The sequence below is a fragment of the Martes martes genome (genome assembly GCF_963455335.1).
Source record: "Martes martes genome assembly, chromosome: X".
In the NCBI taxonomy this organism is placed as follows: Eukaryota; Metazoa; Chordata; class Mammalia; order Carnivora; family Mustelidae; genus Martes; species Martes martes.
The window spans coordinates 121,465,615-121,609,793 of NC_137897.1; the positions used below are offsets into that span (position 1 = coordinate 121,465,615).

Sequence of the window (144,179 nt, forward strand, 5' to 3'; positions counted from 1 at the left end):
GACCAAGAAAACTTTTATTTGCATATATATGTGTGTGTGTGTGTGCATGAGGATATATAACCATACTAGGGTTATTTGTTTGGGGATAGGCAAGAAGGGGGCTAATGTAGAAGGCAGATGGGGAGCCAAACAGAAAGAACAAAAAAAGACTGTAATGTATGACATGATCATATTTAATACTTATATTACAATCATATATGTACTGGGGATAGATCTGTATAATATACATTTAAAGAAAACAAAACAAAATTTAAAATAAACGATTTCAGCATTCAATTCAATAAGCAAAATTAGATCAGCAAAATGAACCAAAGGAAATCAGGAAGAAGGAATGAATTAATGAAAGAAAAAGCAGAAATTGATAGAAACAAAAGACGTTTCCTGACAAGATCAACAAAATTGAGAAACTTCCTAGAAACATTATTGTTAAGAGAGTGAAAGAGGACATACACAATATAAGAATGAAAAAGGAAATATAACTACAGACACAGAATAGCTGAACAACATCAGAAGACTAGTATATGACTTGATACCAATGGAGTCTTAAATCCAGAAAAATCTAGATTGCTTTGCAGAGAAAAATATATAACCAAATTTGACTGAAGAAGAGGCAGAAAAATCCAAATAAATCGATGATCGTAGATAATATTGAAAACATCATTTAATACTAGTCTCCCAAAATGCACTGGAACCCAAAAAAGATGAAAAGCTTCTGAACTCAGAGCTAATACTATTCTTAAACTGAAACTGGGCAAAGGTACCAAAACCACATCATACGTACACAGGAGAACTACACACTAAAGTTGTACATAATATTGATGGGATCTCATTGTTCTGCCTCTCTGTAGGGAAGCGTGGAGGTAGGCTGAGGAAAGTTTCGTTTTCTCTCAGGGTCCTGGTCTCTTCATTCTCCTTCCACTGTCTAGTTACCAAAGTGGCAGCATGTGACCGAGAGAAGCAATGGACAAAACATAATAGCATCAACAAATAGTTGAGATCTGTGAACAGGATTGGCCATAAGCACGCACACCTTACCTTTCTCAGTGCTTAACCACCATCACAACCATCCTAGCCTGAAGCCTGCACCTGCCTCCAAGCAGTCACCTGCTCACAATCCCAACGGGACCCTACAGAACGTGCCTTTACCTTGCGTCCACGTGCAGCGCGCCGAGCAGCTCGCTTTGCATATAGTCCCAGGACAGTTCCACTGCACCCAGGTAGTATCTTCTGGTGGCACTGAAGCTGAGCGGCAAAAGGCACAGAAAGAAGCAGGTGGAGAGTTCTGTTTGCATGGCTTGCACTGCTAGACAATGTTTAACTGGGGAGAAACAAAAGACTAATTCTTCTGTAAAATATCTTCAGGTCCCAGGAGAAAAAAGGTAAATTTTCTATGATTTAATGAAAAGTCCCAAAATTTTTGCTGGGAATTTTAGGGAACTTTACCTGCTGGATGTTACAGCAGCATAGCAGTAAGCAGTAACAGATAAGATTGTTTCCTTTTTAGCAGCGGGAAGCAGCCACAGGAAGAACTGAATAGGAAAAGAGGGGCGGAGCTGAATCTTAACCCATTCACTTTTGAGAGTAGTAGCCCCTCCCTCAGCCTCCCCCCCTCCCCGTGAGAATGCTGCTTGAATCAGAACCTTTGAGGAAAGGAAGAGTGAGACGGAGAGGTCAAGGTGAAGAGGAGCTTTGATGTGTATCATATTCCTAGCCTATTCCAACCCTCTTCCTTAGTAGAAGCAGCAAGAAAGGCAGCTCTGGATGCTGTTGGAGATTGTGGAATCCGCTTGCACAAACAAGAGAAACCAGTATTTTAATAGTCTCCCTGTGTCTACCCTTGCCCCTCACACAGCCACCACTGAGTGACTTTTTAAAACTATAAAGCAGATCGTGTCACTCCTTCACTCAGAACCCTCCACTGGTTTTGACTTCACTCAGAGTAAAATCCTAAGTCTTTACATGGCCTAGAGCATCTCCCATGATCTGCATGTCCCTTTCCTCCAGGCCTCTGTGGTCTCATGTCACTATGTCACTATGGCTACTGGCCTTCTTGCTGTTCCTTAAGATACCAAGCACACTCTTGCACCTGGACCTTAGCATTTGCTATCCCTTGTACTCGAAACATCTTTCCCGTAGATCGCCACACACTTCCACTTCCACATCTCCTTCAAGTCTTGGCTCAGGTCTTGCCTTATCAATGAGCTTAAATGTGGACTACCGCATTTACACTGTAGGTTCTCTATCCCCACTGACACTACTGATGTCCCTCCTGGCTTCATTTGTCTATGTAGCACTCATAACTATGCAGTATTCACGTATTTATTTATATTGCATTGTTGTTGTGTGATGTTTCTTAAGGTCGTTTGCATTTGTCCCAGGTATAGGCTGTATCTCCTATCTCCTAACATCAGTATGTAGCCCTGCTGAGCTCAAGCAGAGCCCCTACCCAGATGAATGTTTATCAGGGGGAGTGAGGGCCTCAAAGTATAGGAGATAATAAGAAGAAACTTGACCAGTGTTGCTATAAGAAATGTTATCACCGAGAGTCCAGTTTTGCACAGTATGAATGTGACTGAGACCAACTGGTGAGGGGTTGTACAGCTTGGAAACACGCAGGAAGAAATCCCTTTGGTAAACATTTGCTGAAACCTTCTCTCCGGCAGGTACTGGGATGCAGAGATAATATCTGGCATGTACTGGTCAGGAACTGGTGTAAGTTACTTTAATTCAGCTGCTATTCTTGTCTTTATTTCTCAGGTGATGAAAGTGAAGCACAGAGAGGTTCAGCAACTTGGCCGAGATTACACGGTTTGCAATCAGTAGCGTTCCAACCCATGTAATCCAACTCCATACTTTATGGTCCAAACTCTTCTGCTATACTTCTAAGTGCGGGGTACACAGCATTGAAATATATAAGCAGCTGATATAATTAATACTTACCTAACATGAGGAGGGATGTACAAGGTTACAATTTTAACGGAGAGCGGTCATGGGAAATCTCACTGAGTAGGTTACAGTTCATGAAAAGGAGTTTGGCTTCTCTACTAAGGGCAACAGGGAGACATGGTAGGCTTCTGAGTAGAGGAGGGCTGTAATCAGAATTGGCTTTTAGACTGGTCTTTCTGGCCAAGGGGGAGAGAACAGACTTTAGGCAGATAAGGTTAGGAGCGGGTCGACCTATTCACTTCGGGCAAGAAATGACTGATTGTAAGTTGGGCTAAGATCATGGCACTGGAGGGTGAGAAACTGCTGGATTCCCTGTGAAGCGGCATCTACGGGGCATTGAGAGAGGCGTTCGAAATTAAGACCAAAGTTTTTGGAATTGTGAACTTGCCATTAATTGGGATGGCGCGAGAGCGAGACGACTAGCTTAGGGGTGGGGTGGGGAGACGCGCTGTGGCACGTAAGTGGCTCCATGGGGTCAGGGTTTCTAAGCGCTTCTCACTGCAGTGGTTTTTTAAGCGTCTTTCTCTACTGGCACAAAGTCAGGCACATACAAGCACCGATAAATACGTGCTCAACGTTTACGGTCGTCAGCTTTACTTTTAATAAAGTAACGGGTAAAACAGGCCTTACTAGGGGAGGGCGAGGCGACGGTCGGGTCTCAGGAAACTTCCCAGCCAGCGCCTCCCTCAGAGCCGGCTCTCTGCGCACGCGCGTCTCGGCGCAGCTGCTGGGCGGGGCCGCGGCGCCTTGTGACGCAGCCGCGCGCGGGGGCGGGAAGTGCCCGCGAGGCGCCCAGCCCGCCCTCTTCCGCCGCCGCCGTGGGAATGGAAACATCTGCCCCACGTGCCGGAAGCCAGCTTGCGGCGATGACGGCGCGCCCCTCCGCGCCCTACCGCGCCGAAAGCCTGCGGGTGTCATCGCGAGACGAGCTCGCCGAAATGGCCGCGTCCAGTCAAGGTAGGGGCGGGCGCGCGTCGCGCCGGCGCCACGGGCAGCTGCCTTTCTCGGCTCCGGAAGGGGAAGGGCTGCGCGCCCGCGGGGCCCCGCGGAGCTCCCCCGGGAGTTCTGGCAGCGCGCGGACCGGGAGGGCGTCCCGGGCTCGCCCCTGACCCTGCCGCTCCCAGGGTCCGGCCAAGGTCAGGCGCCAGGCTGGGACCGAACTGCCCCGGGGTGTGGTCGAGTTGGGCTCAGTCAGCCTTCCGGCGCGGCCCCGGGGACGTTCTGTCCTCGTTCTCGGAAGCGCCCCGGCACTTTCAGCCTGCGGCGGCGACTTCGTCACTTTGCCGGTCCGTCTCAGACACCTGGCAAACCTCTTTCTGTGTGCAGAGGAGCCTCCTCTTGCGCTGTTGATGGTTTTGAAAGAATAGTGCACGTGGAATTGTACTTGGAAATAGTTTTGTTGTTTTTCTTTAATTTAGTCCGTGTACTGAAAGAAGATTCTCTATAATAAAATACACGGAGGAGCATAGCTTTAAGTCACGCTTCTTTCCCTACTGATTAATTACCCTGCTTCACGTCATATTCATTTCCGTACTGGATCACAAGATCCCATTGCGAAACACGGCCATCATCGAAAACCCAATTATATAAACCTAAAATTACATAAATTATATTGAAAACAAAGGCAGTGAAGATACTCAAAATTCATCACTTCTTAATTATCTGCTATGGTATGCTCTTAACTATACTCTTGACGTTATTTACATCTATGCTGTGTGATGGGAATAACAGTATGGGATGCTACTGTGTACATCTCTTGCCAACCCTGCATTCAGTTATGTCACAGTTCCATGATGTCACACTCACGGGGAGTGAGTACCTCGTGGAAATTGATACACCCTAGAGATCACACCCAGCCGGTTGTTGAACATTGACCAGAACCCTACCGAATTTATGTGACCAAGGGGTTGAAATGCACAATGTAATTCTTTTCCGTGACCCATAAACAAGGCTAAATGACTTCTGCCTACATACTGGTTAAGAGTGTTCGTTGAATAACTGAGTGAAGTTGCAGGGACTAAACGTCTGTGATTTGACCCCCGTTTTCACTGGAGCCTCCAAAATGACATTAAAATAAAACTCAGGGGCGCCTGGATGGCACTGTAGGTTAACCGTCGTCAGACTTTTGGTTTCAGCTCAGGTCGAGATTTCAGGGTGGTGAAATAGAGCCCCCAGTGGGGCTCTGTGCTCAGCAGGGAGTTTGCCTGAGATTCTCCCCCCTCTCTCTACCCCTCAGCCCTCTCTAAAATAAATAAATCTTGAAAAAAAAACCCTCAAAACTCATTCTTGGTGGGCTTTTTTTTCCATTCCTTTTTTTTTTTTTTTAAGATTTTATTTATTTGACAGACAAAGATCACCGGTAGGCAGAGAGGCAGGCAGAGAGAGAGAGAGAGAGGAGGAAGCAGGCTCTCCGCTCGGGAGCCGGACACGGGGCTTGATCCCAGGACAGTGAGATCATGACCCAGGCCGAAGGCAGAGGCTTAACCCACTGAGCCACCCAGGCGCCCCCCTTTTTCTTTCATTCTTGTTTTCGGTGATATTGTTTAACACAGGGAGACAATTTCTTCAACATAGCAGTAATGTTTTACTGTTCTTTTGTACTGGTGTCTAATGTTGTTACATTAGAAAAATAATTTTCGTGTAACTACTTGTAAACCCATAGAATACCTAGTTCCTCAAACATCCATATTTTCGTTCTGTTAAATTGGGATCTATGATCCATGTTGAATTACAGTTTGTGTATGATGTAAGGTAGTGATTGCATTTTTTTTTTTTTAGTACAGATACCTAGTACTTCTAACACAGTTTGTTAAAACACTCTTTCCCTGTTAAATAGCCTTGGTGACATGTTCCTGAAAATCGAATGGGTATGTGTACATCTGCTTGTGGACTCTCTGTTCTCTTCCATTTATATTTGTGTGTCAGTTCCACACTGTCAAATATGATAGCTTTGTAAGTCTTGACCTTAGGTAGCTGTATACGACTGTAGCTTTGTAAGAAGTCTTGAAATTCCTTGAACATTGTTCTTTTTTTGTTGTCAGAGATTCACTTATTTGAGAGAGAGAGCACGGGAGCAGGCGGGGAGGGGGGGAAAGAGCAGGGGAGAGGGGTAGATGGGGAAAGAATCCCAAGCCGGCTCCTCTCTGCGCAAGGAGTCCCATGAGGGCCGTCTCACAGCCCTGAGACCGTGACTTGAGCTGAAACCAAGAGGAGACGCTTAACTGAATGGGCCACCCAGGCGCCCCAAACTGTTCTTTCCCCCCCAAAACGGTTTTGACCACTTGTGGCACATTGTATTTTCCTAAACGATTGCAACAGTATCTTTCATTCCACCTGCTCTTAGTGTGTCTTTGACACTCCTCCCACTCAGTGATGGGATGCTACGTATTCCCTCTTGAATCTGTGTGGGAGTTTGTGACTGCTTCTACAGAAAGTGGTGGGAGGAACACTGCATGGCTTCCGGAGCCAGGTCTTAAATAGTTAACAGCTTCTGCTTAGCCCTCAAGTTGCCTCCCTGCTCTCTCACTGCCTCCCTTGGAGTGCACCCTTGAGCCTAGGCACCATGCCGTAAGGAAGTCCAGATGAACCCACATAGAGAGGCAGCCTGTGTGTGTGAGTGTGAGAGATGATTCCAGACCTTCTGCCTGTAAGTCTACCAGCTGACTCCTCAGACATCACGGAATAGGAATGGACTGTAATGCCATATCCTGTCTGAATCCTGACCCGCAGAATCTAAGAGCATAATACATTATTGTTTAGCTCCGTGAAGTTTTGGGGCAATTTGGCACAGTACCTGGAACACTACTCTAGGTGAGTCCTTTCATCTCGGTGTAGATTTTAGAACCAGCTTGTCCGCTTCTAGGTAAAAATGTACTCTTTGACTGGGATGGCATGGAGTCTGTAGATGGATAGGGAGAGAGGGAACATCTTAACAGTATGGACTTTTGCAAAACAAAGTATTGCATCAGTTTCAGTCATCTTCACTTGCTCTCTGCAGTGTCTTGTTCTTTACAGTGTAGACGTCTTGTGTCTCATTCATTAAATTTATCCCTGCATTATATTCCCACAGAAAACGGGATTAGACATTTTGTTCCCTTTTTCCTTTCTTGGGCAAATCACTTAACCTCTGAGCTTCTGTTTCTTAATTATAAAGCAGGGTAATAAATAGTAACTTGTTTTGTACCTACTCTGTTCTGTGGATTTAATGAGGTATACATGTTTATTGTTTAGCACATTGCTTGGTGAATAGTAACAGCTCAATTGAACATTACCTTTTATTTTTATTATCAATGGAGATCCATATAGTGGTGAGAATTTGTGAATTTGTGGGCTAAATAGTATTGAGGTATTCTTGAAAAGGAGAGGCAAATGAAGAAAATACGTTTTATTTAGGATACATTATTATTACTATCAGGTTTTGTACAGCCATTGGTTGTTTTTAAATTTGTGAGAAAAAACTAGGCTACTAATTCTAAATTGTCTAGTCGTTTTTTCCTCTAACACGAATCATTATTTGTTGATTTTAGTCAGATTTTCAAGTCGCTAGCTACAATTTCAGAGTTAATTTGCCATTTAAAATAGAATATTTGCAGGTTTTTACTACAATACCCATTTCCTTTAAAATCTCTTAAATCTAGTTAAGAATTGTGATTTATTGTAAAAGAAAATATTTTCTTATTCAGTATCTTAATTCTTGTAGGAAACTTTGAGGGAAATTTTGAGTCACTGGACCTTGCAGAATTTGCAAAAAAGCAGCCATGGTGGCGCAAGCTGTTTGGGCAGGAGTCTGGGCCCTCAGCTGAAAAATACAGCGTGGCAACCCAGCTGCTAATTGGAGGCGTCACTGGATGGTAAGTGATGAGAATGATGTCCAGTGTCTTTTTTGCATGATTTAGCTTTGCAGTTACACGAACCTTCTCCTTAATTAATGAAAGCACATTGACTTTTGTGACATTGATCACTTAGTGTGTAGCATTCATGTAAACATAGTACTTATTACATGCCAGGTGCTGTTTTGAGTACTTAAATATTTCATTTCCTTCTCACAACAACTCTGAAATTAGTACTGCATTGTCTGTCCTCGTTTTTCTTCCAGTTTTATTGAGAAATAAACAAACATCACTTTATTTAAGTTTAAGGTTTGATTTACATATACTGTGAAATGATTACCACAATAGGGTTAGTGAACATTCATTATCTCATACACATATAATAAAAAGAGAAGAAAAAAATTTTCTTCTTGAGATGAAAACTCTCAGAATCTACTCTCCTAACTGTTTCTTGTACACCATACAGCAGTGGTAGCTATAGTCCTCACGTTGTACGTTACCTCCCTAATACTTCCTTCTAAGTGGGAGTTTGTACTTTTTGACCACCTTCATCTAATTCCCCATCTCCCAGCCCCCTGCCTCTGGTAACCACAGATTTGATCACTTTTCCTATGAGTTTTGTGTGTTTTTGTTTTAGATTGCATATATAACGGGGATCATACAGTATTTGTCTGTCTTTGTCTGACTTCTCACTCAGCATAATGTCCTGAAGGTCAGTCCGTGTTATCACAAATGGTAGGATTTCATTTTTGGATGGCGGCATAATACTCCGTGGCGTATGTGGGGCATGTGTGTGTATCACGTTTATCTGTTCATCCACTGATGTATCTCAGGTTGTTTCCATGACTTGGCTATTGTAAACGGTGCTGCAGTGAAGGGGGGGGCGGCAGATATCTTTTTGAGTCGGGTTAGGGTTATTTCCTTTAGATGTATTTCCCAAAGTGGAATTGCTGGACCCTGTGATAGTTCCATTTTTAGTTCTTTACAAGATTTTATTAATTTGTCAGAGAGAGAGAGAGAGCACAAGCAGGGGAATGGCAGAGGGAGAGGGAGCTGAGCAGGGAGCCCAGTGTGCGGTTGGATCCTAGGACCCCGGGATCACGACCTGAGCCAACGGCACACGCTTCACCGACTGAGCCACACGGGCGCCCTATATTTGATTTTTTGAGAATCCTTCATGTTGTTTTTCACAATGGCTGTACCAATTTACAGTTCCACTAAGAGTATACAAGAGTTCACTTTTCTCTACACCAAGAAGTAGAGAACACAAACATACACAAATATTTTAGTATTTATATAGATACGTCATTTCCTTCTCACACCAACTCTGACATTGGTATTGTACTTATGCTCATTTTGTAGGAACTAAGCCTTAAAAGGCCCAGGGCCATATAGATAGAAAGTGGTATAATTAGGAGCCAGCCAATAACTTCCTCAGTTGTGACACAGCTTATGGCTTCATTTGTAACAAATTCAAGGAATGTATAATGCATCAATCTCATCTCTACTTTTTACATTTGAAAATGTTATTGTACAAGATAATGTAAGTACAGAATAGTACCTATAATATGTGTACACTTTAATGAATACATATAGAGCAGACACCTATGTAACAACCACACGGGTTAAAAAAATGTAACTAGCACTCCAAAAATTCTAGAGATAAATGCTGTACTGATAATTACGCAGTTTTTTCTTTGTAGTTTTAACACCAGTTCTATCAGTAACTGATAGACTGTAGTTAACCTGCTTTTGAACTTTAAATAAATGCAATTATGTGTATTCTTTTGAGTCTTACCTTTTTTGCTCAGTTTGTTTTGTGTGTAGTTGTAGTTTCTTTGTTTTCATTTGTATATAGAATTTCATTGCATGATATACCATACTGTTTTTATCCAGGTGATGACTGACATTTGAGTTGATTCCATTTTTGGCTAATTTTTTTAAAGAATTTATTTATTTATCTGATAGTGAGTTAGAGAGCACAGCAGGGGGAGCAGCAGAGGGAGAGGAGAAGCAGGCTTTCCCAGAGCAGGGAGCGCGATGCGGGGCTCCATCCCAGGACCCTGAGATCAGGACCTGAGCTGAAGGCAGACGCTTAATGACTGAGCCACCCAGGTGTCCCCAGTTTTTGGCTAATTTAAACAATGCTGATAGGAACACTGTACAGTTAATTTCCTGGTGTGTATATATGCACATTTTTGTATGGTCTGTACCTAGGTGTTGAATTGCTAGATTATGGGACATAAGTATCTGGCTTTGCTGGGTAATGTCAAACTACTTTCCAAAAGTAGTTTTGACAGTTTACCCTCCCAGCAACAAGGATTGAGTGTTATTGATGCTCTCCATTCGTGTGAGCACTTGATATTGCCAGACTTAAATTTTTACTGGTCTGATAGTTGTATCTCACATGTTTTTCATTTATACTTTGCTGAGTAGTGGTGACATTGACTAACTTCTATGTATTGTTCTTGACCATTTTGGATCTCTTCTTTGATAAAGTCTCATTTTTAATATTTTGTAATTTTTCTGTTAAGTTGTCATTCTTTATCTTACAGAGTTACGGCAGTTCTTTATATATTCTGAATAGGTGTCCTTTGTTGGTTGTATGTTTTACAGAAATTTTTTTTCAAGATTTTATTTGTTTATTTGACAGACAGAGATCACAAGCAGGCAGAGAGACAGGCAGAGAGAGAGGAAGGGAAGCAGGCTCCCTGCCGAGCAGAGCCCGATGCGGGGCTCGATCCCAGAGCCCTGGGATCATGACCCGAGCTGAAGGCAGAGGCTTAACCCACTGAGCCACCCAGGCGCCCCTGTTTTACAGATATTTTTACTCATTCTGCATTCTGTGATTGTCTTTTCATTTGCCTTTTGGTATCTTTTGATGCACTGATCTTATTTTTAATATAGTCAATTTTACTGATCTTTACCTTAATGGTTAGTAATTTTTGTGTCCTGTTTAAATAATCTTTGCCTACTCCATACGCTAGAACTTTATTTCTTTACCTTTCACATTTACATTTATAAATCCACCTGGAATTGTTTTTTGTGTTTGGTTTGTGGTAGATTCCTCTTTCTTTTCTTTTTTTTTTTTTTCATGTGGAATACCCAGTTGTCCCAACTCAGTTTATTCCAAAAGTTATCCTTCCCCCATTACTCTGCCGTACTCCCTCTGTTATATGTCAGGCATCTCTGTGTGTGTAACCGCCATTTTGTTTCCCAGGAACTTTTTGGCTATTCTTTATTTTTTTTAAAACAGTTTAGTAAATAAATTGCCAAATCAGAAGTATAAACAAGTATACAATTGTTTAACAGTACAATTTAACTTACTTTTTTTAACTGTTTAAAAGTACAATTTAAACAAATATACAATTTGAGGGGCACCTGGGTGGTTCAGCTGGGGAAGTGTCTGCCTTTGGCTCAGGTCATGATCCCAGGGTTCTGGGATAGAGCCCCCAATCTGGCTCCCTTCTCCCTCCCCCGTGCCCCTCCCCCTGCTTGTACTCTCTCTCTCTGTCAAATAAATAAATAAAATCTTATAAAGTAAACAATTTGATAAATTTTGACATACACATACGCATAAATCATAGCCACAATCAAGGTGATGAACGCATCCATCACTCTAGAAGTTTCTTTGTACCTCTGCCTAATCCCTTTCATGCCCCCACTAACCTCTGATCTGCATTCTATCACTGTAGACTACTTTGCATCTTCTAAGAATTATATATAAATGGAATTATACAGTGTGTGTTCTTTTTTTGTCTGGCTGCTTTCTTCTGGTTAGCATACTAATTTTGGGGTTCATCTGTGCTGTTTCTTTTAAATCAGTAGTTCAGTCCTTTTCCTTGATAAGTAGTAGTCTATTGTGTGGAAGAACCGTTTTGTTTATCCTTTACCTTTGGTATATGGGTTCGTTTCCACTTCGGGGCCAAAACTGCTATGAACATTTGTGTATGAGTCTGCATGAACATATGCTTTTCTTTCTTTTGGGTCACTACCTAGGAATAGCATGGCTGGGGGTTGTAAGTGGAATGCCTTAACTTCTTAAGAACCTGGCATACACTTTGTGAAATGCCCGTGCTATCTTATACCTCTGCCAGCAACGTAGACAAGTCTTCACTAGCTCTTGGGCATTATGCCTTTTTGATTACAACCATCAAGTGGTATCTCACTGTAGTTTTAAGTTGTATTTCCCTAATGATTAATGATATCAGCATCTTTTCATGGCCTTGTTTTTGCCATCCATCAATCTTCGATGAGGTATCTGTTCAGATCTTTTCTCCATATTTTTATTGGGACGTTGGTTTTCTCATTACAGAGTTATAAGTGTTCTTTACATATTCCAGATACAACTTTTATATCAGATATGTGATTTGCAAATATATTCTTCTACTTTTTAGCTTTTTATTCTCCTAACAGTAAAGAACCGAAGTTCTGAACCTTGAAATGTAATTTATCAACTTTTTTTTTGTAGTTCTAGCTTTTTTTTAAAATTTATTTGACAGAGAGAGAGACATCACAAGTAGGCAGAGAGGCAGGCAGAGGGGGAGGGGGAAGCAGGCTCCCCGCAGAGCGGAGAGCCCGATGCAGGGCTCGATCCCAGGACCCTGAGATCAGGACCTGAGCTGAAGGCAGAGGCTTAACCCACTGAGCCACCCAGGCGCCCCTGTAGCTCTGGCTTTTGATGTCATGTCTGAGAATATTTTCCTAATCTAGAATCACTAAGATTTTCTTCTGTATTTTCTTCTAGACGATATGTAGGTTTAGATTTTTCATTAGGTCCATGATTCATTTTGATTTACTTTAAATCTGTTGCAAGGTAGGAATCTAAGTTCTTTATTTGCATATGATACCTAATTGTTTTGATGAAAAGATTATAATTCTCTATACTGAATTGCTTTTGTACTTTTGCCAAAAATCAATTGACTAGATGTCTGTTTCTGAACTCTTTTTTTTCAGATTTTATTTTTAGGTAATCTCTATCCCCAATGTGGGGTTCAAACTCATGACCCTGAGATCAGGAGTCACATGCTCTTCTGACTGAGCCAGCCAGGTGCCTCTGTTTCTGAACTCTTTGTTGTTGCTGCTGTTGTTGTTTAAGTATTTTTAGTTTCAGTTTTAGTTTTTAAGTAGGCTCCATGCCCGGTGTGGAGTCCTGTTGTGGGGCTTAAACCCACGACCCTGAGATCAAGACCTGAGCTGAGATCAAGAGTCAGATGCTTAACCGACTGAGACACCCTGGTGCCCCTGGACTCTTTGTTAAGTGGATTTGTCAATCTTTGTGCTAGTATCACACTGTTTTTATCACTGTAACTTTATAAGTCATGGAATCAGGTAAATCTTACAACTTTGTACTTTTTTGAACTTGATATGACAGATCTGGGAACACAGCATTTTCATATGAATTTTAGAATAAGCTTGCTGCCAATTTCTGCGAAAAATCTGATGAGATTTTGACTGGGATTGCATTGATCCATAAACCGTGTTTAGGTTTCTTTCAGTTTCTCTCAGCAATGCTTTGTGGGTCTTGCACGTCTTATTTTTTGATACTATTATAAATGGTATTTTTAAATTTCAACTTCTGACTGTTCATTGCTTATATATAGAAACGCAGTTGGGTTTTGTATATGGTTCTTTTATACTGCAGTCTCGCCAAAGTCACTTACTAGTTTGCAGAGCTTGGGGGTCCCCTCAGGTTTGTTAATTTCCTGGGAGGATATTTGCCTTTATGCTTTCCCCCTAGAATCCCTTCTGCACAGTGTAGCCAGAGTCATCTTTTAAAGTGCAACCCAGGGGCGCCTGGGTGGCTGAGTTGATTAACTGTCTGCCTTCAGCTCAGGTCATGATCCCGGAGTCCCAGGATCTCTGCTGGGCAGGGAGTCTGCTTCTCCATCTGCCCCTCCACCTGCCCGTGCTCTCTCTCAGATAAATAAATACATAAATCTTTAGATTTGCTCAAGGCCACAAAATTAGTAAGTGGTAGAGCTAGGATTTAAATCAGGGTCTTGGTGAGTTCAGAGCCTCTGCTCTCTGTTGATACAGTGTAAGAGTGGGAAGGAGCTGGGTCATCCCAAGGTAAGTAAGATCTGAACATTGTTAGACGTGCATGTACGTGTGCACTCGACAGCCTGTCCACTTGTCTGACGTTGCTTTGGTTTTTGTAGGTGCACGGGTTTCATATTCCAGAAGGTTGGAAAGTTGGCTGCAACAGCCGTGGGAGGTGGATTTTTTCTCCTTCAGGTCTGTATGTGAAACGTCCCTAGATGTTTGGAAATCCCCCTTGCCCATGAGGAATGCGGTATGAGGAGCTGTAACACAGTCTTGGGTATATTATTCTAGAATAGCCTTTGCACTTGTTTTCAGCATACTGTTTGAAATGCTAGTGACCATGTGAATCAAATTTCATCAGTTAGTAGTCACTTTTTGTTTCGGAATCTGTAACATGGGGACATAGCACGTACCCCATATCATAGCTCCCTTGTAGGGTTTTTTTTTTTAATATTTTATTTATTTGTCAGAGAGAGAGAGAGGGAGAGAGAGCGAGCGAGCACAGGCAGACAGAGTGTCAGGCAGAGGCAGAGGGAGAAGCAGGCTCCCCGCTGAGCAAGGAGCCCGATGTGGGACTCGATCCCAGGACGCTGGGATCATGACCTGAGCCGAAGGCAGCCGCTTAACCAACTGAGCCACCCGGGCGTCCCTCCCTTGTAGGGTTTTTAAGACCACTTGAAATATGAAATAAACGTGATTTCAGAAGTATGAAGTGGTACGCAGGGCCCTGTGGTAGGGTTTATTTTACACAGGGAACACTGATTCCAGAGCGGTCAGTGAGAAATGAGGGCCAAGTGACAGTCCGGTCTGACATCCTGTCTGTGCCGGACGAGCCAGAGTTTATTTCAGAACTATGAGGTATTGGTTTGCAAACTTGACTCCATGTTGGAATTACCTAAGGAGTTTTAAAAAGCGCTTCTGCTTACGGCCTGCCTCCTGCCCTCTCCCCACCTGATTTCAGAGGTGGAAGGTCTGCTCACACATCGAAGTGTTTTTTTAAAGCTTTTATTTATTTATGTGACCGAGAGAGAGCACAAGCAGAGGGAATGGCAGGCAGAGGGAGAAGCAGGCTCCTGCCGAGCAGAGAGCCTGATGTGAGACTCGATCCCAGGGCACGGGGATCATGACCTGAGCTAAAGGCAGACACTGCACTGACTGAGCCCCCCAGGCGCCCTCACATCTAATATTTTTAAGAGTCCTAAGGTGATTCTCATGTGGAGCAGAGTCTGAGAACCACTGCTCTGTAGGAGCTATAACTTGTTGAACTGTGCCCCAGTCTCTGAATTCATAGCCCTTTGTGCCCTGCAGTCGACAGCCCTCATCTTAGCGGAGTAAGTGCTACCTTTGAACCGCAGGAGGAGTGAGTTTCCCACTTGGGTCAGGCGAAAGTTCAGTGTGTGGGAGGAGAAGGCTGGAGACTGGCAGGCCGGGCTGGTGGCCGGGTTAGGGCATGCGATTGCCACACAGCACATTCCCTCGAATACGAAGCTCGACGTACCCACCATTTTATTATCTCTCAGAGTTTCTGTGGGTCGGTGGTTTGGAGAGGGTAAGGTGGGTGCCTGTGGCTGCGGGTCTCGTGGTTACGGGTGGGAGGCGGCTGGAGCTAGATAAGCGGAGCGGGCCGGGGCGGGTCTGGGCCTCTCGCTGCCCGGGTCAGGCGCCCTGCGTGGCGGCGGCCCTCCTCGCCCCTTTCCCTGTCCTTCCTCTCAGCCCTTCAGGCGGAAGTGCAGTGACAGCGACCTGTGCTTTCCCCTACGCCCTGCTCCAGACTTGACTTTGTAAATATCTTAGTGTTGCTTTGAAATAGCTTTTTAACTTTCCCCTTAAACTTTTTTCACTTGAAGTATATTTGACGTACAATATTAGTTTCAGCGTACGACATAGTGATTCATTATTTATACACATTACAAGATCTCTTAATCTCTTAATCTTGGGGGCCCTGACTGACAGAAGCAATTGATACTGAAAGGGTCACCAGGGAAGATTCTCAAAATGGGATTTCGGTATTGCATGAGTCAGGTAGTCAAGGAGTACAGGGGTTCCTCCTGGCTAGGGGAGGCGGTTGGCACCTGGGGAGTCAATGCTGTGCACTCAGCTGTCGGTCACCGGAGGGATGTGGTGGCCATAAAGTAAACGTGGGAAGAATTAATGTCTTTTATGATAATGAGTCGTCTGTGAATATGTGCTTTCTCTCCATTTACTTAGGCCTTTAATGTCTTCGCATAGACTTTAAAATGTTTCTTCATATACATCTTCTACACTGTGCCTTGGTTTTATTCCTAGAATACCTCACATCTTCAGTTACACGTGGCCTTCCTTGGCCACACCCGCAGCCCCAGTCTTCAGCTGGACTCATAGGCTTATTTGCTATCCACATAGCCTTTTTACGAATGAGACAGTTTTTTAACCCAGCATTTGTTGTAATGCTTTTTTTTTTTTTTAAAGATTTTACTTATTTATTTGACAGTGAGAGAGAGAGCACAAGCAGAGAGAATGGCAGGCAGAGGGAGAAGCAGGCTCCCCATTAAACAGGAGCACGATGTGGGGCTCAGTCCCCGGAGCGCGGGATTGTGACCTGAGCTGAAGGCAGACGCTTAGCGACTGAGCCCCCCAGGCGCCCCTGTTCTAATGCGTCTTGTTGGCAGCTGCCACCTGTCTAGCAATTCTGTCCAGATCCCTCTGTCCCTGAGGTGTCAGTTCACGGCCTCCGTCTTGGTCCTTTTCCTCCATTTTTAGCCCCACTAGACCTTGGAGGACCCTATGGAACATGCCTTTGGAGCCTCTGCTGAAGTGGCCAGGAATGACCCCATTTCTCTGACGTCCCCCATGGATCTTGACCGTGGAGAGGGAGAGTAACAATGCAGGAGGAGACTGTAGAGAGGAGTTTCAGTTTTAGATATTTTGAGAAATTCAGATAGGTATGACTTCCGAAAACTTTGGTGGAGAGAAGTGACGTTGATGGAAGATTGACTGATGGGCTGTAATGAGTCTCTTCAGTTCCTTGGGTAACATTCATCCATCAGAAAACAACATACTGAAATCAGTTTTATCCTATTCGCACATTCTCAGTGAAGGTGTTTTCACTGAGCTTTACTGTTTGTGCCTGCTGTCTTCACGCAGGGAAGTAGGCGGATTCTATACAGTATTTGGTTATTTGTTATTCTGACATGAAGTTGCTCTGGAGGTGTCTCTGTGGGGCCGTGTTCTAGATTTCTTTCTGAGTGGATAGTGATTATGTCGGCTGTAAGGTCTGTAAGGTTTCTTCACCTTACATCTGGACGTTCACTTCTGATTTTCTTCTTACCATTTTATATTTTTAAGCTCACTTACAAGTTTGTAGAGAGGGATAAGAGTGTAAATAAGAGTAAAAGGATTGCCAGGGGTCATTGAAGCCCAGTCTGTTGGTCTGGATCAGGCATAGGGCCTTGCATGTTGGGTGGATACTGAGTAGATGTGGAGTGAGTGTCATTGTCATGCAACGGACTAGACGGCAGGTGTCTCAAGAAATGGAAAGTCAGAAGGGTTTTTCGTAAGGTACTTCAGTGACTCCGTCGTAATGAACAGAAATAACAAGCCTGTGTTTCTTGTTCTTCGCCGTCATTATCGAAACGATAGCTTGCGAACCATACTGGGTACATCAAGGTTGACTGGCAGCGAGTGGAGAAGGACATGAAGAAAGCCAAGGAGCAGCTGAAGATCCGTAAGAGCAACCAGCTGTCTACGGAGGTCAGAAGCAAAGCGGAGGAGGTGAGGCCTGCTTCGTCCGCCTGCGCCGCGAGGGGTGTGGACAGCGGGGCAGACGCGCCGGTGTGCCAGCCTCGGCGCGCGCTTAGAGCTGGGTGATTGGCGTGCCGGTGACTTCTGTCAGGGAGTGCGAATGCGGAACGAGCGTTTCCCTGTGTGGTTTGGTCGTGCCTCGAATTAGTTCTGCAGCAGGTGGGACGCAGACGGTGTTGCATCACCCTTTGTCTCCGTGCGCGCGCTCCTCTGAAATGTGCGCCCTGGACGTGCTCACGCGACCAGCAGGAGCTCTGGCCTCCGAGGTCGGCAGCCTGTTCTTTGTGAAGGGCTGGCTGATAAGTATTTCCAGCTTTATAGGCCCTGTGGTCTCTGTCACAACTCCTGAGCTCCCGTGTCGTGGGGAAACTTCATTTACAAACGGGCAGCATTTGGTGCAGAGGCGATGTCGTTCGCTCGCCTCTGCTCCAACACGTGAAACCAGGTTAGGTTGCACTGGCGGGCACTTGGGAGGGACAGGAGAAGTCCTTCTTTTTTAAAAGAATTATGCTACTTTACTACCTTTGGAAATACGTTAAATGTGCCGAAGAGATAAGTGCTCTGAAGTGTGGAGAAATAAACTTGGATCAAGGTGTCAAGAAGGCTCTGGGCTCACAGAGAAAAGGGATGGATTTAGGCGGAAATTGAGACAGGCCTTGTCCTTGAAATGTTGCCCAGTGATGGCCACAAAATAAAACAGGTTAAACCCATAAAGACCAAGAGAACAGGAGAAAAATACCAGAAGACAAGAAATGTCAGCAAGTTTCTAGAAGTTGGAAAACAGGTAGGTGAGTGGTAAATACTGAGCAGATAGGTCCGCCTTGCCGGGTACGTAATGGCAGTCGCTGTGTGGTGTCGGGTGGCAGGCCGAAGCTGGTCCTTTGCCCAAATGGAAGGTGGCATCTGTGGGCGCCCAGGAGTGCAGATAGTCCCTCCCACCCCTCTCCCCCTGCCTCAAGCTCAAGGTTATAAAAGTGACAGTTTTTTCATTTTGCCAAAACGTGACTATTCTCATAATTACAAAAGTAATACGTGATTGTTGCAAACTTCTTTAGTGACGTGGGAAGTAATGTAATAAACTGTTGAGTCACAGAGGGAACTTGTTATAAACAATCCAGAAGGTTTGGAATTAGTACATTCCACAAATTTTTGTATTCCTGTTTGTGGCCTGGTCCTGTCACAGGCTCCAGGGATAGTGGCTGGTTCCCCCCTTAGAGCCCGTGTTGTTGCTTGGGAAGCCAGGGAATGAGGGTGATAAATTAATTCAGTGTTTAGCAATCAAGTCATCAGTGACTTCAGTGACAACAGTTTTGGCCAGACTGTAGCAAGTTGAGGAATGAGTAGGAAGTAAGGCAGTAAAGATAATGAATGAAAACAATCATTTTAGGAATTTGTATGATTTTTTTCATTCCCCCTAAGAATGGTAGATGGCGAAAGACAGTACCTCAGGTAGGGAAATGTGGGGTCCAGTCAAGTCAGAGAGCCAGTGAAAGGGTCATAGGAAGGCATAGGCGTAGTGGGAGTAAGGATGCTAGGGAGTCCCAGGGGGACTGGGTAGTGGAGTGGCGCAGGTCAGGGTATGAGTGACTTAAATGGTTGGGACATGAAGTCACTGTACTTGAGTTCAAGAAATGATGAGGCCAGGGTACCAGGTATGTTGTCGCAGTGAACAGTGTCTCAGGTGGTAGTTGTACTTGGGAAAAAGAGGGAGTCTGGCCCACTTTGATAGAGCATGGGAGCCATAGGGTGCTGAGTATGTGTTCTGAGGTGCAGGTGAATGGACAGGAAGAGGTGGGAGTTTTGTGAATTTAAGATATCCTTGTTTTAATCATCCCCTGAGTGGTGAGGTGTGAGAATGCAAATACATAGCCTCTACTCAGGAGGAGGCCTCAGAGGGGGATGGGTGGGGTAGATGGACACATGGAATGAGGGAGGGACAGGATGAATGGATAGAAAAATTTGGAGAGAGACTTCAGAATGAGCAGCCTTGATTGGAAAGTAGGTGTCAGAACGAAGGAGTGAAGTTGGAAACTGAGAATTGCCTCTGTAACCAGTTTATTAACTACAGCTTTTCCTCTTTCCCCATAATTTCCCCCGTGAACTCTGTCCTTTCCTGTTCCTGAATGAACTCTCGGGCAGATTTCTTAGCTCTCTAACAGACATAACTGAAGACAGATTCCAAGGAGTCGCCTTTGGCTTCTCCTCCTCACCCCTCACATGGCCAGTCATCCAATCAAAGTCCCATTTCAGAAACATCTCTTGAATTTTATCATTTTACATTAACATCCCTGCTACCATTTTTTAAAATTTAGTGTAATTTTTTCAGTGTTCCAGAATTCATTGTTGATGCACCACACCCAGTGCTCCGTGCAATACGTGCCCTCCTTAATACCCACCACCAGGCTCCCCCATGCCCCCAACCCCCCTCCTCTCCAAAACCCTCGATTTGTTTCTCGGAGTCCACAGTCTCTCATGGTTTGTCTCCCCCTCCGATTTCCGTGCTACCATCTTGACCTAGAGACCCAGTGGTGAAGGGATTGACGTTGTTAAGATCGCATCGGTAATAGAGATCTGATTCCTGATAACATCCCTAGCAAAATAACCCACTTGTGCTATCTTCTGTTCCTAGGTAGTGTCATTCGTGAAGAAGAACGTTCTAGTGACTGGGGGATTTTTTGGAGGCTTTCTGCTTGGCATGGCATCCTAAGGACGACAACTTCACTTCCAGCAGCCTCTTCACTCCATCACAGGACATCAAGTCTGTCCTCCTTCTTCCGTGACTTCCTCCCTGCTGTGGCGTATCCGAATGGCTTCTGTAGGCATCTGCGGTGCAAGTTGACACAACCCTATTATGAACTTGATGGCAGTGGAAGAGACCATAGACATTAGCTCTTCTCCCGGCACACTCCCCACTTGACTAATCTGTAGGTCAGCAAAAATGTTCCTTCCCCTTCTCCCATATGAGATACTTAACAGACCATGGTCCATGAGACGGCTCACCTTGGAGGTTGGGTGGATCCTCAAAGGTTGTCCCAAACTTGATTTGGAAAGGAAATCACAAGCATAGAGATACCTTATGTGCTGCATGGAAAGGAACTGAATACATTTGCCTTTAAGCATGAAAGACTTGGTATCTGGTGTCTACTTTCTTTTTAGTTGGTTTTAGATTACAGAAAGAGAGCTATTTATATACCTGCTATAATTATCCTGACAAAAATGGCAGTATAAGCACTATAATTGAAAAACCCGAATGTGGAATGAGCTTGTGCTAAAGGTATATATTCTGAGCTAAAGGTATTGTGTTTGGTGGAAAACCAACTAACAGATACATCATATGATGGTCAAATTTAGTGAATCATTTAGGGGCATTAAGATACTATCCGGGGATGTTTTCCATCATAAAGCGCTCATTGCTAGTTCCAAAGGGTTTTTTCATGGTAAAATAGTGACTATAGGTAGGAAAGGGAAGAAGCTCTTGGATTTTTATTTCACAGAAAAGGTTTTAAGCTTTGAAAGGTGAAGTAGTATTTACCTCTTGTTGAAACATTAGGGGTAGCCATAGCTCCTTTGTGCCAATTCTGTTTCTTTATCTAACTGGTATGAAATACCTCACCTTTCAGCCAGAGTTTTAAAGAGGTGGCATTTCAGGCATTCAGAGTGGGGAACAGTAGCAGTAGCATGTGTGATGTAAATTACTTCCGTCATCACACATTCTGCTGTCTCACAATGGCCCCAACTCTTAGAATTATTTTTTAAAGTAAAAGTTTATAGACACACATACACATGTGTGGAATCTTAGCACAGTTTGTTGTCTGCAACCTCAGCTGGAATGTCCACTTGTGGAGGGGACGGCTGTGTCTTCACCACTGCGCCCGTGGAACCGAGCACTTACTAGGTATCCAGGGTTGGTTGAGTAGCTAGATAATGACCTCATGATTCTAAATGTATCCAGAAAAGGGACTAATCCAAAGAATTATTTTAGACTCTGTGAGTTCTGAGAATGAGGAAAACAGAATTAATTCTTACACTTGTAGGTGATCTCTGCAAAATGTATGTTTTTTTTAAGGCCTTCTTTTAATATGTTTGCCTTTTAACTTATCTTGGGAAAAATGGATTGAATTTGGAAATTGTAGCTACCAGTGGATGCGTGGAACTTTTTAGAATTCTGCATTTTTTTCTCCTCATTTTAAGGCAACAAAAGTTATTTTGCTTACAATATGTATGAACCATCCCCCAATCGTAGTGGTATGAGCCTCTGTGTTGCATATTTTTGTGTAAGAACTTAAAAAGAGGTTTTCACTTTTTATTATGGAAACTTCCAAACATATCTAAGAGAAAGGTACAATGACCCTCATATATTTATCACCCACCTGCAATGATTGTCAGATTGCTTTATCAATTGTTTTGAAATAATTATAAAATGTATCCTTTCATTATATTTTAGTGTGTATCTCTAAAAGGTAAGAACCGTTTTTAAAAGTCATAAATATAATACTCTACTATCATACCAAAAAATTAATAATAATTCCTTAATATCAAATATCTGGCCAGTTTTCAAAATTTCCTGTCTCTTAGAGTTTTGCATTTGGTTGGTTGAGTCAAAATCCATATAAGGTCTACCCACATTGCATTCAGATGGTCTCTTAAGTCTCTTTGAATCTTTATGTTCTTTTTCTTTTCCTTTTTTTTTTTTTTTGGCCTGCAGTATAGTTACTGAAGACACTGAGTTATTTGCTCCTTAGTTTTCTACATTTTGCTTCTGATGCGGGGTCCCTGGGTTAGGTCATGCACGGCAATCAAGGCTGCAGCTCTATCGATGACTTCACCCACGTCATTCACCCAGACCAATAGAATGGTGACTGTAAAACCTAACTCATGTGCCCTGTGCTCCTTTGGGTTGCATGACGGGAAGAGTGGCCACCGACCGCCTCTCTGGTGGGATGGGAGTTGCCTTATGTCCATCTGTATTTTCCTGTGATTATCGATGAGGACAGTAGGTCATTCTAACCTTTCGTCAGCTTGTAAAAGATAATAGACCAAAATAAAACCTGTAAGTTCCTGTGGAAGTTTCTTCCAAGCCTTCTGGGACCCTGAAGTGCATGGTGAAGGTCAGGATTGCAGGTGGGCCTCACGCTGCTGTGATGAGAATGGTCTTGAGTTCTGTCCACCAAGTAGGGCCACCGCTTGTGCCTGTGTGGGGTGCTCTGGTGTATGTGTTGGATCTCAGCAGGTGTTTAGGGAGCTTCTAAATTGAGGCCCTGTTGCCAGAGCTTTGTTTGAGATGATGAAGGGGAAGGTAAGATTTCTCCCAAAAGAACAACTAGCAGCCAACCCTAATCCGACCCATCGTACAAAACCAAGATACCAGGACCAGGCAGTTAGTTGCACACATGATGGGATCATTTTTTTTTTTTATTATTAGCAAGGCTTGTTTAGTGAGACACACATTTTTCTCCAGAACCCAGAGTCCAATAATGTGCTGGGCTTGTCTCTGAAGAAACTGTAGATTTTCTGTGAATGACAGAGGAAGTCGGCGTGTTTGGGAGTTTGGTGCCCCCTGCTGGCAGGGATGTGGTAACACCATAGTCGGGGCTTCTCTACCTGTAGCTCGGCCCGGATTAGGACAAACTGCTGTGAACGTGTCTCAATCCTGCCCAGTCCCATCATGGCAGCAACAGTTCATCAAAGGGTGGCTCAGGGTCACAAGGGCACCGGGAGGGGCCGTGGTGGCCCAGCAGGGGACAGAAGGGGCACAGTGGGGTGCACGGAGGCAGGGTGGCAAAGGGGAGAAACGCCTTGCAGGTGTTTCAGCCTCCAGGTGTGGATGTGTCCGTCAGACAAGGTCACAGCAGTTTCTCTATAATGCTTGAGTTCCTTCTCCCTGAAGTTCGCCCTAGTGTCCAACAAGACGTGAGAGGGACCCAACTTTCAGTTTAGGCTGCTGCCTTCTCAGGCTCCAAAAAATAAGACTCCAGTGTTGTCAGTCATCGTAAGGCTCTGTGTTCTCATTGCTGAGCAGCCTCATTGTCATTAGTGTCACTGTCATTGTCTTAACATACAACATTTTCCTCCTGCTTCCCATCTGGACCTCATGTTTGCTCCGACCTCTTAACACTCAGCCTGGGGACATTCATCAAACAGCGGGAGTCCTGACTCCCCCCACCTGCCCTACCACTTAGTAAGAGTCCTCCTTACTGGACCTGGGCAGTTACTGCCTCGTGAATGCTGGCAGAAGACAGGACAGGAATAAAGTTGGAGAACAGTTTTCTAGAAGGAACAAACCTTACGTAAGTCGGGCTGACATACTCTGGTAGGGGATGCTTAAGCTATCAAAATGCCGTTCCTGTATGGTTAACTATTGTAAGACTGTTGTCTCCGTCCTTTTGTTTGATGCTTGTCAGCCAGATGGGCATGACTAACGGTTGGGCTCTTATCTGAGACCTCTACTTTTCTATAGTTTCGGAAAATACAAGAAATCTGTGCTTGAAGAAATGGTATAGAGATGGATTTGAAATTGCTGAGTGTCATTAATGTTTCACGATCATCTCAGTTTCTTCTCTGATGGAAACTCACTTAAGGTGAAACTGGACTGCTTCCGCCAATCACCAGCGTGGTTTCCGTCGTGAAGCCCGGGTACGGGGCTTTCTTCATTGTTTACACAATGTTAGTGTGATCTCTCGGAGAATTGGGCACAAGATATGTATCTTATTCTGGACCTGATTTCCCAGAAATCGTGTTCTGTGATGTTTGGTTCTTCTCAAAGAATCATGAATTTTAAGAGCACTATTTTTCTAAAGAAAATTGACAGTGTTGCACTTTTTTCACATTTAAAAAAACCTGTGAAGTCAGCTTATTGACTCACCAAAACTGTCTACCTTTCTGAATTTAAAATGGTAAGAATGCTGTCGGGATTATTGAGAGCAGTGGAGTTTTACAAACTACTGACACGCTCTTCTCCTATAGATGGAGTTCACTGGTCTGTGGCACCTCTGGGTTAGGGTTAGGTTAACCCTCATATGTTTCCACTGAGCACCCAAGGTTGAGAGCCACTGAAGCAGAGTTGGAAGCTGTGCTAAAAAAGTTATAGTTCTGGGGCGCCTGGGTGGCTCAGTGGGTTAGGCCTCTGCCTTCAGCCCAGGTCATGATCCCCGAGTCCTGGGATCGAGCCCTGCATCGGGCTCTCTGCTCAGCGGGGAGCCTGCTTCCTCCTCTCTCTCTGCCTGTGTCTCTGCCTACTTGTGATCTCTCTCTCTGTCAGAAAATAAATAAAATCTTTAAAAAAAAAAGTTAGTTCTGCTGTTAACAAGTGACCACTGAACAGGCCTTTAAAGCCTTTTATATTAAGTGCCATGCAACTTTAGATGCCTTCCAGATACCAAACACAAGCGTACAGATGATTAAATGTTAGGAGTTGTGGGGAGTGGATGCGGGGAAGGGAGTTGTCACACCAGCATGATGGCAGATGAGGAGCTTCTCTCATCAGTGGATGCTGAAGTTTTCGGATGAAAAGTAGTGAGATACGGCCCTCCCCACTGAGGTCTTTTAGTTACTAGTTAACCAAGTGATTAAACCTAGCACCACCAGCCCACTTACAGACTTTTTAGTCTCTACAAGAGAGATCATAGTTCTCTCCCTCCCAGTTCCTCCCTAGAGACTGCGACTCAGTGCTGCGGTCCCTAACACGGAAAAAACACTGGATGAATGTTGAGCTTTTCTGATGGCTGTTCTACTTTTCTGTGTCATAATAGCAGAGAAGAATCCGATTTAATGTCTGCCAATAGATGTTGACTTCAACTGAGAAAGGACTGAGCTTAAAGATAGGAAGGAATAATTTATTTCAAGTTTTGAGAGTCCCAAGTAAAGTAGTATACCCTAGGGAAAAAAGTTTAAAACAGTCTGAAACTTGAGTAGTTAACTCAAAAATGATTTTGTAATAAAGCACAGTAAAACTATATATTTGATCATACAGTGATTCTTAGTATAAATCCTAGCACTGCTATCAATTGATAATTTTAAATGTAACTTACATGTGTATATAATGTAAACATAGTTGTAAAATGTTTTATTAAATCATTTCACTGTTCACACAACAGTTCATTTATTAAATCATTTCACTATTCACACAAGAGTTCATTTAAATGATTTCATGAGAACACAGCACGATCACCCTGGTTTGTGGACCAAACCTCTCTAAGGCAGCGTTTTCTCCAAGTCTCTCGGGGGAACGTTCACCCTGTGAGGGGCTGTCTGCAAGATGGGGACACTTCGGCAAGTAGTGCATTCAATAGTCCTTTTCAAAAAATCATAATTTACAGTAACATATTGAAAGCTTTGAAGTCTTAGAGGAGAGAAAAACCTGTTAACTTATGTCTAATGTAACATTCCCCGAACTTATCTGACCACAGAAGCCTTTTGTCCCCTCCCCGCCTTTGACAGCAATTCCTAGAAACACTTTAGGGAATGCTGCTTAAAAGAACAGTTGGTCTCAAATAATAATGCTATTTGACTATCTCAGACTATCTTATGTTAGTCATTCATGGCAATGTAGGATCCTCTCTGTTCTGGACTGAATGTTTGTGTTCCCAAAAATTCGTGCTGAAATCCTAACACCCAAGGTGATGATATTTGGAGGTGGGGCCTTTGGGAGATGATTAGTTCCTGGCGGTGGAGCCCTCATGACTGGGCTCAGTGCCTCTATTGAGCAGACCCAGGAAAGCTTGCTCGCTCCCTTCCTGACATGGGAGGTGCCTTGAACTTGGACTTCCAGCCTCTAGAACTGTGAGAAATACATACATGTCTGTTGTTCATAAGCCAGAATGGACTTCCAGCAGCCTGAATGGACTAAGACAGGGACATATCAGAATTTGTTTCTGCCCCTGCTTAGAAAGTCATCTTTTTCTTCTGGGGGCAGGCTGGAGTGATGGTGGTTCTAGCACCTGTCTGAGGAAAGCAAATGGCCTGTTTGATACTGTCACTCTACCACCACCACATGAAGTCACTGACAACTGTCAACAGGCTTCCTACAGCAGCCTTGTATTAACATGAGGGTTCACTGTAACGTTTTGATTATAATAGATAAACCACCTAAGAATTCTGTTGCTGCCTGCCTGCCTTCCAACGAAGTGTTGTTTTTTTTCTTTTTTTTTTTTTTGAGTTTTCTCATGATAAATTAGGGGTTGTTAAACATTACAAGAATCATTTCTAGGCCTTTCCTCCCACCTTTTGAACAAATATTAAGTGTCTTCTTGCTAGGCACTGTAGTGGGGAGGTAAAAGTGGAAAGAAATGCTCTCACTGGCATCTGGAAGGACACTGTGCTCTGAATGTGTCATGGTTGTGGCACTGGAGGGGTGTCTTTTCACCTAACACAGGACGAGTTTTATGAATGGTACTAGTAGTCCAAATTCAAAGGCTAAAGACAATTCATTAACATCTATATGAAGCAATTCTCCAATTCTCAGTGGACACTGACTAGGTGTCCCCACAAACTTAATTAAGTTAGGACCCAATCTACTTGGAATTAGTGTCAGATCCCCCAGGTTAGGGGCTCAGTCTAGAAGACTGCCCCAAATTCAAACACCTATTGCTAAGTCCAGATTGTTACCTGCCCTTCTGCCTCACTGGCTATAAATCTGAGGTTCCCAAGGACATCCTCCTTGGGTTTGATTAATTTGCTAGAGTTAACTACAGAAACTCAAAAACGTTTACTTCAACATTTGCCAGCTTATTATAAAGGATACAGATAAACAGCTAGATGAAGAGGTACAAAGGTCAAGGTCCCACATACAGGAGTTTCTGTCCAAACCCAGTCCTTTTTGGTTTTTATAGAGGCTCCATTACAGTCATGACTGATTAAATCATTGGCCATCGGTGACTGATTTAACCTCCAGTCCCTCTCCCCTTCCCAGAGGTAAGGGGAGTGTGGGATTGAAAGTTCCAACCCTCTAGTCACAGGGTTGGTTCCCCTGGCAACCAGTCCTCATGCATACGTTACTATGCAAAAGTCACCTCATTAATGTGACAAGACACCTTTATCACTATTATCACTTAGGAAATTCCAAGGGTTTTAGGAGCTGTGTACCAGGAAAGGAGATAAAGACCAAATATATATTTCTTAGAAGTCACAATATCGCAAGTACCAAACCAAAATTTTTCACTTAACAGGTTTATTTTAGCAGCTCAGTTTTATTACATTCTACATATTTAATATCTTTCTATCTGTTCTGCATAGATGGCATATTCACTAACTTTTATAGTTGACTTTTTTATTTGATATTTGCTGCTACCTGGCCTGAAGAAAGAGTCAGGGAGACAAACTTGCTTGGTGGATACATGGTGCAGCATTTAACTTTTCAGCAGAACTTTACTTTGATGTAGGCTTCAGTGTCAGCTTTTCTTCCTCCTCTCTTTCAAATCCCGAACAGACGAGAGATCTTCCCTTAGGATATCGAGCGCAACACTTACGCAGTTCTTGGATGACAGCCTGACACTTAGATTCCATGTAGTTGTTGGCTGAAAAACAGACAGGCAGACCCTAGTCATGATCTCATTGAACTCAGATGCAGGGAAGTTTAGATCAGCGCTTCCCACTCCTTTTCACTTCATTTTATCTGCGGACCCGGAAAAGAGGATGCACCCAAATCCATTTAATTCTTTCCGATGTACAGACCAGTCAACAGGACAATTAGAAAAAAAAAAAAGCATGATTTACAAAGCGGTTGAAAGGTATTTTTACATATAAATTTCCTTTTCTTTCAGGTTAATAACTTACATACCCTTTTCTAGGACAGTGGTGGCTGTGGGACGTCCCTACCAAGTCTGTGCAACAGAAGTGGGGAAATTGCAGTCTCTGGATAGAGAGCTTTTTTACAGCTGTGAGCTAAGAATGGTTACATTTTACAAGGGTTGCAAATACACACCCACATTCCCACCTACACACTCTACAACAAAGACCTTCGGGCCTCCAAAGCCTAAAATATTTCCTGTTTGGCCCTCTACAGAAAATATATGTAGAGCCCCTACTATACGTAGACCTTAAGTCAGGAAGAACTTGACCTAAAGGTTCTAGGTCAGCTGCAGTTGATCCAAGTCCCCCAGTGCTAAAATGGGGTGCACGGGTGTTAGTCCAGGATTTTAAAAAAACAAACCCCAATTCTGACTAGAAAGAATATAGCAGAGTGCCTGAGTCCAAGCTTGGAGTCAGACCAAAAGGGTTCAAACCCTCACTGCACCCCTTACCAGACAAGGTATCTGACTTCTGTGTCAATTTATCCATCTATAAAACGGGGGTCATAGCAGCATCCACCTCATGGATGAAAGGACTAAATGACTTAATATGTTTAAAACACTTATGGCTGTGCTTAATGCTAACTTAGTCCTTCCAGCCCTCAATCCTCCCACACTATATCCATATGTTGCTAATTCAAATAAGGTAAGAATTTATTTGGGAGAAGAAGCTGTGAAAAACATTTTCCTTTTTCCTAAATTTGGAGGAAAGAAAAGGATGAATAAAGTAGCATTACTATCATTATACACCAACATTGTAGATTAAGATTTTATGAAATACTGCTTACATCATAAAATGAAAAGTCTAAGAATGAAAGTTAAAAGGCAAAGGAAGTATACAAACGAGGGTTTTCTTTAGTAGTGAATCTTTGGGTAAATTCTTAACATTTTTCCTTCAGACCCTTCTATAGTTTCATGGCCTTCCATCTCTATTACTTTACTAATGGGAAAAGTTAACAAAAATATCAGTGTTGAAGTTCAGAAAGCTCTGTAGCTTTTCTATCTGTTCTTCTGCCAATAATAATTCACTGATTAAAAAAAAATAAAATCCTCTAGCATTTGGTCAAACTTATTGGCCAATTTAGAACCAAACTAATTTGGGGAAAAATCAAGTGGACAAAGCACATCAAATAAGCTTTAGTTGAAGTTGGCTTTTTTAAAAGACTTAGTTGCTGACTTGGCAGCCTGAATTCCAATTGCATTTTCAACCCCCATTTCTAATCTGATCGCTTTTTAAAAAAGTGGGTTTTCAGCCACAGTGAAGTATAACCAACCCATTTAAAACTAGTCTTTTTAAAAAAGGACTTTGCTCAGGGGCGCCTGGGTAGCTCAGTGGGTTAAAGCCTCTGCCTTCGGCTCAGGTCATGATCTCAGGGTCCTGGAATCGAGCCCCGCGTCGGTCTCTCTGCTCAGCGGGGAGCCTGCTTCCCTTCCTCTCTGCCTCTCTGCCTACTTGTGATCTCTGTCAAATAAATAAAATCTTAAGGAAAAAAAAGGACTTTGCTCAGCTTAGTAATTCTTAACTCTGGCTGTACATTAAACTAACCTGGTTAGCTTTTTAGACTGATTCCTGCCCAGAACCCATCTTCAGGAAGTCTGATTTAATTGTTCTAGGCAAGAGCTTTTTTTAAAGGTTCTAATGTATTTTAAAGATTTTAGTCTAATGTAGTTTAAAGATTCTAACGTATAACCAGGATTGCAAACACGAAGCTTGGATCCTATCACTTTGTATTTTCTGCATCTTTGTTGAAACAATGAGAAAAATCTTCAGGATAATTACAGAAATACTACTTTTGAGAGGAGCTCATATCATTTGCTGATAAAAAGAAAAGTTGGTCTCTTGTAGTTAGTTCACAGAAAAAGTGGAAAAATAGAAAAAAGCATTTAACATACTACCTTGTAAACATTTCTGTATTTCACAGGCTTGTTTCTGGCACGGATCCTTCTGCGGCATTTCCAGAAAACTAAAATAAGAAAAACGATTTTTATTTTGTCTTTTATCCATAAAGACTGTAAAGCCCCTCTAGATGGGATTTTCTTCTGAGACAACCAAGTATGCTAGAAAACAATTGCACTAAAAAATACTCTTCCCATTCATAGGATGAATCAACTGTATTTTTATAATATCCATTTCGTTCAGTTTTGAAGACATAAATAGCTTTACATGAAAATAAAACCTCGAATTCAATCACCTCATCTTGAATATCGTAAACCAGTTGCGGGCTAAAGGAGCCGATGCCACAGAGCAATAGGCTTGCCCACTGCTCGGATCTATCATTCACAGAACCACCCTTGGTAAATGATTAAACTCCTTGAGCCTTTTTCCTTATAATTCGTATGTAAAACGGGGACCATCCCTATGTACCTCAAAGCATTAGTGGAAGGATTAAGTGCACAGAATAGTCTAGCCGGGAAGGGAGGCAGTAAGGATTCAATACATGGTAGATGTGATTCCCAAGATTTTTAAAAAAAATAAAACCTTACTTTTAATGTACATAAACAGTTATATGACTACTTTAACTCAGAAAATGCTTTATCAGGTAGTAAATGGTTTCCTAGGAATCAGCAATATTTGGTGCTATTATTACTTCCTGAGAAAGGTGCTAGTTAAGCAGCTAAAATAATTTTTAGAGCTCTTACAGAAACCAACTTGTTTATCTGTAGCCAGAGAATGAATTTAAGTGCCCATGATTTTGATTAGCAACCTCTAAAAATTTGAAGGCACAATTTCAGAAAGGAAAAAGGCCCAGAAGCCTTTGTAGCCCATTTCATTAATTCAAATAACCTCCTCTTTTTTCAGAGCCCCCTAAGTTCTCCGTAAGATCCAAGTTAGGTCAGTACTGGGAGGGGAAACACTGGAGCAAAACCTGGGATATTTACAGGATGGGAGAAGGAAAGGCAGGTGAATTGCGCAGGGCAAATAAGCGACACATAGATGTTGATGCTGCTAGGAGCTGCTCTCTTCTCTCTAAACCAGTACCAAGTCCTTGGTGATCGGGGCATCTGTTCTGTAGCAGGTGCTGACTTTTGTGGGACTCATCAGATCCCAGTTCCAGCTGATGATGTCCATTAACGGTTCTATGGCAATTTCCAAAGGAGTCAATTTCAAGTTACGTATCCTGACTAAGTGCTTTTTTGACTTGCTTTCTGCCTGTGTGACCCCCTCTCTGCAGTTCCACTTGTGGTGTTCTTCATGACCCTTCCTAAGCTTCTGTGTTCTTGAGCAGTTTTTCAACCCAGTCCCTCCCCCCAGGCCCACAGGTGGGTGCACTGCAGTGGTGGATGAAGTGATTGCCATATACTGAATAGAACAGAGGAGCATATCTTCCTAGAATCCCAGCACCTGGAAAAAAAAGTAGATCATTAAAATCACAACCAAACAGAGTGAAAAAGAAAAAGGGAGAACAGGGGAGAAATAGAAATACATACCAGGTTAATCATCAGGCAAAAGCTTAAGCAACAGCTCCTGTACTCCCCTGACCTGTCAGAAAAAGAAAGTTTATAGAGTACTCTGTTGTAAGAGCCCCCAGTACAATGGAAAATGATTAAGCAACATGGGTACCATTAAATGATGCTGGATCTGCCACAAGCGAGAGTTGTTATCCATGTAGCGTTCCTCAGGGTAGAGTTGCCACATGAGAGGTAGCTGGGAGGTAAGAAGGTGACTTGGTCTAGCTGCGTCACCTAAGGGAACCTGAACTTGCTGGACTCGTGCCCTTAGGGAACTTGTCTCCTAATGGAAAAAAATGATCAAAAATAGAAGCAAAGACTTCAGAATTTTGAGACTGGTTAGAAACCAAGATGCTTAAAAGCAAAATCAATTTAAAAAAATAAGCAAAATGTAAACACTTACCTCTTCCACGACGGCCACCCACGTGCGCTGGTATTCGTCGCGGTAGATGCCCTCTTGATGAACCCAGAGGTGATCGGGTGGAGCCCCCACATCCTCTCCTGCCATTCTGGGCTTTGGGTTCCAATTCTAGCCCTGCTTTTCTCCACCTAAGCCTGCAGCGCCCGCGCACAGGACACAGGTGTGACTTTTCGGGTTTGAATGAACTCACCAGTGAGCAAGGTGACCTGGAACTAGCAACCACCAACCAAAACAAACTCTTACGTGTGTACTTGCACAGCCTGCATGGAGCCGAGGCCATCTGACGCTCATCAAGACACTCAAGTGCCACTCAGCAGAGCCTCAGGTCACGCTAACTCTTGCCTGTGAAGCACTCAGCTCCCGAGCTCAGTGGGGAGCTCCGTGGAGATGTAGGACTAGCACCTCAGGAAGCCGGGCAGTGGTGTCACAGTCTCTGCATTCACAGAGCAACCTCTGACAAAATGCAGTTAGCAGCGGAGTGAGTGTGCACAGGCACTTATTTGGGCAGCAATGGATGCGTGTGCCATATTCCCCGGGTAAAAGCCCCTTTCAAGCAATTCCATTTTAAAGGACTGTGAAGGCTGAATTATGTGCATCGCTTTCTAAATTAAAATTCAAAGTTTGTTTTAAGGACAAACAACCTAATTATCAGCTTACTTAGAAAGGTTATTGATAGCAGTTGGGCATTTCCAGAAGGGGGTTTTCATGTAAAGGAAAATATTTAAGGAAGCTTCATGGAATTCTGAAGCTGCAAAAGACTTTGGGGATCATGGTGATTTGGAGCGGAGAGCAAATGATGGTTATCCATCTAGGTCCTTGTTTCATTTTAATAATGCTTCAGGATGTCACCGGAACCCGTTTCTCCACAGAGGTGTGCATTTTAATTCTGATTTCGCAAGTCAGAAGGCCAGAAAAGGCCTCCGCCATTTGAGAGGTGTAAAGGAAGCAAATCTCCTGGGCAAAGTCTTTCCATAACGCAGACTCAGCTCTAACCCCATAAGGGTTTTCTGCCTAGCTCTGGATCTCATTTCAGGGCCTCACGATTACTCGACCTGCATTTTGCAGGAATGAATAGTTTGTACCTGGCTCCTAGCATCATGGCATCGTTTCACTGTATTTCTTCCTCTGACAGAGCAGATCCGGCATTGGTGGATCCGCCCCACCGAACAAACGCCTGCTATCCTCACTAGGCGGCCTTTAGGCAGGAGAGGAACCGCAGCACATCTCCGAAGGTTGCTAAACCATTACTGAGATCGCCAAGAGCAAATGAGATGCCAGAACACGGTATGACACAGCCAAGGAAAAAGCCTGAAAGAACTAATTGAGCCAAACTAAGCCCTCTTTTCAAGGACAGCAGGGTTTTGTTTTTGTTTTTTTGGTTTTTTTTCTTATCACTGTTAGTTCACCTTCCCTGGTAGTAGAGGAAGATGTGTTTTAGAGATGTAATAAATGGTCTGATTTCAGTGGATAATTTAAGAGCATCATAGTTGCTTCACCCATTGTATCCTGAATGGAGTTGACTCTGAGCCCCTGGTAAGCCCCCATCTTACTAGGCTCTCTCATCGCAAATTCACCTAAAGAACCCCTTCTCCTTCACCCAATCCCAGTTTCTCTAGGTGGCGACACCACCTCTCCTGATCTTGCAGACTCAAAACTTGCAAGTTATCTTGGACTTCTTCCTCTTCTTCGGTTGCTGCATCCTATCTGTCACCAACTTCAGCAAGCACCACTGCCACCATATTTGAGACAAACTTTCCTCTAAATACTAGGCTCATTTCTAGCTCCAAATCCTTGCTTGAGCTTTGTACTTGCCTAACACGCCTCCACAAGCCATTCTGCCTATCTCAGGACTATTATGGCAGAATGCAGGTGCCTGCCTTCTCTAGGAAAACTTCGTGTCTCCTAGGACTACTGCAGCGTTTGTGTCTCAGCTCAAGCTCATATTTTTGCCTCTAATTATAAACTGCCTTTGCACATTTGCTCTGCTTATTTCACGAGCCTTGTCTCCCCTCAAATACAGTATCATAAGGTCTTCCATAACAGGAATGATATAGTAGTACTGGGCACCTGAAGTGTCAATGCTAGTCAGTGTTCCTGTGCGCGAGTGAGTGGATAGGTACGCGGAGCAGAGAGGGGAAACAGATAGAGACCACATATACGTGGGTAGAGACAGATTCTTTAGGTATATTATATAACTATATATTCTGTCAAAGTCATTTTTTTCCATTTAGCAGATACAATTGTTCTGCTTCTCCTTTTCCCCAGGGCTGTGGAAAGGAGAGATACAAACAAAAAGCAAGTAAATACTAATGTAAAAAATATATATATTAAATTTTGGATTTTGAGTACAAAAGAAATAAGTATGGCCATTAAAAAAAAATAGAAACCAAGTATTAAGAGTTTCACTACCATCTCACCTTCACAGATAGTCAACAACTCATATATTGACATTTAAGCTTGTTTTGAATGAAAAGCAAAATTTTACTGGTTGCACTGACATCAAAACGAAATGATTCCAGTGATATAGAGGGCAGATAAATTGGAGATGATTGTCTGAGTTACTATGAATTACTACAAAGAGGCTTATGAGTCACTACAAAATATTCTTAGAAGAAAGGCAGTGTGATGTGCTGCTGGGACCTAAAGGCCAACATGCTGGGCATCTGTAGGGTGAGCCGGGGAACAAACTCCCGCTTGTGACCCTGCACTTATGTGTGTTACCACTTACGGCGAAGCTGCTGCATGAGCACAAGCCAACAATATCCTTACCAGAGAAAAGCAAAGGCTGAAGGACTAAGATTAAGATGAAGGCCCATAAAATCACAGGTTGTATAAATTGGAAACCATTTCCCTAAAATGTCATTCTTGGAACACTTGCCCCTAACTTTTTCCTTGGTCAGATAAGTTTGGGAATCTTATAGTTACTTATAAGCTCATAGTGTGGTAAAAGCTTTGGCAAGTTACACAGTAAAGAAACCTTATTTTAACATTTCCCAAATTCATTTGACTAGAGAACATTTTTCTGCACATGAAACTTGTTCACAAAATTCAGAACATCTTGAGCTAAGATGAATCTCTAAAATCCTCAAGATAAACTCAGGTACAATGTGCAATATAATACCCAATATAAACCTCCTCCACTCAACTCAAAGGAATACTACCATCTTCAAATTCAAATGGATTCAAAAAGTGCTTATATGGCTTTATCATCCATTAAGGCGGTAAAGCAGATTGTCCCCATGGGGGTCACCTTGATGTCATGGCGAGAGACCACACTGGCCTAGACAGACTATTTCCTAGTAAGGAAATAATTTCATAATTTCATTTGGAGGAAAAATTTCATAAATTTTGTGTTAAATTAAATGGATGATAAACAACATTGAAAGACTTCCTTATGAAAAGTATAATTTACTTCAATTTCCAGGTGTTTGAACAATTTGTAAACATTAATCAGTTGAACATATTTATTTTCTTTGAAGTGAATTAATAAACTGATTTAATCACAATGGGTGAAGTTACTAAGAACACATGCCCTGGAGTCAGCGTGGCCCGGGTATGAATCCTGATTTTGCCACTTGCTAGCTTTGGGAATTGGGACACGTTAACGTCTCTACACTTGTTTTCTGAGGTGTAAAATGAGCAATAAACAATGTATCGATTGTAATGGTCAGCACTTACTTATTTTATGTTTTATGGATACTGTTATTACCGCCACTTACCGATGAGGGAAGTAAGTAAGGCACAGAGAAGTTAGGTAATTTGCATGAAGTCAGAATACAGCTAGGAAGTTGTACTGTCTGATTCCCATTTGGGTAGTTTACATGGAAAGGTAGCAAAAAATAAGCATGCTGTAATAGTCTTTTTCTGTACTACACTTAAACATTTAGAACTGTAAAATGCAGCCATGAGCATTATAAAAGTTAGACAATGTTGGTCTGACGTTTGAGGTTGACTAACAGCATCAAGAAAGAAAAGGTGTTTTTGTTGTTGACGGTGCCTAAAGGCACTTTATGAAGTCAAAACACTCCACTGCTAAAGATAATAATGAGAGGAGCCGTTGTTGTCCCATTAAGGCAGGGTGTGCAAGCCACAAACAGTAACTAATATATGCGTCACAAACGTAGCTAATAGATGGTGTAAAACCAAGACTTAAGAGAAAATTTCCATGGGTGCAATGTAATTGCACTCTTTAAGTTTTGCCCAGTGTTCATCATTACCAAGATGAATCATGGAAAGAGGTGCCGTGTGATCCTTTTGCGTTAGGTAAAAACGGGGGTTGCCGGTATACCTGTCACAGATAATTTCAGTGGATGCGGTCCCTGTCTGTGGGGGGACATGGGTTGGAACTGAGTTGGGAGAAAAGAGCAAAGCATCAACACCTCTTCAAGGAGCACGTTGGGAATGTTCCCTTTCCAGTACTGCCATGCCTGCCTGGCTTCAACACTGCGCAGGGAAGAGAAGACCAAATCAAACAGACATAAACACTGTGATTTAGCACGGTTCCTACAACCCACGTGTCATCCCTAATCTTGGGAGTTGAAAGAGCTGTACTTCTACCCGTGGCACGTTTGACATTCCTGAAAAGAAAACCCATTTTACATGGAATTTCACCACGTCTGATATCATCGAGACAAGGGGAGCTGAGGCAATTTTCACTGTGGATATCGACTGCGAGACACCCCAGACCTTTAATACAACTCAAGTCCCCCATTCCCGTTCCCTGCACCGAACGCGTAGGAGCCCTACGAGCCTATGTAGAACACAGCGGCAGGCAAGCTTAAGAGTGATACTTTTTCAGACACAGTATAGCACTGTTGCGGGAAGAGGTTACTCACATGAATATAATGTTTCTCGGGCTAATTAATCCGCCTAAGGAGCAGCGAGGCTAAAACTTCCAGGTTCCCCCGCCCTGGGCCACTCAAGCCGCGATCGGGACGTGAGCCCGGGGCGCGCCGAGGGGCATCCCGGGCCGAGGTCACCCGAACCGAAGTTAGGAGGCGAGGGCCGGCGAACGGAAGCGGTCCAGGGAGAGTTGTACAAAATTCAGGGGCCGTAACTTGGAAGCCAAGCGAAATAAAACAAGACCCGAACTGTCTTAGGACCGAATTTCACAGGAGCGTCCCTCTGGCTCGGGAGGCCGGCGCGCGCGGCGAGGCCGCCTCAAAGGGCTGTCCCCGGAGCGTGTAGGCCGCGCACGGCTCTCGTCAGCGGGCGGGCAAAATGGGCGCGGGCGCTCCAGAGGCGCCGGCCCGGCCGCTCGAGCGCCGCTCACAGAGCACGTCGGCCCGCGAACCGTGCGCGCCGCCTCCCCGCCCACCCCGCCACCGGGCCTGACGCCCCGACCGCGGCCGGCTACCGCCCTGCGCCCGACGGCCACGCCTGCCCCAACCGGCGCGGGCGTCTCCCAGGTGCCGCCGGGCCGGCCCCGCCCCGGCCCCGCGCGCCCGCCTCGAGCCCCGCCCCACCCCGACCGCCCCGCCCCGCCTCGCCCCGCCCCGCCCCGCCCGCTCTCCCCAGGCCCCGCCCCCGCGGAACCCGCGCTCGGGAGCACCCGGTTGGCCAGGCCCGGATTGGGCCCAAGGCGGACGTGAGCAGGGTCGGACCAAGATGGCGGTGCAGGTGGTACAGGCGGTGCAAGCGGTTCATCTGGAGTCGGATGCTTTCCTAGTGTGCCTCAACCACGCTCTGAGCACCGAAAAGGAGGAGGTGATGGGGCTGTGTATAGGGGAGGTGAGTAAGTCACTTAGCCTGATCGGAATCCTGCTGAGCAGTCGCAGCGTGTCCCCGGGTTGGGTGTTGGCAGCGCCCAGGGCTGCGGAGGCTACGGGAACCTCTGACCGAGACCCTTGGACCGAGACTTGGGATGATCACGTAGTGGAGGCCCCGTGTCTTCTGCCTCTGAACTCGCGTTGAGCCTCCCGCAACGCCACGGCGATCTGACCCTCTGAGTGGGCCTTGCAGTTTCTCTTGGCTCTAGATCTGGAGTGATTACCCCATTGACCAAAACCGTGAGTCAGGCCCTAAAGACACTGTAGTATGAAGAGGACAGGAGTGTATCAGGAAGCAGCCGACCACGATTAGGGCCCCTAGCCTCGCCTACAGTCTTTCTGGGACGCCTTCTCAGGGTATCAGAAAACCAGACAGGGAAGAACGTTCCAAAGACACAAAGGTTTCCACGGGATTAAGTGTTGCAGACGATGAGGAGACAAACCTTACTTGTTTATAATCCGAAGTAACAATTCTCCAGCCTTTCATGCTGGTATACAGGAACACATGACCCAAGTTTCATATCATCTCCACCCATGTACATCAAACTGCCGTAATGTGATCAATAATGTTTTCTGCTTTTTCCCACTCTAGTTGAATGATGACACAAGGTAAGAATATATTTCTTTACTCATCTCTTTTGGTCTATATGTTACTATTAACTCAAAATGATGACAACTTTGGCAATATTGTGTACAACGTCTATTTTAAGTTACCATTATGAGTCCGGAGCTCCCTCAGTGACACACTTTGAATTCCACCCCAACCCTAAAGGTTGGTTTCCACCTAACTTCCTACTTGGAGAATTTTCAGTTTGATATATGTATAACCTTCTGAAAAAATATGGGCAGTGATACCAAGATCATGAGTGAACCTATGAAAGCTCTTACACATAGAATTTTGTATGACTCGTACACTGTTGTCACATTCCACTTGGGGGCTTGATATGTTTCATGTTCTGTCTCCCCTGAAGTAACAACGAAATACAGGTAATTTTCTTCGCAGCACACATAATAAGCATATTAAGAGACATTTCCCCCTATTGACTCCTTGCTTCATCTAAACTATCAGTGGCTTTCTGCTTCCCTCTGGTACGCTCTATAATGATCTCAGAGATGGCCAGAAACTTGAGTGCTTCAGGAGGCAAAAGCTCTGGGTGACGTTTATTTAAATGTCAAAGCATAGCAGAGTGTGTATCTCACAAGCCTACGTCCCTAATACCCAATATTCTAGGAATTTCGCTTTGCCACTGAACACATTATGTACCTAGCCACCCTTCCTTTGTTTCTGCTAAGGTTTCACTGCAAAAACTGCAAATCTTGTTACTTTGCTTTAATATCTTTTTATATTCCAAAATTCAGTTCCCTTTTTTCCCCCTAATTTACCCCCAAAAGGAGTGACTCCAAATTTACGTATACTGGAACTGAAATACGCACAGTTGCTGAAAAGGTATGTATGCTAGAATTTTGCATGATAGAAACTTATAGTTGGGGAGGGATTTCTGTCCTGAATCTGATGATCTCAGCCCGGGATTAATCCGATCTGCGCAGTCCCGCACTTACGGTTGGGTAGGATGTTCTCTCTCCGGTAAAACCAGATGAAGAGTGTACTCACTGGGACCTGAACCTAATTTTTCTGTTTGCAGCAAATTCAGATGAGGAATCATTCTCAGCTCTCCTTGCCATTCTCTGCCTGATCTCTGGCCCTTCTCCCTGCTTCCTTGAACATTTGCTGGTTTGCTTGCTTCACATCACTGTTACCTCCTTATCTCAAGTCCCAATTCCTACTTTGGCAACCTTCTGCTGTAAGCAAACTATGCATGACTCATAATTCTTAGTTTATCTTGACTTTTTTCCTGTCTACAATCCTGCCTCGCCTTTTCTGGCATGCTCTAGCCTTCATGGTCTAGTAGAATGCTTTTCAACCTACACTTTTTGGTACATTGTGTTTCCAATGTGTTGCAGGCCACTGCTTTTGTAAAATACGGTAAAAATAAATTACGGCCTCCTCTCTGCTAGGCAGATGATGGGCGTGATAAAAACTATCAGGCGAAACAACTCCATCTACTTTTTACCCCTATATCCAAACTTCCCCATGTTAACCACTTTGCCTCCTTTCTTCCCATATCAAGGAAAGAGGTTTACTTCCTATCCAGAGCTACAGGTTCTTCAAAAAACTTGCTTATCAAATATCCTCTCTTCTCAGTCTTCAACCTTTTGACACTTTTTTCCCCTTAGGATACAGATGTGCTTAAATTACTCTCATTTTACAAAGGAAAGAAAAATAACTTTCAATCCCTGTAGTTACTAGAATCGTTTTAATAGACCTCTTAAAAGACTACGCTACAATCATTATCATTTCTTTACCTTCAGTAGTCACGCATACCAAGGTCTGGTTTCCAGTTCTGTCTCTCCAGCCACCTCCCCATAGCTGTATCAGTGGATTATTTCTTGGTGCTAATCTTAAATCTTTCTCCTTGGAACTCTGAACTGTCGTGGGTTTTTTGTTTGTTTTGTTGTATCTGTCTATTCCTCTTCTCTCCCTCGCATCCATTATGGGCTCTTCATCCTCCGCATTAAATATTGGTATTCTCCAAGTCTTTGGCTTGGCCTCCTTGCCTTCCCGGAATGTCTTCTGGGCAACATATTACCTTCCCTATGGCTTTAGCTACAACATTGAAGTTCAATCTCGCTTTAAATCTTTCCTCTGATACTCACTGTGGGACTTCAGGCATGTTATTTAACATCTGTGAGCTTTGGTTTCTTTGTTTGTAAAACAGGGATAATGACAGTTACTAACCTCATAGAATTGTTGGGAGACTTGAATTTGGGTAATGTACGTAAAACACTCATTTGTGAACTAGACATGGTAATAGAACCACCCTCAGTGTGTCACTGGGGAGTTATTTTTAGTTAGTTAGTTATTTTTAATTTCAAGTTTTAATTGAAATTCCAGTTCATGTGTAGTGTAATATTGGTTTCAGGAGTCAAATTTAGTGATTCATCACTTACATATAACACCCAGTGCTTATCACAAGTGCCGTCCTTAATGCCCAGTACCCTTTTAACCCATCACCCGGCCCACCTTCCTCTATCAACCCCTAGTTTGTTCACTATAGTTAAGAGTCTGTTTTATGGTTTGCCTCTCTTTGTTTTTTCCCCTATGTTCGTGTTTTGTTTCTTTAATTCCATATATGAGTGGAATCGTATGGTATTTGTCTTTCTCTGATAGACTCATTTCACTTAGCATAATCCACTCTAGCTCCATCCGCATAGTTGCAGATGGCAAGATTTCATCCTTTTTATGGCTAATATTCCTACACACACACACACACACACACCCCCCATATACCTCCTCTTCCTTAGTCATTCATTAGTCTATGGACATGTGGGCTCTTTCCATAATTTGGCCGTTGTTGATAATGCTGCTATAAACATAGGGGTGCATGTATCACTGGGGGGGGGGTTACCAAGTTAATAAATGGAAAGCGCTTTTCCAAGTGCCTGACACATGGCAGGTAGCCAATTAGTATTTTGTTAATATCCAGTAGATACTAGTTAATATCAATTATCCCAAGCCCTAGAACTTCATACTCTACTGCCTGTTTCAAGTTTAGCTAGACAGAGGCATCTTAAACTAACATGTTCAAAACTGAATCTTCCCTCTTCCTCGAACCCACTCCAACATTCCTCCACCACAGTAGTTCCCAAGCCTGGGGGCGCCTTGGAATTACCCAGTAAGCTTATGAAATCCTGATACCAACTCCATTGGTCTGGGGTGAGACCTCGGCGGCAGGAGTTTGAAAACTTCCCCAGGCGATTCTAACGTGCAGCCGTGTTTGGGCACCACTCAAAGCCATTCACAGCCGTAGATTGCTTCTGTTTTATTTCCAGCACCTTGTCCCGACTGCGGCCACCTTATTGGAGGTCCTTGTCACTTCTGTTCTTGAACACTTGCTAGCCTCTCCCCAGTCTTCTTCCTTCAGTCTCTTGCCTCTAGTCCTCTCTTCTGGTTGCTTAGGATATAATCTTTTGAGAACATAAGTGTCACATTCCTCTGCTTAAAATCAGTGCGTTTCCCATTACCTTTAGGATGAAGCCCCATTAGTTAAGCATTCAGGGCCTTCCTGATATCATTTCTGTTTATCTCCAACTTCTAACCATGGTAAATTACGGCATTTTCCAGGTTATGTTGTACTGTTTCATTCCTCGTATCGGCTGGGTTTTATGCTTGCACTGCAAGCAGTACCTACCCCTTGCAGCCGCCGCCTGTCTCCTTTAAGGAATCTGCCCTGACCCGTAGGCTTGGTTAGAAAGGCTCCTCTGTGCTCTGACTGCTCCTTGAGCATGTCTGTCCCAGTGCATGTGTGCTGTCCTAGAGCTGTTCGCCTGTCTCTCTTCCTGGACATGACTACTGTATCCTGTTCATCTTTCTGTACTTAGGCCCTCATGCAGTGCCTTACGTACAAGTATCTAGTCAATAAATACATGTTGTACGAATAAACATACATTCCCTAACATAGGAAATTAGTGTTTACCTGCCCATGAGCCATGGAGAGGCATGCCAGGGGCCTCAAGTTCCTATAAAGGGCCCGATGGTGAATACATTCTTTGTTGCAGTTACTTAGCTACAATACATAAATGAACGAACGTGGCCGGATTTTGCCCAAGGGAGGCTGGGCAGGCCAGACTTTGCTAGCCCTTGTTCTATACCAAGACAGAGGAGCAAAAGCAACTGGGTTTTAGTACTTGAATTCCAAGACTGAAAAGGCGTGGGGCCAGTCTAGCTAAACTAGAATGTTTTATGTGACTATGACTGTAACAGGGTTAGGGTTAGGGTCATTCCTAACCCTAACCTTAACCCTAACCCTAACCCTCAAGCCCGTCAGCTACCAGTGGCTCTCAGGGACATCTGTGAGTCCTTTGTGGCCTTTATTTAAACTTGTCTTATTTTGTTTTTCATCTGTGTCTGGGCTGGTCTTGCCATCCTACCCTGAACTTCTTTTCCTTATCTTTTTTCTTATCTTACAACAGAGAGAAAAAAGTCACCCTGGGCATCAACTCCTACTAAAATACATTGCCAGTCTTAATGATGTAATTTTATTTTTCAGGAGTCCACGCCCTCATCTGGAATTCTGTGTTGATTTGTACTGGTCACATAGATACTAAACTTCATGAATTCAGTGGCCTTATCTTTTTAGTAGATGTTGTCATGGCATATCTTTGCCATCCTTTTATTTTTGGTCTTTTTGTATACTGATATTTAAAGTGTGTGTTTCTGGGGCGCCTGGGTGGCTCAGTGGGTTAAAGCCTCTGCCTTCGGCCCAGGTCATGGTCCCAGGGTCCTGGGATCGAGCCCCGCATCGGGCTCTCTGCTCAGTGGGGAGCCTGCTTCCCACTCTCTCTCTGCCTGCCTCTCTGCCTACTTGTGATCTCTGTCTGTCAAATAAATAAATAAAATCTTAAAAAAAAATAAAGTGTGTGTTTCTTATTAGCAGCATTTGGTTTTTTTAAAGTCCAGTCTGATAACACGCCAATTATATTTAATGTAATTGTTGATATATATGGGTTATGGCTTTATCTTTTTGCTTTGTATTAGACCCGCTTGTTTGCTTTTTCTCTTTTTCTTGCCTTTTGAGTCAATCAGATATGCTTTATTATCTCACTTTGAGCCTCCCAGTTGCAACATTTTTTTTCACTTTCCTTTTAGTGGTTATCCTGCATATTTCAATATGCATTCCTGATTTGTTCGTTTTCCTGATAACTATTTCCTGATAACATTTCCCTGATAATGCTAGAACCTTAGAACACTTTAATTTCATCTGTACCCTCCCATCCTTTAGGTTAGTTGTCACATACTTTAATTCTATAGCTATGTTAAGCCCCCCGTGGCATTGTTACTACTGTTTCGTGTGGTTAGTGTTCATTTGTATTTACTCACATATTTTACCTTTTACAGTGTTTTTCATTTCTTCCTTTGTATCTGGGGTTTTCCTTCTGCCTGAAGAGGTCTCTTTGGTACTTCTGTGCTGATCGTGAATTCTCTCGGTTTTTGCTTCTGAAAATGTCTTTATTTTGCCTTCATTCTTTGAATATAGAATTCTTGTTTGGTGGATCTTGTCTTGCTGCACTTAGTATGTCACAACATCCTTTCTAGGCTTTCATTGTTTCTGTTGAAAACTCAGCTTTCTGTCCTGTCTTTCTCCCTCTGCTTTTGATTTTCTGTATTGTGTACTCTGTGCCTGCCAGACACTGTACCATTGATGGGGATAAAAATAGAACTAAAACATGCTCCCTGCCTGCCCTTCTGAAGCTTATGTTCTAGGAGAGGAGAAAATTATGTCAACATGCGATAAACTGTATAGTGAGATATGTGTGTATTATAAAAACAGTTGTATGGGAGGGGAGAATGAGCAGGGAATTTGAAGCTGACCACATGTGCTCAATGGCTGCTGACTTCCTGAGTCTCCTCTGTGATTTCACATCTGCCGGTGCCACACCTGTGTTTTCCCATGAAACTTGTAAACCATCTCACACTTCTGATTTTCACTCCTCTGTCTTCCTTTTTGGCTCCTCTTGGTCTGCCTCATCTGAAACATGGGAACCGCCGTTAATTCGGGCCTGGACCCCCGCTCTATTCCTTGACTCTATTTACATCTTCTTATCCTAGATCAGCTCATTTCCTTCCCTCCTGATCCTTTTTAAACTTAGATCTGCCTCCTGTGTTCCACTGAGATTCAGCCTTGAGATTTTAGAGGTTATCCTTGTCAACTTCCTGTCCTCTATCACCCATGGGCCATTCGTTACCAAATCTTGTGGATTCTTCCTTCTTAATGAATCTCAAATCTGTTTCTTCTGTCTCTTCCATCCACTTAGCCCAGTATTTTGTCATTACTTCACATCCAGGCTGTCTGTTAGCATTGATTTACTACATGATTTCATTTTAGTTTCGTGTATGATACTTGCTGCTTAACCAGACTAATAGCATTTTGAACACTTGGACGTCAGCCTCTGATCGCCAGCTGTGGATTGTCAGACTCTGACTTGTGTTCTTTTCTGTGAGAGTGTCTTGCACGTAGTTATAAATCAAATGATTATTAGTTATCATATCATTCAAAACACTGTTCCTTCATCCAAATGTTAGCCTTTATGTTTTTATTTTGAAATGCATATATTGAGGTTGGATGTCTTCTATTGGACATATTCTGTTATTCATGAGAAAATCATCCGTTTTCTAAATGCAGTTTTTAACCTGATAATATAATATAATACACGTGTTATTGGAGAAAGACAGAAGTAAATATTTCTGTGGCTTTTCCTCTAGGTTGACACCGTCAGAATTGTTCACATTCATTCTGTCATCATCTTGCGACGTTCTGACAAGAGGAAGGACCGAGTGGAAATTTCTCCAGAGCAGCTGTCTGCAGCCTCAACAGAGGCAGAGATATCCTTACTAGTCAATAAGAAGTTTTTACGTGCTCTGGGACTTCTGGGCCAGGCTCCTCTGTTTGCCACCTTAGCCTGGTTGTGGAAATTTCGCAGGTTTTCTTCCTGGTGACTCGGTCCAGTTGTTTGATTAATCAGATTTTCTTCCCATTTTTCCTTTTGAGTGGCTTTTATTAGAAAGATTCGAAATTTCTAACGTTCCTGCTCTTAAATGCGGGAAGATCCCAAGGTCAAACCTGTGACAATGAACTTTATGGGGGAGTTCCCTCCTCCCTTTCATTCCCCCACTGCCCCTCTCTAGTTCCCTCTGCCCCCCTCCCAAGTTTTCCTAATATGATTTCGTTTCTAGGCCTTTGATGATCTTGGTCTCCATACTTTGGAGACATTTCCTTTTGAGGCTGCCTCTCAAAAAAATGCATTGCTGAAAACCGAATGCAATATTCCATGTTAAATGTAACCAAAAAAGTATCAAATGGGACATTTGCTTCCTATGATCGGGACTCCATACCTCAGCTATAGCAAGTTAAATTTGCATCAGTGGCTTTTAGTAATTCAGTGTTTTTTATTATTAAGTTTATCTTGTCAATTAAAAAGTCACTTTTAAACATAGGCAGTTCACATGCTTAGTACAAACTTTAAAAGGTACAAAAACATGTACAAAGTAAGTGTTTCTCTCCAACCTCAATGCCTCAGTTCTCTCATGGTCTGTCCCTGGACATAACCAGGGTTATCAGGTTTTCATGTATCCCTACCATTGAATTCTGAGCATACGGAAACGTACACGAATATTTTCTATTAAAAAAAAACCCTAATATATAACAGCTCATGACTTTGCTTAACGGTGTGTATCCAGACAGTTGTTCACATTGTACTTGGAGGTGCAGAATATAGCCCTGGACGACTGCTTTGTCCTCGTGCAAGTGTTTAGGTTGGCAGGAGTCCTTTCCTGTGCTGCCATGTAACCTTGCACCTTACCCGCAGTTCACAAACGGGCACTTGGATCTGTACGGTCTGGTCCGAGAGCTGGAGCTGCTGGAGCAAAGGTTGTGTGTGCTTGTAGCTGTAGCTGCTTAGCCAGCTTTTTCTCTGGCGGTATTCAGGGGTGCCTGGTGCCCTGCACCTTTGTAAACGCTGTGGATTATCACAAGTTTCTCTTTCTGTGCTCCCAGGCCAGGGTATATCAAAGCTATTGATTTTTGCCACTCTCATGGGCAAAAAACTTGATCTTATTTCTTGTCATTTTAGTTAGTATTTTTCTAATTATGAGTAAATGTGGTCAGGTTTTAATTTTTAAGGATCATTTATTTTTTTCAGAATTACCTGGTCATTTCTTTGCCCATCTTTCTATTGCTTTGGAAATCTTTTCCTTAATAATTTTTAGGCACTCTGTGTTAAGGAAATTAGCCCTTTGTGATAAGGATAATGATTCTACTCAGCTTATTCATGGTGTGTGTGTATTTCTCCAATCAAATTAGTTTTGCATTTTTTATATCATCACATGTATCAGTGTCTTACAGCATGTACCCTTTGCATCTTCTTTTCAAACTCTATTTTGACAGAATTATAGATTCATGGGAAGTTACAAAAATAGTATAGCAGGGTTCTTGTACCCTTGACCCAGTTTCCCCCAATTGCTACATCTTAAATAATTGACGGTACAATATGGAAACCAGAAAACTGACATTGCTACAATGTGTGTCATTCCATTGCCATTTTGTCACATGTGTTAATATACGTAACCAACACAGTAGTCAGGATTGCAGAATTGTTCTATCACCATGAAGATCTATGTAGATCTGTGTAGATCTATGAAGATGCCCCTGTAGAAATCACACCCACTCCCTCAACCCCTACTCCAGCCCCTGGCAGCCTCTAATCTGTTCTCCATCTCCCAGAATATAATTGTATTATTGTTATTATTGTGATTATATATTACAACTTCAAAATGAAACTGGTCCATTCCTAAGATGGGGGATGGTTGGAAACACTGTTGCGTGTTACCGCACTTGGAAGTTACAATGACTGTTTCTTAAGCGTTTACGAAACGTCTTGCTCGGATTACCTCATTTACTCTTTACTGCTGTTCGAAGCGGAATTTCCCCAGTCTGCAAGCTGAAGGAATGGGTTTAGAGAGGTTAAGTAACCTCTTTCAGCATTCGAAAAAATTATTTAAAAAGTATTCTTTCTCAGGATTTGCTGTATAGAGAGGATTAGTGCGTTTTTGTTTTTTTTTTTTTTTCGATCATTGCGTTTGAATGTAAGTAATTTGCAGGGAAACAAACCAGCGTCTTACAAGAGCAGCAGAAGGGGCAGCTTCTTATCTCAACTCAGAGCCTCAGGAAGAGTTATGGGAACTTTTTGTTTCCAGATCAAAAGAAGAAAATATTCTTTGGTGGTGTACTTCTAGACACATGGGGAGACCAAAGTGGGTCTCTGGTCATTTGGTGTCTGAAATCATCCCAGTTGCTATCGTTGACACTGGCGGGCTGCCAGAGAGAAATCAAATGAATTTTTTAAATCTTGTATTTCTTTTTCAAAACTGTGACTAGGATGGAGCTAGAGAGAGGGTAGAAGATATTAACTCAAGTTAATAATGTAAGTGAGTTCCAAAGGCTTAGATAAGCTTCTTTTCAGATAGAGCAGTGATGAGCATTTACCTGATAAAACATTGGCTAATTAGATTAAGAGGATATAACTAGATACCATGATGGAAGCCGGATGGATTCTACTTTTTTTAAAATTTTAACTGATTAATTAATTTTTAAAGTAATCTCTACACTCAACCTGGGGCTGAAACTCACAAGCCTGAGATCAAGAGTTGCTGTGGCGCCTGGGTGGCTCAGTGGGTTAAGCGGCTGCCTTCGGCTCAGGTCATTATCCCACGGTCCTGGGATCGAGCCCCGCATCGGGCTCCCTGCTCAGCAGAGAGCCTGCTTCTCCCTCTCCCTCTGCCTGTCCCTCTGCCTACTTGTGATCTGTGTTTCTCTGTCCAATAAATAAAATCTTAAAAAAAAAAAAAGAGTTGCATGCTCTACCAACTGAGGCAGCCAGGTGCCCTAAATTCATCCTAGTTATAAAAAGAAATACCTTTGGCTTTAAATGGGAAAGTCTGGGTATTGACCTTATTTCATTCTTTTGTTGACATTAAATTGTAATAGGGTTATTTAAAACCTCAGGATGCTTTCTGAGCCCTCATTAGCATCACTGATTTTTTTCCCCACAAGTTGAAAATCCCTTGACAGACACACAGGTTGGCTGAACTAACAGGTCGTCCCATGAGAGTTGTGGGCTGGTATCATTCCCATCCTCATATAACTGTTTGGCCTTCACATGTTGGTAAGTATTATAGCCTTGTATTGTTTGTTATTTTTATTTATTTTATTTATTTATTTTTAAAGATTTCATTTTTTTATTTGAGAGAGAACAAGCGGTGGGGAGGGGCCAAGGGAGAGGGAGAAGCAGAGAGAGGAGGAAGCAGACTCCCGGCTGAGCGGGGAGGCTCCTGTGGGGCTCGATCCCAGGCCCCCGAGATCATGACCTGAGCCGAAGACAGACGCTCAACCGACTGAGCCACCCAGGCGCCCCATGTTGTTCTTAGAAATCAGTATCATCTTTCTCCGTTACATGAATGATGGTTATTTTAAATCATACTTTAATTATCCTTAAACAGGTGCCCTTGTTTTTATTTTGCTATGTTTTAAAAGTAATGATTTATGTCATACTATTTTTAATAGAGCTGTAATTTCCACGCCCCATTTTCAGTGTCTTCCAGACACCATTACTAACTAGAGCCTAACAGTTGGCTGACATAAAAAAAACATTAAATTGTCACTGAAACTTGGTGACTGCTGAACACCACCGTCTAGTACACTCCCATTCGGAAGACTCGAAGGGCTGAGGGGTGAGCTTTACAAAACTGAGGTTTCACACATATTCCTTCCTAGCTGTTGAGGCTCGCAGCCTACCTCCTCACCCCACTAATCAGTATAGCGTAACAAAATGGTTTTCTCTCTTTTTATCTTTACCACTTTTCTGAGTGCTGGTCATTTTGTTGTTGTTTCTGCCTGACTTCGTGAGAGAATAGAAGTAGAATAACTTCGCTTACGGAGAGTGAGCTAACATTGTTCGGCATATAACCGTTTGCTAATGGTTCGTGAATGTTTTCTCCTCCAGTCCTCACAGCAGCCGTGACTTAGAGATACTCCCCGCAGTGTACTGATGGGTAACCTGAGGCTTACATGGGTTAAGTTCACTTTGCACTGTGGTGTTCTTTTTCCAGTCTAGGGGCTTGAGATGACTGTAAATTCTGCATTCACCTGCCCCATGGCGCCAGTGCCAGAAAGGCAGTAGCAGTGCAGTGTCGGACTATAATGACAGATGAGTGGTCCTCTGTGTCGAGAGTGGTGGGTGGGGAGGGACGCCTCCCAGAATCACGTGGGAGAGCTGCTGTGAGATGCGCCTGTCTTAAACTCATCTTTCCTACCTGGGCCTGCTATAGTAACCTCTGGGAGTAGGTCCTAGGTGGGTATGTTATTTTCATAATACACTCCTCAAAGAATTCTGGTGTGTAGTCCCAGTTAAATACTGGTACAGAGTAAGGGAGCGAATAGGCTTGCTCTATTTCTTGCTGACAGAAATTTACCTGACCTGTGGCTAACATTAAGAGTGTTAACATTAAGAGTCATTTACCTAAACCTAACCCTAAGATATCTTGTGTCAACAAAAAATATACTATCAGGAGAGTTTTTTCAATTGGAAAAGAAAAAAGATTAAAGTGGAGCTTGCAGTAACAATAGAGGTGTTCTTAAACCTATGTTTCAAACTTAAAGTTGATAAAATAGTACAAAGAATTCCTGAATCTCTTGCCCCAGATTCGCCACATTTTCTTCTGTTCTGTTTGCGTGTGTGAGTATGTTTTATCTGAAGTATTTGAAAATAAGTCACAGCCAGTATTCACCTTAACTCCTGAATAATGTTTGGTATGAATTTTCTAAATGCAAGGATATTCTCTTATATAATTACAGAGTATTTATGAAAACTGAGAAATTAATATTAAAATAATATTATTATTTAAGTTACTGACCTTATTCAAATTCTTCAGCTCACTAATGTCCTAATAAGTGTTGTTTTTATAGCTGTGAATATATTCTTGTAAAACCTTAATATCACTGAATAAATTCAGTGTTTGGTTTTATCTAACTTTTACTCAAAAATAATAGCAATTTTTTTCCTGCCACCATTAACACTAAAATCAGATTTGCCTCAAATTTCTCCCATGGTAGTAGCATAGCCAGAGAGAAGTAAGTACCAAGCACCAATGAAAGGAAGGTTGGAATGTATTTATTCCTGAACAATATTGTCACTATGGTAATGAGTACAATGGAGAATTTTCTGGCAAAAAGAGAAACTTTTAAGAACTTGGGGAAAAAACTTTATCAGTCTCTGGATGTTTTCTTCAGCTGTAAATAATGCAATGATTAAGAAGCCGAAGGAAAATAATTGAACACCAAGTAAATTTGGAGACTAGAGCATTGAGATCTTACATTGAAAAAACTGGTAACACCTAACTGGGTAAGGAAAGGGAATAAAGAACAAAATGAAAAGCTCAGAGAGTTCTTACAGCACGGGGGCTGGGAATGGCAGCTTTACGTTCTGTCAGGGAACAGGTGTGCTAGAATCTCTTTTCGGTCCCTTACAGGTTGAGAAGATCTTTTAACTCTCTGTGCCACGGTTTCTTCACTGGCAGAAAATCAGAACAATATGTGAAATCCTGTATAAGACGTTCTGTCCCGTGCTTAGCACAGTAGCAAAGCATTTATCTGTACAACTCGACATGGAGAGAGCGTGACTGAATATCTAAAGTTGAAGGGCACAGGGCGCCAGGGCAGCTCAGTTGGTTAAGCCGTTGTCCTCGGCTCGGGTCATTATCCCAGGGTCCTGGGATCGAGCCCCGCATCGGGCTCCTTGCTGGGCAGGGAGCCTGCTTCCCTCTCTGCCTCTGCCTGCCGCTCTGCCTGCTTGTGCTCTCTCTCTCTCTCTAACAAATAAATAAAATCTTAAAAAAAAAAAGTTGAAGGGCAGACAACACTGGAAGATCTCCAAACTATAGATAAAACTAAAGAAAAAATCCTCTCCCAGCTGAACTGCTCTTCACAATGGCTAGATTGGTGTGGACTTCCAGAGCCTGAGAAATCGTGTAGCTACAAAGATATGTAGCTCATCTCCAAATGGCTGCCGAAGAATAGAGTCAAACCGGTGCCCCGTGTTAGCAAGTCTTGGGAAAAAAAACATGAGTGATGATTTAAAGTGTGTACAGGAATTATGTTTAATAGGAATGACAAGTGAGAAGGAGTGAAAAGTGACTAGTCAACAAATTTATAATGGATGCAACAATGTAGTCACAGTTTCTGCTGGTTTGGACCTTACGATTTTGTGAGGAAGAAAAACAGTTAAAATACTAAAGGGGAAATAAAGAGTAACTACGATAAGGAAGACATAAAAAAGAGCATTTGCACCGGCAAGTTAAAGCAGCAAATGTAAAATAAAAGCCTTAGGACTAAGAAATGAAACAAGAAGAAAATGTCATTAAAGATAAGCTTTACAGAGAGGGAGACAACCATAGGAAACTTAATCTCAGGAAACAAACTGAGGTTGGTTGGGGCGGGGGAGGGATGGGGTGGCTGGGGTATGGACATTGGGGAGGGCATGTGCTATGGTGAGCGCTGTGGAGTGTGTAAGCCTGATGATTCACAGACCTGTGCCCCTGGGGCAAATAATACGTTATGTGTTAATTAATTGAATTTAAATTTTTAAAAAAAATTAAGGACAGCTTTAAACTTAGACTTTAAATTTAGAAAAAAAAAAGATAAGCTTTAAACGTAAAAGAGTAACAGGCTAGGTTAGCTCTATAGAGAAAAGAAAAGTCAGTTACACCATTAGCAAAGGGGCGAGAGAGCATTCTGTAATGAAAGGCACAAACTCCAACAATGTTAAATTATGTTCCCCCCCATAGCAATAAGATGTGCAAAGGACAAAGTTTTATATGTAGGGAATAAAGTGGAAACTAGTTTGGAGCAGAACTTGATAACTTGATAACCCACTTCCAGGATCTTACTGCTTCAAGAGTGTAATGTGAGTCTTTTGGCTTTGGATTAGGTTTTGCCTAACTTTAACTTTATTCCCTACATAAATTTAGGAAAAACTGCTACAAAGGACAGAATTGGGAGAATTGGCCAAATATGAGTAAGTTCTGTAGATTACATAAAAGGATGCTATCAATGTCAGCTTTCCTGATGCTGGTAATTGCACGGTGGTTATGGAAGTAAATATCCTTGTTCTTGAGAAATATACTTTAAAGTTTAAGGTTAACATATGTGAACAAAGGCAAGGGTGATGTGGGTCAAACATACCTGCTAATGCTTTAGAACTTGATTATTAAAGGATTTCTGACTTACAGAAAAATTGCAAAAACAGCATAAAGAACCGCATTCAATAATTGTTGACCTTTTGCCACATTTGCTTTATCATTCTCTATAGACACAGTTTGAGAGTAAGTTGTAGACATGGTGCTCCTTTATCCCTAAATGCTAAATTGTATATTTCTCAAGAACAAGGATATTTACTTCCATAACCACCGTGCAATTACCAGCATCAGGAAAGTTGACATTGATAGCATCCTTTTATGTAATCTACAGAACTTACTCATATTTGGCCAATTCTCCCAATTCTGTCCTTTGTAGCAGTTTTTCCTTTCCAGTTCAGAGCCCGTTCTCAGATCATGCATGGCATCTAGTATCATGTCCTTTTAGTTTCGACATGGACCAGTTCCTTAGCTTTTTTGTCATTCCCAAACCTCTGAACTCCTCACTTCCTCCTTCACGTTCAGCAGATAATACTGCTTCCTACTTTATTTATTTATTTTCAAGATTTTACTTATTTATTTGAGAGAGAGATAGGGAGAGAGAGAGCACAAGCAGGGGGAGCAGCAGGCAGAGGGAGAAGCAGGCTCCCTGCTGATCAGGCGCCCCTGCTGCCTACTTTAATAAAGGAAATGGGAGTCATTAGAAAGGAATTTTCTCCATTTCTCTTATCACTGGGCTCATCTTCTCCTTTCCCCTCCTCTTAGCTAATAGACATCCTTCCATTCTGGCTCTTAATCTTGGCTTCCCATGACTTGAAGAACCTTAACCCTTCATTGTGCTTCTCTCTCCAACATCTGTATCCCTTTCCATTGTACTGGATTTTCCCCATCATTTATTTGTTCCTTCAAGAAACAAATTTGAGCGTCTACTATGTGTCCAGCCCTCAAGGTGCTGGGGATAAAGCAGTGAAGGAGAAAAACAAGACCTCTGCCTTCGTGCAGCTTTACCTCATGTTTAAGAAAACACAACAAAAAATACTTGCCAATCCCAGTTCTCCTTCAGGTCAAAGACATTTCTCACTTTTCATTTACACTCTTCACCCTGCTCTAGTCTGCCTTCCAGTCCACTGAAAGTAATCAGTGACATCCGTTGAAAATCTAGTAAACATTAGTCAGTGGAACATCCGACTCTTGGTTTTGGCTCAGGTCTTGATCTCAGGGTCCTGGGATCGAGCCCCGTGAAAGCTCCAGGCTCAGTGTGGAGTCCGCTTGAGATCGTCTCTCTCCCTCACTCTCTCCCTCACCCTCTCCCTCACTCACATGCATGTTCTCCCTCCAAAAAACAAAAACAAAAACCGGAGAGAAAAATCTAGTAAATATTTTATGTCACCGTCTTCTGTAGCATTTGATACTACAATGATTCTACTCCTTAAAAACACTTCTCAGTTAATGAGGAGTGCTTGACTCTTAAAGATAAAAACTGAGCTGAGGCTGAGAGTTGAAACACCTTGTCTGAAACCAGAGACGGCTCCTAATGGGTGGAGGCAGTATTTGAACTATTTGTATGAATCAGGGTTAGTAGGAATGCTATTTATGAACACAGGAAATGGAGGAGGAAGTGTAGGTGTGGTGGAGGAAAAGATAGTTGAAGTTATGTCATACCCACACCGTTAACTTACCAAAATGTTATCTGTACATAGTTTGCAAAAGAGAAAGGAAAGGGATTTAGATGGTGTAGGTTATTTCATCAATCTCACGAGACTTTATTGTCCTTTGTAAGTGTGTATGAAAAGGAGAAATGTGCCTGTAGCTATACTCATAATTTTAAGATCTGCTCAGTTCTTCCGGACTGAGGTAATTGGCACTGCAATAAACCGTGATATATTAGGTAATCTACCGCCAGCGTTGGATTGGATCAACCTCCCATGACAGATACAGGTTGCAACTTTGTTTAAGCTTCCAAGCAATCACTGTAACAAATTACATTTTCCCAAACAAGCATTCTGTTCTAGAAGTTACAAGTCAATACTCCTTAGAATCATTATAAACAAATTTGATGAAAAAGTTTTTAGTCCACTTAGGAAGACAAGGGGATGTCCCAGTGTTTAAGAACATATTGCCAGGGGCACCTGGGTGGCTCAGGTCATGGTCTCAGGGTCCTGGGATCGAGCCCCACATCGGGCTTTCTGCTCAGCAGGGGGCCTGCTTCCTCCTCTCTCTCTCTGCCTGCCTCTCTGCCTACTTGCGATCTCTGCCTGTCAAATAAATAAAATATTAAAAAAAAAGGAAAATATTGCCAAAGTAACTGGGCATAAGTGCACACCCTTCAGCATTTTGTTGTAATACTTAATCCTTTATATCCTTCATAAACAATGAACAATGAGGTCTGAAGACCTCAGATTTTTAAATTTAGCCTCCTTTTAGTTTGGGGTAATCTTTTAACAGATTTTGTTTCTGCTCCCTGGAATGTTGGTTTTAATTCTGTTGCAGTCTCTCTGAGAATTTACTCCATAATACTTCTACATTTCCATTCTTCATTGTCAAGTGTCATGTATGCATTTCCCTAAAAACATCCATCAAAAGGCTTATTTGAGGGACGCCTGGGTGGCTCAGTCGGTTAAGCCACTGCCTTCAGCTCAGGTCATGATCCCAGGGTCCTGGGATCGAGTCCCACATCGGGCTTCTCAGTGAGGAGCCTGCTTCTCTCTCCGCCTCTGCCTGCTTGTGCACTGTCTCTCTCTGACAAATAAATAAATAAATAAAAGATTTTTTTAAAAAGGCTTATTTGAGGAAGCTGTTTGTCTACTTTCAGGGCCTTCGTTTCTCTTTGAATCTCATGGAAGGAATTATCAGGTTTTGGGGAGCCAGCTGAGGAGTTATTAATCTAGCTTTTCTTATTTAATTGCACACTTCTCAATGTACTACTCTTCCCTCAGCCAGTAAAATGTTTACACTTTGGCAGTCATATTGTCCTTAGGATATATCTCTGTTCTGCCTGTAGAGTCTGACTCCTAGGAGGACTATATGCTGCTATTATCTTTAAATCTTCGTGTTTGCGAGATAGAGTTTATCGACAGCAGATTTTTATTTTTGTTTATTTGCAGATGTTCGCACGCAAGCCATGTACCAGATGATGGATCAAGGCTTTGTAGGACTTATTTTTTCCTGTTTCATAGAAGATAAAAACACAAAGGTATTTGTGTGTGTGTGTGTGTGTGTGTGTGTGTGCGTGTGTGTGTGTAAGCACACACACACAGAATAGAGAAAAATCTTTTTGCAATTTTAATAGGGTGGCCAGGGAAGGTTTCAATGAGAAGGGTCATTGAGTCAGGACCTGAAGAAAGTGAGGGAGCAAGTCTTGTGGATTTCTTGGGGGAAGAGCGTTCCAGGCAGACGAAATAGCCAGTGCAAAGACCCTAAGGTGAGTGTGGCATGTTCAGGGGACATCAAGGAAGTCAGTGTGGCAGAATGAGGAAGACCATGACCATATGTCCCAGTTTGCCTCTAGCAGTCCCAGTTTTATCCCATTATTCTAGTCTCCTATTTGGTTAGGACCTTTCCTTCTTGAAAGTATCCTGGTTTGGACAATAACTCATTTGGTTGTTCTACAATGAGGTCTGAAAGGTAACCAGGGGCCAGATCTCATGAGGCCTTTGATTCGACTGACTTGAGAAGCCACTGGAGGGTGAATTTACGTTTTAATGGGATCTCTCTGGCTACTGTGTTGATAGTAGACTGGACGGGGGGGTGGGGGTGGGTGCATGGGGAAGGTGGGGGTATGGAATCCATGACATCTGTGAAACCAGTTAGGGAGATACTGGAGTACTCTAAGAGAGAGTTGATGGAGATTTGACCATGGTGGTAGGAGTGGAGCTAATGAAAAGGGGCCAGATTCTGTACATATTTTGATGGTAATAATAATTATATAATTATATGATTATAATATAATAATAACGGCCACAAGTGCTGCCGTTTGTCAATCTGTTGTATGGTGTTTGACATAAGCATGCTCTAACCCTGACCACGGGTCTGTGAGGATGAGGATTATTTATGTATTTATTTTAGAGAGAAAGAGAACATGCGTGGGAGGGGCAGAGGGAGAGGGAGAGAGAATCTCAAGCAGACTCCATGCTGAGTGGAGAGCCCATTGCAGGGCTTAATCTTACCACCCCGCGATCATGACCCGAGCTGAAATCAGGAGTTGGATGCTTAACTGACTGAGCCCCCCAGGTGCCCTGAGGATTATTATTATCTGCATTTGATGGATGAGAAGCTCAGAGAAGAGAAGTTGAACAGCCCAGTCAATGGCTAGTCTTAGCAATTTTCTATGTAGAGTGTTTCTGTTTGAATTGTTCGTTTATGTCAAGAGGTTTGACTATGTGTCAGTTCAAACAAAAAGAAAATTACCATTTAACATTGTAGGAATGAATTTTGCCAAAACTATCTCAAGTATGCTCTGTCCTTTAGTACCTTAGTTATATGGTCAGAAGTTATATTAATAATGAATATTGTTCATAAAGCCACTCTTTTCCAGAAACAGTAATCTTGAAGTTTATACTTCATCTGAAGTGATTTTGGCTTTGTCATTATAAATTTATTTATTGTCATTATAAATATTTGGATAAGTTTGTCAGCTTCCAACAAAACTGTTCAAATGCTCTGGTTCTTGGTTTCTTGGTCCTCATGTTTATAAGAAATTCTCTGCTGTCACATGAACAGATGTTTCATTAAGGCCATTTCATGTTGACTGAGCTGAGTACATGATCCTTTACGGAAATCGGAATCCCTTTTAACCTTCCACTTCTAGAAGGTCTTCGGATACCACCTATGTAAGGATATGAGTATTAGGTCTGAATCTACTAAAGTAATCCTTCTCTGTGTGATCTTTCTTTCTTTCTGTCTTTCTTTCTTTCTCTTTCTTTTTCCTTTTTTTTTTCTTTTAGACTGGCCGAGTACTCTACACTTGCTTTCAATCTATACAGGCCCAGAAGAGCTCAGAGTAAGTATGACAGAGATGTATGCATGTATGTGTGTATTGGTGGGCTAATTGACTGTACAGACCCAATTAAATAAATTATGCATCTAAATAATGGAATAATATGCAGCCATTAAAAATACAAGGACGTTCAGTAGTAATACAGAAATATCTGCAAGAAACATCATTAAATAAAAAAGGCAAGGTACGAGAATAGTATGTATAGTATGGATAGCATGCTACCATTTGGGTAAGGATATGGAAGAGATATGTACACATCAACGTGCCAGCATACTTGCTAGTAAATACACAAAATACGTGGAAGGAAACACATCAGTCACCTCAGTAGAGACAAAGCGATGTTTATGTTTATATCTTGAAATAATATGCTTTTCGTATTCTTTCTTGATTTACTAATTTTAGATGTTATCTATTCTTAATACGTTACTTCGCCCTCACAAATGAGGATTTAGCTCACATGCCCCGCCCCATCTCCATGTCCCCCAGTGTAGTTATGTTACTACTTTCGTTCTTCTGTTGGTGACTTTTCTATTCTTCAAGTTTGCCTCTTTATTCTGTCCGCAACAGACAATAGACACTATCTTTTGGCTCCCTGCTGTTACTTGTATTTTTTACTATAAACCTTTATATTTTCACAGTTGCAAACAGCTGTGGTATGTGTTGCAACCATAATTGCATTTTCTGTGCTTTTTCTACTTGTTGACTCTAAGAGTAGAAAATACAGTGTTTATCATCATGATTATGTAAATATCATTATTCCATGTACAACCAAGCAGTGTAAAGTAGTATATTATGATTCCATTTCCTTTCTTGAACAGCTTTTTGCTTTTCCATGGGGTGTTTCAATGGCTTTTCTCTCCTTATTTTTCTGCCTTTATCACCTCCCTGAGTTCCAGATTCTTAGGAGTAATATAGAAATCTTTGGAGTCCCTGCTTTTGCTAGGATCACTCCCTGAAGCCCTCCATCTTCCTACCTTAGTCAGGTCTTGGCTGACATCCTGGAACTTTCCTTCATTATTCTCCTTGGTTAGATTCACTGATTTCAGTGGATTTCATTTCAGTCCGCTGTCTGGATTTTATGTCATCTTTCTTGGTTCACTCTTTCTAAGAAAGGTATGCATTTGAGTCTTTTACCTGTTTAACTCTTGTTCTTTTATAGGGCACTTTTTTTTCTCTGACAGCTTTTGGGAACTGCTCTATTCTTGATGTTGTGAAATTTCATATGATACAACCAGAGTGTGGATATTCTATGATTCAAACTGCTGGATGTTGTCAGTGAGACAGCACTTGTCCTGCAACTCTGGGAAGTTCTGTGCTATCATTTTCTTTTGGATCCTCAGATGAAACAATCCAGTTCCTGGGAAGAAAAGATCTTATTCATAATTCAATCAAGTCCCATCATTTAAAGCTTCAAGTGTAACTCAGTCTTTGGGGGATAATTCCTCATTCTTTGAGTTATTTCCCTTTCTCTCCACTTTGACTCTAATAAGGTGGCATTTGGAGTGTTGGGAAGATGAGGTAAATGAACTTGTGCTATAGAGAAGGGAGACTTCCTGGTCTCAAGCTGCTTTAGGGAATCAGGACATGAATCCTTTTGTTCATGGTTAATGCCCACCTTCATTTACCCAGTGTAGTTCTCCTCTCTCATGGAGTTGAAGCCCCAACATAAAGAGATACCTTAACAGCTTCCTCTCCTGTGACTACCTCATTCTCTCCATAGGTTAGTAGGATTGATGTGTCATATCATTTTCTCTGTTCTTAGATAAATCTCCCCCTTGTTTTTCCTCTCTCCTTCTAGAACTCCTATTAGTCAGATATTAAAGGTCCTGGATTGACGGTAGTGACTCTTTCAACTCATATTTTCTGTCTCTCTCTTTTTTGTTCTGATTTCTCAAGAATATTTTAGATTTTATCTTCCAGCCCTTTCATTTAGCAATTTTTTTATATTTTTAATTTGTAAGAGATTTGTCCTTGTTTAGTGGTTATTCCTATTTCACAGTATCCTATTCTTGATTTGTTAACATGATAGTTAAATAGGAAATGTTAAATTTTCTTCTGTTTTTTCAGTTACCTGTTTCCTCTGTGGTAATTTTTTTTCTGTTTATTTTTATTATATTTATATTCATGTTATATTTATAATATATTATGACTTTTAAAAATACTTCTGAACAATCCTCTTTTAAGAACAAGCCAACAAAAACATGAGTGCTAGCTCATTATTTGTAGCCTTAGTTCGTCAGCAGGAGCATTGAAAGCCAGCCACTTTTCTCATGGATCACCAAGTGCTAGTTTTCAGGTATCCTGCTCTGGGACACCAGTCTTAACAATTGCTACAATTCCAGACACTTTATTCTGTTAGTTAGGAGAACTTTTACTGCTGCTGCTATTGTTGCTAATGATGATGATGGTGATTTTGGCTTAAGAATGGAAGGCTGGTTACTAGTTCTGTGTCTCCAGAGGCTCAGTTGTAGAAGAGCATAAAAGATTAACTAGAGTCCAAAATTTCTGGCAGGAGGACCAAAAAAGGGTAGCCTCCAGGAAATTACGCAAAGGGAGGAGTGTGTTAACGCCAGCTTCATAAAGTTGTTTGTAAATTTCTGGGCCCACTCGTGAGCCATTAATGTATGGACCTGATCTTAATTAGCATGAATGATAACTGAATTAAATAGTAGACCACCACGGAGGTCCCATACTAACCACTGGGTGGCATGCAGGCAGGAAGGATCTGAAGATGACTAGAAATGCTCTGAAAATTGAACTGACATTGGAACCACAGCCCATGTGGAAATTTCAGCCTGAACTTAACTAGGCAACTTAACAAAAGCAACATTCTTTGTAGAATATAAACAAGACCCAGGAGATTATAAAAAATATTCAAAACACACAGTATATAATTCAGAATTATGTATGGGAAGAACGACAAAAATCTCAACTTGTGTGGAAAACAGTAATCAACAGATGCCAGCACTGAGGGGACAATGATGACTTTAAAGTAACTATTAGAAAAATGTTTTTAAAAATCACAAATACTTCTATAACAAATGTTTAAATAGAAAGTCTCAGCAAACAAATAATTTGGCAAAACCTGTGAGAATCAACTTTCTTAGAACTGTAGAAACTAATCAGAACTTTATAGCAACCAGGCAAATGCTTAGTCAAAAAAATCACAATCTCACATTTAAGGAAATCTTTTTTGAGTCATTACAGGGCCACTAAGCTAACGGGACTGAAATCTCAGTGGCCATATATAACAAAGAATATAGATTATGAAAAATTAGTTCAAGAAAGTCACAAACACACAAAATCAGATAAAACAAGCAACAACAACAAACCCTAGGGTGGGGTAGAATCTGGTTTCCACCATTCCTGTGTTATAATATTCAAGACTTCCGGTTTTAACAACAACAAAAAAGGCATTCAAAGAAACAAATTTGGGGCCATAAACAAGAAAAAGGAATTGATAAAAAATTCCTGGAGGAAGCCCAGACATTGGACTTATAATCAATATTCTCAAAAAGCTAAAAGGAAACCATGTACAAAGAATGAAAGGAAACTATGAAAAGGACAGAGGCTATCAAATTGAGAATATTGGTAAAGAGACAAATTATAAAAAGGAACCAACTAGGAATTCTGGAATGAGAAGTGTAATAACTGAAGTGGGAAATTCACCAGAGAGATTCAACAACAGATTTGAGAAGAAAAAAGAAAGAATCAACTGATATTATGTCTGAGGAACAGAAAGTGAAAAGAATGAAGAAAACTGAACAGAGCCTAAGAGACCCGTGGGACACTTTGAAATATTATCAGTATACTCAAAATAGGAGTCTCAGTACAAGATGAGAGGGAGAAACAGGCAGAAAACATATATATAAAAGAATAATGGTAAAAAAAAAGTTCCCAAACTTGATGAATGGCATGAAGGTACACATCCAAGAATCTCAAAGAACTCCAAGCAGGGTACACTCAACACAGACTGACATTGACTCATATTATAATCAGTGTTGGAAGCCAAAGGCAAACAGAGAATCTTGAAAGCAGCAAGAGAGAAGTGACTCATTACACACAAGGGTTAGGGGTAGATTGAAAGACAGTTTATCATCAGAAACCAGAGTAGCCAAAAGGCAGTGGGATGAAATATTCTAAATGCTGAGAGAGAAAAAAAGAACAACAGAGCTACTAAAGAAGAATTCTGTATCTGGCAAAATCATCCTCTAAAATGTAGGAGAAATTGGCATTCCCAGGTAAACAAAAACTGAGAATATTGTTACTAGTAGATCCACCAAACAGTAGCTGAAAATACATTTTTCTCAAGTGCACGTGGGATGTTCTCCAGGATAAACCACATGTTAGTCCACAAAGTAAGTCTCAATAGATCTAAGAAGTTTGAAATCATACAAAGCATCTTCTAAAAATACAGAATGAGATCTGAAATCATTTACAGATGGAAATTTGGAAATTTCACAAATATGTGGAAATTAAATAATACAGTCTTAAGCAACCAATGGGACAAAGAAAAAATTACAGAAGAAACTAAAAAATACTTTGAAATTAAAATCACAGTATACCAAAATTTATGAGTTACAAAAAAAATAGTAGTTAGAGGGAAATTTATAGCTATACAATAAAAAAGAAATCAGCCAGGAGTGCCTGGCTGTCTCAGTTGGTAGAGTGTGTGACTCTTGATCTCGGGGTTGTGAGTTCCTCCTCCAGGTTGCTTGTAGAGATTACTTAAAAAAGAAAACAAAATTAAAGTTAAAAAAAATAATAAAAAAAATATTTTAAGTCAATAACTTAACTTTACACTTTAAGGAACTGGAAAAAGTGTCAACCAAATACAAAGCAGTTAGAAGGAAGGAAATCATAAGTGTTAAAGTTGAAGATAAATAGGGAATAGAAAAACAATACATAAGGGACACCTGGGTGGCTCAGTCTGCCTTTGGCTTAGGTCATGATCTCAGGGTCCTGGGATTGAGCCCCACATTGGGCTTCCTGTTTAGCCAGGAGTCTGCTTTTCCCTCTCCCTCTCCCTACCCCGTGTGTGCTCTCTCACTCACTCTTGCAAGTAAAATATTTTTTTTTTTTAAAGAAAATCAATATAATTAAATACACGAAAAGTTAGTTCTTGGAAGAGGTCAACAAAATTGACATATCTTTAGTTAGAATGACAAAAATGAGAGAAGACACAAATAACTAAAATTTGAAATAAAAGTAGGGACACTACCACTGGCCTTCCAGAAATAAAAGGATTATAAGGTAAAACTGAACAGTTACATGCCAACACATTAGATAACCTAAATGAAATGGAAAAATTCCTAGAAATACACAAATTGCCAAAACTGGTTCAAAAGGAAAGAAAACTAGAACAAACCTATAAAAATAGATTGAATCAGTAGTAAAAAAAACCTCCTGACAAAGAAAATTCTAAAACCAAATGACTACACTGATTAATTCTGACACACACTAAAAGAAGAATTAACACTAATCCTTCTCAAATTCTTCCAAAAAATAGAAGAGGAGGGAATACTTATAATTCATTCTTTGAATCCATTTCCCTGATACCAAAGCCAGACAATAATATCACAAAAAAGTAAAGGAAAAAAATTACAAGGCACTATTCCTTATGAATACAGATACAAAAATTTTCAGTAAAGCCCTAGCAAACTGAATACAAGAGCACAGTAAAAGGATTATATGCCATGACCAAGTGGTATTTATCCCAGACATACAAGCAAGTTTTAAGATAAAATCTTTAATATAATATGAAGGGAAATACCCACATGATTATCTTAATTGATGCACAAAAAGCATTTGACAAATTCCAACACAGTTTCATGATAAAATCACTAAAAAAACTAGGAATTTAGAGGACATTCCTCAACATTTATGGACATTTATGAGAACCCCCAACTAAGATTTTACTTAGTGGTGAAAGAGTGAAAACTTTCTAAGATCCGGAACAAGACAAGGATGCCCACTTTCACCACTGCTATTCAACATTGTACTAGTAGTTCTAGCCAAGACAATTAGGCAAGAAAACAAATAAAAGGCATTCAAGTTGGAATGTAAGAAGTAAAACTATCTGTATTTGAAGATGACATGATCCTATTTATATAGAAAGTCCCAAAAAAGTCCCCAAAAGCTATTAGAGCTAATAAATTTTGCAAAGCTGTAGTGCTCAAAGTCCATGTTCAAAAATCAGTATGTTTCTACATACTAGCAAGGAACAATCCAAAAAGGAAATTAAGAAAATAGTTCGTTTACAATAGCATTCATAATAATGAAATAATGGAATACCCAGGAAAAAAATTTAACCAAGTATGGGGAAGACTTATAAAGTTAAAAATAGAATATGCTGCTGAAAGAAATTAAAGAAAAAATAAATAAGTCAGAAGACATCCCATATTCGTGGATCAGAAGATGCGGTATCATTAAGGTGAGAGTACAACCCAAAGAGATCTCCAGATTCAATACAATCCCTATTAAAATTCTAATGCCCCTTTCTGGGGTTGGACATCTGCCTTTGGCCCAGTTCATGATCCCTGGGTCCTGAGATCAAGCCGTGCATCAGACTCCTTGCTCAGTGGGGAGCCTGCTTTTCCCTCTCCTGCTCCCCCTGCCTGTGTGCTCCCTCCCTCTGTCTTACAAATAAATAAATAAAATCTTAAAAAGATAAAATTCTAATGGCCCCTTTTACAGAAATGGAAAAGATGATCCTAAAATTTTATATGAAATTGCAGAGTGTCCTGGATAGCCAAAATAATAATGAAAAAGAACAAAGTTGGAGGAATTATACTTCCAGATTTCAAAACTTAGTACAAAGCTTCAGCAACCAAAACAGTGTGGATCTGGCATAAGTATAGATTATAAACCGGTAGAATAGAATCGAGAATCCAGATGTAAACCTGTATACTAATGGCCATTTGATTTTCAACAAGGGTACTAGTGTTATTCAATGAGGAGAGAGTAGTCTGTTCAAGTGTTGCTGGGACAACTGGATATCCATATCTATTATAAACAAAAGTTAACTCAAAATAGGTCAATGACCTAAATAGAAGAGCTGAAGCCAGAAAACACTGAGAAGAAAACATAGGGATAATCATGACATTGGATTTTTTTATTTTTAATTTTAATTAATTTATTTTTAATAGGCTCCACACCCAGTGTGGAGCCCAACACATGGCTTGAACTCATGACCCTGAGATTAAGACCTAAGCTGAGATCAAGAGTTGGATGCTTAACCATCCAAGTCACTCAGACACCCCCTGACATTGGATTTTAGATGGAATCTTAGATATGACATGAAAAGCATGAATAACAAAAGAACATAAAGTGGACTTTAAAAAATTAAAAACTCTTGTGCCTCAAAAGACATTATCCAGAAAGTGAAAGGACAAGCTACAGAATAGGAGAAAATATTTGCCAGTCAGATAGCTACTATGGCTCTAGTATTCAGAATATATAAGGTAGTCTCAAAATTCAACAGCAAAATGACAAAAAAAAACCTCTATTTAAAAATGGGCAAAGAATTTGAATAGATCTTTCTAAAGAAGATGTACAAATGGTCAATAAGTACATGAAAAAATATTCATCAGTCATTTTGAAAATGCAAATCGAAGCTAAAATGAGATGCCCCCTCATGTTTGATAAGTTGAACATAATTTTCAAAATGGAAAATAGCAAGTTGGTAAAGATGTGGAGAAATTGGAAACTTTAGATGTTGCTGGTGGGATTATAAAATGGTGTCACTGTGAAAAACAGTTTGGTGGTTCTTCAAAAAGTTAGAATTATCTTATGTTCTAGTAATTGTATTCCTAGGTATATATCCAAAAGAATTAAAAACATGTACTCAAATACTTGTATGTGAATATTCATAGCAGCAGTATTCACAATAGTCAAAAGATGGAAACAACCCAAATGTTCACCAACTGATTAATAGATAAGCTAAATATAGTACAGTTGACCCTTGAACAACATGGGGGCTAGGGGTGCCAACCCTCAGTAAAAAATACACATGTAACTTTTGACTTCCCCAAATCTTAACTACTAATAGCTTACTGTTGACCAGAAACCTTACTGATAACATAAACAGTCAATCAACACATATTTTATATATGTATTATATACTATATTCTTCTAATATGGAAAAGAAAATGTTAATAAAATAATAAGAAAGAGAAAATACATTTATAATACTATTGTGTATTTATAAGAAAAAATCTATGTAAGTGGACTCATTCAGTTTAAACCCATGTTGTTTAAGGATCAGCTATATCCTTTGAATGGAATATTACTCATTCAGAGAAAAGGAATGAGTAATATTACGCTAAGGAATTACGCTAAGTGAAGCCAAACACAAAAAGTCACATATTACATGATTTCATTATATAAAGTATTCAGAATAGCTAAATCCATAGAGACAGCAAATTGGCGGTTGGCAATGGGTTGAAGAGAGGGGAGAATGCCACAGACGCATCTCTTGATCTCAGGGTTGTGAGTTTGAGTCCCAGGTTGAGTGTAGAGATTACTTTAAAAATTAATTAATTAGTTTAAAAAAAAGTAGAATCCATCCGGGGTGATAGAAATGTTTTAGAACTAGTTAGGTGTTGTGGTCCCCCAACATCATGAATGTACTAAGTGCTACTGAATTGTTTACTTTAAAATGGTTAATTTTATATGAATTGTATCTCAATTTTTAAAAATGGGCAAAGGACTTAAGTAGACATTTCTCCAAGGAATGTATATAAATGGCCAGTAAATACATAAAAAGCTGCCCTACATCATTAGTCTTTAGGGAAATGCAAATAAAAACACTAATGATTGCATACTACTTCCCACCCAGTAGGATAGGTATAATTTTTTTAAAGGAAAATAACATGTTGCCGAGGCTGTGGAGACAGTGGACATTGCTTCAGTTGCTATGGAAAAGTTTGGTGATTCCTCAATAATTTATATATAGAATTAACGTATGACCTAGCAGGCATACCCTTAGGTAACACCAAAGACAATTGAAAACAAGTGTTCAAAGAAAAACTTGTACTTGAATGCTGATAACAGCATTTTTTTTGTAATAGCCCAAATATGGAAACAGCCCATATGTCGGGCTGATAAATGCTATAACAAGGTGGACCCTGAATACTTGCTAAGCCACATATGGTACAAAATATCCAGAAGAGGCAAATCTGGAGAGACGAAAAGTAGAGAAGAGAGGCAAATTGAGAGTAAATTTGTGTGCTGTTTCAATAATCCGCAGATCAGACAAAACTGAAAGAGCTGTACAGTGAAGGAAGGATGGCATTTTCAATAAATGGTGTTAGACAAGTAGACTAGCAAATACAGAATAATGTCAATCTAGCCTTATATCAAACTTCATGTAAAGAAAAGATCATAGGTTCAAATAGAAAACAAAACTATGAAAGTTTTAGAGTTAAAGAGAGGAGAAAATCTGTATGTTGGGCCTGCCAACAACTTACACATAGAACCAAAAGTATTTTCCATAAAAGAAAACTTGATAAGTGAGACTTCATCAAAATTAAAAACTTTGCTGAGTGAAACTTGTTTTATTTTTAATTTTAATTTTTTAAAAGATTCTGTTTATTTGTCAGACAAAGGGAAAGAGAGCACAAGCAGGGGGAGCAGCAGGCAGAGAGAGAAGCAGGTTCCCCAGTGATCAAGGAGTCCAGTGTGGGGCTCCATCCCAGGACCCTGAGACCATGACCTGAGCTGAAGGCAGACGCTTAACTGACTGAGCCACCCTGGTGCCCCATGAAAGAAACTTTTAAGAGAATAAAAAGACTAGTTACAGAATGAGTGAAAGTATTTGCAAGTCACATATCTGACTATAGACTTGTATCAAAAAAACAGAGAGAGAGAGAGAGAGAGAGACAGAGACAGAGAGAGACAGAGACTCATGGTTTGTATGACCCACATTCATTACTATTCACATTTTCGAAATGCAGAAAATGCATTGCATGGAGTGCTGGGTGTTGTACATAAACAATGAACTTGGAACACTGCATCAAAAACTAATTAATGTATTTTATGGTAACTAACATAACACAACAAAAAAATTTAAGAAGAGGGCCAACTGGGTGGCTCTGTGGGTTAAGCCTCTGCCTTCGGATCAGGTCATCATCTCAGGGTCCTGGGATCAAAGCAGACTCCCCACTGAGAAGAGAGCCCCGAGTTAGGGTTCTCTGCTCAGCGGGGAGCCTGCTTCCCCCTCTTGCTCTGCCTGCCTCTCTGTCTACTTGTGATCTCTTTCTCTATCAAATAAAACAAACAAACAAAAAAGAATAGATAAAGACCTCTTAAAACTCAACAAAAAAAGCAAACAACCCAATTAAGAAACAGGCAAAAGACATGAACAGATACTTCAAGTATATAAGGATAGCAAATAAGCACATGAAAAGATGGTGAACATCACTAGCTATTAAGAAAACGAACGTGGAACTGGAACTCATAAAATGCTGGTGGAAATGCACAGTGATGAAGTCACTTTAGAAAACTGGGACTTAGCAGTTTCTTGTTACCTGCCATAGAGAAATGAACATAACTTCACACAACCCTAACCCTAACCCTGTATGCCTATGTTTATAGCAGCGTTATCATAACTGCCATACAATGGAAACAACCCGAATGCCTTCCATAGGTGAGTAGATTATCAAACTGTAAGACACCCATATGGTGGAGAAGTGCTCAACAATAAAAAGGAATGAACTTTTGATATTGGCAACTTGTAAGAATTTCAGAGGCTGAGTGTAAGAAGGCAGTCTCTAACCTGCTGTATGATTGCATTTATGTGATATTCTGAAAAAATGAAATTATAGGGATAGAGAATAAGTCAGTGGTTTGTAGGGCTTATGGATTGGGGTGGGGTATGAGTATAAAGGCTTACCATGAGGGAATTTTTTTAGAGTTGTTGATGGAAAATTCTGTACCCTTGTTAAAGTGGCTACTGGAGTCTATGTTAGACTTCTTTGAACTGTACTTCCTGCACTTTGTACTGTATGACAAAAGTAAAAAAAAAAAAAAGCACGTTATACATCATCAGTACATGACTTTTGTGACAAATGATTTTAAGATCTAAAGGAAGGGGTGATTTCATAGGAAAATATACCAAAGTTGATTAAAAAATAGAAAACTTATTTAGTGCAGTTATCAAAGCTGAGACTGAAAATAGTGATTAAGGATCTATGATTGTAAAACCCGTCATGTTTACGTGGCTTCACAGCTGAATTCTAAGTAACTTTTGAAGGATTAAAAAAAATGTTTTTTACATGTTTTTCCAGACCATACAGAAAGGTTAAAAGCTCCCCAATTTTTTAAAATAACTAGAATAATTTTGACACCAAAATCTGATTAGAGATCTCACAGAAAAAAACTGTTGACCAATATCACTTAAAGATGTAAAAAATCCAGAATAAAATATCAGCAAATCAAATATAACAGTGTTATTAAGGAATAACACAATGAGCAAGTTCAGTTTAATCCAGAAATACAGGTTCCTTCAGCTTCAGGAAATCTAAATGTATTATAATTCATTACATCCACAGATCATAGGAGAAAAACCATAGACACTGGAAAGACATTGACAAAAGTCATTGTTAATGGTAACCGTCAGGTACTTGATGTGCCTCCTCTCATTTAATTTTGCCAAAAATCCTCTGCCCCCCCCCCCTTTATTGGTGAGGAAATGAACTCAGAAATTAAGAGACTTGATGCCGCATCACTAGAGCTCTTCTGTGGCCTCCAAGTTAACAGCTGTCCCTGTGCATAGTCTGGATCCCAGCCAGGGACAGGGCCCAAGAACAAGAAGTATATGCAGTGGCACCTAGGACCTGTTTATGTTCACTTGCAGCCTTTCTAACCCAGAGCATTTTATCAGAAGCCAGGCCCACTTGGTCACACAGCTGGTGGTCTGCATTTATTCAGTTTGTAGGAAGCTGATCCCAGGTCCTTTCCTCACCTTGAAGGAGAAACGGTTTTGGAAGAGACGGTATATGGCAGCAAAACCAACAAATATACAATATAGTATTTCTCATTAAATTCATACTTTTTGTTGCTTTTCTAAATAGGATTTCCCCCCTTTTCCTATTATAAATTCTGGATGGTTATTCTTCCCATATAGGTGCTATGTAGTTTTCTAGGTAGATGATCATAATCTTACTGGTATGACCTACATACAAAAGTTGAATACCAGAGTTGAGTGGCAAACATCACTGTCTTTCTGACTCTCATGGGAATACTTCTGATGTTCTATCAAATATGGGTGTTATGATTTTGTGGTAGACATCCTCTATTCCTTCATTAACTTAAGGAAGTTTCCTTCTAGTTTCCTGAGAATTTTTAATTATGAATGTCTCTCATTTTATCATATGCCTGCTTGTCATTTGCTGAATTGATAATGTGGCTGTTTCCCCTTTTCATTAGTTTAGGTAATGATTTACATTGAAAACTCTTTAAACTGAACTGTTGTTGCATTCCTGAGGTAAACCCTACTTTTTCATGATGTATTGTTCTTTTAATACAAAGTCAATTCTATTTGCTACTATTTGGCTCAAGATATTACCTCTATGTCCATAAGTGAGATTAGCCTAAAGTATTCTTGACTTGGGTTTCTCTTGAGTGGTTTTGGTTTCAGGATTATTTTATTAAGTTATAAAACGAATTGGATTTTTTTTTCTCTTTTCCGGAAAGACAATATAGCATAATAAGTAAGAACATAGCTCTGTAGCCAGATGCTTTTGTTGGAATCCTGATTTTCTGTGATCTTGACTTCTAACACCATAGGTCACTTTTTCTTGTTTTTCAACCATTTTTAAATGGAATCACACAATATGTACTCTCCTGTGTATAGTTTCTTCCAATCAGTTGGTAAGATTCATCCATGTCGTTGCATGAAGCAATAGCTTAGTAATTCTCGTTGCTGTATTCATTGTATAAGCATACCACAGTTTATTCATTCCATTGAGTGTTCCGGTTTTTAAGAGGCTCTTATTAATTGTGCTGCTATGAATATTCTTGTTGTTGTGAACATATGTACATTTGTTGGGTATTTCTGTTGGGTACTTACCTAGGAGTGGAATATGTAGGTATATGTGTATATATGTTCAGCTTTAAATAGGTAATGCTAACAGTTTTCCAAAGTGTCAGTACCAGAAATATTGGAGAGTTGCTTCTTCCACATCCTTGCCAATGCTTGGTACTCTCTGTCTTGTTCATTTTGCCATTCTGGTGAGTGTGTAATCATAGTACATTGTGGCTTTAGTTTGCATTTTGTTGATCACTAATAAAGTTGAAAATCTACTCATATATTTTTTTAGGTCTAGCCTTTTATTCTTATATGAATAGCTTCTGTCTTATACATAGATATTGCCCTATATTCATAGCCCCAAAATTAAAGTCAAATAATCAGAATGTTTTTATTTAGGTTCATAATATGTGTGTAACGGTTTACTAGGTTGTATTAGTTAAAATTACCTTTGGTTGAGAACTAAACAAAAACTCCAAAAATAGTACCTTAAGCAAAGTTAAATTCTCCATCACAGAAAAGAAGTAAACAGGTAGACAGTAAATGGCTGTTTCGAAAGGAAATAGGCATCTTCTGTCTTGTTACTCCATTGTGCAAGGTCTCTAAATAACCCAAGATGGATGATAAACTTTAAGATTTACCATGATATTCTAAACAGCAAATGGAAGGACGTTTTTAAAAAGATCCTCCTCTTTTTAAGGCATCTTCCAGGTAGTACATATAACTTTTTCATGTATTTCTTATTAGCTAGCAAGTATACAGTAACAGCTAGCTGCAAGAGACGCTAAGAAGTATTTTAGCTTAGAATCCATGCACCCAGCTAAAAATTAGGGCTTTTGTTTACTAGGGAAGATACTTAGGGGATATCTGGAGCAGTTTCTTTTCTACAGGATGTGTTAGAGGGAAATCAAGAAGTAAAAGCTGCAGTCCCTACTCCTACTCCTCTATTGCTACCTAGATTCTCAAATGTATTCAGTGGTCAAGACTGCAGTGCGGCATTCAGCAATGTGATAGGCAATTTAAGGGACCTAAGAATCCATAAAGGAAAGGGGCAACCTGGACAGAAACAGCAAAATATAAGATAGGAGCAGAATGAACATTGAATGAATGATTAAATAATGGAAAGACTGAGCATTCTATTCATTTTTTTTCCAATTGAGAACAGCTTAAAGTTATAAAATAATGCAAGGGAGTTACTTTAACATTTAATTGCTCATAATGATGGGTTTTACTTCAGGGGCTGAGTGCAAGTGTGTGTGTGTGTCTGTGTGTGTGTTGCAAATATAGAGATAGTGCATATATAAATATGTGTGTGTATGTATTTGTGTGTGTGTATATATATATATATATATATACACACATATATATGTATATATATATATATATATATATATACACATATACACGCTTGTATACCTTGCATTAATAAACATCCTTTTTGATATTTATACTCCTATCTTTCTCAAATGGAATAACAGTGGAATGTCCTTAGTTATCTTAGGGATGTTGTAAGCCATTAGTTAAAAAAAAAGTCCCAATTGCACCAGATCCTCCTGTCCCTAAATGGAACATTCCTAAAGCTTCTAGGTATTACATATCTAGAGATAAAGCCAACCTCCCACCATGCAAAAACAAAAAATAACTTGAAAAATACTACTCATATCCATGAGGGAAATAACTACTGTCATAAACTGTAAATTACATGTAGAGTGACATCTGCAAGGTGACACACTAGGAGAAAAACCACAGGACCAGATGGCTTCATAGGTAAATTCTACCAAATATTCAAAGAGGAATTAATACCCTTTTTTTTTTATTTGACAGACAGAAATCACAACTAGGCAGAGAGGCAGGCAGAGAGAGAGGAGGAAGCAGGCTCCCCGCAGAGCAGAGAGCCCGATGCGGGGCTCGATCCCAGGACACTGGGATCATGACCTGAGCCGAAGGCAGAGGCTTTAACCCACTGAGCCACCCAGGCGCCCCAATACCTTTTTAAAACAGAAGAGGGAACACTTCCAAACTCATTTTATGAGACCAGCATTACCCTGATACCAAAGCCGCATAAAGCTAGAGTACTACGGGCAAATATCCCTTTAATGAACAGGGATGCAAAAATCTTTAATAAAATACCAGCAAACTGAATTCAACAGCACATTAAAGGGATTATACACCAGTAACAAGTATACAAATGTGATTATCCCTGGGATATAAAGATGTTTCAACATATGCAAATAAATCAAGTTGATACACCATATTAACAGAATGAAAGATGATAAAAACCACATGATCACCTTAGTTAATGCAGAAAAGCATAAAAATTCAACAAAATAGGTATAGAAGGAACGGGGAAAAAACTGAAAGTTTTCCCTCTAAGATCCAGTACAAGGCAAAGATACCCAGTCTTGCCACTTCTGTTCAGCATAGTGCGGGAAGTCTTAGAGCAGTCGTACAAGAAAAAGAAAAGTCCTCTATATCAGAAGTAAAATTTATCTCAGATCTCAGGTGACATCACGTATGTAGAAAACCCTAAAGACTCAACAACAACAAAAAACTTAAAACTAATAAATTCCGTAAAGTTGCAGAATAAAAAACAAATATATAAAGATCAGTTAAGTTTCTATACACAAACAAACTACCCCAATAGGGAATAAAATCCCATTCACAATACTTAGGGGTAAGTATAAAATACTTAGGGATAAGCTTAACCAAAGTCAAAGACTTGTACCCTGAAAATGATAAAATATTGATGAAGGAAATTAGGGAAGACAGAATGGAAGGACATGCCATGTTCACAGATTGGAAGAATTAATTAAAATCCTAATGGCATTTAAAAAACATACTTATTTATTTATTTGAGAGAGAGAGGAGAGGGGCAGAGGTAGAGGGAGATAAGCAGATTCCTCAATGAGCATGGAGTCCAGTGTGCGTCTTGATCCCAGGACCATGAGATCATGACCTGAGCCAAAATCAAGAGCTGGACGCTTCACTGACTGAGCCACCCAGTTGCCCCCCACCATGGCATTTTTTACATAAATAGGAAAAATAATCCTAAAATTCATATGGATTCACAAAAATCAACTCAAAATGGATTAAAGACTGAAACGTAAGACCTAAAAACATAAAACTACTAGAGTAAAATGTAGGAAAAAAGCTTTTTGAAGAACTTGGCAATGATTTTTTTGGATGTGGCAACAAAGGCAAAAATAGGCATGTGGGATTTCATCAAACTGAAAGTTTCTGCAGAACAAAGGAAATATTCAACAGAGTGAAAAGGTAAAGCCTGTGAAATGGGAGAAAATATTTGCAAACCATATATCTGATAAGGGGTTAATATCTAAAACATATAAGGAACTTGATAACAAAACCCCAAATAACCCAATTTAAAGAAAAGTGAAAAAAATTTTTAAAAAAGTTAAAACATGAAGGACCTAACTAAACATTTCTAAAAAGAAGACCTACAAAGGGCCAACAGATATTTGAAAGGTACACAGCATCACTAGTTATCAAGAATGATATGCATTCTTGTATGTCATACATGCACGATGAATATTATTGAGCCTTAATATCGAAAGAAATCTTGCCATTTGCAACAACATGGATGAACCTAACCTTAATCTTGTGCTAAGTGAAGTAAGCTTGACACAGAAAGACAGATACTGCCTTACTTCACTTGTATGTGGAACCTAAAACAGTCAGACTCACAGAAACAGAGCGTAGAATGGTGGTTGCCAGGGACTGAGAGGTGAGTGAAATCAGTAGATATTGGTCAAAGGATACAAAGTTTCAGTTATGCAAGATATGAATAAATTCTGGAGAGCCAATATACAACAATGTGACTGTAATTAACAATACTGTATTTTATACTTGAAATTTGGTAGAAGGGTAACTCCTAAGTGTTCTGAACCCACCAACAGTTATACTTCAATAAAGCTATTAATTGAAGTACAAAGCACTGATTTTCTCTGAACTTTGGAGTGATTTAATAGAAACCTTTTAAGTACTAAGAACAAATTTATTTTTGTAGGATGGTGAAGATAGCGGTCTGAAAAATCTGTTTAGGAGCGCATTGTTGGAGGGAAAGCTTTTTAACTGGAAATGTTAGTGGTACCAGAGTTTCAGAATGTGTTTGTCATTATGTTCTCAATAAATGGGGCTAACCCTATAAAATAATGCTACTGTAATGGAAGAAAACAGAAGAAGAATTGGATTCTGTCACGAGAGACAGTTACTAGGTCAAGGAGTGACTTTCAGAAATAAAGTGGCTCGTCCAAGACCATGCGGCTGGACAAATGCTTACTCTGTGTCTCCTTTTAAGAATGTCAGGGTCCAGGAACGGCTGGGGGGCTCAGTGGGTTAAGTGTCTGCCTTCAGCTCAGCTCATGATCCCAGCATCCTGGGATCGAGCCCTGCATTGGGCTTCTTGCACACTGGGGAGTCTGCTTCTCCCTCTCCCTTTGCCCCTCCCCCTGCTCATGCCGTCACTCTCTCTCTGACAAAAATAAATAAATAAAATCTTAAAAAAAGAGAGAATGCCAGGGCCCAGAGGTGCCTGGGCGACACAATCGGTTAACCGTCTGACTCTTGGCTTTGGCTCAGGTTGTGATCTCATGGCTGTGCGATTGAGCCCTGAGTCGGGCTCCGCGCTGAGCACGGAGTCTGCTGGACATTTTCACTCCCTCTGCCTCTGCCCCTCCTCCCATTCATGCTCATTTTCATTCTCTCTTTGTCTCTCTCTCTCTTTGAAATAAGTAAATAAATAAATCTTGTAAAACAATGTCAGGTCCCAAATCTATTTAACTGAAGGCACTGACAAGATCATCAAAATCATTACTAGAAGCAAATGATCTAGAACCTCCACATAAATCAGATATAGAGCTAGAATGTCATCCCACATAAAAAAGAGGAGAAACCCATGACCAATGAAAATTATGGCACCCATTAAGTGTTCTGGGTTTTTTTTTTTAACCTTCTTAATCTTCAAGACCTTATTTTAGCTGCACAGTGCTATTTTTTTCTTGCTTGCTCATTTTTTAAACAGCTTCATTAAGGCATAATTGATATACAAAGAACTACACATATTTAATGGATACAATTTGATGAGTTTGGACGTATGTAAATAGACGTGATACCATCCCCACGATCAAGGTAATAGACATTGCCAGTACCTCCAAAGTTTCCTTGTTTCCTTTGTGGGTTTTTTCTTGTTTGGTTCATTTTATTTTGGGGAGGGGGGGTTAAGAAGAGAACATGAGATCTGCCCTCTTAACAAATTTTGAAATGCACTATACCTTACTGTTCATTCTAGGCACCGTGTTGTACAGCAGATCTTTAGAATTTATTCATGTAGCTTAACTGAAGCTTTATGCCCATTGAATAACAACCCCTTTTATACCTACCCCATCCCCTGGCAACCACTACTGTATTCTCTGCTTCTATGAGTGGAATCATGCAGTATTTGTCAGCTGTGGTAATTTATAGTTCCCTAGAAAATTATCCATTTCATCTGTTTTCCGTTCTTTGGACTTGATATATGTATTTAACATTTAAAAATTTTTTTTAAAAAATGTGTTTCATTTTCTTTGTAGCACTAATATAAGTTAGTTGTTCATTTCTTATTTACAGTCTCATTCCCCCCTTTAGATTGTTGTCTCCATGACTGTAGGGACGTCCTATGTCTTGTTGACTAGCACCTAGAGCAGGGCCTAGGTATTTACCGGTAAATATTTCTTAAGTGGATGACTGTGTGATCTGTTTCTTTAAGTATGTCCCCTTTTCCATTGCTAATGCTGTTTACTTGTGTTTTCTTTTTTTTCTTGATTCTGTTGCCAGAGGCTTATCTATTTTGTTGGTTTTTTTAAAGGACCAGCTTTAAGTTCTCTAGATCAATTCAGTTTCTTATCTTTTAAAAAAATTCTGCTTTTTTCTTTATTAATTTCTTCCTTCTGTTTTCTGTACGTTTTATTGTTGCTGTGTTGTTCTCATTGTTGTCTTCATTCTAGATTCTTGAGGTAAGGGTCTCCTGGGTGACTCATTCCGTTAAGCGTCTGCCTTCAGCTCAGGTCATGACCCCAGGGTCCTCGGATCGAGCCCCGCATCGGGCTCTCTGCTCAGCACAGAGCCTGCTTCTCCTCCCTCTGCCTGGTACTCCGCCTGCTTATGCGCACACGCGCGCTCTCTCTCCCTCTGGTAAATGAATAAAATCTTTAGAAAGATGAATTCTTGAGATGAAAATTAAGTTTACTTTCTGTCTCCCTTGTTCTCTGGTAAATACTTTTAATGCTATAAATTTTCCTCCTCGCTTTTGCTTCATTCCATAGGTTCCAGTGGCTTTTTTTTTTTTTACTTCTGATTTATGTTTTCAGTTTTTATTTTCTCTTCAATCGAACAGTTATTTCGAAGTGCATTTAAAAATTTCCAGGTTTATAGATCTGGGAGGGGGTGGATTATATTTATTTATTTTTCTGTTACTTTAATTTTTTTTAGAGAGAGTGAGAGTGTGGGGTGGGGAGGGCCAGAGGGAGTGGGAAAGGGGGAGAGAGAATCTTAGGCAGGCCCCAGGCCCAGCAGAGAGATCATGACCTGAGTGGAAATCAGACTGAGCCGCCCACGTGCCCCATAATTCTTAATACATTACGGTAACCATGGCCTAGGTGATACCGGCTTTACAGAAATTTTTGGATATTTCCTTTGTTACCTAGAAAAGGAGTCCACAGACTACATGCTGTAGGCTACAAGGGCCTGGTGCCTGTTTTGGAGCATCTGACCCTTGTTTACCAGTTACAGCTGCTCAGCTGAGTGGTTCTGACAGAGACCCTGTTGCCCACACAGCTGTTCTACACAATAATGTTTTACCCAGTAAAACAAAATGCTGTTTTTAAAAAAACAAAGTAAAACAAAAATGTTTTACGCAGTAAAACGTTTACTGTCTGCACTTTTCACAAAAAGTTCACTGACCTCTGACTTAAAACATGGTCAATTTTCGTGACTTTTTTATATGCACCAAAAAATATGTATATTGTCTCTTGGGTACAAGTCCCTTATCTCCTTATTAGCATAAGCTTGTTAAGTTGTGTTACAGTTGTGTTACAGTCCTTATATCCTTCCTCACAGTGTGTGCTTTTGGTTATACATATCTGAGAGAGACGTATGGAAACCTCCCATCCGCTTCTGTATTTTAGGGTTATCTATTTTGAAGCTGCATTGGTATTGCATAAAGAGTTTATAAAGGTTCATAACTATTATATTATATTGTCCTGTTGTGTTTTCCTTCATAAACTATGAACTAGCTTTCTTCGCCCATTTACACGTTTATTTATGTATGCCTTAAACCATTTCTAGAGACTATGATTGTTCCTGTCAGGTTTAGGTCGAACTACGTATATTGGGGAAAAAAACGAAATAATAAATAACAGTTTAAACAAGAAAGCTTATTTCTTTCTTGGGTTGAAGTCTGGAGGTAGGTATTCCCGGGCTCTGTGATGTCATCAGGGACCCAGGCTCCGATCTTCTGCTTCACCATCTTGGTATATGGTTTTCATCCTAAGGTCCCCTCATGGTCCACGAGACTTCTGGAGTTCCAGCCAGCACATCTCCATTGAGGGCCAGAAGGAAGAGGAAAGGTAGGAGGGCAAAAAGGGGCCTGTCCTAGCTCAGCCGCTCAGCCAATTTCTCATAAATGACGTCAGAAATCCCAGAAAACAGTTCCATTTCCATCTCACTGGCGGAACGTAGTGAAGTAGCCACACCTAAGCAGAGAGGCCCGTCGAGTAGCTTTGGCTCGGCCGGAGAGCGCCGTTCTGTTCCCAAGGACGACAGTGGGACTGCCTGTTGCATGTTGCCTTTTCCTTCACTGTCAACCTTCCTCAGTTACTTTGTTTCAGGGATGTCTCTTTTAAATAGAATATAGCAAGATCTTGACTTACTTGGTTTTAAACAATCAGAACATCTGTCTTAATAGGTGAGTGTAATGCATTCATTTTAGTATCATTGCTGCAATTGTCTGTTTGCCTCCTGTTTGCCTTCTGTTTAATTCTTTTGACTTTTCCTGCCACTTGTTACACTGAATTTTCTGTTTTTTTTTTTTCTGTTTTACAAGTTGTGTGTACTGTTTTGATCCTTTTAGTTATTGCTCTTGGTGTTTTTTAACATTGCTTTAAAATAATTTCAAATTTACAGAAAAGTTGCAAGGGTAGTACAAAGGATTCCTGTGTGCCCTTTACCCAGATTCCTCAGATGTCAACATTTTATCATATTTCCATGATCATTTTTTCCTTATGCCTATAAATAGTGTTTCTTTTTAAAAAGATTTTATGTATTTATTTGACAGAAAGACAGAGAGAGACACAGCGAGAGAGGGAACACAAGCAGGGGCAATGGGAGAGGGAGAAGCAGGCTCCCCCCGGAGCAGGGCACCCGATGTGGGATTATATATTCTGGAGCTGAGAGGATCCCCAGAAAAACCTCCATCCAGCTCGTCAGTGCTACAGATGAAAAGAAAAAGGAGGACCCGAAGTTCCCTTCCGCGCCTGGGGAGCTTGTCTGCGGTCCTGGTTGAGCTGATGTATGTTCACACCAGCCGCCCTTGCCCTGAGCCGGACTCTGCCCGGGGCCGGAACACCACGGCGGCGTCCGCATCATTCTCTGGTGTTCAAGAGCCCCCAGTTTCGTCAGGGGGACAAAGAAGTAACAAAAGAATAGTGTGCCTCCAAATACCTCATGATAATAATGGACTAGAACCCATTGAATAAAATAAGAATCCAGATATACACATATATGTTAATAAATAAATTAATAAATAGACACATGGACAGGGAAAGCCCTTCCTGGGAGTAGATTGCCAACTGACAAATGTACTTTCTTTTCATCTATCATTAGGTATTTTGAGGGTGAGCCCCTCCCATGTTCTTTGGGTTCGGGTTCGGGTTAGGGTTAGGGTTTCCCTTATTCTAACCCTAACCCTAACTGCTCGATTTTGTAGCACAGGAAGATGTTCCACTTTCATCTCGTTCTTTCCTGCATTTCTCCAAGGAGCCCCAGTTCCATTTAGTTTTTAACAGCTTTATTGAGGTACAGTCGCATACAATAAACTACACATGTTTAAAGTAGATAGTTTTGGCAAGTTTTGACATGTACATTCCTAGATAATGAAAATATCCCTCACCCCCAAATTTTCCTAGTGCCCCTCTGTAATTCCTCCCTTAGTACTCCCTGTCCCTCCTGCAACCTAAGGCCCTGAGCTACAGACACTATAGAGTAGTCTGCATTTTTGTAGAGAAAAAATAGACACATATGTAGAGTCATAGACTGTAAGCTTTTTGTCTGTCTCATTTCATGCACCAAAATTATTTTGAGATTCATGTATGTTATAACAGGTATCAATAGTTTACACCTTTTATTACAGAAAAGTAGTAAATCATATAAGTATTACCCCAATTTGTGTATTCATTTGCCTGTTGATAGACATTTGAGTTACTTGCAGTTTTGGTTTATTACAAACAAAGTCTTTGTATGGATATGTGCTCTCTCTTCCCTTGGGGCGATACCTAGGAGCAGACTGGTTGAATTATATGGTACGTGTATATTTAGCTTTTTAAGAAATTCCAGACTTTTCCAAAACAGCCTGCTGAGATTTTTGATTGGGATTACATTGAATGTGGATCATTCTGGGGAGAATTGACATCTTAATAATATTGAGTGTTCCAGTCTTTCTCTGACTGACTTATCTCACTTAGCATTACACCCTCTAGCTCCGTCCACGTCATGGCAGACGGCAGGATTTCATTCTTTTGATGGCCGAGTAGTGTTCCATCATGTACATAGACCACGTCTTCATCATTCATCTACCGGTGGATACTCGGGCTGTTTCCATACTCTGGTTATTGTTGATAATGCTGCTGTAAACATCGGGGTACATGATTCCCTTTGAATTAGTATGTTTGTATTCGTTAGGTAAATACTTAGTAGTGCAAAAGAGGGATTGTAGGATAACTTCTGTGTTTAAGTTTCTGCGGAGCCTCCAGACTGATTTCCACAGTGGCTGCCGCAGTGTGCATTGCCCCCAATGGTGCAAAAGGTTTCCTCCGTTGTCCTCACCAGCAGCTGTTGTTTCTTGTATTTTTTATTTTAGCAATTCTGGCAGATGTGAGCTGATTTTGTAGCTTGGATTTTCATCTCCCTGAGGATCCGTGATGTTGAGCATCTTTTCATGTGTCTGTTGGCCATTTGCATGTCTCCTTTGGAGAACTGTCTGTTTATGTCTCCTGCCCATTTTCTAATTGGATGATTCACGTTTTGGGTGTTGAATTTTTTAAGTTCTTTCTATATTTTGGACACTAACCTTTTATCAGGTATGTCGTTTGCAAACATCTCCCATCAGTGGGTTACCATTTCTAGTGCTCTTCATTTCTTTGTTTCCATCTGTTACCATTTTCTTTCTTGAAGAATGTCCTTTAATGCTTCTGGTAGTGTAAGTCTTCTGGTGAAATAGTCATTTGACTTTCATATGTCTGAAAGAAGTCTTAAATTCCATCTTTAAAAAATATTTTCGGGGCGCCTCGGTGGCTCAGTGGGTTAAAAATCCTCTGCCTTCGGCTCAGGTCATGATCTCAGGGTCCTGGGAATGAGCCCCGCATCGGGCTCTCTGCTTGGCCGGGAGCCTGCTTCCCTTCCTCTCTCTGCCTGCCTCTCTGCCTACTTGTGATCTCTATCTGATAAATAAATAAAATCTTTAAAAAATATATTTTCCATAGGTAAAGAACTCTAGGGTGGCCATTTTTGTCTTTTAGAATTATAAAGATATTTCTCTACCATCCAATGAAAAACTGGCTATCATCTTTACCTTTGCTTCTGTTTACTTAATATGACTTTTTTTCTGACTTCTCAAGATTTTCTCTTTTTCACTAGTTTTAAGCTCTTTGATTATAGTGTGCCATGGTGTAATTGTTTTCAGTTTCATTCTGTCCTTGGGTTTCCCTGAGCTTAGACATGTGAATTTACATTTGTCATCAAATTTACGAAAATCTCAGCTATTATTTCTACAAGTATTTTTTTCTGTTCCACTCTCTCATTTTCTTTGGATATTTTAATTATACACATATTTGGCCACTTGACATTGTCTCATGGTTCACCGATGCTCTGTTCATTGTTTTTTGGTCTTTTTTTTTTCTATCTGTCATTTATTTTATATAGTTTCTATTGCTGTATCTTCAAGTTCACTAATCTTTCCTTCTGTAATGTTTAATTTCCTGTTAATCCTATGCATGTTCAGTCTTTCCTCTAGCTTTCTGAACACACAGAATATTTATAATGATAAATGATTATTTTAAGAAGCTTGTCTGCTAATTCTTTCATCTTTGATATTTCTAGCTCTACTTCGGTCAACTTATTTTTTTTCTTATGTATTGGTCACATTTTTCCAGCTTCTTCCTATGCCTAGTAATTCTATATGAATGCCAAACACTGTTCATTTTACTAAATGTCCCCTTGAGGTTTCATATTGAGCCAGAAAGCACTTTGTTTATCAGCTTTCTTTTATTGTTAGAGAGAAAACTCATGTATCTGAGCTTATTTTTTTTCTAAGGAAAAGTTAATAGGCTTCTGCCACTGTAAGGAATATTTTGTCACCAAAAATTGAGGAGCATTTGAATTGAATAGATTGGGATGTGTGGAGAAAGAAAAATGCGTTAGATCACTCATTCCCAAACTTGGCTGAACACTGGAATCACCTGAGTAGTTTAAAAAATACACTAACCCAATCTAAAAAGGCCGTGTTCTACATGAGAGGGAGAGAGCAGGGCGAGAGAATCTGAAGCAGACTGTGTGCTGGGCTCAGAGCCCGATGTGGGGCTCAGTGAGGACCGGAGCCAAAACCAAAAGTCAGACACTTAACTGACTGAGCCACCCAGCTGCCCCAGTATTTGTGAATTTCTCACCTATTTCCCTTCAGGGGAGAGAATGGGAACTTCGGGCCACTGGTGAGCCCTGAGTTAGAACAAGTGAGCATTTATATGAGTAATCCCATATACATCATGAATATGATGGACTCACAGAAAGTCTGCAGCTACTCTTCCCCAGACTTTGTGGTGAATGTGTTCACCCCCCATGGAAACTTCTCAACCAAAGACAGCATTAATTAGCTATTCCCCTTATCTGGGGGAGTGAGCATAAGGACCCTGAACTCCCAAGGCCTCCGATACGTTTTTGAAAGCGGGCTTACATTTTCTAGGAGAGTGGGGAATGTTGACTCTGCAAATGGGCTTCTAATTTGCTCCCCAGGTGAGTTCATTTTGAATTCAGTCAAGTTTCAAGTTGAGCTACTAGATGAATGACAGGGATGTCTAATCTTCGAGTATACTGTATCCCAAAATTTCTATTAAGTTTATAGAAAACTTCTGATTATGACAACTCGGCATTAAAAACTAACCCATTCTTGGTATATGTCCAAAGAAAATGAAATATGGATCTCAAAAATGATATCTGTACTCTAATGTTCTTTGCAGAGTTATTCACGATAGTCAAGATACAAAAGCAACCTAAAGGTCTGTCAATGGATGAATTGAAATAAATAAAAATAGCAAACTCGTTGAAGCAGAGAGTAGAATGGTGGTTGCCATGGCAGGAGTGGTGGAAGGGAAAATGAGGAAGTGTTGGTCAAAGGGTACAAAGTTTCAGGATGAATGAATTCTGGAGATCTACTGCTCAGCATGGTGACTACAGTTAACAGAACAGTGTTATATACTTGAAATGTTCCAACAAGGTAGATCTCAAGTATTCTTACCACACACACACAAAGAAAGGCAACTATGTGAGGTAATGGATATGTTAATTGGCTTGAGTGTGGTGCTCCTTTTACTCAAAATATCAATATCAAAACATCGATTTGTATGCCTTAAATATATATCATTCCTTTTCATCAATTAAACCAAAATAAAGCTAGAAACAAACAAACACGAAACTGACCTGAGTTGATTGTCTCGCAGGTATGAGAGGATTGAGATCCCCATCCATATTGTACCTCACGTAACCATCGGGAAAGTATGCCTGGAGTCAGCAGTCGAGCTGCCCAAGATCCTGTGCCAAGAGGAGCAGGATGCATATAGGAGGATCCACAGGTGAAGGCCTCCCTCCTCTCTCATCTTGAATTCTCAGGGCCTGGTCCCTCTTTTCCTCTTCCGGAGGCCCCTTTCCTTTCACCTCTCATATTCTATGTAACATTCATTTCTCTCCCGCTGCACTTTGGATCCTTCAAGGGCAATGATACTTTTGGTTGTTAGAAAAAAACCAAGCAGTTACACCTCAGTAGCCCTACTGCCAAGCACTGGGTCTTGCCCAAGAAGTGTGGACTGTATGAAGTGAGACAGTGATTTCAAGTGATCTCTTTGAATTATCTTGAAGTTCTGAATAAAAGTATATCCTCCAAATCATGAAACATTTCACTCTAATGGAATTTAAATTATGCATATTCCTCTAATCCAATTCGCAAAGGTCCGGTGCACTTTATCATTTTGTTTTCCCTTCACTGTGGCTCTGCTGCTAACCTAAACTATTTTATCCCTTTAGCCTGACACATCTGGACTCAGTAACCAAGATCCATAATGGCTCAGGTAAAATTTCTTTTTCTAGATTATGGACAGTGATTTCTGAAATACTCAGCTGACAGAAACAAAACTAGTTTAAATGCTTGAAGTAATAGGTTCAAGTTCTCCTTGAATTTCCCTTTCCAAGAGCTTTGCTATTCATTAATCCCACTCCCAGCTTTTCTCTCGAACCCTGCAAACCCTTTACTGTATATGCTACCTAGAGTAAGGCTGGAAGAAAGAGTGGAATGAACTTTATGATCGACTTTCTCAGGGGCTATGCTGGTACATGTTTAATACCCAGTTCTCAGGGAGGAGGAAGGGCCCTGATTTTTTGTGTTTGCCAGTTTCCAATGTATAATACTCCTACCATGGCTGATTTCAAACAACTAGTATGGCGTCAACCAGCTCAAGGGCTTCTGAAATTTCAGCAGTAGATCGGCTTTCATGAGCCAATCTAAATTGGTTCCAGCACACCACTACCAGCCTATTATGGTGGGAATTGAAAGAGATGGATAGACAGACAGATAAAAGGAAGAATCTTTTTATGTCAATAAACACAGAAAGAATTCCTATATAAGGCCAAGGAGCAGAAAACTCAATACAGTATACATACGAAATCATTTTTCTCCAGCATACACACCTGCTATACCATACCTTCTCTTTGAATCACCCTGATTCCCAGGCCATTTTGTGTAGGCTTTCCCAGTGTCTGGCAAAGTCACCAGTGAGGAAGAAATAGAGGCTTTCAAGTTATAGGCCATTACTTTGAGACAAAATTAAAAGATGGCTTGGTATGTCTCTCCTATCACTTCTATCTGGAGGTAAAATATGACAAAGAATTAAAGCCACAGTAACTTGAACAGGATGGTAATAACTAAAAAATGAACAAATAAATCAGTAGAACTGAATAGAACCCACAAATGGGCCCATTTGTGTATAAGAATTTATATTTAAGAAAGATAGATAGTACTTCAAAGCAATAAATGCTACATACTTTATTGTTTATTGTTCCATTTATATGACATTCAGGAATAGGCGAAAGTAATCTGTGCTCAACAGCTGCTAGGGCCAGCAGAGTTCCCTGCGCTAATGGAAGGGATCTGCTTCTTCACTAGGGGTCGTTACCACAAACTGAATGAACTGTACACTTTAAACGGGGTCATTTTATTGTCTATAAATTATACCTTTATAGCTCGTTTTATTTTTTTTAAGATTTTATTTATTTATTTGAGAAAGAGAAAGAGAGACAGAGAGAGCACATGAACGGGGTGTAGGGGTAGAGGCAGAGGGAGGGCCAGACTCCCCACTGAACAGGAAGCCGAAAGTGGGGCTTAATCCCAGGAGCCTGAGATCATGACCTCAGCTGAAGACAGACACTGACTGACTGACTGACTGACTGAGCCACAGAAACGCCCCACCCCTTATAGCTCATTTTAAAAGTTAAAAAAATAAGGAGAAAAATATAAGAGGATATTTTTCAAACTCTGGGAAGACCTGACCTAAGTATAATCTGAACTCAGAAAAAGCCGACTAAGTAAGAATGAAAAGACTTATGGGGCACCCGGGTGACTCAGTTGTGAAGTGTCACCTTCGGCTCAGGTCATGATCCCAGGATCCTGGGATCGAGCCCCGCATCGGGCTCTCTGCTCAGCGGGAAGCCTGCTTGTCCCTCTCCCACTCCCCCTGCTAGTGTTCCCTCTCTCGCTGTGTCCCTCTCTCTCTCAAATAAATAAAATCTTTTTAAAAAAATAAAGAATGAAAGACTTTTATAGAGAAGTCAAATTCTTCATAAATGTTTTTAGAAGAAGTATGGATTTACGTGGCAGTTTTTCACCTTCTGGCAAAGATTAAATTGAGAGGTAAAATTAGGTGGGGATGTGTGGGAAGTGAATGCTCCCATGTACTGTTCCCGGAGGTAGAATTTGGTCCAGTCTGGAACATACTGGCTTATCAGTTTTAAGATATACATATAGTTGAATCTAGCAGTTCCACCTCTAGAAATGTATCCTTTAGAAATTTGTAGGACAAGTATGCAAAAATAAATCTAAAGGGATATGAACCACAGTCTTTATAGTAGCAAGGAAAATGGCTGCTGCTGAAGTGTCCATCAGTAGAAGACTCATTAAACTGGTACCTGCATGGGCACCTGCGTGGTGCAGTGGGTTAAGTGTCTGACGGTTTCAGCTCAGGTCACGATCTCAGGGCTGTGAATGGAGCCCCTCATCGGGCTCCAGGCTCAGTGTGGAGTCTGCTTGGGGCTCTGTCTCCCTCTCCCTCCCTGTCCGCCCCTGCCCTGCTCATGTGCACTCTTTCTCTTTCTGTCTGTCTCTCTAAAGAAATAAGTCTTTAAATTGGTACATGCATTCTGATGAACATTGTGCAGCCCTTAGGAAGGAAAGGCAGATCTTTACTGAGGCAGCAAGATGTCATTGTTATGTGGTAAAAAAGTAACATCCAAAATCATACAGTTTTTATTCAAAAGTATACATACAAATGCACACACATACACACAAATGTCATATATATAGATTCTGGAAGATATACCCCACAGTATTACAGTGGTCATTTTCTTTTTTTTTTTTTTTAATTTATTTATTCGACATAGAGAGAGAGATCACTAGTGGGCAGAGAGGCAGGCAGGGGAGGGGGGGAAGCAGGCTCCCCGCTGAGCAGAGAGCCCATGTGGGGCTCCATCCCAGGACCCTGATACCGTGACCTGAGCCGAGGGCAGAGGCTTTAACCCACTGAGCCACCCAGGTGCCCCAAGATTTATTCATTTATATGAGATGCTTTCAGGCGCGTTAAATTAATGTATTTATTTCTTAAATACGTGAAACATTTGAGCAATTTTTCTAGTGGACTTGTGGAAAGCTAAGTTGCCGAAAGCAGGGTTGTTGCACCCTAGGGCTTATGGTCATTTGTCATTTACACTGTGCGAAGGCCTACGGGCTGGGGAAAGAAACCTATAGTTCTTAGCCCTTTTGCCTAAGGGAGTAAAGACCTGGTTGTCTTTCTGCTTCTGTCTGACTTTTGGCCTCAAAACCGCTGTCTTCTTTGCTCAGCTCTTCTGTCTTTCCCCTGCCCAGAGATACGAAATCATCTGCTAGGCCGTCTCTGTGTGCTCACAGGTGGGGGGGGGGGGCACGTGGGGCTTGTCCTCTCAACCGTGTTTTTCCTGTCGAAGTGTTCACCAAGAATCTGTGCAGCCAAATGTCGGCGGTCAGCGGGCCTCTCCTGCAGTGGCTGGAGGACAGGCTGGAGCAGAACCAGCAGCACCTGCAGGAGCTGCAGCAGGAGAAGGCGGAGCTGATGCAAGAGCTGTCCTCCCTCGAGTAGTCGGAGGACGACGGGTAAACGAACTCGCTTTCTTCGGGCGGTGGCGGAAGCGTGCCCTGAAGGTTCCTGTGCCCTCACACGGCTCTCTTTATCTCCCCCGGGAGAATGTCAGGAATGCGGTCAACACGAGCCGTTTCCCGGAAAGTTTTATTAGGACTCAGTGAACCCTCTCACTGTGACTGGCCTGCAAAGTGCACATGAAGCTGCTTTAGGGTTTTTTAAAAGGCCACGGGGGCATATTGGCAAAATGTCCTGGGAGCATATTTTAAATAGTTACTTTTCCTTCGTTTAACTTTGGAGTCTTTATTTTCCATTTTCGACACTCCGTAGAGTAAGCTAAAGAGTGTTCCGTGCCTCAGTAACTAGTTAGTCAACTAGTTAGTCAGTTAACTAGTTAGTTAGTTAACTAGTTAGTTAACTAGTTACGAGGCTTCTGTTGGACCAGTAAATGAGTGCACTAGTGTTCATGGAAGGAAGTGAAAGCGGCTCACTAGCACCCCGCCTGTACTCGGAAGTCCTCACTGAGGGGCATATGTCTTGTGTCTTCCGTCTTGATCGCTAAAATGTTAGGTATCTAAGATACCTGTCAAAGCCTGAGTCTCCGTGAGTTCCCTTTCTAACCGAAATTGGACTCTGAAGCAAATTCCTATTTGGCAGATCCTGTTTACCTGGGGACTTCCATTATAATATAAATCTGTTTCTCCAGAAACATTAAGGACCTAGGATGTAACAAAAACCATATTTTAACAAGTTCTCTTGCATTATTCCTTCTATGTATAACCACAGAAGGTAAGTGCATCTTTAGAAAAGAGTCAAGCCTATTGCGTACTGGAAATGAAAGTGGGCGTTGGAGGAGGCGGGAAGAAAGAAAACAATCCCAACAATAGTGACAAAGGTTGGGTTTTGGTTTTGGTTTTTCTTCTTGTTTCTCCCTAGATTATTGTTTCTTCACATTTCAATGTGTACTCCAGCTGTGTGAGAAGTACTTGCAGGTCAAACTTTATCCCTGGGGGTGGAACCTAGAAATCTTCATGAACTCCCCAGCTGATTCTAAGGCTAACCCTAACCCTAACTGAAGTTTAAAAACCACTACCGTGGGGCACACGGAGTGTAAATGCTGTGTTGTCCTTAATTTCCCACAGCCACAGTTCTTCTCTGTCCTTTTCTTTCCCTATAGGAAACATGAAAATATCCAGGTATGAAATTAATTAAGCTAAATTGATTTTGAAGAAGTTGGAGGACTCACTTCACCTGGCTTCAACACTTACTACAAAGCTACAGTAATCAAGACAGTGTGGTTTATGCTCAACTGATTTTGACAGACGTGTAAAAGCATTTCAGTGGAGTAGTGATAGACAGTATTTTCAACAAATTATGCTGGAGTAATTGATACCCTGAGGCAAAAAAAAATGAACTTCGACCTAAACTGCATACCTTAGACAGAAATTAACTCAAAATATATCATGGACTTAGATGTAAGATGTAAAACCATAAAACTTTTAGGAAAAAAATCATAGAAAAATCATCAGGATCTTGGGCTAGGCAACAAGCCCTTGGCCTTCACTACAAAAGCACAGTCCTAAAAGGAAAACAATATACTAGACTTCATCAAAATGAAAACCTTTTGCTCTGTAAAAAAAATTAAGAGGAGGCAATCATCAAGAGAAATTATTTGCAAACCATATGTCTGATTAATCTAGACTACACAAAGTCAACAATAAAAAAGCCATCCAGTTGAAAATGAGCAAAAGACATGAATAGACGTCTCACTAAAGAGGATATTTGGATGGCAAGGAAGCACATGAAAAGATGGTGAACTTCAGTAGTCATCAGGGAATGCGAATTAAAACCACAATGAATTATGATTACATACTTAACAGAATGGTAAAGAAAAAAAGATAGTGAAAATACCAGATGCTGTTGAGCATACAAACTGGATCTCTTAGACCTTACAGGAATGGTGAATGGTACAGCCACTCTATAAAAGACTCTGGGAATTTCTAATAAAGTTAAACATCCATGTATCATACAACCCAGCATTTGCACTCCTGGACATTAATCCCCGAAAAACGAGAAGCTATGATGGAACAAAAATTTGTCCACAAATGTTCTTAGCAGCTTATTTGTAAGAGCTAAAAACTGGAACTAACCCAAATATCCTGCAATCGAATGAGTAATTAAACCAAACATCTGTACCATGAAATACTACTCGGCAATGAAGAGAAACAACTTGGGTACACCTTAAGGGTATTATGATGAATGAAAGGGCCGGTCTCAAAAGGTCACATACTATCTGATTGCATTCTTGAGATGACAAAATTATAGAAATGAAGACTAGATTAATGATTGCTGGGAATAGGGACCGGAGGGGGAATGAGATATGTGTGACTATAAAGGGATAATACGGGATGTTCCTTTGTGCTCATGGAACAGTTCTGTCTTGATTATGGTGTTGAATACATTATCTGTGCTAAAACTACATAGACCTACACGCACCCACAAATGAATGCATGTGAAATCTCGTGAAACTGAGTAAGGTCTGTAGTCAAGTTAGCAGTATTGTGCCATTGTCAATATGTCGGTTTTGAAGTTGCACAATAGCAATGTAAGATCTTGCCACTGGGGGGAAACTGGGTAAAGGATACATGGGATTCACTGTACTATTTTTGCAACTTCCTGTAAATCTATAATTACTACAAAATAAAAAGTTAGACATATTAAATAAGGAACTAGGAGGAATGGTACTTAATTTACAGAGTAAGAGTGATGAAAACTCAAGGGGAATAAAATGATTTGAATGTTTTTGTAGGCCAACGTTGAGCACATGTCCCTTTCCTTTTCCGGGCTTCATTTTTCTCATTTATAAGGCTAGAGTGGATCACCACCAAGGTTCCTTTTAGCTCAGTGTTCAGTCCTTAAAAGTGTTCAGCATCACAAGGAACAGTGATGAAAAGAAGATGTATCCTTACTTTCCCACCTGCGCCAATCGGGCTTACTGTTATGCAACCCTGTATCCCCTCCCGGTCAGTAGATTCTCTTTTTTCAATCACAGCCAAGACTCTGATGGGAACAATATACACCTTTGCCTTCTCTCTCCATTTTATCATTTCCTATTCATTCAAGTCATTGTGTTCTGACCTCTGTCCATATCACTCTGTTCAAACCACTCCTGCCAATGTCACCAATGACCTCCAGGACATAGTGAACGTCAATGGATGATTTTCATGCCCTAGTAAACCTCTCAGTCTGGATACAACTGGCCACTCTTCTTTGAAATCTGCCTCTCTTGGCTTCTGCTATTTCCTGGTTTTTCTCTTCTCTAGCTGTTCCTTCTCAAATTCATTCAGAGGCTTCTCTATTGTTGCTTACCTATAAATGGAGTTGACAGGTAAATCTGTCTCCATCCAGACCTCTATGTGAACTCTGCATCTAGATTTCCACCTGCCTTCTGCACATTTCCACTGGCTCTCTTAATACGTCTGAATCTGAGCTCCTGGTTTTCAATGTAAACCATATTAGGGGATATTTCCTACCAGTGTTTCTTACCTCAGTGAATTGAACAACCGTTTGCACACATATGAAATCAAATAGACATCTTCAACATCTCTCTCCATTACCTTCTGAACTGTTTGCACTGATAGAGTTATGGCACTTAGAAATTATTTTTCTAACCTGAGAGTACTGGGTACCTGATCTCACCCATTTCAAGAGGCAGTGGTTCCCTCTAGAAAACAGCATGGAGATTCCTCAAAAAGTTGAAAACGGAGCTACCCCATGACTCAGCAATTGAATGACTGGGTATTTACCCTAAAGATACAAATGTAGTGATCCGAAGGGGCACGTGCACCCCAGCGTTTATAGCAGCCATGTCCACAATAGCCAAACTATGGAAAGAGCCTAGATGTCAATCAACAGATATATATAATGCATCCATCAAAAACCCCCGAAATCTTGCCATTTGCAATGACGTGGATGGAACTAGAGGGTATTATGCTGAGTGAAATAAGTCAGGCAGAGAAAGACAATTATCATATGATCTCTCTGATATGAGCAATTTGAGAGGCAGGGCAGGGGTTTGGGGGGTAGAGAAGGGAAAAAATGAAACAAGATGGGATCGGGAGGGAGACAAACTGAAAGAGACTCTTAACCTCAGGAAACAAACTGAGGGTTGCGGGGGGGGGGGTCGGGAGAAGGTGGTGAGGTTATGGACATTGGGGAGGGTATGTGGTATGGTGAGTTCTGTGAAGTGTGTAAGACTGATGATTCACAGACCTGCACCCCTGGGGCAAATAATATGTTATACGTTAATTAAAAAAAAAAAAAAAAGGTGGTGGTTCCATGCCTGAAGAGGCAAACTGAAAGGATTTCAGGCTACAGCAAACCCCCCCACCCCCAACCACCAAACTGATCATTTAACCCCTAGAGCAGAGAGAAGCTTGCCTTGTCCCCGTCTTCAGCTGTGGAGCCCTGGCTTGGAGTTTTTGCCTGGGAGAGAAGCAGTCCATAAAACAGATACTCCTGATCTCTTTCCAGAGGAACTGACTTCATTTGCAACAGAATGAGGAACAGTTCAAGCCTAAGGGCACTTGTACAAATGGTAGAGATAGTGGTGAAAGCCAATGTGTGGAAGTGAACAGCCATCTTGAAAAAGAAGAGCAAAGCAGGAGGAACACACCAACCGATTTCAAAACTCATACAAGACAGTTTGGTACTGTCACAAGGGTAGACATACAGATCTCCAGAATAGAACGGAGTGTCCAGAATTAAACACACACATCTGTGGTCAGATGTCTATAAGGATACCGCGACTATTGAATTGGGGGAAAATAATCTTCTTAACAGCTGGTGTGCGGACAATTACATATCCACATGCAACAGAATGAAGGTGGACATCTACCCCACACATATTCAAATATCAACCCAAAATGTGTCAAAACCCCACATATAAGAGCTAAAACTATAAAAACCTTAAAAGAAAACATAGCAGCAAATCCTCATGACCTAGGTTTTGGCAATGGAGTCTTAGTTATGACACTAAAAGCAGAAGCAATAAGGGAAAAATAGATAAATCGGACTTCAAAAAGTAAAAAGAATGCAGAGAGTACGAGAAAATATTTGCAAATCATATAAATAAGAGTCTAGCATCCAGAATGTGTAAAGTACTTTGACAACTCACAAATATTTCTTTAATGAGCAAAGGATATAAATAGGTATTTCTCCATAGATAAACAAATTATCAATAAGCACGTGAAAAGATGCTTGACATCATTCATAATCAGGGAAATGCAATCAAAACCACCATGAGATACCACTTCACACGTGGTAGGATGAAGAAGTATGATAATGGCAAGTGTTGGAGAAATTGGAGCTCTTGTGAATGTAAAACGGACAACAGTGGTTCCTCCAAAAGGTAACAAGTTATACATGAATGTTTATGTCAGAACTAGTCAAAACAACCAAAGGGTGGGAACAACCCAAATGCCTATAAACTGTAATGGATAACCCTCACCCTAACCCTAACCTGTACAATGGAATACTATTGTCATAAGAAGGAATGAATTACTGGCACTTGCTATAACACAGATGAACCTTGAAAACATTATGCTATGGAAAAGAAGGCAGATACGAAGGGACACATGTATCTGGAATGTCCACAGCAGAGAATCCACAGACACAGCAGATTCGTGCTCGCCAGGGGCTGGAGGGAGCAAGGATACAGGGATGAGAGCCGAAAGGTAACTCTGGTGATGGTTGCACAGCTCTGTGACTATAATAAAAACAATGTGTGGTCTGTCAATTGTGTCTCAATAAAGTTGCTTATAAAACATGAAAAAAAGAGGACTCTTCCATGCAAATCCAGCCAACCCTGCAGGCCGGCCTTTTTCTCTCTACCTTGAACTCCCTAAGCTCCCGGCTGAGGAGATAAGAGGTAGTATCTCTTTTTGTTAGAACAAAAACAAAAGAAAACAAATTCTTCTTAGAGTTTGGACACAACTTGTAGTGAAGAAAAAAGGGTTAAAGTAACCTTGTGATGTGAATGAGGCTTGGGCCAATTGATTGTATGTATCGTAAAAATGTGGAATGGGTGTTAAAATGTGTTACGTGTTTGAGCTACACACATTTATAAAGTGTTAGAAACTTTCTCTGCTGTCCAAAATTTTTACTGTTATAAATAATGTCTTGGTTGTGGCTGTCCGCCAGGTGGAGTGATTGATAATCACCAATAAAATCCAGATGCTAGCGAGCATTTCTTGAAACAAGGCAGTGAATGCACAATGCTTACTCCTTCTGTCAGTCAGAGAAAAAGAGCTAGCTCTCTTTCCCAAAGTAAAGAATTTCATGTTCCCGATAAAACAACAACAACCACAAGCTGTAACTCATGCCAAAAGTTGGCCCATTTGTTCTGTGGTAAAAGACGCTGCATCAGACTTTTGATCCCCTCTTGGGCAGTTGGTGGAGCCAATAGAAACAGGAGCTGTGAAGAAAACTAACCAGCATGGAGTGTACAGCCTGAAGCAGTCCTGTCTTCACGAGCTCCTTCATTAGGGCTAGGGTGGTCTTTACCCCAGTGCCTTCCTTTCCTTGAGGCCTCTGGCGCACTGATGTTCCTGAAGATGCCTAGGCTTAGTTCACAGATATGTCAGCTCACTTAAGGCCAAAATAGGTTTCTCACCCCCTCCAGCCTCCAAATTAAATATTTCTATTTAAATGGGAGGTACCTTTCCAGGGAATTGACACATTGACAAACCAAACCGCCTGCGCAGCTGTACCAGGACTGGGTTAGGGCCTCAATTATCCAGTGACGGCTCTGAGTTGTGCAGCCCGCCCCCCACCCTGTGAAAAAAACGCTTAAAACTGTATATGAGTGACTTCTACTAAACATTTAATTAAGAATTTATACCAATCCTTCTCAAACTTTTCCAAAACATTAAAGAGGAGGGAACACATCCATATTCATTTAATAAGGCCAGCATTACCCTCATACCAAGGCCAGACAAGGATACACAGTAAAATGAAATTATAGGCCGATATTCCTGGTGAATATAGGTGCAAAATTCTCAACAAAACACCAGCAAACCAAATTTAACAGCACCATAAAAGGATCATGCCTCATGATCAAATGGAATCTATTCCAGGGATGCACGGATGGTTTAACATCGACAAACCAATCAGTGTGATACACTACATCAACAAGATGAAGGTTACAAATGTACCTCAACATAAAAGCAATAGCCAACAAGCCCATAGCTAATATCATCCTCAATGGTGAAAAGCTGAAAGCTTTTCCTCAAGCTTCAGAAAATAAAACAAGAGTGCCCTCCCTCACTACTTTTATTCAACCTAATACTGGTAGTCCTGGGTACAGCAATTAGGCAAAATTAAAAATAGAACTACTGAATGATCCAGCAATCCCAATTTGGGGTATATACCCATAGAAAATGAAATCAGGATCTCAAAGACATATATGCATTCCCATGTTTATTGCAGCATTATTAATAATAGCCAAGATATGGAAACAATCTAAGTGTCTGATGATGGATGAATGGATAAATAAAATGTGGTATGTATACAATGGAATATAATTTAGCTATAAGAAAGAAGGAAATGCTGCCATTTGTGACAATATGGATGAACCTGGAGAACATTATGCTAAGTGAAATGAGCCACGCACAGAAAGACAAATGCATGATCTCGTTTATATGCAGAATCTAAGAACACTGAACTTATATAACCAAAGAGTAGAATGAGAGAATGATGGTGGTTGCCAGGGGCTGAGGATGGGGGAAATGGGGAGAAGTTGGTCAAAGTGTACAAACTTTCAGTTCATAAAATTGTATACTTGAAATTTGCTAAAAGAGTAGATTTTAAGTGTTCTCATCATACACAGAAAAACTGTTGGTATGTCAGTATGTCAGTATGTCAGTATATATATATATATATATATATATATATATAGATATATATATATATATATAAAGTCCTCAAGGAAACTCAAGAGCCAAGCAATGGGGTGGAAAGTAGCTTTTACCCCATTTTATCTGTGGCTGCGCACCCATGAGTGGTGGCATGAAGTGGGCTGTGCTGAGGGGAACCCAGCAGGAACTGGAGCCATCCCCCTCTTTGGGGGGAGAAGCTCATGTGAATGACAGGAGAGGGATCTCCTCCCAAAGATACTGGCATTGCCTGAGTGCCACTTGTTGGCGCTGCCAGGGACCCAGCGACTGGGAAAGCTCCCGGCAGAAAAATCCCAGCTGCTATTCCAGTGTCCCAGGCTCCCAACGGGCAATGACCATGCTAGGAAGAGGCAATGTTGCAGCCACTGCAGCTGCTGCCACAGCCAGTATTGCAAGGTCCCCGACCCAGTATCCACCTGGTTGTGGGCGCCCTCCCTTACCTATGGGCTGAGGGCACCCCCTTCGAGCATGCTGGGTCCACCACCTGGCATGACGCCCCCCAGTGGGTCCCCCAATGGGGATTCCCTTCTGGATGAGGAACGCCGATGGGCATGCCCCCTCCAGGGATGTGGCCCTGTCCCCCAGGGATGCGAGGCCTTCTTTGACCTTTGGCCACAGAGTTATGGAAGTAGCACCACAGAGGCGTGGACCCAATCCCCCGGGGCCAGGTTACCACACACCTGTTGTTTGTTATGCCATTGTTCTCAGAGTCTCACAGGATTGTCTGGTTTCCCTTTCAGGGCCCCCTCCCCCTGGAATGCACCCACCAAGGCCCTAGACTCATCCTGGCCCTCCTCAGCACCCTGCCCGTTTCCTACAAGGCTGCACATAATCCTTTTACTTCTTCGTGGCCTGTGAAACTATATTAAATATTATAAATGTAAAAACTAAACCCTCATGTTATAACACCTTAAAAGAAAACATGACATTGTACAACTTAAATATACACAAAATTTTATTTGTTAATCACACCTCAATAAAACTGAAAAAAGATCACTCAATTTAAAAAAGGGCAAAGGGGGCCACCTGGATGGTTCAGTTGGTTAAGCATCTGACTCTTGATTTCAGCTCAGTTCTTGATCTCCAGGTTATGAGTTCAAGTCCTGCATTGGGCTCCACACTGGGTGTGGAACCTACTTAAAAAATAAAAATATGTAAAAATGGGCAAAGGATCTGAACAGACCTTTCTCCAAAGTAAATACACAAATTGCCAATAAACACATGAAAAAAAAGTCCTCTAAATCATTAGTCGTCAGGGAAATGCAAATGAAACCTAAAAGAGATACCACTTCCATTCAGTAGGATGGCCATACTGAAACAAATGTTGATGAGGATGTGGAGAAATTACCATATGACCATGCAAATTCCATTCATAGGTATATACCCAAAACAACTATAAACAGGTATTGGAACAACTACTTGTAAAGGAAGAAGTATTCACAATAGTTTAATATCCATCAAAGAATGAGTAGATAAATAAATCGTAGTATACCCATGTAATGGAATATTATTTGGCTATAAAAAGAAGGTAGTGTATGTGCCTATCTAAAGAAACTTCAACATTCTTTAACAGATACATCAAAATACAGGACTCAACAAAGTAGCATTAACAGTGTCTAGTATTCATCAGAAGAAGCAGAAAAATATGGCTCATGTACAAGAAAAGATAAAAGTCAACAGAAACAGCTATTATCAAAGGTGAATTAGCAGATAAACATCTTAAAATAACCAATGTAACTGTTATCAATATTCTCAAGGGTTTAAAGGAACATGTGAACATAATGAGAAGAGCAATAAAAGATATAAAAAGAAGCAAATGGAATTGGTAGGAATGAAAAATAGAATATTAGAAATGCAATGTGTCCTGGACGGGATCAACAGAAGATTATGCTGCAGAAGATTGCTGAACTTGAAGAGATCCCTGAAGAAACTATTGAATTTTCAGCATGGTGGGGGAAGGGGAAGTCTCCACAAATCAAAATGAACTGTTTTAGTCACTTATGATACAATATTAGGAACTATACTACACATTTAATTTCAACGTTGCACTTAATAGTAGAAAAATGTGCATCTTTTGAAGGGTACACAGATGTTGACCTTGATAAAGGTCATAAAATAAATCTCAACAAAGTTTAAAAGATTGAAATCATAAGCAATACGTTCTTTGACAGGAAAAGCAGTACTTAAGTCTAAATGCTTTTATTATAATAGAAGAGGAATCTCAAATAAGTTATCTAACCTACCGTAAGAAACCAGAAGATAAAGAGCAAGATAAATGAAAAGCAAGTAGAAGGAAAGGAAATAGTAAAGAGCAGAAATCAATGAAATAGGAAACAGAATCTAGAGAAAACCAATGAAATCAAAAGTTGGTTCTTTGAGCAGATCCGCGGTGAAGAAAAAGAAGAGAGAAGACTCAGCCACATAAGGAACGACAGAGTCCACGGACATTAAAAGGATAATCGAGGGATAGCATGAACAACTCTATGGTTCTATATCTGATGCTGGGTGAAGGAGAGGAGGACAAGTCCTTAAGCAGGAAACAGCCCCCATAATATGTGACCGCTTCTTCGTCATATTCAATCGATGGGTTTTTCTATTTTGTTATTGAGCATCTGCTCTGCGAAGGATCTGCCCTCGCTCCTCTGGAGGTGCCGTGCCCCCCGCTCAATGCTGTCTTCGGACCCGCTTGGTGGCCCGCAGCCCTCTTCCCCCGCGCTCTGGCCAACACCCTGGGGCCTCGCGGCTTCAAATTCCACCTCACAATGCTGCGGCTCTGCGTCAGGCTGCAGGAAGAGGACGTTGCCTAGCGAAGGGCTAGGCCTTTCTTCCGTCACCTCGGGGGCTCCACCTGTTGCCCGAGGTGCCATCCTCGCTCAGTCCGCCGGTCCGGGAGAGGAGGGACCAGACTCCGGGACCATCACCCTCGTGGCTGGCAGTCCGCGACGCACTTATGGGGTCGTCTGCGTCCAAGGCTGCCCTCGGGGCGACCACCGATGAGCCTATGGAACCCGACGCGAAACACCTGGCGGGTGAGTAGGAGGCCTGGGGGCCTCTGATGCCGCTACCCCGCCCCCCGCCCCTCTCCCCCAACCCTCTTTTTCCGGCAGCACCATTGACAGGAGATTGAATTCTCACCCCTAGTCATCTTGGGAGGGAGCCTGGAAGAGAACCACTGGTCTTTTTAAGTCCAGACTCGGAACTGTTTACAAGCTATTCCGGGAATTTAGGACACACGAAATGGTGGAGTAACAACCCTGTCTTCTGAAAAGAGTCTAATTTCAAAGTCCAGCCCAGAGCCCTTATGAATCATTACCTTCAGCAAGTCTTGTGAAGTAAAGGAAGGAAAAGTTTATAGAGCTGATCATCCCATAAGCAGTCCTAACCTAAGGTCAACGAATAGGCTTTAGAATGTCCAACAACATTTTTTTTTTAGATTTTATTTATTGATTTGACACAGACAGAGATCACAGGTAGGCAGAGAGGCAGGCAGAGAGAGAGGAAGAAGCGGGCTCCCCGCCGAGCAGAGAGCCTGATGCGGGGCTCGATCCCAGGACCCTGGGATCATGACCCAAGCTGAAGGCAGAGGCTTTAACCCACGGAGCCACCCAGGCGCCCCTGTCCAACAACATTTTTTGCACCCCTGTGAATGTTTCCAGGGGACAGAATTTAGATTCTTGAAGTTATCTGTTGCTCAAGGACAGAATAGACTCTCAGGCTAGCCCTGCCACCTGCCGTTTGAGTTCACATCAAGCACTGACTCTATAAACAATAGGTGATTTTGCCTGTATACATAAATCCCACTGCTTTTGGAAACTTCATAGCCAACTCACCCTTACGATCACCTCCTTATTTGGTATTTTGCTTAAAAGCTTTCCAACTGATTTAGTATGTACCAAAATTGGCTTCCCAAGACCTTTTGGTCTTCAACAACAGTTAGCTACATGAATGATGTATGGAACCAAAGGGGACACTTGACTCAGTACCATGATATGCCAAAGGTTCAGTCCAAAGGCTGAAATAGTGGAAAAGTGGAAACAACAAACTTGCAAAGGAAACTAACCAGACAGAGGAAGGAATCTGACTTAGACAAAAAACATGACAGAAGCTCATTCTTCATAATCTTAATCACGGCAGAGCCACTGGCATGTAGTGTATATACACTTAAGTGAATGGATCTAGGTTAACGTCAGCCTAGTGCTTCACTAGCATAGTTGCTAAGCACCCTCCTCAGTACATGAACATGCTGATTAAGAAGTGTTGGGGATGAAGTCTACAACAATGGAAAAAATGCAATTATGAAAGTTAGCAACTGGGGCACCTGGCTGGCTCAGTCGGTAGAGCATGTGACTCTTGATCTTGGGATGGTGAGTTTGAGCTCCACGTTGGGGGCAGAGTTTACTTAAATTTTTGTTTTAAAAGAAGAAGCAACAAAAGGTTAAAGTATGCAAGCAAAGGGTCAGACATGGGGTGACACTACAAGGAAAGTGCCTGACTGAACCTTCGTGTAATGACACTTTTCTTGAGGGAGGCAGGTTGACATAATGGCCCAAATCTTGGTCAAAAGAGTCCAATTTCAATTACCAGCCCTGCCATTTAACTACCTGTATGACATTGTGTATGTTACCTTCTTGAGTCCTAGTCATTCATTTAACAACTATTTACCATAACTCATTGTATGCCAGCTATGGTGCTGGATCTCAGGGAGACCTGGTGTCCAAAACGGACACAGGCCCTACCCCCACCAAGTATACAGGACAATAGTGCAGTGGACCATGAACTATCAGGTCACATACATCAGTACAAATTGTAACATCTGTAACGAAGAAAATGTTTTGGATTATTCCCTTTGTCATTTCTGACATTTGATTGCTCTGTATTTAAGTTAAAGTACCAATTTTGGTTTTAAAAATTATTTCTCATTTGTGTTTTAATACTTGCCACTGTCTCTCATTCAGACCTCATTCAGTACATAAATGGAACAAACATGAGCGTGGATCATTTGGCTGATGTTCTTTCTGAGAAAACCGGGAACAGCAGCTGGGTGGTAGTGTTCAAGGCCCTGGTTACTGTACATCACCTTATGGTGCACGGAAACGAGGTGAGAATGCAGATATTCAACTGGTAATCATTTCCTTCCTTTTGGTATGGAGCACTGTCAGTGCTATGTCAAGGCTTATTATCTGTTACTTTGTGACAAGTGGGGGAAGCGAACAGCAGTAGGTACTAAAAGGCTGATTTTTGCATTTTTACTGAGGAGTATATCTTGGCAATCAGTATTGGAGGTACACTGTTTCAGCCACTAGATAAGAAAGTGGGTGATAGAGCGGACATCTCTCTCACTCCTTAGACTCTTTAGACCAAACAGAGAAAACCCTCAGAGGTGTATTGCTTTACTTTACCAGGAGAAACCAGGTGCCTGAGTGGATTACGTCATTACTTGTCCACCTGTCCCCACATACACTCTTTGTATTTTACAGAACTGAAATGTTCTTTAACATCAAATTATTTATTCTACTCTAACATTTTGTCTCAGTAAGCTTTGCATTAAAAAATTAGGATTTAGAAAAAGGTGGGGGGACAAACCATAAGAGACTCTTTCTTTTTTTTAAGATTTTATGTATTTATTTCACAGACAGAGATCACAAGTAGGCAGAGAGGCAGGCAGAGAGAGAGAGAGAGGGGAGGAGGCAGGCTCCCCGCTGAGCAGAGAGCCCAATCCCAGGGTCCTGGGATCATGACTTGAGCCGAAGGCAGAGGCTTTAACCCACTGAGCCACCCAGGTGCCCCCATAAGAGACTCTTAACGTTAGAGAACAAACTGAGGGTTGATGGAGGGAGGTGGGTGGGGGGATGGGCTAGATGGGTGATGGGAACTAAGGGCACTGGTGGTGAGCACTGGGTGTTGTATGTGAGTGATGGATCACTGAATTCTACCCCAGAAGCCAGTGTTGCACTGTATGTTAACTAACTAGATTTTAAATACGATACAATAAAATAAAGCCTTTTGGGAGAAATAACATCTTTTGGAAAAAATAGAATGACATCTTAATCTTACCCCAACATACAAAAATAAAGTCCACACGAATGAAACACCTGTAAGTGCAAAAAGCTAAGTTTTAAAATTGAAGAAAATGTAGGAGAACAGGCTTATGACATTTGAGTAGGGAAGACACCATGAAGTTGGAATAAGATATTTCGAACAGAAATATTAAAGAAAAAAGGAAAAAAAAGATGAATATTCAGGATTTGTGATCAGTAAGAAAAAAGCAGTATAGTGGAATAGCACACAAGACAAATGAACAGAGAATTCATAGAAAAGGAAACCAGAATGGCTGAAAACCATCTGACGACGTGCTCAGATAAACAAAATTTAAAATACGTGACAAGATGAAGAGTTGGAAGGTCTTGAGGAAATGAGAACTCACATACCCTGTGGATGATATGGGATTTATGACTGGGGAGAGGAGAACGTTGAGACATGTTTGGTAAAATTGAAAATGCCAAGCCCAGTGACCCAGCAAATCCACTTCTCATAGCGTATTTATAATAACTAAAAAGTAGAAATCACGTAAATTTCCATCAGCACAGAACAGATCACTAAAACGAGGTGCATATGTATAATGAAGTACTATATAATGTATACCGATGAGGCTAGATCTCAAAAAGAATGCTCAGTAAGTTGCAGAATGACATTTAGATATAATATTATTTATGTAAATTTAAAAATACTGGGACAAATAGATCTGAAACTATAACGAAAATACTGTCAAGATTTATATTATTAATTATTAATCAATGCTCCGGAAATAGATAGAAGCTATATGATAGAATTATGTTAACTATGCATTCACAATGATAAACTCATTAAAGAGCTCTATTTGTGGACAGAAGCTAACTTTATAATTTGGCACATTTGACAGCGTTTTCTCCAACATCTTGCATCTAGAAACTCTTTGTTTACTTTACACAACTTCCTGGATAAAAGTGTCATAGAAGGTAAGATGATTCTTTGATGGAAATATTCCATGTGGCAAGGAGGGCTTGGGAGGGTTAGGGTTAGGGTTTCAGGAAAGTGGTAAGAACTTAGGATAGTTTCTGTGGCAGTGGGAAGAAACTGATAAAGTTCAGTTATTTCCTCTCTTCACGAATGTCACCACTACCTCACAAGGTGGTTTCGAGGCCTTGAGGAAATAAGCCATAATCTTTAGCTGGAATCTTTAGCTTTTGTGCTTGGAAGATTTGTTGAGGTATATGGGTGGAAGGGAAATGGTAGCTCTTTGCCTTTACGTATACCGTAAATGGTTCGTGTTGGTAAAGCCGGAAAAAATGACTTGTCCTTCATGTTTAGGCTACACCATGTCAACCTTCATCAGACGATACAGCAGGTACTTGAATGAGAAGTCTCTCGCATACAGACTGATTGCATCTGACATCACCAAAACCAAGAGAGGGTCAGTAAATACCACTGGCCTGTAGGCGAAAATAGGGAGTTGACCGAAAACACAGCTTTATTTTAAGATGCTGATGTCACAGTGCTTCTTAAACTCCTAATTACCGATACCATGAAGGTCTTTCCTCTTTTGTAGGACGGATGGTACGATGAGAACTATGGATACAAAGCAGCTGCTAAACACTCTTCCAGTCATTCAAACGCAGTTTGATGCTCTTCTTAATTTTAATGTAAGAGCTTTATGTATCCTTTTTAAACATACAGGCCAAGGACACTGTTTGGCAGCAAGTGGGAGAAGGAATTGTTTTAAACTCTTTTATTTAATTTCCAGGCAAATCCTGATGAGCTAACCAATGGCATAATACATGCTGCTTTCATGCTTCTCTTTAAGGATTCTCTTCGCCTCTTTGCAGCCTATAATGAGGGGATCCTTAATCTGCTAGGTAGGCTAAAGAATGAACATTGCTTAAAAAATAGACTGGTCAAAACCTTTTATCTCTACGTGTAGACTAATGTAGACTACTTTCGTGATAGATTCAAAATGGAGGATCCTTTTAAGATAATATATATTTAAAAATAATGAGACATTATATTTCTTTTTTGGATTAAAATTCAAATTTAATTTAAATTTAAATTCCCAGCATCAGTGTTTGGCATGTGGTACTTCATAAAAATCTGTTGATTATATGGATTGAGCAGTCTGGTTGCTTGCTAAGACAGAAAATAACTGGCTTAAATCTATAATTGTTTTGAACAAGTTAAAATCATATACAGATTCAGCTGACATTAAACTTATGAAAATGGAGTGAAACTGGAAAATCGCTGAGATACTGGCTCCTTCATGGTGATTTTTTTAAATTTTTAGACAAATATTTTGATATGAGGAAAAACCAATGCAAGGAGAGTTTGGATATTTACACCAAGTTCCTTGAAAGAACAGCCAGACTGGCACAGTTCCTGAAAGTTGCAGAGGTACGGAAATCAATTTCTATCCAAGGCTTTTCTGTTGTTTTCTGTATTAGTTTAGGAGCTGGTGTAACTATACTACCCCTCCCCCCACTGCACAAACACACAGAAATTGTTAGTATTTTTAACTACTTTGTAAACAGTAAGACTATACACTAAAATTAAGTAGTTCAAGGATTTGTGTTTGTAGCTGTGAAGATAACCGTTGCCAAGTGTATCCTCCCACCAGAAACGGGGCCTCATGTGACACATGTCTTTCCAGACAGTGGACAATACATAGCACAGGTCTGTTATCAGCTGAAGAAGGGAACGCATGAGGGGACCCCCACATTTCCCCCGACACTCAGAAGAACCCAAGCAGGATAAATACATTGAACTTCTGAAAACCAAAGCAAACACAACAGAACACAACAAAAACAAAACACGGTCCATTACTCAAAGAACAACAACAGTACGAATATCCAAGATGCAAATTGGCTCTTTCCAGAACAGCAAAGATGCAATATCTGACAAGTGTTCTCTTTTATAGGGTTGCCCTTAGGATGACTATAAGTTTGGGTTTTTTTTTTTTTTTTTTTAAGATTTTTTTTTTTTTTTTTTTTTATTATTTATTTGACAGACAGAAATCACAAGTAGGCAGAGAGGCAGGCAGAGAGAGAGGAGGAAGCAGGCCCCCTGCTGAGCAGAGAGCCCGATGCGGGGCTCGATCCCAGGACCCTGGGATCATGACCTGAGCCGAAGGCAGAGGCTTTAACCCGCTGAGCCACCCAGGCGCCCCTATAAGTTTGGGTTTAAGTGTACAAGGCATACCTTTGCTTGACATGTTTTTCCTGGCCAACTAGGTACTAGCCCAGCAAGGCATTCATGCTCCAGGAGTATTTTCTCTTTTGTGTGCATGTTGGTCTTACAGTTACTTTTTTTTGTTGCCACTCCCTGTTGTAACGTGTGCTTCTCCCTCGCTTGTGAATTCAGCAAGTTGGAATTGACCGGAACGACATTCCATATCTTACACAGGTCAGTGTATCTTTCCTATGTGTTTAAGTGACTTTTTTTGTCATTAGGTAAATGTGTTCATTATATTAATTGTCATCTGAGACTCCATCCTTTGCCATAAATTAACGTATGTATTTTCATTTCCTCATGACTGACACATACACATACACACACACACACACACACACACACACGTATATACATAGACATGTGTTTTCTGAACAGGTCTTTGAGCTGTTGGTTCTGTAAAAGAGGCCATTCCCTGCTGAGTGTTAAATGGTGACTCATAGTCTAACAACTAGCCCATGCTCTTTAAATGGACAGAACTGATTAGTGGAAACAGCAGAATATTTGGAATCTTAGGAACTCATTTCCATTCTCCGTGGCTCACTTATGCAACTGTAAAATGCGTATAATTCTGTTGTCTTTGTCATAGCAGTCTTGTGAGAATCAAATGAGCTCGGGCTTTTTCCTTCCCTAGGAGCCGCTCATCAGGAATCTCTCCTTGGCAATGGGTGGGATACGAGGTCGAGGTGTGGCTGAGATGAAGGTCTGGTGAGCTGCTCACACAGCCTGCTTGTGCCTTTTGGACTGGCTTGTGCTCTGTCCCACATCTACCACAGGGCTTGAATAGCAGGGCTGCTGGCCTGGCCTGGGCCCCCTCCAGGGAGCCCTTTCCTGCTCTGGGCCCCAAACTAATGTGGCAGGCTTCTAGGTCACCTGGGAGATGCGTCAAAGCATTCTTGCCCTGGTGTGGGAACCTGCTGTCTCTGGAACTCAAAGAGGCCTACCAGCCGTTGTGTCTCCTTTTTGATGGTGGGAGGTGCAAGATGTGTACTACGTTATCTTCTATTTTGGATGGAATTTCCCGGTAAACCCCTGGCCCCTGGAACCCTAAACATGTTACTCAAGTAGAAAGCCCCTGAATCTTTGTAGGTTTATCTCCTACCTTCTGGAACACATGTAGCTTTTCTAACCACTTCCTGCTCATCTGATCTAGTTAGTGTGACATCATGGATGTAAGAGGATCCGCGTGATTCTTGGAGGGATAACCAGATGATCTAGAATTCTTCGGACCAGCATATGTCAGAATGTTGAGAGAGTTAACACAGCCTGGGTCACAATTGTTAATGTGTACTGTTGTCCATTCCATGCCCACAAACTCTTTGTGATTTACACTTGGAAGCCGAAACTTCACGCATGTATCTGAGTTCCAGAGGAACTCTTGTGCCTAGCATGTGGCTACAGTTGGATTCCTCTCTGACTGATTATACTGTAGTTTCTCATTCTCCAGGGCCTGACTGGTTTGGGGGCCATAATGGTGAATGATATGGAGATGTGACAGGGCCATCATCCTTGTCTCCTTTTTATCTTTAAGACTGGCAGCAATTTTGCCATCCTCCTGGAAGTTGATGTGTTTTGTTGTTGTTTTTTTAAAGATGTTATTTGTGTATTTGACAGACAGAGATCCCAAGTAGGCAGAGGAAGAAAGAGAGGGGGAAGCAGGCTCCCTGTGGAGCAGAGAATCCGATGCGGGGCTCGATCCCAGGATCCTGAGACCATGACCTGAGCCGAAGGCAGAGGCTTAACCCATTGAGCACCCCAGGCGCCCTAGGTGATGTGTTTTTATTTACTATTTTGCCTGGAGGGCAGGTGGAGGCTGTTTAAGATGCAGAGCTGTCCACCCCACAGGGTACATGCCCCATCAGGACTAACCCTAACCCTCTCGGCCTGGAAGTACAGTGAAGTCACAGCATAGCCCAGAGACTCAGGACTTCCGAGGCCATCTCCTCCCCCCCCCCCCCCCAATCCCATAAGTTAGGGCTTAAAAGCCCCACCCTGAGCTCAGTGTGGTGGGCCTGCCTTGGTTGGGACCGGGTGAAGGTGAAGTGCTCAGACAGTACTTGGCCAGGCTGAAGATGTAGGTTGGGGTCCCGTCAGCAGTTGGAGGACATTGGATCCAGAACACTGTGGACACGGCGGGCCCCCCGGGAAGAGGGTGCAGGAAGCGTGGCCAGGATGGGTTAGGGTGAGACGTCTGTTAGGTCCGGTCCCAGGATGGTCACAGACGCAAGCGAGCGTTCGGTCGGCGGGCAGAGGCGTTTCCGTGCGAGTCTTCTCGTGAGGCCGAGTTACACTGAGCCGCCGCCGGGTGGAGTAACTCTCGGCTTCCCGGAGGAGGAGTCGGAGAAGCGGAGCGAGTCAGAACGTGTGTGTGACGGCGGCGCAGACGGGAACTCGGCGGCCGGAGGCGGCCCATGCGGTGGGGGTCGGGCCGCGGGCGTTCGCGACGTGGATGGGCGCCGGGCGGTCGGGTGCCGCGCCCCGTCGTCAGGCCCGCCCGGACCCTGGGGGTTTTCTGGAAAGGAAATCTGCCCGCTTCGCCCGCCCGCCCTCGCTGCCCTGATGTCGACGTCGTCTGGGGCTCCCCGAGCGTCCCCCTGGGAGTGACCGTCCGGCGCGTCGGTGTCCGGGGCCGCTTGCGCCCGGCGGAACTCGCGTCCCTGCGCCGTGCACAGCCCCGTGTCCGCGCCGCGTCCCTCGTCAGAGCTCCCGGGACCCAGAGCCCAGAGACCTACCGGGGGGCTCCACGCCCATGTCCACCTCACTCGACCGCGGCGTTTCTGCGCTTTCGGTGGCTGGAGGGTCACCCTGTGCCTCGCCGAGGACGGTTAGCGTTAGGGTTAGACCTCCTCGGCGAGGCACAGGATAAACAACGCAGATAAAAAACATTCTTTCCAGCAAACATTGTTCGAATTCACTGCTAACTTGTTAGTTTGTTATTTTAGTTATTCTTTGCCGGTTATGTTGTTATATTTTTGTTCAATGACTCGGTGAATGAACCAGAAATATTCCATCCCTTTGGCAACCGTGTGTTGGACGTAATGAAAGTGGCAGTCCCGTGATCATTTTGGGGTGTCCCATTGTCCCTTCTTGCCTGTCTTCTTGCCCACATTGTTAACAGGCATTTCTAGGCAGCTCTTCCCCTGGTCCCCATATTTAGTCCAGTAGGAAAATCCCTCGGAGCAGATTTCTGCTGGGCTGTGTTTTGTTTAGTTTTGTTTTGTTTTTAAATTTTATTTCTTTATTTGACAGTGCACAAGCAGAGGAAACAGAAGGCAGAGGGAGAGGGAGAAGCAGGTTCCCCGCCAAGCAGGGAGTCCGATGCGGGGCTCGATCCCAGGACCCTGGGAGCATGACCTGAGCCGAAGGCAGACGCTTAACCCACTGAGCCACCCAGGCGCCCCCACCCAGTATTCTTTTTTTTTTTTTTTTTTTTTTTTAAAGATTTTATTTCTTTATTTGACAGACATAGATCACAAGTAGGCAGAGAGGCAGGCAGAGAGAGGGGAGGAAGCAGGCTCCCTGCTGAGCAGAGAGCCCGATGCGGGGCTCGATCCCAGGACCCTGGGATCATGACCTGAGCCGAAGGCAGAGGCTTTAACCCACTGAGCCACCCAGGCGCCCCCCCACCCAGTATTCTTAAAAGAAAGTCTACAGTCACTCACATAGCCTCTAATGGAAGGTTCTGCATTGTTGAATCTTTACCTACTATCCAGCTTCATGTCCTGCACATTTCCCACTGCTCTCTGCTCTAGCAACAAACTGCATCTTTATTCTTGGTCTGTGCCAGGCGCCCTTGCCAGGAGCTTTGCACATGTTGTTCTCCTACCTGCAATTCTCATTCTTTTACTATCTTACTTAGGCTCTGCATATCCTTCAGAAGGCAACTCACCTGTTACTTTCTTTGGAAGGACTTCCTTCCCTGACCTCCCGGACGTGATCAGATGGCCTAGCTTAACACTATCTGAATACAATGCACCCCTCTTTCATAGTACTTTTCAGAACTTTGATTTTTGCATTTATTCATGTGATTATTTGATATTTCTCCTCCCCCAGACCTGTAGAATAGAGCTTCCCAGGTCATGAAGCCCCAGGCTAGATTGTTTTTGTTCATGGAAACAGAGAGAGAAACAAAGAAAACCTGGTGATTCATGAAGGAGTAAAAAATAATGAATGAGGGACACCTGGGTGGCTCATGGGTTAAAGCCTCTGCTTTAGGCTCAGGTCATGATTTCAGGGTCCTGGGATCGAGCCCCACATCAGGCTCTCTGCTCAGCGGGGAGCCTGCTTCCCCCCCCCCCCACCGCCTGCCTCTCTGCCTGCTTCTGATCTCTCTCTCTCTGTCAAATAAATAAATAAAAATCTTTAAAAAATTAAAAAAATAGGGACGCCTGGGTGGCTCAGTTGGTTAAGCAGCTGCCTTCGGCTCAGGTCATGATCCCAGCGTCCTGGGATCGAGTCCCGCATCGGGCTCCTTGCTCAGCAGGGAGCCTGCTTCTCCCTCTGCCTCTGCCTGCCACTCTGCCTGCCTGTGCTCGTTCGCTCTCTCTCCCTCTCTCTCTCTCTGAGAAATAAATAAATAAAATCTTTAAAAAAAAAATTAAAAAAATAATGAATGAGTTCAAGTCCAAAAGAAATAGATCTTTTAGCAGTCCTTTGGCCATTAAAAAAAAGTACGTGAAAGCATAGTTTGAAAATCTGATTTGATACCAAGACGCTGCTTTTTGTAATGCATTTATCTGTAGCATTTGCAGCTGACCCTTGAAAAACATGGGTTTGAACGATGCAGGCCATTTATATGTGGAGATTTTTCAAGAAATATATTGGAAAATGTTTTGGAGATTTGCAACAGTTTGAAAAAACTCATCGATGAACTGTGTAGCCTACAAATACTGAAAAAATGAAGAAAAAGTTAAGTATTTTTGTAAGAACACAGCGCATAATACATATAACATAGAAAATCAGTGTTAATAGATAGTTTATGTTATTGGTAAAACTTCCCAGTCAAGACTAGGCTATCAGTGGCTAAGTTATGGGGGAGTCAAAAGTTGCACATGGATTTGCCACTGGACAAGGGTTTTAACCCCCACATTGTCTGAAGGTCAACTGTATGTACCTTTAATGCCTTTGCTATATAGCTATCTTCATTTTTGTTCAGAACCTTTTTATGATGTAAGAGTGTATGGATATGCTAAGAACTATCAGAAAATATGTCTTTCACAATAACTTTATCTTCAGGCGCCCCACAGTTTACTTGAAGCACTAAAACAACATTTAGCTTCTTTGGAAGAGAAAAATGACAGTTTGCCTCCTTACAGGTAAGTTAATGTCTTAATTTAGATTAATTTGTTTCTTTTTGAATCATTTCCCTAATTTTAACAATCTGGAAGTGACTAAGTAAATAATGGGCTTTGAACACGCTGGAACACATTTTCGATGATAGTATGGAAGAGAGGTTTTCAGTCTTTCCCGGGATCCATTCTCTCCACACGGGTATATGCTTTCCAAGGGAACATCTTTTATTATGCTGAGTGATTCTCGAAGTCAAAAGTTGGGACTGGAATAAACCTTCTTTTGAAGAATTTGATTTCTTCTCTTAGAGGCTCCTCTAGTGGGAATAACTGCTGTAGACAATTATTTAATATTTATCCACAAAACAGTGTGCACAGTAACATTCAAGGTCTGTGTGTTACACGGGTATATGTACATACACCCATATATACACACAAATTGAATAATACAAATTTTGAGGTATATCACTTCAAAATGTTCATGTGAACTATTTCTGAGTGGAAAAATTATGGTTGGTTTCAATTTTCTTTCATTCATTCTTTCTTCTTCTTTTTTTTTTTTTTTACTTTTCTGCTGTTCTAAATTTCTATAAGGCTTATTCATTCATTCCATTGTTTAGGTTATATTGATTATAATGGACTTATATTATCATGTTCTATTAGACAACAAGTCTGTTGACTGTTTCTTTTCTTTATCACAGATAGATGTAGAGTTAGTATGTTGTCGGACGGATGGATTAATGGATGGATAAATGGTTGACTTAAAGATATGTAGGCTCAGCTGGGTAGGATATATGTGATTCTACTTCTTCTCCAGCGTATCTCATTTTTCTTGTAATCTTTTAAGTATCCAGCATGCACTGATTCCCTCTATACCAAATAATCCAGTTGTGAAAGCTTCAGCAAGCAGAGCTTGGTTCGCAGGTAACATAACTCGATTAATTCTTTAATTAATTCTTTAATTCTTCCACTGCTTAACCACCTACTGTGTCTGCTGCCTCTTCCTGAAGCAGTCTTTGACCTAGTGATTTCATTGATAGGAATTGATCTAATGTATATGTTCAGGGTTATGAAATGATGTATGAACAGGGATATTTGCTACAATGTTGGAGAGCAGAATGACTATCCTTGCTTTTAGGTAGTGAAATGGAATGATCTCCAAGATATATTGTTAAATGCGAAATAAGCAAGGTGTGGAACAAAGTGTATTCTGCTCCCAACTTTGTTTTTAAAAACAGAAAAAAGAATATATATGTTTGTATAATTTCTTAAAGAGTACTTCTGGAAAGATATACAGAAAATGAATAAAATGCCCTGCCTCCAAGAAGAACTTGGTGGTTCATGGAAAGGGATGGGTGGGAGAGTCCTCACTGTACACCATTTTGTAACTTTTGAATTTCACACTTGCAAATAATTACTAATTAAAAGATGAATTTAACAAAGAAACACATGAACACATACAGTGTGATACTTTGTTATGCTTAACACGGAAATCCTTTGTAACCTCTTAAGGTTAGTTTGCTTCATACTTCATAGTGTGCTGAATTTTCAGGAATTTTGCAAGTTAGTGGATGTCACATTGATAACTTGTAATTTGCCATGATGAAAGTATTTACACCACAGAAATGGAAAAATACTGTAAGGCAGGCCTCTAGGTTTTCTTGGAGAGCGGCTTGTTATACATTTCCTGACAGCTCGTAATCAGTCATATCATGTTTTTTTAATGGGTGTTTGTGTTTCATGATGTCAACGGATCCTTTAGTCACAAATCCACATAATAATGTTATATTACCATTGGGTTTACAAGTGCTTGAATTAAAGTTTGATCTTAATCTAACTTGAAGACTTAAACTGTATCTGTTTTAAATGTTTTTACTTTTCTTTTGTACATATATGCTCAATGGACACACCTTCTGCATTTTCAATGGGTGAGTTTGACCAAAACTTTGAGGAACGTAAGTCCTTTGAGTAAACCCATATTAAAGCAAAAGTGGCACATTTTCTTTGTTTTCAAAAGAATGACTACTTTTCTGAGTTCCTGTGGTTTGGGAATCATTAGTACTTAAAACAGATATGGCCAGAAGGGTAAATACAGTATTTGACAAGCGGTGGATTCAGCCTCATGTGAACGTGAATTGCATGCCCAGTATCAGAGGACTGGGGCGCTACTACTATGCTGTTATAAGGGCCTATGGGTTGCCTCACTTTCATTGCTTGAACCAATTCTGTTGACAATCCCATGACCCGCTGAAACCAGTTTTTTATCACTGATTGAAAAGTACCTGCCATGAAACCGGAGTGCTTGGTGCAAACTCTACCATTCATGGACGGTGTGACTTTTTTTTTTTTTTTTTTGAACCACTTAACCTCTCTCTGCCTCAGCTTCCTGCTCCTCGTCAGGTTGCTGTCAGGAGAAATGAATCCATACTTGTAGAGTGCTGAGAACAGGGCTTGATCCATGCGTTACTTAGAAGTGCATTTTAAATTTTCATGTATATGGGGAATGGGGATCTTTTTATTTTTTATTTTAATTCCGGTATAGTGAACACACAGTGTTATATTAGTTCCAAGTTCCATACATTACTCAGTGCTCATCAGGACAAGTGCCCTCCTTCATCCCCATCACCTATTTCACCCATCCCCTCACCCCCCTCCCCTCTGGTGACCATCAGTGTATTCTCCATAGTTAAGAGTCTATTTTGTCTCTCTCTCTCCACCCCCTGCCTATGGCCGTTTGTTTTGTTTCTTGAATTCCACATATGAGTGAAATCATATGGTATTTGTCTTTCTTTGACTGACTCATTTTGCTTAGCATAATACGCTTGAAGCTCCTTCCATTTCATCGCAAGTGGTAAGACTTTATTCTTTTTGGTGGCTGAGTAATATTTCATTGTGTATATATACCACATCTGGTTCATCCATTCATCTATCATTGGACACTTGGACCATTTCCATGATCTGGCTATGGTCAATAATGCTGCTATAAATGTAGAGATGCACATATCTGTTTGCATTAGTGTTTTTGTATTTTGGGGGTAAATACCCAGTAATGAGATTACTGGACCATAGGCTAGTCCTATTTTTAAGTTTTCCAGAGTGGCTGCACCCCCTTGAATTCCCACCAACAGTGCAAGAGGGTTCCTTTTTCTCCACATCTTTGGCAACATCTGTTGTTTCTTGTGTTGTTGATTTTAGCCATTCTGACAGATGTGAGGTAGCATCTCATCGTGGTCTTGATGTGTATTTCCCTGATGATGAGTGATGTTGAGCATCTTTTCATGTGTCTGCTGGATATATGGGGATTTTCTAAAGATCTTTCTTCCTACTGAATTCTGGCTTACTTGCACTATGTCAAAGAACCTTCTCTATAAATTTAGTCCTTTGGAATTTGTTGATACTTGCTTCATGGCCCATCACATAATTTGTTTTGTTTTGTTTTGTTTTGTTTGATAGAAGTTTTATGTGCACTGGACAACTATCCTCTTATTGTGTTGTTCAAATCCTTTGTGTCTTTATTATTTTGCCTGCTTGTTCATAGAGTTACTAAGAAAGGTCTCTTAACATTTCCCTTATTTCCTCATAAGCTACGTTAAGCACTATTTTTACCCTCCACACCACTAACTGACCCTTGTCAAAGTCACCAATCGCCTCCATGTTGTAAGATCTGATGCTGATTACTTGGTTTTCATCTTATTAGGCCCCCTAGTTCACCATTCCCACTTCCTTCATACAGTTTCTTCAGTTCACCTACTGGTTTTCCTCTTATGTGATTCTTGGCTCTTTTTAGACTTTTTTTTTGCTATTTTTTCCTCATTTCTCTTCTTTATATATACTTATTCACTGCCTAGATGACCTCATCCAGACTCAAGGCCTTAAATACTGTTTACATGATAAGGACTCCCAAATTAGCCTCTCCAGTTGCAGACATTTATCCTGGACTCCAGAATTATATAGCCAAGTGTCTATCCAGTGGTTTTACTTGAATTATCTAGTATGGTTCTACAACTCACTATGTGTAAAACTAAGCTTCTGATATTCCACCCCAAACCTGTTGATTTCACCTTCAAAACATATCTAAATTTTGACCACTTCTCACTATCTTCAGGGATAACCCTAGTTCAAGTTACCATCATCTCTTAGCTTCTTCCCTTGCCCTCTACAGTCCATTCTTCACATAACAGAGTGATCTGGTTAAAATACAAGCCAGACAGATCATGTCTCTGTCCAAATCCCTCCATTGGCTTCCCCATCTCAGGGAGGTTGGACTAAGATGGTGGCCTCAGAGTAAAATGCAAAGTCCTTACAATTCTTTACAAGGCCCTCAATTGCCTTTTTGACTCCTTTTGTTACTCTGACTCCCGACACATTGGCCTCCTCACTGGAGGATCTTCATGGTTCGCTTCCATATACATTAGGTCTTTACTTAAAAGCCCTCTTCTCAGTGAGCCTTTTCCATCTAAATTTACATACCCCTCCGCCACCAACATATCATATCTCTTCCTCGGATATTTTTCCCTCAGTACTTATCACAATCACAATCACAAACTAACATATATTTCATTTATCTTGGTTATTTTCTGTCTCTATTGGAATGTAAGCTACATGAAGGCAGAGATTTTTATGTTTTTCTCTTCACTGCTGTATCTTTAGTATCTAGTATTGTGTCTAACAAGTGCTCAATTAAAATGTATTTAATGAATAACTTTACGTGACTTTATACTCATTAACCTAAGAACTTGATGTGCTGTTAGTTTGTAATGGGAGGTACATATATATATCATTATTGGTATAAATTTGGTTCAGTTTTTCATCTAATTTTGTCTCTTATTTTCAGATTATCTTCCCTATCTGATATATTATAACCAACATTACCTTCACAAGCCCACAAATCTGTTGAAGCCAGACAGCAACATGGAAAAATCATAGCAAAAAATCTGGATGGCTCACTTGCTAGCCTTGTTGGAAGTAAACATCTATTTTTAAATTAATATTTTAGATAATATACATATACATATATAAATGTATTTTAAGAAAAAGTATACAAAAATAATGTAAAATTTGCTTTTTTTATGAAACAGATCTTAACCTTGGAGAAAGCCCAGTCAACAGGTAAGTTTTTCTTATTTTAAAAAGGATAGACAATAATATATACGTGTTAGAGGAAGAGACTCATGAGAATAACTAGAAAATAATTACTTTAAAATTCGATATAGGAATCATTTGTTACAAAAATCTATGTGATTTTTTTCCTTCAAATATTAAAGTAGAGAATTTACTCTTTATATACTACCCCAATTTTTGTAGGTTAAGTTCTTGGTTAAAGTGTAATGTATTATGTATTGCATGGTTCTCCTCTTACCCCTCTGACAATCCCTTCATGGTTCATCTGAAGGATCTTCTTTTTCTAAGCATGTCTTAAATATTGGCATTTCTCAAAGTTTTTGTACTTTTGGTTCTTTTCTTACTTTATTATACAGAGTGTATTAAATGGATAATACTTATTTTTTATTTTATTAAACAAAGACAATAAAACCACCAGTTGGAGCTCCTCAGCATCTTAAGATAGTCAATGTTACTTCAGTGTGTGAATCCCTACATTTTCAGCCAAAAAAACCCTCCAAAAAGCAGGATAATGGAAAGCAAAGGAAGGCAGAGGTGATAATATTAACAACAAACACTGTGGAATGTAAGTTTAAATTCACTAAACAGAATAAGGAAGGATATCATACAAAGATAAAAGACACTGATCATGGAGGTGCTATTTTGTGTATACACAAATTTAAATATATAAGGTAAAAATTATTAGAAATACCTGGAGACCTTGAGAAAAATCCAATTATAATGGGTGATTTCAAATTTGAATAATGCATAATAAATAATAAACCTGAGTGTGCACTGTTTATTTTCTTCAAAGCAATCACAAAGAAAAACTTGACAAAAAAACTAAAGAATTTTACAGGCTACTGTCATATTCTAATGAAATTAAATTCTGTCATAATCTAATGAAATTGGAACTTGTTAATAAAAAGTGGAGCATGAAAATCTTAACTATTTATAAGTTTAAAAATATAATCCTTTCACCAAAGAGGAAATCCATAGTTTGATAACTATTGAAAGCTAAACTCAGAGGAAAGTTTCATCACTGTTAGAAAAGAGAAATTAGTAAGAATTTAGTTTTTATCTTAAGAAATCTATATAAAATCATAAAAAATAAATTAGATAAAATTTATAAAGATAAAAGCTCAAATTGATAAAATTGTAGACACAAACAAATAAATGCAAAACTTATTTCTCTGTAAAGGCCAATAAAAGAAGCTCCTCTGAGTAAGCAGATTCAAAAAATCTAAAAGCATTACCTACCATGCACCTTTGCTCGGGCAGCTCCTACAGTGTATGCTCTAAGGAAAGAGAGAAGTAAAGTAAGAGAGAGAAGCAGATTCATTGCATTCATTGAACAAATATCCATTAAATATCTGCTAGGTGCCTTCATGGAGCTGAAACCAGTTTTTTTTTTCTTAAATCACTGATTGAAAATTACCTGCCATAAAACCGGAGTGCTTGGTTCAAACTCTACCATTCAGGCAAGGTAGAGAGAATTCCAGAGAAAATCCTCCAACCTGAGATAGTTATTATTTCCATTAGATCACAAGCTCCATGAAGGCAGATGCTTTCATCTGTTTTATTATTTTAAGCACCAAGAATCATGCCTGGCACCTAGCAGATATTTAAATGGATATTTGTTGAATGAATGCAATGAATCCACATTTCACATGTGAGAGAACTGAGATACGGAGATTCTGGAACTTGCTCAACCTTATACAGTTATTAAGGGCCTGAAGTGGGATTTGAACCTAGGCAGTCTTGCTCTAGAGTCAGGGCTATTAACCTCCATAGTGGTTTTATATATACATACATAAGGTGTATATATATTACACACACACACACATACACACACTAGATTTTAAAGATGCAGATGTGGAAAGGTAGGAGGAGAAGTACGATATGGTATGAGTGATAAATCTTCCAAAGAAAATAATGTCTAAAACTTATAAATTAAGATGCAGTAGTATAGTCATTTTTTATAGAATTATGGAATTAAATACCATAAAGAAAAGAGTGGCTACCTTTGGGAAGGGGAAGTGCGGACTGATGTTTTTGTTTTGGATCTTTTAGCATTAAGACTTTTTAAACTGTGTATCATGTAGATAAAACTTAAATTTATCTAAGTCAAATGACAAATATGGAATAAATAGGAGCTTTTACACACAAGAACTGTAAGAGTTTCTTCCTTTTCTATTTATTCCCATGTTTTTATGATATATTTTCTATCTAGCATTATTTATTCTCCTAGTAACTTTAATTCTATAAAGCAGATAGGTAAAGCATTGTTTATCCCCATTTTACAAATAAGGAAAGAAGTTACTCAATCAAGGTTACCCAGCTGGTGGATAGCCTCATGGGGCTCAGAACGTAATACCAGTTTTTTCTCCAGATACACTATTAAGATAGTTTAGAATAAAATGTATCCACTCAATCACTTTATTTATGAATTCTTTCTATCAACTCTCAAGCTTTACGTTTGGCATTATCTAGTAAAACCCTGTAGAAACTTTTAGTTCTGTAATGACAACTTAATTTCATATACAAAAACAGCCAATGGTCTTTTTTGGCATTGCTTTGTGAATCCTTCCTATTATCTCCTACCTGCTCCAAAATGGGCTGATTTATAAATCCCCTCTTAGACTGGACATGGAGTGGCCCCAGCCCTCAGAGATGGAAATTGCTGGTGGAATGAAATGGCAGTTGAATACCTACACCTGCACATCAACCCTCTGGAAACATATTTCTCTTCCTCCTGTTCCCCACATGGTAACATTTATCATGTATTATTACCTAGAATGCTAGAACGGTGGCAGTAGATCAAAAGAAAGAGACTTGAGAGAGAGAGAGAACTGACAGGAGTTGCTAATGGATTGAAAGTTGAAATATGGGTCCCCAATAAATTATCTGCAATTTTAAAATTCAGAAAGCTCTAGAGAACAAGGGTTTTTTTGACTATCAGGGTGCTATTCCACCCTCCCCCCCCCGGGGTGTTCCTAATATATTCTTTGTATAATTTCTAGATTATTTTTCCAAAATACAAAACATTTTGAATTCCAAAATACATTTGGCCCCAAGGGTTTAAGGATGTGGACCTGTGCTATTTTTATATGATTTTGCTTTAAAACTTCATTGGTCCAGTGCTCGCTTTGGCAGCACATATACTAAAACTTCACCGGCCCAATGATATAACAAACTGCATATTAACTATTGAGTATACAGTGACTTTGTTTTCCTAATATGCAGCTGAAGTATGTTCTAGGAATGAGAATTTTGAGAGGATTTGGGAAACAGGAATAAGTAATTTCAAAATGTACTGAGGAAAGTTGTATCTGTGTGGCTTCATAGTGGACACAGGTGACTAAGAACCTAGAGAGGTTACAGCAAAGAAATTTTGGGTTTGGAATTAGTAGGAAGAAGGGTAGAAACAACCTAACAGTTGGAGTCAAATTTATGTTTAAAAAGCTAATAATAGGGGCGCCTGGGTGGCTCAGTGGGTTAAGCCTCTGCCTTCGGCTCAGGTCATGATCTCAGGATCCTGGGATGGAGCCCCGCGTCGGGCTCTCTGCTCAGCGGGGAGCCTGCTTCCCCTCCTCTCTCTCTGCCTGCCTCTCTGCCTACTTGTGGTCTCTGTCTGTCAAATAAATAAATAAAATCTTTTAAAAAAGCTAATAATATTATTCTCTTATTATTTTCCTTTAAATGACTACAAGATCTGGCCATTTCCATTCTTTCATTCTTGATATTGGTGATTTTGTGTCTTCTGTTTCTGGTAGTCTTGCTACAGAGTTATCAATCTTGTTGATCATTATCAAAGAACCAACTTTTGGCTTTCTTGAATTTTCTCTATTGGTTTTCTGTTTTTAATTGTATTGATTTCTGCTTTTATCTTTGTTATTTCCCTCCTTCTGCTTGATTTGAGCTTATAATTGATTTCTAAATTCTTTTATGGTCAGAGAAAGTATGTTGTATACTTTAAATTCTTTTGAATTTGTTACATTTTGATTTATAACCCAGGGTAAGGTCTATCTTGGTGAACATTCCATGAACACCTGAAAACACATAAATGTCATCTGGGTCCTGATGTGTTTATATTAAGGGCTACCATTTTGTTGTTTTCTGTTTGCTCCCTCTATTCATTGTCATTGTTGTTCCTCTGTTTCTTCTTTCTTGCCTTCTTTTGGGTCCTTTGAATAGATTTTGGAATGGTATTTCATTTTAAGTTATATGTTGTAATTTGGACTCTATCTCTCTGTATGGTTTTTTAGTGTTTGCTCTAGCAGGTACAAAATACATAATTTTCACAGTCCATTTAGAATAAAAATTTTACCATTTCAATTGGAGTGTAAAACCATCAGCACCATATAGGTCCTCTTACCTTCCTCTTTTTACATTATAGTTGTCTATACATATGTTACATTGAAAAGACCCATCAGACAATCTTATACTTTTTGCAGAACTCAAGAATGGGAGAATAGCCCTATTACATCTCCTGAGATATTTACCATTTCTGTTGCTCTTCCTTCATTTCTGATATTCCAAATCTCCTTCTAGTATCATTTCCCTTCTAATAAAGAATATCCATTAGCAATTCTGGCAATCCTGGCTATGGATTCTCTTATCTTTCCTTCATTTGAGAATGGCTTCATTTCACCTTTAATGCTAAAGCAATTTTTACTGGATACAGAATTCTGGAGTGATAGTTCTTTTCTTTCAGCATTTGAAAAATGGGCCACTTTATTCTGGCTTATGGGTTCTGGGTGAAAAATCCAGTCATATGAATCCTTTGTTCCCCTATAGATACTGCAGTTTTTCCATGGCTGCTTTCAAGATATTTTTCTGTCTTTCATTTTCAGAAGTTTGAATATGATGGCATGGATTTGGAGAGTTTATTCTGTTCAGGTTTGTACAGCTTCTTGAATCTGCATTTTTATATCCATTGCCAAACTTGGGAAGTTTTCTGCCCTTAGTGATTCAAATGTTTTTTTCAGCACTATAGTCATTCTCTTTTCTTTCTGTGACTCTAATAACACAAATATTAGACCTTTAGATTGTTGTCCTGCTGGTTCTTGAGGCTCTTTTTGTTTCTTTTAAATCTTTTTTTCTGTTCTCCAGAGTAAATAATTCTATTGGTCTTTCTTCAAGTTCAGTGAATCTTTCCTCTGTCATCTGCATTGCGATATTGGGTCCTTCAATTGGGTACTTTTATTTCAGTTATTGCATTTTTTAGTTCTAAGCTTCCAAGACAAATGTCTTTTCCCGTATCTTCTATTTCTTTGCTGACGTTTTCTCTTTTAACTTTTGTTTCAAGAGCGTTCACGGTGACGTCCTGAGCGTTTTTGTAATGACCGCTTTAACTTTGTCGGGTAGTTCCAGCATCTGCACCGTCTTGTGATGGGTGTCTGCTGGTTGTCTTTTCTCGTGCAAGTTGAGGTTTTCACGGTCTTCTTCGTGTGCCAAATAATGGTGGATCGCATCCCGGACGTTCCTGACTAGGACTTTGTCTCTGGGCCTTGTTAAACTTTACAGGGAACATGGGTGTTTGTGTTTCAGCAGGCACGTGACCCGTTTAGGGTTAAGCCGCACGTCCTGCCTCCTCCTCTGGCCTGTGGTTCCGGCCGACGTCAGCTCAGTGTCTGCAGCCTTTGTGCCGCTTCTCGGCCCTGTCCTGTGTGCGTACCACCCTACGGTCGCCCAGGACCTGGGTGTTGGCCTCTCCCCTGTAATCATTCTTCGGGATGTTCATCAGGATCAGATCTACCATTGTGTTTTCATTTTCATTTGTTTCCATGCAATTTTTTATTTATTCTTTGATTTCTTTGACCTATTTATTGTTTAGTAGCATGTTATTTAACTTCCATGTATTTGTGGGCTTTCCATATTTTTTCCTGTGGTTGATTTCTAGTTTCATAATGCTGTGGTCAGAAAAGATGCATGATATACTTTCTATCTTTTTAAATTTGTGTAAAGAGACCTGTTTTGTTGAGACCTGTTTTGTGGTCTAATATGTCATCTATTCTGGAGAATGTTCCATGTGCACTTGAGAAGAATGTGTGTTCTGCTGTTTTAGGATGGAATGTTCTCCATGTATCTATTAAATCCATCAGTTCCAGTGTGTCATTCAAAGCCACTGTTTTCTTGTTGATTTTTTGTTTGGATGATCTATCTGTCCATTGATATAAGTGCGATGTCAAAGTTCCCTACTATTATTTGTATTATTATTGATTAATTCCTCTATGTATGTTATTAACTTCTATATATTTGTGGGTGCTCCCATGTTGGGTGCATAAATATTTACAATCGTTATGTCTTCTTGTTGGATCATCCCCTTTATGATTATATAGTGTCCTTCTTTGTCTTTTGTTACAGTCTTTATTTTTTTATTTTTAAAAAGATTTTATTTATTTGTCAGACAGAGAGCACAAGTAGGGGGAGTGGCAGGCAGAAGGAGAAGCAGGCTCCCTGCTGAGCAAGTCCTGATACAGGACTTTATCGGAGGACCCTGGGATCATGACCTGAGCTGAAGGAAGATGCTTAAACAACTGAGCCACACAAACATTCCTATTTTTTATTTTTTAATAAGATTTTATTTATTTGTTTGAGAGAGAGAGAGAGCAGGGGGGAGGGTGAGAGGGAGACAGAGAAGCAGACTCCCTGCTGAGCAGGGGGCCTGATGCGGGGCACAATCCCAGGACCCTGGGATCATGACCTGAGCCGAAGGCAGACGTTTAACTGACTAAGCCACCCAGGCGCCCTGGCAATCTTTGTTTTAAAGTTGATTTGGGATGATATAAGTATTGTTACCATGTCTTTCTTTTGACCTCCACCTCCTGAGGCAAGGGAAACAAAAGCAAAAGTAAATTATTGGGACTACATTAAAATAAAAAGGTTCTGCCCAGCAAAGGAAACAATCAACAAAACTAAAAGGTAATCTACGGAATGGGAGAAGACATTTGCAAACGACACATCCAATAAAGGGTTAGTATCCAAAATCTATAAAGAAGTTATCAAACTCAACACCCAAAAAAATGATTAATCCAGTTTAAAAATGGCCAGAAGACATGAACAGACATTTATCCAAGAAGCCATACAGATGGGCTCCTGGGTGGCCCAGCTGGTTAAGCATTTGCCTTTGACTCAGATCATGATCCCAGGGTCCTGGGATGGAGCCCCACACTGGGTTCCTTGCTTAGCGGGAGCCTGCTTCTCCCTCTGCCTGCCGCTGTTTCTGCCTGTGCAATCTCTCTCTCTTTCTCACTCTCTGACAAATAAATAAATAAAATCTTAAAAAATAAAGAAGACATCCAGATGGTAACAAACACATGAAAAGATACTCAACATCATTCATCATCAGGGAAATGCAAATCAAACCCATAATGAGGTATCCCCTCACAGCTGTTAGAATGGCTAAAATCGATGACACAGGAAACGACAGATGCTGGCGAGGATGCGGAGAAAGGGGCACCCTCCTACGCTGTTGGCGGGAATGCAAGTGGGTGCAGCTACTCTGGAAAAGAGTATGGAGCTCCTCAAAAGTTCAAAATAGAAACTAGCATAGGATCCAGTAATCACAGTACCGAGCATTTACCCAAAGACTACAAAAACCCTTATGCAAAGAGACATGCACCCCTATGTTTACCACAGTATTGTTGACAGCAGCATTGTTGACAGTATGGAAACAGCCCAAGTGTCCATCGATAGATGAATAGATTTATGAATAGATGAAGAAGATGTGTATATATTTATAGTGGAATATTATTTAGCTGTAAAAAGAATGGTTCAGTGAAATCAGTCAGTCAGAGAAAGACAAATACCATATAATTTCACGCATATATGGACTTTAGAAACAAAACAGATTGAGGAAAAGGAAGAAAAGAGAGGGAGGCAAGCCAAGAAACAGGTTCTTTTTTTCTCCAACATAAAAAGGCTTTATAGCAAGTTTCCAAAATATTTATAAATATTGATTACATTAGTATGATGTATATTAGGTAGTATGTCAACAACCAACAAGCAGATTGGTTAATAAATGCAGACTCTTAACTATAGAGAAGACACTGATGGTCACCAGAGGGGAGGGGATGGGGAATAGGGGAAACAGGTGATGGGGATGAAGGAGGGTACTTGTCGTGAGCACCGGGTGTCCTACAGAAGTGTTGGATCACTGAATTGTACACCTGAAACTAATCACATTGTATGTTCACCAGCTGCAATTTAAATAAAAACTGAATTAAAAAAGATCAAATCTACTTGGGCACAGGTGGTGGGAGGGGGGGACCATGAGCACAGGGGTTCATAGCTTCTCTGTGATTGAGACAACTCTGTTCCAAGTGGTGTTACGAGAGAATTAAAAAAAAAAATTGTCCCTCCCCTCATGGAGCCAGAGCTCCACCTAATGGAGAAGAAAACTCTCCTTGGAATATGGACTCTTGCCTGCAGGCCACTTCTGTTGCCAAGATGGCAAGACAGCGTCAGAAGTGCCTGGGAGCTGGGGTGTGAGAGGAGAGAGGAAAAGGCAAAACACTGGGAGACTTTCTGACTTTCTCTTTAGAGCTATTCAGGTCAGAGCTACACTTCTGGAGTCCTCTCTCATCTGTACAATAGTGATCTCTCCAGGTTTCTGGCTGTTTTCAGTCCAGTGTGGGGGATAATGGAAGGGAAAAAGGATAAAGTGCAGTCATTATTTGTCCTCTTGTGTCTGGCTTATTTCACTTAGTATAATGTCTTCAAGATTCATCCATTCTTTTTTAAGGCTCAATAATTTTCCTTTGTTAATCCATTGATGAGACATTTAGGTGGCTTCTATCTTTTGGTTATTGTGAATAATGCTGCTATGAACATTGGTGTACAAATATCTGTTTGAAGTTTCTGCTTTGTATTCTTCAGAACCCTAACCTGGAGGTAGAATTGCTGGATCATATAGGATTCTATGGTTAATTCTTTTAGGAATTGTTATAACATTTACTCCAGTGGCTAAAGGGCTAATGGGTGTGAATTAGTATCTCTTGTGATTTTCATTTCATTTCCCTAATGCTTAGTGATGTTCAACATCTTTTCATGTGATTTTTTTTTTTTTTTTGCCTTTTGTGTCCTTTCTTTGGAGAAATGTTTATTCAATACCTTTGGCCATTTTTGAATGTGGTTATTTGTTCTGTTGTTAAGTTGCAGGTGTTCTTATACATGTTGGATATTAATCCCCTATCAGGTAAATGATTAGGAAATATTTTCTCCCATTCTGTGGGTTGTGTTTTTACTCCCTTGGTAGTGTCCTTAAATACACAAAATTTTTAGAGTTTTCATGAAATCCAATTTAATTTAATTTAATCTACTTTTTTCTTTTGTTGCCTGGACTTTTGGTATCATTTTGAAGAATTCATTGCCAAATCCAATGGTATGAAAGTTACTTCCTATGTTTTCTTATAAGATCCTAATGGTTTTCTTTCTTAGGTTTAGGTCTTTGATCAATTTTGAGTTAATTTTGTATATATTGTGAGGTAAAGTTTCAACTTCATTGTTTTGCATGTGAATATCCAGTTGTCCCTGCATCATCTGTCGAAGACTGTCCTTTCCCCATTGAAGGGTCTAGGTACCCATGTCAGAAATCAATTGACTTTTTCTGTGCTCTTTCTTCTATTGCATTGGTTTCTATGTCTGTCTAGTCCTAAATTTGTCATGTTCAAGGAAAGATCACTGTTCCATAGATTTGTTCTCAAAATTAAATATGTAGCAGAATTTTTTTCTGTATAACATTTCTTAATAAATACTAGTAGAAAATGTACCATATAGTAACTGACATTTTTCTTTAAGGTATTGCCTCCACTGGACTATCCCTTGACTTCACAGCAAGTACCTATGTATAGAATGGTAAGAAAAAACCCTTTTAAGATACCAAGAGTGGGAGATATAGTGAAAATTCCCCATGATATGTGCTAACAGATAAAAGCATGGTATACATAATTTAAAATGCAAGGTAATTCATCCACGTTCTTGCCTAACATTAGAAAAAGAAATCACAATCCTTTGAGAAATGATATACGAAAGGCTTTATGAGATGGCTAAAGCGAATAGAGAAAGGAACCCTAGAAATGGGGAGATGGGATGTGTGGCAATAGAATAGTTTCGAGAAAGCTGTTCCAGAATTAATAGGTAATCCAAAATAGGAATAATCAATATGCACATAATAGAGATTCAACTAAGCCTTAGTTTACATTCATGAAGTCCAATTTATCTATTTCTTTTGTTGCCTGGACTTTTGGTGTCATATTGAAGAACTCATTGCCAAATCCAGTGGTATGAAAGTTACCCTCTCTGTTTTCTTCTTCTTCTTTTTTAAAAATTTTTAATGTCCAGCATTGATAATACGAGGGCGAGAGCTGTCTCCCCACCTCAAGTTTCTAAATTTTCGATTGGCTTGTGAGGCCATTAGGGATACTTCTTCTCGTCTAACCTGGTTTCTGGGAAGATTTCATTCATTCATGTCCTCAGTGGTCATCTGATCAAGTGGAATTATGTTCTTCATCTTCTCCAGCTCTTTTTCATATTCCTCAATCCTGGCCTTTGAGAGAGACAAAAACTCAGCACAACTTTTCTGCTTTTTCTTCAGCATCCACCTGAACACTGTATTTATTCTCTGGCACAGGAACCTTCAGGGCATTAAACTTCTCAAAGTCATCTACCATGCCAGCCTTTGCCACGTTGGCCTTGTAGGTGGTTTCTCAGGGAGAGTAGCCAACCTGGAGGCTAGCAATGGCCTTCTTCTGGTTTTGGGGTATGATCTCCCCAAAAGCTACCCAGTCAATGGTTTTTAGAGCAAGTTTTCGCTTGAGATCCTTCATCAACCCCAGTGGCCCAAGGTCCATGGCAGCAAGGAGCCCCTGTGTTTTTTTCTAAAACTCTTACAGTTTTACCTCTTCAGTTTAGGTCTGGTTTGCTACTGGTTTCCCTCCCTTTCTGCAGGGATTTTGTTTTTATTTCATTTTCTTTTGTTTTCTTTGCCATTTTGCTGTTTGGAACCATTTCCCCTCATTATTAAACAGGTAAAAAAAAAAGTGAAATCTAATAAGGTGAATTTGTTCTTACTGTTCAAGACTTGCAATGGGAGAAATTACTAATACAAGCAGAATATCTGGAATTTTTCTGATTTCAGCCTTTTTAATCCAACCTTTTCCCAACTCATTTTAGTCTGTTATTTCTGTTCTGCCTACTTGGCAATGTTTTCATGATTTAAAATTTTTCTTTACTTAGTTAAAAACCGTTTGCGATCAGCAGTTCTCCTTTTTATAGCTTCAATGCATTACATACATTTCATGTGACATAATACAGTTAATGAAAACTCTGAAGTCATTCAGTCTACACAGCCTCACCACCAATTCACTCATGTTTTTGTTGGTGCTGTTAATTTAGAAAAAATGTTTAAAAATACAGGAAGGTACAGAAGATAATAGCCATCCATGCTTCAAAACCCTGAATGACTAAGTGTTACTATTTTTTTGATTTATTTGACAGAGAGAAGGAGATCACAAGTAGGCAGAGAGGCAGGCAGAGAGAGAGGAGGAAGCAGGCTCCCTGCTGAGCAGAGCCCGATGCGGGGCTCGATCCCAAGACCCTGGGATCATGACCTGAGCTGAAGGCAGAGGCATTAACCCACTGAGCCACCCAGGCGCCCCTTCTGCCCATTTTTTAATTGGATGATTCATTTTTTGGGTGTTGAGTTTTATAAGTTGTTTCTATCTATTGGATACTAACCCTTTGTCAGATATGCCATTTGCAGATATCTTCTCCCATTCAGTAGGTTCTCTTTTAGTTTTGTTGTTTCCTTTGCTGTACAAAAGCTTTTTATCTTTTTAAAAACATTTAAAAATTTAAATTCAATTAATTAACATATAATGTATTATTAGTTTCAGAGGTACAGACCTGTGATTCATGTCTTACATAATACCCAGTTATATTACATCATATGTCCTCCTTAATGTCTATCACCCAGTTACCAGTTCCTCCACACCCCTTCCCCTCCAGCAACCTTTATTATTTCTCTTCTCCTTCTTGGTTTAGGCTTTATTTGCTCCTCTTTCTCCAGACCCTTTAGGTGTAAGGTTAGCTTGTGCATTTGTGCCCGAGTGTTGCTATTTTGTCATAATTTTTTTTCAGATCATTTTTAATGAACTTTTAAAAAAATTTTTTTAAAGATTTTATTTATTTATTTGACAGACAGGGATCACAAGCAGGCAGAGAGGCAGGCAGAGAGAGAGAGGAAGGGAAGCAGGCTCCCCGCTGAGCAGAGAGCCCGATGCGGGGCTCGATCCCAGGACCCCGGGATCATGACCTGAGCCGAAAGCAGAGGCTTTAACCCACTGAGCCACCCAGGCGCCCCTTTTAATGAACTTTTACAAATAAAACCAAAATAATATTGGCACACCCCTAGTGCTGGGCACCCTCCACCTCTCCAGAGACAATGACTGTGATGAATTTGTGTATGGCCTTCCAGGACATTTCCATTCTTTTACTATGGAAAAATATGTATTATTTTACAGGATTTTTAAACAATTTATTATAATCATTATCATTTCCTACTTATGTTTTTGAGACCTATATAGATTGGTCCATATTAATTATAATGGCTCAGTGGCATTCTACGAATATACTACCATGTAGTAGTATATTTTATCTCTTTACTGAAAAATTCCTCTGAAGTATTCTCTTATATGCTCTGTTACTACTTCTTTTCCTCTCATTCTCTCTTGAGTGTATTTCAGTAAGGACTCTGCCTGCCCCCATTGCTTTTATCTCGATCATGAGTGACCCTCATATTAGGATAACCAATGGCCACTCCTCAGTCCACATCCTGTCTTGGCAATGGCATTTGATACAGCTGACCACTCCCTCCTCGAATTGCTTTTTTTTCACTTAACTGCTAGGACATCATACTCTCAACCTGTTGTTCCTTCTCAGTTTTCTTCTTCCTGTCACTAAATATTGGACAGAATCAATCTCTGAGCTCCCTATTACCAGGCATCTCAGATGGCATGTGTCCCAAACTGAGCTCTTGAGCTCCTCAAAGGTGTTCTACCCACAGCCATCCCAATCACAGCTGATGGCAACTTTGTCTTTCTAGTTGCTTAGGCCAAAAACCTTGGAGTTCTCCTTGACGCCTCTCTTTCTTTTGCTCCCTAAGTGATTGGCTTACAGTATAAGTTAGATCAAGCCACTCAGGTGCAACCGCCCCCCTCCCATTTCTCTCAGAGTAAATGCCAGGGTTCTCCATGCTCTCTCTCTCTCTCTGTCTTCATATCCTGGCACTCTTGCCTAGCTTAGTTCATTCTAGGCTGTGCCCTGAACACCCAGCTCAGGGCATTTGCAATTTCCTGTGCCCTGGCCTTGCAGCTTTGCTCACTCCCTTACTTCCTTCAGGGATCTGACCAAATGAGTCCGTTCTTGACTACCCCATGTAAAAGGCACCTCACTGTTACCCAATGTCCTTATGTTACTTAACACTTCTGTCACTCAGCCAGCACATACTGTTAAGCATCTACTATGTTTTAGGTACTTTTTTAGAAGCTGAGAACGTAGCAATAAGCAAAAGAAAAATCCATGCCTTTGTGGGACATATATTCCAACGATGGGAGTACAGACAACAGATAAAACAAATAAGGTATGACATGCTAGGAAGACATTTAAAGCAGGGAAGAAGAATTTAGAGAATTGGGGTAGGTTTCCAGTGAACACTTCATGGAGAATATGACTCAGTCTTAAGTAGAAAATGGAAAGAGAAGAGAGAACGGGCCATGTGGAAGATCAGTTCCGGGGACAGGGTGTGGTCAATGCAAAAGTCCTGAAGAGTGTCAGGAGAAAGTGGATGAGATCACCCAGGAGTGAGTGTAGACAGGTCTCAGGAGTGGGCGCTGGGATGTTTGCCATTCATGAGGCAGAGAGATGCAGAGGAATTTACAAAGGAGGTAGAAAAGGAATGGCCAGTGAGGGAAGGGGGATGTTTTTGAAATGCTCTTAGCTTTGGAAACACCATACTTTCTTAGTTTTTCTCTCTTCCTCCTACCTTTTTTCTTTGAATTGTAACGTTCTTAAATTTTTTTTCTTTGAGTATAGGTGAAACACAATTATTACATTAGTTTCAGGTGTACAGCATAGTGATGGACGAGTCTTTGGGTTATGCCGTGCTCAGCACAGGCACAGCGGCCGTCTGTCACCATACTGTGCTATTACAGTACCACGGACTCTGTTCCTATGCTGTGCCTCCCACTCATGGGACTTAAATTCGTTCCAAACCCCGGAGCCTGGACCTCTCACTCCCCTTCACTCATTCTGCCCCTTTCTCCACTCCCCTGTCTTCTGGCAACAGTCAGCTTGTTCTTTGTATGTGCAGGTCTGATTCTGCTTTTTGTTTATTTGTTGTTGCTGTTGTTGTTGTTTTAGATTGCACACATGAGTGAAATCATATGGTATTTGTCTTTCTCTGTCTGACTTATTTCCCTTAGCATAATCCCCTCTGGGTCCTTCCATGTCGTTGCAAATGGCACAGGCTCATCCCTTTTTATGGCTGCATAATAGTCTGCCTTCTTTATCCACTTAGGCTGCTTCCATATCTTGGCTATTGTAAATAATGCCGCCATAAACACAGGAGTGCATGTAACTGTTTGAATTGGTATTTTCATTTTCTTGCTGTAAATACCCAGTAGTGCGGTTGCTGGGTCTCAGGGTAGCTCTATTTTCAACTTTTTTTTTTTCTCAGGACCTTCCATGCTCTTTCCCACAGTGGCCGCACCAGTCCGCATTCGCACCAACAGTGCAAGACGGTTCCCCTTTCTCCACATCCTCACCAACACCTGTTGTTTCCGGTGTTGTTAATTTTGGCCATTCTGACAGGTGTGAGGTGATACCTCATTGTAGTTTTCATTTGTATTTCCCTGATCATGAGTGAGGTTGAGCATCTTTGCATGTGCCTATAGGGCATCTAGGTATCTTCTTTGGAAGAAGAAGATACCTAGACATTTGGAAAAATGTCTATTTAGGTCCTCTCATTTTTAAATTGGATTGTTTGTGAATTTTTTTTGGTGTTGAGTTTTATAAATTCTTTGTATATCGTGGATATTAACCTCTTATCATATAAGTCATTTGCAAATATCTTCTCCCATTCAGTTTTTTTGTTTTGCTGATGCTTTCCTTTGCTGACCTCACAGCTCTTTTCAATCTTCACTCAGACTTCTCTGAGTAACTTCTATGATAATTAACTCTATTAGCCAGTTAACCCCCAAAAGAGGATTAGAGAAGTATTATATGATCCTAGGTGTGTCTATATGCTTGAACTAAGTATGACCCGAAGCATGGATAAAGTGTATAAAGGAGTACAAAGGAATGGGGTAGAGCTGAGATACTCCACAGGAAAGGATAGACAGTCAGGGTCCAAGTCCCAAAAGGTAATTCCAGGTTAGGAATCAGTAACCAGATGGCAACTATTTTTAGTATATAACAAGGACTGAAGCAAAATCTGTGGATGGCAGAGTAAAAACTGAAGGATTACAAAAAGATTCTTTCCAAACAAAAGTGAACAGAATAGGGCCTATTTCCTAGGGAGTTTACCGGAACCAGATACAAAGTCATCCCTAGCATTGGCTGGACTAGAAAATGGGGATCTGACTCCTCAGGCATGAGTAACTACAGACCCAAGTGGACTGAAGGGAGCATACACATCTAGGTTCCCTAAAAGGACCAGGTGTTCCATCTGGTTACTGCATGGGGCTATTCCAGGGTACAGTATCTGATAGCATCATGTAATTGGGCAAGATTTCAGTCCTTGGGCAAGAGCAATTTTGATGATTTCTAAGCAGCACTGTTTGTAATGCAGGAAGTCTTTTTTTTTTTTTTTTTAGATTTTATTTATTTGAGTGAGAGAGCACAAGTGGTGGGGAGGGGCATAGGCAGAGGGAGAACCAGGCTCCCCACTAAGCAGGAAGCCCCATATGGGGCTTGATTGCAGGATCCTGAGATCAAGGCTTGAGCTGAAGACAGACACTTCACTGACGGAGCTACCCAGGTGCCCTTTGTTTAGTCCTGCAGAAGTAAAGATAGCTGGGGGCTGCTTCTAAATTGTTGGCGTAGAGTTAAGGCAACAAGAAAGACAGGAGGGGCTCCTGGGTGGCTCAGTTGGTTGGGTATCCGACTCTTGGTTTGGGCTTAGGTCGTGATCTCGGGGTTGTGAGATGGAACTCCACATCAGGCTCTTCACCCAGTGGGGAGTCTGCTGGAGATTCTCTCTTTCCCTCTCTCTCTGCCCCTCCCTCCACTTGTGTGTGCATGTGTACGCATGCTCTCTCTCTAATAAATAGTTTTAAAAGAAAGAAGGACAGGAAAACTTAATTTTAAAACTTAACCTTTTTATCAACTGAAATTCTATTAGTGTTTTTCACTTCTCCCCTGTTCACTTCTACCAATACCCTGACGGGGACTTTTAAGATCCAGGAGCAAAACTTAACAATTTTCTCTGTTGAACTTCATCTATTCATTTGGGATCCTATCTCTAGCCTGGCAAGCACATTAATGTTTCTGAGTCTATGTAATATATTTGTTATCCTTTCCAATACATATGTTATTCATATGTTCAATGCACATGTGTCCTACATCTTCATTAATAACACAGATAAACATAATCTGGAAGAGCAAGGACACAGTCCTGCAGCAAAGCATATCACCAGAAACCTCTCAGCAGGTCAACACATTCATCATTAGTCTTTAGATATGAGTCATTTCAATATTTTCCAATTTACCTAGTTGTCCTTAACTATAGCCCATGCTGCCTCAACTTGTGAGGAAAAAGTGGAATAGATACAGATTGAGAAGCAGTAGGCTTGGAAAGTCAGCCCGAGGAGTTTCACACTGTCTACGCTTAGTGAGGAACCACTTAAGAGGTTTAAACAAGGAAGGAGATCTTAACAGATTTGTGCAACCTCCTTATATTTATCTTTCATTAAATGTCCTTTTTTCATCTTTTGAACATATTTAAAAATCTGTATGCAAATGCCAAATCATAATGTTGTACACTTTAAATATATTCAGCTTTATTTGTATATTATAATGCAATAAAGCTGGAAAAATATCTGAGCTTATCAAGTCACTGGAAAGATAATACAAACTAGAGAAATGTCAAAGCAAGAATTGATGGTGTGAAGGCCTGCCTGTCCTTCCCTCATTCCTTTCACCAGGAAAATTTCTGTATATCCTTCACATTTAACCTTTAAATCATATCGAATCACATACTTGTACTAAAGTATTTCATCAAAGATACATACATTCCCGTTGTATATTTAACATGTTCCATGTCTACCTACAGACTTCCCTTCTCTTTCCCATAAGAATTATTGGCCTTGAGATGTAGGAGTTCTTTTTCTCATAAAGAGTCCTTTGTAGGCCTTATTAGCACTTAATTCATCCCTCCTTTTCAAGAACAATTCTTTTGGTCTTTTTCCTTCGTACTTTATTACCAGCAGCTCCTTCACAGATCTATTTTTCTTTCTAGCATTTAGCATTCCTTTCAGTTGACATTCATTAAATGTAATATTTATGGTGGGGGGCTGCTTGTCCTCTTGGTACCACTGTATTAAGAGAACAATTAAATAGTAATTAAGTTTTCACTTTTTGTTTTCTTTTCCATTTGAATCCATAGGTTCACACTCCAAAGGGAGCTCTTTCCTTGAGGGCACCTCAACCCATGATTCACGCGCAACCAGGCTTAAGCACCAGCAATTCTGCTCCATCCACAAGAAATAATGTATGTTTGAACTTCTGTGGCTTAGGGCCTTGGCAGAGCTGTGCAATCACTGGAGGCACGACCGGTGTTAGGGTTAGGGTTAGGGTTAGTTAATTGTTAGTCTTACAATCTATACATCTTCTGTGTACTGTTGGTCTCTCATAGACGAAAAACCAATTCTAACATTTTCAGCATACAAAAACACAGAACTGTGCAGACCTGGTCCCTACAAACTTGAGTTGTTAAACCTCAACTGGGTTCTGATGCCTACTCAGTTTTATTCATTCATTTAACACACCCAAGGGTCATCAGTGCTGGAGAGGCGGAGCTGGAGATTTCAGGAACAACTTCCCAGAGAAGTGATAACAAAGTTGATCTCCAAGATTTAATAATAGGTAGCCAGATAAACATATAAACAGATAGGAAAGCACAAAGACCCATGAGAGATCAAAGGAGGGAATGATGAGATCATGGATGGAATGTTCCAGGGTAATGAGTATCACATGATAGGGGGGATTTCAACCAGTAGATGTATAGAGAATAGAAGTTTTGTATTATAGGCAGAGAACACAGTGTGGGCAGAGAAGTGGATGCAAGAAGTGAAAATGTGGATGAATGTAGTTAAAGCACGTGGGAGACCGTGTCATGGCTTCAGAGTTCTGTTTTCTAGAAGTCTTTACAAGGTTTCTTCCTTCAGTATTTAGGTGATGTACTGGGCTCCCGGGTTCCTGAATGCTTGCTTTAGGAGGCCTCACAAAGCTCTGGGTATTAGATAATAAGACTGACCAGAGTTTTATGTAAAAAATATTTGTAATTTATTTTATGACCACAAAGAAAAATATGTAGAAATGACAAAAGATTTACACATCTATCTTTCTTTCATGCAGACACAATCCATGTAGAAGTACCAAAGCAAAAGTGTTCAGATCCAGAGGTGAACAAAGGTGATCTCTCTACAGCCTGAACTCAACCATCCACAGCTTGCAATTAAAATAAACACTCATTTGAACATATTCAGTACTTTTGAGATTCTTCAGTTCAATGTTTTGGAGGTAATACATCCTACTTCTCTTGTTTTAATAGTTATCCTTGAAATGTTACACTGCAAAATTATCAAAAAACTATCTTAATCTCCCCTCCCAAATAACGCAAGGACCTTAGAACACTTTAGAGCTACAAGGACATTCCCTCCCAACTTATGTAGTTTTGGTGGTCCCATATTTTAACCCTGCTCCATTTCGTTAGCCCCCCCCCCCCAAATTAAAAGTATTAGACTGGCTGGCTCAGTCAATAGAATATGCAATTCTTGATCTCAGGGTTGTGAGTTCGAGCCCCACACTGGGCACAGAGCTACTTAAAAAGAAGGGATTACTATTTACAGAAACACTTTTTGTTTAGATTGAGCCACACGTTCACAAATTCTCTTCTTGCACTGGAATCATTTCCCTCTTCCTGAAGTACAACTTTTAGAAGTTCATTAGTATAGTTATGCTTGTGATAAACTCAGTTTTTGTTTATCTGAAAATATATTTCTTGTTACTCATTGTTTTTAAACCAGATTTTAAATTGATGTATACATACAAGTTCTATAAGTATGCTTGTACAAATCTTTTTGTGGACAAATGTGGATACATCTCTTAGGTAAATACTTAGGAGTAGAATGGCTAGGTCATAGAGTAGGTGTTTGTCTAAAATTGAAACTGCCAAAAGTTTTCCAAAAACAACTGTTCCACTTTACACTACTGGCAATATATGAGAATTCCGGGCACTCCAAATTCTGGTGAACAATTACTGCTATCAACATTTTAATCTTGCCTGTTTTATTGGGTGTGTAGTAACATAATATTGTGGTTTAATTTACACCTCTCTGATGACTAAGCAACTTTTTACATACTTATTGGTCATTCCAATCATTTTTTGGTGAAATGTCAACTATTTTGTTCATTTGATGTTTGCTTTGTTTTTAATTATTTATTTTTAGTTATTTATATATTCTGAATATAAATTCTATGTTAGATATATATTCTACAAATAATCTGTCCCAGTCTGTCACTTGCCTGTTTACATTTTTTTTTTTTGCCTGTTCACATTCTTAATGGTATCATTTGGTGAGCAGGTGTTTCCCACTCTTGAAATCTAATTTATGAAGTTTTTCTTTTATGATTAGTGCCTTTTGTGTCATCAGAAATATTTGATTCTCCCAATGTCATGAAGATATCTTCCCATTTTCTTTGAGAAGGTCTGTAGTTGCAGTTTTAATGTTTAGATCTATTATCCATCTAAAATATGTTTTTATGTTTGGTGACAAATAAGGGTAGAGATTTACTTTTTCAGATAGTTATGCAACTGTTCCTGCAACATTTGTGAAAAGCCAACTCTTTTCCCCTTGAGTTGCCATGGTAGATTTCTCAAAAATCAATTGACAACAAATTTATGGCTCTATTTTTCACTTTGTTTGGTTCCATTGAGCCATATTTCTATCCTTAGACCAACAACACACTGTCTTGATCACAATAGTTTTCTGTAGGCCACAAAATCAGGTAGTATTAGTCTTCCATGTTCATTCATATTTTCCAAGGCTGTGTCAGGTATTTGGATTCTCTTTGAAAATCCCATGAAAATATTACAATCAGCTGACCAATTTCTTTCTTTCTTTCTTTCTTTCTTTCTTTCTTTCTTTCTTTCTCTTTCTTTCTTTCTTTCTTTCTTTCAAAGGCGCCTGAGAATGCTGCTTGGGACTACACCCAATATATAGTTAAATTTGGAGAAAATAAACATATAGAAACTTTAGTAATATTGGTGCTTCCAAATCATGAACATGGTATAAATCTCTATTTATTTAAATTCTCTCCGTTGATTTGGAGTTTTTAATGGTAACTAGCATATTTCATTATCTAACTACTTAATTCTAATATAATGGAACTATTTAATTTCATATTCTTAGGTTTTGTTACTACTATATAGAAGCTCCCACTGCCCTCTACCACTGACCCACTCCAGTCTTCGGCTCCTCCTCCTCTTTAGTCCTACTTCCCTGTTCAATTTCTTCTCTCCTCTTGCATCAGTCATCTTCCCAGCCTTCTACCACCTCCCTTTCCCCCAGTTCTGTAGTCCCACTCCATGTCCAGTCCTCCAGCTTCTTCCTGTCCCAGGTCCTCTAGTCCTGCCCCTTCCAGTCCTCCAAACCCTCTCTTCTCTCAGGCCCTCTGCGAACACCCCTCTTTCTAGTCTCAAGCCCCACCCACTTTCCTTACTCCCCCCAGTACCTTTACACCAGTCCAGTCCTCTCTGCAGTCCTTTTCCTCTTCCCTCGTCTCTATTCCTGCAACCTCTTTCATCTCCCCAGTTCTGGAACTCCTCCTGTCTCCCCAGTCCTCTAGCTCTGGCCACTTTCCTCACTCTTCCAATGTCCTCCCTGCCCTGGTCTCCCCAGGTCTGCAGTTCTGCTGCTCTCCAATCCATCTGCCTCCTGCTCCTCAGTTCTGCGCTTTTGTTTTTACTACTCCAGTCCTGCTGCAATTCCTGTACCTCCAGCCATGTTTCCCTCCCTGAGCGGATTTCTGAGTGTGTTCAGAGTGGAGGGTGGGCCTCTCTTCCAATTTTCGTGTCTCCCTTTCTTCTTGCTGTCTGTATAAACCCCATGTCCCACAGTTCCAGCCCTGCTCAATGTCCTTTAGCCTCACCCTCTTTTTTAAATTATGTTGCTCTTCTTCCCTTCTCTGGTTTTTAATTGTTTTGCCTGCCCCTTGCTCCATCATTATCCTGCTCTGCTCTACCCTCTCTCCAGTGTCCTTTCCCTGTCCCATCCCCATCTCCCAGCTCTCAGATAGGTCTTCATTCTTCTTACGGCTTTCTCCTCACAGGAGTTTTACTTTGAATTTTATTAGTGTCTGTGAGGTTGAACATGTTTCATGTTTAAAGGAGACTTTTATATCTTCTTGTTAATTGACTTTTGCCCACTTTTCAGTATGCTTTGTCTGTCTGTATGACATCATTGTGCTGTTATTTTTTCAAGCTGAATTTACAGTTTGAATTGTTCTGGTATTATTTTTGGAGGAGTTGTATTGTTGTTTTTTCATAAATGGGCAAATATATTGACTTTTTTTCTCTCTTTGTCCCTGGATGAGTCATAGAATGTCTTACTCCAAAGTTAAAGGTGGTATTACCTCCTATTTTCTTCTGGAACATATCTGATTTGGGGTTTTTAACATTTATTTTGGTAATCCATTTGGAATTTATTCTTGTATATTGTTTGTGATATTAACCTAATTTTAGCTTTTCCCAAATTGCTACCCAACTGTCACAACACTATCTGTTAAAATGTCCATCTTTGGTTCAGGGGTTTGAGATGCTACCTTTGTGTACTTGTCTGTTTTTGGATATTCTACTTTATTGCACAGGTCTGTTTTCATGAAATAAAGAATACTGGACTTTGGAGTGAATTATTTGGGTTTTTTCTGCTCTATCCCAAGATTTGCTGTGGGACTGTAGGCACATTTTGTTCTCTTTGTAGGCCTTAGTTTCATCATCTGTGACATTAGAGGTTCCATCCAGATTACTGGTATTTCTAGGAGTCCGTAGTAGTTAGTACTATCCAAGATTGCCTTATAGTGTTAGGAGCTGGAACTTGAGTCATGGACTTCTAGCTTCCCAGGCCTGACCTCTTTCTTGACTTAGTTGGGGTAACTTTGGCTTCTTCATTCCCTAGTCCAGGGTCTTACTGCATGTAGGTTCATTTCTTTGGCCTTGAAAGGCTTTTCTTTGACCCTTTTCTGATTCTGCTGGTACCTACAATGACAAGGTCACTTCATGTATGTGTTCATAAGGACCAGACTGGAAGGATGTTGGTCAGGACAAGATAATGAAAGTAAAATCATTTGGTTACCCTACCGTGTAGCAGGCACATGTTAGATTCTTTACATGTATGTCATCTAATCTTTACAACAGCCTTATTGGTATACCTTGTTATTGTCATTTAAAAATACTGAGGTAGTGTAGTACCTGTGCTCCCTTGCTACCGAATATGTGACTCTTAAAACATTTATCCTATTATCTTACAAATGGTCCGGTTTTTTAGAGGGGGGGGGGCTGAGGGAGTGGAGGAGAGAGAATCTTAAGCTCACTGTGGAGCATGAGGTGGGGCTTGATCTCACCACCGTGAGATCATGACCTAAGTCCAAAGTGTGAGGCTTAACCCACTGAGCCACTCAGACACCCCACAAATAGTTCATTTTTTAGGTTCTTTAGTTGTATGTTAACTATGGGTGATGATAGTCCCTCCCGCCCTCTTGGGCTTGTGGGGATTAAACAGCCTAACTCAGTGACTGGCACACACATAGATTTTAATAAATGTTAAGAACTGTCATTATTACATATGTATCCCCACTAAGTAAGGGAACTAACCTTTACCCTAACCCTCATAGTACTGTTTGTGTGAGTGGATGGAGCACCACTTCACGGCCAAGCACTCCAGTACAAGCAAAGGTGGGAAGAACAAGGTTGTTAGTTGTTAGAAGAGACCAAAGAGTAAGTACTTAGGTCCGTATAATGCACTTACTTTCAAGGCGTCCTCGTGGTGGACCATGTTGACCAAGTTCTTAGGATTTTGTGTGAATGATATCAAGTTTCGAAAATGGTTGAATTGGGATGGCAACATTCTGATCAAGGGTGGCTTTCAGGAGAGGTTGGTGCAGTGGGCGGGGTATTTATTAAAATCAGGCCAAAGGCTCCACTCCGAAACAGACACAAAACACGCCCCCTTTGAGGGCCGGGAAGCTCGCTGGGACCGGAAAGGTACCGAGACCGAGAACCCGTCGTGGCGTCTAGGTTCCAGATTCACTTGTAGCCGAGAAGGAATCGGTTCGCTTCGAAGGCTATTCTGGAAGGTGCTGCCCGTTCTGCGATGGTACTGAGGTCTAGTACGGTCTCTGATTCCGAGGATGCTCGAGCCCTCTCACCCACAAAACCCGCAAGATCCCCCTTCCCTGACCCCCACATTGGTTCTTCCTGCAGAGCCAGCAGCTCCCCCGCGGCACTTCCTGGCTTGTCAGTCGCCTGTGCACAGCCAATCAGCATCCACAGGATGGGCGACTCGTCGGAGAGAGAAGGGGCGGCTACTTCCTGCGCGCCAATGAGTGCGCAGACTCACAAGGAGGTGGGGGCGGGGCGGCGGTGGCGAGCCTGCGGCTGTGAGCGAGCCAATCAGGGACCACCAGCGGTTGGCGGCCCGAGGGGCGGTTAGTCGCGCGCACGCTTCTCCAAGATGGCGGCCGCGAAGGATGGTTGTCCGTTAGGAGAAGCGGCCGCAGGGAACGGGCGGCGGCTCCACCTAGGGATTCCTGAGGCAGTGTTTGTGGTAAGAGGCACGCCGACCTTCGGCATGTTGGCGCTAGAGCGCGGGCTACCCCTTTCTTTCCTGGCTTTACCGCGGCCTCGACTGTGGGGGAGGAGTTGAGCTAATGGACCTGGGAGAGAGCACTTGCCAGCCCTCCCCTCTACGCCCAGACGAACTGAACGGCTGGTATCCCCCACCCCGGGGGAAACGCGGTCTGGGAAGAGAAGGGTGTGCCGGGCGTGAGGACTGCGGAGCGGGGCGGGGCGGGGCGGTCTGAGGGGCCTCCCCCCAGGTGCCGGGTTTCACCTTGTGCGGCTTGTAAGGGAGAGGGGGAGGCGGAGAGAAGCCGGGAGAGAGACTCGGCCTAGGTGCTGGAACGACCGACGGTTGTATGGTGACTTAGGGTACAGTGAGGAGGCAGAACACCTGGTGCTTAGTTGTGAAAATAGGAAATTACACCTCGTCTGTTGAAGGAATGCAGTGGTCTTTTGCTTTGCAGGAATGGAAGAAGAGACTGATGGGAAGGTAGAGGGTAGAGTCTAGAGTGTGCCGGCTTTATCCAGTAGGTAACGGGCTGTCATTAGAAGGTGTCTAAATAAAGGTGTCTAAATAAAGGCTATAATCGTATTTGGTTTTACGTACACCATTCTAACACTTTAACAGAATGCATCGTGGGGAGTAGAGACGGGAGGTAGGGAATGCAGTTTCGCAGAAGAGGGGGAATCCGTCCCAAATCCAATCAAAGAGAAGCAGCTACATGACTTCAACACTGTCCTTTCATTAAGACAGTCTAGAAATAGTATTTCAAAACTGTTTGAATAATGCGAGAAAACAAAGGATGAGGTCTGAGTTCTAACCAGTACAGTGTAGGACCTCCTATATCGCAGAAAACACGACTAGTCTTCAGGTCAGTATCATTGGTCTTTCCTCACTCAGTTCTGACTTAAGTCTCAGCGGAATTTTCTTGACCTTTTGGTTTGTGCCTGTATTGCTTTATCTCCACCTTTTGTTCATTTTCGTTCAAAATACCCACTTCTTTTATTTATTCTTTATTTAGACCATTTTTAAAAAGATTTTATTTATTTGTTTGCCAGAGATCACAAGTAGGCAGAGAGGCAGGCAGAGAGGGGGAAGCAGGCTCCCCGCTGAGCAGAGAGCCCGATGCGGGCCTCGATCCCAGGACCCTGAGATCATGACCTGCGCTGAAGGCAGAGGCTTAACCACTGAGCCACTCAGGTGCCCCTATTTAGACCATTTTTATATACACTCTGTATTGCATATATTGCATATTTGCATTTGATGATTCAATTTTGTAGTTTTTTTTTCTAATTTTGTGTTTTCTCTCTGAGCTGTGCCATTTATTTCTTTACATTCATTTCCCAACGAATGGTAATGAGACAGAATTTGCTGATTGCCAGGCACTTTCTTAATGCTTTTACAAAACTCTAGGAGGTAGGTATTAGTATTCCCATTTTGTAGATGAAACTGAGTTACTCGAGTCACTTGGCCCCAAGTCATATAATGTGTAAGCATTTTATCCAGGATTTGAACTTGGGCAATCTGTAGAGTACCAGAGCCCCTATTTATTTACATGCTCTGCCAGTGGGAGGAAAGTGAGATAGTCATCTTGGCTCAGGGTCATTTCTCCTGGTCCTAGCACAGCACCTGACACATAAGTATAAGCTCATAACTAGATGTTGAATTCAATTTTCATAGTGCCTTAAATAGTACATTCTTGGGCCTCAACTAGAGATGGCTTCAAAAATCTCATTCAGGAGGATACACTTTATCTGAGGCTTTAAAAAGTCTTATCTTAAAATACCTTTCCTCCCTAAAATTGCTATGGGTTATTTTACTAGACCTTAAAATTTCTACTAGTGGAATACAATACATAGGCAATCCAAATTTTATGTAAGTATTTCAATAATATGGTGTTGTAGAAAGAACACTGGTTTCTAAGCAGCCGGGGTTTGAACCCTACCTCTGCTTGGCAATTGCTGCTTCGTCTTGAGCGTATTATTCTTACCACCTTGAATCTCAGTTACTTTTGCTGAAACAGGAGTAGCAATGTTTAGAGAGTTGCTGTGAGAAGCTGTATGTGCTTTCAGTATAACAAGTGGATGCTTAATATGCATTCGTTTCTCTGATATAGGAGGCCCTATACTGTACTGGTTAAGAGTCAGACCTCATCCTTTCCTCTATTCCCACTGGTGCCATACTTGGTTTTCTTTCTCTGCTTGAACTGTCCTTTCCCCCTTGCCCAGTTGCTGATGTCCTGTCTTAATCTCTCAACATCTACTTCACATATGACCTCCCCGTAGTTTTTCTTTTTTCAAAAAAGAGTTTATATATTTATTTTAGAGATAAAGACAGAGAGCTCACAAGGTGGGGTGAGAGCAGAGGGAGAGGGACAAGCAGACTCCCTGCTGAGCGCAGAGCCTAATGAAGGACTCAGTCCCACGACCTGAAATCATGATCTGAGCAAAAAATCAAGAGTTGGACGCTTAACCAACTGAGCCACCCAAGCGTCTCTGCCTGTCATTTTTCTTGACCACTGCCCCAAGACAGAACTCTTGGCACTTTCATCTTTTCCCTCAGCACATTGTATTATAGACATAGCTAATGTTTGTTGAGCATTTAATAGCTCTCATGTATTCTTTGAGTGATTTTACAGATGCTAACTCATTTAGTTCCCTGTGAGGGAAAGGTATTTTCATTTAGAGACAAGAAACTCGAGGCAAAGAGAGAGGTTGAGTAGCTTCTCCAAAGTGAACACATCTAGTATGTGGTGAAGCCAGGATTCAAGCCAGGCAGGCCCTGTCTCGTAGCCACAATCCTGTGCTGCTATAGTTAATTCTGCTCGATAGACTCTAAGCTCCCAGCAATATCTACCAGCTGCTAGAAACTTCGACTTCTGCCTCTTTCCTGCAGTGACCCTTCTAGGAAGACGGTGTCTCCATTATACATGCAGACTTCAGCCATTTCCCCCAGCCTCACCTTTCCAGTTTCTTTTGCTATGTCTCTGGCTTGATGGCTTCATAGTTCGCATTCCCTTGCTGCTGTTTTTCTTTTCCTTCTTATCTTGTTTTGGTTAAAATACGCCCTTACAGCTAGTAAGTATGGATAAGAATAACGACACAGAGATCTCAGAAACCGGAAGGTAATTGAATTTAACTTAAAATGAAGGAATAAAGTTCTTTAAAGTGCTAGAAAGATCCCGTAGGATTGCCTTTAAATTTCCATATATTTTCATCTAGTTCCTGATCCTTATCTAATTAACTAGCTTTTCCTCAAGGACCAGTATGTAGTGTATATTTAAAACGCTGTTCAGCTTTACTACTTGTCTTTTGCTTAATTATTCCTTTTATGAAAGATTGTTCTGCTTTCCTTTTAGGTTTACTTTATTTCCACCAGTTGCTACTTAAGGAGGTATTTGTGGCTTGCCTCGGGAACCTAGTGCCTGTATTTAGCATGATTTCTATGGTAGAACTTGCATTAAAAATTTTAGTCGAGGGGCACCTGGGTGGCTCTGTGGGTTGGGCCTCTGCCTTCAGCTCTGGTCATGGTCTCAGGGTCCTGGGATTGAGCCCCGCGTCGGGCTCTCGGCGGGGGGCCCGCTACCCCCCCCCCCCGCTCTCTACCTACTTGTGATCTCTCTCTCTCTCTCTCTCTCTGTGTCAAATAAATAAATAAATAAATCTTTAAAAAAATTTAGTCGATACTTTTGGCATACAATCTGTTGAGTCGTTTTGTGACCAGGCTACATGACTAGGCAACGCAACGGGTTCCATTGCTGGTAATTTTCATATTCACTACTAGGGCCGCCCGGGGGGGGGGTGCATAAAGCAGGTAAGGTCATCTTACTTTCTGTATGTATAAATAAAAATAAAAAGAGGAACCTGGGGGAAGAATAAATTAGCTGTATAATGTACGTGCACTGCCTGAAATGGTCTTGAGCTTTTTATAACTACATTTTAGTTAAAAACAATCCTTTGGAAAGAAGAAACAAGCTTTTTTTTTTCGGTATGTTTTGAAGTTGAAGCAGTCAAAAATCAGATTAGAGGTATGAATTCTAAAATTTGGGGGCACCCAAGTGGCTCATTTGGTTAAATGACCAACTCTTGGTTTTGGCTCAGATCACGATCTCAGGGTTTAAAGTCTTTAAAAAAAAGTGTAAAATTTGTCATGTGTTATTTTTGATACTAAAGGAAGATGTAGATTCTTTCATGAAACAGCCTGGGAATGAGACTGCAGATATAGTGCTAAAGAAGCTGGACGAACAGTACCAGAAGTATAAGTTTATGGAACTCAACCTTGCTCAAAAGAAAAGGAGGTAAGTGTAAAAATTTACAAGTTGTTTTTTTGTTGTTAATCTTGTATGGCTTAAACTTTAAAAATCAAGACATAATTAACATGTAATAAAATGTCCAGTTGTTGAATATTCAGTTTAATGAATTTTCACAGATGTATTCACTTCTGTAACCACCACCCAGATCGGTATGTGGAATATTCCGTTACTGCAGGAAGTTCCCTGTCGCCCCTTTCTGGCCAACTCTGCCCAGTCCCAGAGACAACCACTATTCTGATTGTTTTCACCATAAATTTGTTTTGTCTGTTCTTGAACTTCATATAAATGAAAGCCTGTAGTAACTACTGTTTTATGTCAGGCTTCTTACAGATAGCACAATGCTTTTGAGAGTCACCCATGGTTTTGTGTGTATCAGTCAATT

General features: G+C 40.9%; 6 protein-coding genes and 1 pseudogene across 12 annotated transcripts in view; 3 read left to right on the forward strand and 4 right to left on the reverse strand.

The window, feature by feature from the left end:
• Positions 1-1,471, reverse strand: part of F8 (coagulation factor VIII) — a 111,613-nt gene extending 110,142 nt beyond the window's left edge. Inside the window, exon 1 of the mRNA XM_080831254.1 lies at positions 1,147-1,471. Within this exon, the coding sequence (XP_080687380.1) occupies positions 1,147-1,292 (146 nt within the window). The 5' untranslated portion in view covers positions 1,293-1,471. The remainder of the gene's footprint in view (positions 1-1,146) is intronic.
• A 1,712-nt stretch (positions 1,472-3,183) lies between these two features.
• Positions 3,184-20,724, forward strand: FUNDC2 (FUN14 domain containing 2). Its single transcript, XM_080794769.1, has 5 exons — positions 3,184-3,903; positions 7,646-7,796; positions 13,937-14,012; positions 17,439-17,570; positions 20,230-20,724. The coding sequence occupies exons 1-5, from the start codon at positions 3,771-3,773 to the stop codon at positions 20,305-20,307; spliced, it is 570 nt and encodes a 189-aa protein (XP_080650895.1). The 5' UTR covers positions 3,184-3,770; the 3' UTR covers positions 20,308-20,724.
• A 6,027-nt stretch (positions 20,725-26,751) lies between these two features.
• On the reverse strand, positions 26,752-37,223 carry CMC4 (C-X9-C motif containing 4). Of its 2 annotated transcripts, none has more exons than XM_080794772.1 (3): positions 37,091-37,223; positions 30,281-30,348; positions 26,752-28,111 (listed from the first exon to the last, which is right to left on the reverse strand). In XM_080794772.1, exons 2-3 carry the CDS (start codon positions 30,336-30,338, stop codon positions 27,963-27,965), a joined length of 207 nt encoding a protein of 68 aa, XP_080650898.1. In that variant the 5' UTR covers positions 30,339-30,348; positions 37,091-37,223; the 3' UTR covers positions 26,752-27,962. The 2 variants fall into 2 exon arrangements, with proteins under 2 accessions (XP_080650898.1, XP_080650897.1); XM_080794771.1 differs by lacking the exon at positions 37,091-37,223 and adding an exon at positions 31,265-31,448.
• Positions 31,365-37,151, reverse strand: MTCP1 (mature T cell proliferation 1). The gene is made up of 5 exons (XM_080794770.1): positions 37,091-37,151; positions 32,238-32,389; positions 31,947-32,117; positions 31,814-31,865; positions 31,365-31,727 (listed from the first exon to the last, which is right to left on the reverse strand). Exons 2-4 carry the CDS (start codon positions 32,340-32,342, stop codon positions 31,818-31,820), a joined length of 324 nt encoding a protein of 107 aa, XP_080650896.1. The 5' UTR covers positions 32,343-32,389; positions 37,091-37,151; the 3' UTR covers positions 31,365-31,727; positions 31,814-31,817.
• A 618-nt stretch (positions 37,224-37,841) lies between the features above and the next one.
• BRCC3 (BRCA1/BRCA2-containing complex subunit 3) lies at positions 37,842-93,902 on the forward strand. Of its 5 annotated transcripts, XM_080794841.1 has the most exons (12): positions 37,842-37,985; positions 38,616-38,632; positions 39,416-39,470; positions 45,345-45,464; positions 48,715-48,802; positions 55,931-56,019; positions 57,770-57,825; positions 78,397-78,471; positions 83,830-83,961; positions 84,410-84,453; positions 87,614-87,779; positions 88,943-93,902. In XM_080794841.1, the coding sequence occupies exons 1-11, from the start codon at positions 37,863-37,865 to the stop codon at positions 87,763-87,765; spliced, it is 951 nt and encodes a 316-aa protein (XP_080650967.1). In that variant the 5' UTR covers positions 37,842-37,862; the 3' UTR covers positions 87,766-87,779; positions 88,943-93,902. The 5 variants fall into 5 exon arrangements, with proteins under 5 accessions (XP_080650967.1, XP_080650969.1, XP_080650970.1 ...); XM_080794843.1 differs by lacking the exon at positions 78,397-78,471; XM_080794844.1 differs by lacking the exon at positions 78,397-78,471 and having other exon boundaries at positions 57,809-57,825.
• A 31,844-nt stretch (positions 93,903-125,746) lies between these two features.
• LOC308337519 (ATP synthase subunit d, mitochondrial-like) lies at positions 125,747-126,219 on the reverse strand (annotated as a pseudogene). The gene has a single exon. The product of its transcript is annotated as an ATP synthase subunit d, mitochondrial-like (transcript).
• Positions 126,220-139,271: 13,052 nt separating this feature from the next.
• Positions 139,272-144,179, forward strand: part of VBP1 (VHL binding protein 1) — a 20,749-nt gene continuing 15,841 nt past the window's right edge. The window contains exons 1-2 of the mRNA XM_080795123.1: positions 139,272-139,470; positions 143,658-143,782. Coding sequence (XP_080651249.1) covers positions 139,378-139,470; positions 143,658-143,782 — 218 coding nt within the window. The 5' untranslated portion in view covers positions 139,272-139,377. The remainder of the gene's footprint in view (positions 139,471-143,657; positions 143,783-144,179) is intronic.

Bases quoted from the DNA above. Each gene is read 5' to 3' on its own strand.
- FUNDC2 (XM_080794769.1), top strand. From the start codon at position 3,771: ATGGAAACATCTGCCCCACGTGCCGGAAGCCAGCTTGCGGCGATGACG. The intron at 3,904-7,645 runs GTAGGGGCGGGC...TAATTCTTGTAG, and splicing joins AATGGCCGCGTCCAGTCAAG to GAAACTTTGAGGGAAATTTT. The intron at 17,571-20,229 runs GTGAGGCCTGCT...TTCTGTTCCTAG, and splicing joins TCAGAAGCAAAGCGGAGGAG to GTAGTGTCATTCGTGAAGAA.
- CMC4 (XM_080794771.1), bottom strand. From the start codon at position 31,317: ATGTGTCGCTTATTTGCCCTGCGCAATTCACCTGCCTTTCCTTCTCCC. The intron at 30,349-31,264 runs GTAAATATCCCA...TTCTTATTTTAG, and splicing joins GCCTTTCCTTCTCCCATCCT to TTTTCTGGAAATGCCGCAGA. The intron at 28,112-30,280 runs GTAGTATGTTAA...TCTGTTTTTCAG, and splicing joins AATACAGAAATGTTTACAAG to CCAACAACTACATGGAATCT.
- MTCP1 (XM_080794770.1), bottom strand. From the start codon at position 32,342: ATGGCAGGAGAGGATGTGGGGGCTCCACCCGATCACCTCTGGGTTCAT. The intron at 32,118-32,237 runs GTAAGTGTTTAC...TTTTTCCATTAG, and splicing joins GGGTGGCCGTCGTGGAAGAG to GAGACAAGTTCCCTAAGGGC. The intron at 31,866-31,946 runs GTACCCATGTTG...TTTTTCTGACAG, and splicing joins AGATCCAGCATCATTTAATG to GTCAGGGGAGTACAGGAGCT.
- BRCC3 (XM_080794841.1), top strand. From the start codon at position 37,863: ATGGCGGTGCAGGTGGTACAGGCGGTGCAAGCGGTTCATCTGGAGTCG. The intron at 48,803-55,930 runs GTAAGTATTATA...GTTTATTTGCAG, and splicing joins TGTTTGGCCTTCACATGTTG to ATGTTCGCACGCAAGCCATG. The intron at 56,020-57,769 runs GTATTTGTGTGT...TTTTTCTTTTAG, and splicing joins TAGAAGATAAAAACACAAAG to ACTGGCCGAGTACTCTACAC.